Source organism: Drosophila grimshawi, unplaced genomic scaffold (genome assembly GCF_018153295.1).
Source record: "Drosophila grimshawi isolate 15287-2541.00 unplaced genomic scaffold, ASM1815329v1 contig_848, whole genome shotgun sequence".
In the NCBI taxonomy this organism is placed as follows: Eukaryota; Metazoa; Arthropoda; class Insecta; order Diptera; family Drosophilidae; genus Drosophila; species Drosophila grimshawi.
The window spans coordinates 21,049,571-21,185,000 of record NW_025063692.1 but is presented as its reverse complement, the minus strand read 5'-3'; the positions used below and the strand labels follow the sequence as shown (position 1 = coordinate 21,185,000).

Genomic DNA, 135,430 nt, shown 5'->3' with positions numbered 1-135,430 from the left:
AGTTTAGTATTGGTACTCGTCGATGGATCTGTCGGCGAACTGTACGCTTTGCAGGACCAAATAGAATTTATTTCTATTGTTTTTTTTTTTGTTTGGTAACTGCCGTGACTTACCAGCATTGACTTTAGTTTGGGTATCTCTTTTATATACTCCATCAGTATCTTGTTGGACTGACTAGCTTTATCTAGACGACATTATCAAGTGTCCCCATTTGATGATGATGATGATGTTGGTCACTTTGGTTTAGTTAGTTTCTTCTTCTCCATTAATCCTATTAATTATCGTCTGGCTACTTTGTAACCCTTTCTTTTCTTTTCTTGATTATTCTTTTTTTTGTATTTTTTTTGTTTTTTTTTTTTTTTGTATTTTTAAACTTTCTACATGTTTGCCATGGTCACATTATTGCAATAGCGTCTTCTTCTTCTTCTTATTACCAAAGTGAGTCATAGATTACGAAAACAAAGCTCACTTCACACTCTCTGAAACAAAGTAATATACATATATACACACATATATATGTATATATTATTTATTTATTTATTTATATTTGTCCAACGTTGTTCTGTGTGTGTTGTTTGGTTGGTTTCTTGCAGAGATTCAGCAAACATATTGTGGTACTTGCATACTGAGATACATGCACCATATATCCCAGCATATATCCCTGCATATAGCTCAGCATATATCCCAGCATATATCCCAGCATCCACTGTACTTTCCCATCTAAATTGCCGTGGCACATCGTCCTCCACGCTGTCTATTTTTGTTCCTTTTTGTTGCATTAGTTTGCTGCTGCTGCTCCAATTATAATAAGTAAATGAGGCAATTCTGTGACTTGTCCGTGTCCACTCAGCTCATTTAAGTTAAGCAACTGAAAGCATTAACCCAACAAGTTGTTCAAATTTGTTTTCACTTTGATTAGCTGGCCACGATGCACTGGCCTCGTTTGTGGATGTCGCCGTGCAGCAGCCGCAGTTGCCGGTGCCGTCGCAAAAGGAGGACAAATCGCAGGCACCGCAATCGCAGGCGCCACAGCCGCAGCCGCCGCCATCGACGCATGGCCAGATAATAACGCATGCGCAGATTGGGCAGCCGGTGCCACCAGCGGCGCACCATGACTTGAATCGGTATCGAACGGAAATATCGGCCAGCTATCATCAACAGATGGCCGCCGTGGTGCATCAGCAGATCGCCCAGCAGCAGTACAGGCATCAGCAGATGAATGCCGCCGCTGCCGCTGCAGCCGCCGCCGCTGAGATGCAGCGACGCATGGATCAGGCGAAGCGCGACCAGCGACACATCGAAAGGGATCGGGAACTGCAGAAGGAGCACATGCAGAATCAGCATCGCATCGAACGGCAGCGTGAACAAGAGCGTCAGCAGCGTGAGCAGCAGCGACGCGACCAGGAGCGGGCAGCCGAGGCTCGGGATCGAGAGCGGGAGCGCGAGCGCGACCTGGACGCCAGGCGGGTCGAACGCTTGCTATCCGGCGCCCATGCACATTATATGCGGGGTCCGGTGCCCGAGACTGGACCGCCACGCACCATACCCGATCGCGAGCGGGATGCGTAAGTTGAATAAATTATTGTGTTATGCAATTATAATACTAAACAATGCAATCAATCAATCTGGGAATCTAGGAATTTCTAACAGTCAATCAATCAATTTAAAATAATCAACCCAAATAATTTTTTTCTTTTGATAAGCTTAAATCAATCTTGCCATCCATCAATCCATATCCATCAATCCACATTTTATTCGAATCAAAACATAATTTAGATTATTCAAGATAGATTGATTGATTACCAATCTATTGATTAATCCAATTCAATCAAGCATTCAAGCAAACAAACTCCATCAGTCGTTCAATCAATTAAAATCAAATTGCTTATCAAACTGTAGGAAAAAAGGAAATTTTTTGTTGAATCATTCAGTTGTATGAATTCTAATCACGAAAATCAATCAACAATCGAATTCAACTGTAATTGAATGATTATTTTATATATATTAATTGAATCCGTTTCTCTGCTTGCAGCTACTATCGCCAGGCACATGGCAAGATACCCGATGATGCACCCGGCCAGTTCAGCGCACAGAGTCTCATTGATGCGATCATCAAGCACGAGATTAATCGCTCCGGCGACCTTGGCAGCGGTCTAGCCCGCGAAATACCTCGTCCCACATACGTGAGTACACTGATCGAGAGAGAGAGAGAGAGAGAGAGTGATAGAGGGAGAGAGAGAGGCAGCAAGACAACTAATTAATGCCATTCCAATTTTGCAGTATCAGCGAGACTTGCGACAATCGCATGACGGTGCTCCCATCTCGATGTTGTCCGCCGAGAACAATGGCAAGGCCAACTCCAGTTCACCCAATGTCATCAACATTGATCTGGATCAGGAGCAACGACCAACACAACAACAACAGCAACAGCAGCAGCAGCAGCAACAGCAGCAACAGCAGCAGCAACAACAGCAACAACAGCAACAACAACAGTCAGTTGGACCACAATCGAGCGCGGAACGTTCCGTGCATGGACAGATGCGTGGCCAGGGTGGTCCACCGCCCACACATCATGGCACGCCCATTTCGCAGACGGGCAGCGGCTCGCCGAACCTGCAGCAACAGCAACAGAGTCTCACAAAGAAGATAACATTTGGTCAGCTAGCTGATACGATAATTACCAACGATTATGGGCCGACGCCGCATTTGCGACCCGCTTTCATATCCTACATGCAGGATGCGGCACAGGCCATATTGCCACCGGAACGCTGGAAGCAGAATCGCAGGCAACAGCAGAAAGCGGATGAGGCCGCTGCCGCTGCTGCAGAACGTGCCAAGCAATCGCCCATTATCAATGTGTCTGGTGTGGTTGCCGTTGGCGGCAGCGGCAGCGGCGGCGGTGGTGGCGGCGGCGGTGGCGGCGGTGGCAGCAACAGCAGCAGCAGCAGCAACAGCAGCAACAGCAGCAATAGCAGCAACAGCGGCCCCTCGACCGGTGGGCGTGCCAATACGCCCGGCGAGGATGCTCGCAACATAATACGCATGCCACAGGCGGTCAGTCCGCGAAAATATACCCACGAGCTGATCATGCAGCAACAGCAGCAGACAGCTGTCGGTGTTGGCGCCGATCCCACGCACTATTTCCTATCTGGACCTGGATCCGTTGGATCTGTTGGACGCAGCGCCGGCTCAGTTGTGCCGCCACCAACGGTTGGCGAGCAACGTGGAGGCATCGGCGGTGGTCCTGGTCCTGGTCCTGGCAACGCAGCTGGTGGCGGCGGCGGCGGTGGTGGTGGTGGCGGCGGCGCCGCTCCTGGAAGTGGTGGTGGTGGCGGCGGTGGTTCCGGTTCCAATTTCGACATTTACGTAAAGAATCGCATTGCCGAAGTGATGCGCGACGACATTAGCTATGCGCATGCGGCACACGTTGCCGTTGCTCATGCCGCTGTCGCCGCCGCGCACAACGAACAACAGCAGCAGCAACAACATCAACAGCAGCAGCAGCAGCAACAGCAACATCGCGTCAAAGATGCGGCACCACCAGCCACGCATGAGATAAGCGTGTCGCGCAAGACGCCCAATCAGTACGAGGTCGTCGACGGCGGCCGGCGCTCTGGCAGCGGTTCGAGCGGCGGCTCGAATAGCCATCACGCCCCATCGCCGTATCATTCGGCGCCGCCGCCACCGCCGCCGTCGGCGGTCAATGCGTTCGCGGCGAGCACCTATGCGTATCCGTTTAGTGCGCTGACGGTGCCTAGCGCTGCGGGCGGATTGCCGCCGCCGCCAACGATGCCGCTGGCGCATCAATCGGCGCCGCCGACACATTTGAGCGCCAAGGCGGCGCATGCGCTCAGCGAGGCGGGCGCTGCAGCTGCGGGCGTCAGTCTGGTCGTTGGCGGCGGCATTGGTGCTGGCGGTCTTGTTCCAGGCGCCGCTTCAGTTGGCGGCGGCGGTGCCGGCAGCGGCGGTGGCGGTGTTGGTGGCTCTGCGGGCGGCGGCGGTGGCGTTGGCGGCGGCGTTGGCGTCGGCGTCGGCAGCAGCGGGCAAATGAATGCAAGTGTTTTGGCAGCAGCTGCGGCTGCGGCAGCTGCAGCAGCCGCTACCAGTGAACCAAAGCCGCTGCTGTCCTCCAAATATGAGGCGCTCAGCGACGAAGATTAGTTGTGACTGCAGGCGTCGTCGTCCGGCATGCGAACTCTGACGGCAGCAGCGACGGCGCCTCCAGCAGCTAATTCACACAGCGCAGCCAACGCCTACCAACAGCAGCAGCAGCAGCAGCAGCAGATTACGTGGACTAGTGCCGGCTATCGACGTCATCATCTGCCACAGTCGCAGCCGCAGCCGCAGCCAACGTTATCCTTATCGCCATCATCGTCGTCATCGTCGTCAGCAGCATCGTCATCATCACGCCATCATCAAGCGCATTATCAGCCGACGGCGTTGCTGCCATTGCTGCCGCCGCCACCGCTGCAATCGGTGGCACAACAACAACAGCAACAACAACATCATCATCATCATCAGCAGCAGCAGCAGCAGCAGCAGCAACAACAACAACAACAACAACATCGTGCACTCTATGCTAGTCCACAGCACTACACGGATCCAGCAGCAGCAGCAGCCGCTGCCGCCGCTGCAGCTGCGCATCATTATGCAAGCGGACCTGGTCCTGGTCACGGCTACTACTAAGCATACATATGGCAAACAGAGACGGAGAGAGATCAACAATATATATATATATATATATAGGCAGATATATGTGTATATATGTATCTGTGTACAGGACACAACACGAAGCTAATCGAGTAAATTGTAAATGTTAAAAGCACTGTTCTGAAAGAGAGAGAGAGAACAAATGCAAGCAAAGAGAGAGAGAGAGAAAGAGAGAGAGACAAATGCATAAGAGCTGCAATAAGAGTGAGAAAGAGAGAGAGAGCGGGAGAGAGAGAGAGAGAGAGGAAAGAGGCATTGAAACTGTAGCTAGAGGCAAGCAAAACATCCAAAATTATACTATATATATATGTATATATATATATATAGGTTGCATATGTGCACGTTCACAAAAAAAAGAGAAGCATCCCTCCATCCTCCCCTCCCCTCCACTCCACTCCCCTCCCGGTCCACTACACTGCACGCATAAGCCTATAGACAACTTTAAGATCAATGTAAACGCTGTACTCGTATTTCATCCTCTCTCTCTCGCTCTCTCTCCCCCACTCTCTCTGTGTGTGTGTGTGCAACCCTCACTGTCTTTGTTATTGTTCTTGGATTCCAACATTATTGTTTTAGTTACTTGCATTTTGTTATGATTTACAACCCAAGCGTAAACCTAACCTCAAAACTTGAGTCGAAAATATGAGAAAGAAAAGTAAAATGTAGTGACAAATATGTGTATATATATATATACATACATATATATATATATATATAAAGAAGATGAAACTATGACATACATACGAAAAATATATTAAAAATAAATTTAAAAATAAAAAAACACTGTTGGGCTGTTCTTAGAAAAGAGAAAAAATCGAAACAAAAAAAAATTAAAAAATAAAAGTAATCATAAATAAATGAAAAACAAGTAAATATATATAAATTAGTTATAGTACTGCAAAACCAATTATTTAAACAATATTTTGTAAATTTCATAAAAATAAAAACTAAACATTATTTATAAGTACAACTACTTTTTTACCAATCTACTTTTTTTTTTTTTTTTTGGTTTTTTTATGTGTAAGTTTTAATTTATGTTTCATAAATTGATTATTGTTTTTTTTTTACAAACTTATGAAAGCATATGCGTCTAAGATATATGTGAGTATGCAATTATGAATATAAATATTAATATATGCTATTGAAATATATACGTTTAATTATTATAATGATTATGTAAGTGAACAAGAAACAAAAATAACAAAACAAAACAAAACAAATAATTCTATATGTATGCCGATATGTGTATATATACAATATTATGATTATTATTATTATAAACATATGCATATTTTTTTATATAACAATCATATGTCTTACATACAACAAAAATAAAAACAAAAACAACAAAAAAAAAAAACAGTTTTAGTGTTTAGCTAATTTACTGAATTACGTTTTTTTTTAACTTATTTTTTACATGCAAATGCAAAACGCAAAATTACAACAACAAAAAAAAAAACAAGAAATAAGAAAACAATTTACAAAATTAAATATTTTTAATATACAATGTAACTAAAAAACAAAACAAAACAAAAAAGGAAGTAAAAACAACAACAAAACGCTAAGACTTATTCAACAGAAATTTGTAAAATATTAACGGAAACTTATGTGTATAGATATGCGTGCATATGTATGTGTATGTATATAAATATGAATATATACCTATATATAAATATATATAAACGGCAAATTCATTGAAACGGATCTACAAAATAATAATACAAATCGTATATATATACTTATGTATATATATATATATATATATATATATATGTATATATATACATATTTATATATATATATATATATACAAACAAAAATAATACACACACACGCAACACATGCAACTGTTGCAAGGGCTGTTAGCCACTGCGACAGCGTTTAAGTTAAGAGCATGTCCCCATTTTTTTTTTGTGAATATATATATAAATCTGAATATATATATATATATAAATAATAAATATGTAAACACATTCAATATGGGACATATATAGAGAGAGAGAGTGAAAAAATTATACAACAATGGTATGTGTATGTGTATATGTGTGTGTATGTATGTGTATATGTGTGTGTATGTATGTGTATATGTGTGTGTGTGTCTGTGTGTGTGCGGTTGTGTGTGTGTGTGTGAGTACATATGTATGTATTAGAGACCATTGGACCCCATGTACTCATTGACCTAAGGACAGAGCCGTTTAAATACAATGAATCCAGAGTCCAGGATCATAAATTATACACATAAATACATACACATGCATATATATATATATCTATATATACCCATATATATCTACATATATATGCCAGCCCAAAAATTAAATAACCGAATTTTAAAAGCAAGAAAAAATAAAGTAAAAAAAAAATGAAGAAAAAACAATTATGAAAGCAGCAGCTGATGGATCGCGAAAAAGATAATGATAATGATAATGTATGTCTAACAAACATAAAAACAAAAAATATGCAAAACGAATATAATAATACGTATTAACGATAAAAAAAAGTAACAGCAACAAAGTCGATAATTTCAACCAACTCGTTAATTTATTCTTTTTTCCTTTTAAGTTCGGTTTTCTGTTTGGATATAAAATAAAAGAACAAAAACAGTTTTGAATGCATGATTGACAGACAATTTAAATAAAGCAAAAACAAAAAAAAACAACAACAAATATATATGAACACCACATATATGATAATAATAATAATACAAATAATATGCGCAGCAGGGCGCGTTGGGCTAGAGCTGATTTATGATTGATAAAAACAAAAAGAAAAAATTATGTGTAGCACTTAAGTTTTAGTTTGTAACTTTATGCCTTAAGTTAAGCTTACAAATAATAATATAAAATTAAATACAACATATTAAAAAGCAAACAAAACAAAAATAAAAACAAATACAAACAAACAAGAAAAAAAGAATAAAACAAAAACAAAACAAATGTATAACAAAATGTGACTTTCTGTTTCTCATTGGGGGAGTCAAGGATGCGGCTAGATCAATTTTTCAAGTTATTATTGGCCCAGTATTTTTACGGTCTAAAGTCTTAAGTGGCGATTGATGAGGTAAGCCATAACTCGGCTAGTTCCTTAAGGATGCCGAATAGGCACATTTTTCGTATCGATTAGCATTGAAGCATTTCCAGGATACGAGAACATACATGTATTTAGCATAAAATTACGCAAAGGGCGCCACACTGCTGTCAGTGTGACCAGAGAAGAGCAACGGATAAAATACGAAAAACAAATCATTTTATTTGTGAAAATACTAAAATTAATTTATATTCTATTATAGCAACTGTTACAACTGAAACATGAAATATTTGATATTGTTCTGCTTAAAAACTAGAGTGTTACTTTTGTTTAGTTAAATATTTGATATTGAGTTTGCTTCTACTTCTTCCTGCTAAAATGCACTTGCTTCGGTGGATTTGAATCGCTGACATCCTCCAGCGCTTGATTATTTACCACTGGTATGGATTGGTATGGTGTCAAGCATAATTTCTGCATCTTCAACCAGCTGCTCAGCAATGAAGTGTGAATGCAACTTTGCTCGTCTTTTTGTTGTTTTTGCTGCTGCTACTCATTTGACACTGCTCAGGTGGCGCCTCAAGCTGCAAATGTGTGTGTGACTCGATGGAATCAAATCAAATCAAATTCAATTCTTTTGCTTACCTCAGCGAGCTGTTTGCATAGCTGAAACAATGCGATTGGCTTCCTCCGATTCCGATTAGATTGTCGTGTTTTTGTCTGGGGACTTTTGCAAGGCACGTTGCCATTTGGGAAACTCATCTACAACAACTTGTAACACGTCCACCGCACCCAACACGAGGCAAGGCGCTCAGCGCCCAAAGAGGAGGGGAGAGCTCCTGCCACCAAGGGGTCAACACGGTGGGCTGGATGACCCGAACCGGAGAAATCTCTGCGATTCAAGGGTCAAGTGGTACCTACAGCAGGGACTCAGTCCCGATGAAGCCCTGAAAAAGATGAAAGAGCCCAGGGAGGAGGTTGCAGCACCCGCGCCAGCCTCGAAAAGGCGGAGCAGCAGTCTCACACATCCGGTGGCCACCCCCAAGAGGATGTGCTCGGGGGTTGTGAGCGCTGCCCGCGGCTCGGCAGCGGCAAAGGTGCTGAAGAACAATGGGGCAGGTAATCTGGACCTGCGCCCAAGCACATCGCGTGCAGCGGCCACGAAGCCCAGCTCGCCGACACCCACCGAGCCTCGCCTGTCCTATGCAGACATGGCAAAAAAGGTAAAGGTGGCTGTGTTGCCCGTGGGCTTCCCACGGGTCATGCTCAGTCACGGAGATTTATCTGTGTTGGAAGAGGCCATCATTGACGAAGTCATTGCGTCTGATGGAGATGTCACGGTCTCATTCGTGGGCATTCACTTCCGGGTTGGATTCCTGGTAATTGAATGCTCCGATGAGACCTCAGCCGATTGGCTAAGGATCGCAACTTCGAGGCTACAATCGTGGAAGGGCCTCAAGGGGCACGAGTGCAAGGTGGGGGACGACATACCGTCGCCCCACTGTATCACGCTGTTCTGCCCCAGGAGTGCAGTTCGGTCTACCGAATCCCTGTTGGTTCTGCTGAGGAACCAGAACAGGATCGAGACCGACACCTGGAAGATGATCTCCAGGAGGAACGAGGGTGGAGAAGCCCTCCTGGTGATCGGGATAGATGAACTATCCAAGAATGTAATTGTGGAGAAGGGGCACCAGGTCTTCTTCCGTTACGGGACCATCCCCGTAAGCGGACTGAAGAAGAAGACTGGAGAAAGGCCCCAACCTGCTCCAACGGGCAGGGAGGATGTCTCGGTGGGCAACACCACCACATCGGACACTCCTGCCCCGGAGCAGGGCAGTCCGACTGCGCAGCCCACCGACCCGTCGGAGGACCTCGAAGATGACGAAGAACTGGCAGATGCGACGCTCTGCCAGGAGGAGATGCTGGGGGACGACGATATCCCCATGTCCTCGCAGGAGCTGGAGGAGGAGCTGCAGGATGCAGCTGCAGCTGACGTCACTATGTCGAGCAGCGGTGACGGGGACGGCTCCGGGCACCATTCACCGTGTCAGCTGGAGCCTCCCCAGAAGTAGATGTCAAGGGGCATCAACACAGGGCTGGCTCAGGTAAACATCCACCGAGCTAAGGCAGCCTCGGCGGTCTTAGCAAGGATGTTTACCAACAAACACCTTGGGCTGGCCCTGGTACAGGAGCCGAGGGTGAACGATGGCATCAAGGGCCTGTTCACAGTCGACTCAAAGGTAATCTGGGATCGGAGAGATCCAGCACCCAGCAGCGCGGTCTCTATGGTCATCGTGCATACTTCGCAGGGGATGCACCCTGCCCACCACCAGAAGTTGAGAGCTGGTGGATTACTGCAGGAGAGAGAAGATGCCGGTGCTCATCGGATGTGATGCCAATGCGCACCATACTATATGGGGCATCAATCTAAGGGGTGAGTGCCTAACCGATTTTATTTTTAAACATAATCTAGAACTAGGTAATGTCGGATCTACACCGACATTTGTCACTAGGATCAGGGAAGAAGTGCTGGACATCACCCTGATCAATCGGTCCCTAAAGCCTCACCTTAGGGACAGGCATGTTTCCCAAGAGGAATCCATGTCCTACCACAGGACTATCCTATTTAATTTAAAATTAAATACTGATAGTAGCACACCAGGTCGCAACCCCAGGAAAACCAACTGGGAAGGCTATAAGTCGACCTTGGGGCTCTTCCTAGCCAACGGGATATCTGGTATACCAGAAAGCCGCTAGAGCTGGACAGGGCTATTGGGGACATCAACAAATGCATAATTAATGCATTTGAGGATAACTGCCCGGTAAGGAAGAAGCATATGGAAAAAGATGTCCCATGGTGGAACGACAGCCTAGAAAGGCTGCGCGTGACCACACGCCGCCTCTTTAATAAAGCAAAGACAGTCACAAGGGAAATACTTAATTGGGCAATTGGTACATTCCAGCCCTATAAGTCCCCTGGAACGGACAGCATATCGCCAGCCTTCCTTCAAACGGGACAGGAAATACTCCTCTCCCGTATTAGGAAAGCATTAGTAAGTAGCCTAGACCTCGGATACATACCGGGCGCGTGGAGGAAAGTAGTCTTCATCCCCAAGGCAGGAAAGAAAGATATTACCAGCCCAAAGTCCTTCAGACCCATCAGCTTAACATCGTTTTTACTGAAAACGTTGGAAAAGCAGGTGGACTACAAAATCAGAAGTACTTTGCTTAAGCAAAGGCCGCTGCACCCAACGCAGCATGCATACAGAGTAGGCAGGTCCACGGACACAGCACTTTACCAACTGCGACGTACTTTGAGTGCGGCAATTGATAATAGGATAATAGGAGGTAGCACTGTGCGCCTTCTTAGATATAAAAGGTGCCTTTGATAACACATCGCACGATGCAATCAATGCTACCCTCGAGAGAAGAGGCCTGGACCATACAACCAGCAGATGGATACTCGCACTGCTACGGTCCAGGCAAGCCACAGCATCATTATATGAAAGCACTGTAACAGTCCTAACCACCAAAGGCTGTCCCTAAGGGGTGTTGTCTCCGCTACTCTGGAGTCTGTTAGTAGACGAACTACTAAACAGACTTGCCAACAGTGGTCTTCAATGTCAAGGTTATGCCGATGACATTGTTATCATAGCGCGGGGCAAATTTGAAGAATCACTCTGTGACATAGTCCAGTCAGGGCTAAAGATAACGTATGACTGGTGTATGGAGGTTGGACTCAACCTAAACCCTACGAAAACAGTCATCGTCCCCTTTACCAGACGACATAAGTTACAGAGGATGAGACAAATATGGCTCTCAGGGACCCTACTAGAAACGAGTAGGGAAGTCAAATACGTGGGGGTCACATTTGACAGCAGGCTTAACTTTGGCACCCATGTGCAAAACACGATATTAAAATGCTCTAGGGCGCTTTATACATGTCGTAGTATTGCCGGCAAGTCATGGGGTACATCACCAAAGACATTAAGATGGCTGTACCTGATGGTAGTAAGACCCATTTTAACCTATGGGGTGGTTGCATGGGGGACAGGGCGCGGATGATCACCGTGAAGAAACAACTACAAAAGTTGCAAAGAATGGCCTGCGTATGTATGACAGGAGCTATGCGCACCTGCCCAACAATGGCCCTTGAAGCCTTAATGGAGCTCACACCACTCCACCATATTATAAGGCTCAAGCAGAAAGCAACGCTTCTCAGGATATCAGCAGAAGGAGTTGGGGGCAACCATATCCTAAGCCATAAAGATGCCCGACTCCTTTCAAACGAACTACCCCTACTGACGCAACCTAGGGACGAAATGGCAGCCGAATACATATTCGAGCGAAATTTCACAGTTCGTATGAGTAGTGAAAGGGAATGGACAACTCTGGATGAAGTCCATCCCATGCAACCGCACACCATAAAATGGTACACCGATGTATCACTCACGAATCAGGGCACGGGTCTTGGAGTGGTGGGTTCTCGGGCATTCTACCATGAATCCCTAGGTGTGTGCGATAGGGAGATGTGCGGATTTCAACATAGAACGTAACTATCGGAATACGGATATATCCATCCTATCCGATAGTCAGGCAGCATTGAAAGCTATAATGACTAAGATAACATCGAAGGTAGTCCATGAAGTTCGTTCAAAGCTAGACCTGCTCGGGACTCACAACAGGCTCACCCTACGATGGGTCCCGGGCCACAGGGACACAACGGGAAACGAGGCGGCTGACAAGCAAGCAAGAATGGGGGCAGGAAGGCTCCTAACAGGACCAGAACGACTGGAACTTAGAAACGAGGAGAGACAGAGGCGGCATCAGAGCTGGTCAGAGGCAGTAGGACTCCGACAAGCCAGATATCTCCTTGGTGGTTATAATCTTGTACGTTTTAAACAGATTATAACCATGGGAAAGATTAACCTTAGGAACAACCGGTCTATTGACAGGACACTGTAGACTAAGGAGTCACCTAACAAAATTGGGTATATATAGTAGCGATCTCTGCAGGTTTTGTGAAAGAGAGGAGGAATCCTCGATGCACATCCTGGCAGAATGTTTCGCCTTAATTAGAAGAAGAAGCAGTATCCTAGGGGCGCATGTTTTGAATTGCAAAGACATAGTAGACCTCAACCCAACAACATCCTCACGTTCGTAAGGGAGTTGGGGCTGATGGAAGAGCTATAGGCTCAGAAGGGGGCACAATAGATCAAATAGGTCGCGGTGCAGCTTCCCCCCTAATAATAATAATAAATGATATCCTTTAGCCTCAATAACTTCCCCTAACCTATTATTCAGGGAAAATACCAGCTTCCGGGTCGTTTCTGGACTGATTTTGCTCCACTCATCCTGCAGAGCATTCTTGAGATCGGATCTGTGATTCCGGATGTTATTTTCCAGCAGAGCCCACAAATTTTAAATAACATTTAAGTCTGGAATCTGGGCCTGTGGAATAATCTTGTGGGGGCAGTTCCAGATATGCCAGGACTGTACTAATCCGGACTTATGCTTGGCTGTTGTCCTGGTCGTTGTCGTGGTAGATCTGGAAAGTACGCCGGATTCCTAGCTTCTCGGCACTTTGGAGTACATTTTTCTTTAATAAGTAAAATACACATTCTTGTCCATTGTTGTTTCAATGAACACCAAATTTCCGACGGCGGCTTCCGAGATAGACGCCCATACCATGACACTTCCTCCGTCGTGCTTGACTGTTGCCTTTAGGATTTTGGGACACAGCTCAGCATTGGACTGCCGCCACACATAATTCCGTCCGTCTAAGCCAAAAATGTTGAATTTGGGCTCATCTTCATATATGAATGTGTTGCAGAACTCCAAATCCTTGTCCAAGTGGGTTTTGACGAATGTCATCCTAGTCCCTTTATTTTGTGCGCTTATAAAGGGATTCTTCCGTGGTACTCGGGCATTAAAGTCATGGTTCCGCAGAACCCGGCGCACAGTTTCCACACTGCACTTTTTCCCCATTTCATCCTGCACCTGTTGAGTCAGATTTGGAGCCCATAGCTTGGGATTTTCCCTTATTTTCCTGATGATCCTCCGCTCCTCCTGTTCGGTGAAAATCTTGTTTGGTGCATTTCTGCCCTTGTCCTCTATCCGATTTTCGTCGACGAAGCGGCGAATGATGTTGAATACAGTTGTGGTGCTTAGATTTACCATTTTAGATATTTGTATGTACATATTTCATATTCATATGAACACATACATACATACTTACAAATATACCTAGTGAATTATAAAAGTAAAACGTTCGTAATCTTAAGTAACTCACCAAAGAAAATTTAATATATTTTTTTTATTGTAGTTTTTCAACGATGAGTCCAATTTCTCTTTGCACTCTAAGTTTCACGAAGTTCACACTTCCGAAGTCTGAGTTGAAATGACACAATCTCCAAATAAGTGACGTTTTGCTGTTTCTGGCATGTTTCTAGAAAACTGAGAGGTCACTTACCCCGAAAAAGCGTGTGACGTCAGAGCAAGAATATTAAAATGTACGTGTAAGTGGGCTCAAAATTTCCTACATACATATAGGTACTGCTTTTTTATTTGATCGTTAAAGCAATTTGTTTATTTAATATTGCAAAATATATAATAAAAAACCTCCAACGTATTGTGCAGATCGCGTTGCGAAGTGTGGCAACGCCGGCTTTGTGTAACCTCTGCTGGTCGCCTGCACATGCCTCTAGTGGCACAAGAAAACGACACAGTTCGCCGCACTGCTACGAATTCGCCTCAATTCTCACGATTATTGCTGTTTTTGCTCCTTCTGTTTCTTACCATTCGTACGGTCACATCGCACCACCAGTCGACGCCAGGCGTTTGGGCTGACTGTAGCTCTTCACGCTTTTATTTGTAAATATGTATGTGTGTACAAATGTATACACAAAGTGTATGTATGTATTGCAATGCTGATACAGTTGTGTAGCATAGTATATGCTGGAAGATGATCTGTGCTGAGCTATCAAAAGCTGGCCACGTAATGAAGCTTGGAGTAAGTTCATACATACACACATACATACGTACATAAAGATGTGACGGTGTATGCGTATGTGTATGTGTGAGTCTTTGTCTTTTTTTTCTTTCGATTTTCTTTAGAAGTAACAAAACAGTTTTTATTAATGATTTCAATTTACACACAGATGGATATTGCTTATCGAATAAACTACAAATGAAATAGTGTATGATTAGAGATTAGAGACGCAAGGCGTATGGGAATATTGGTAAGGTAAGGCATGGTAGGTAAAGACAGTGTCTTGCACTGTGCTTAACGCTACTTGATCTCGCTTAACACTAAGTAATTTTTACAAAAATAATTAAATCAATTATATTACAAAACAAAAAAATACAATATATATTTATATATATATATACATAAATATATATAGATATACACATGTATGTATAATAAGAAATAATAAATCAGAAGCACATTCACATATTTTAGTTTTAAAAAATCTGTTTAGATTTTGTCGACGTTTGGGTTTTTGTCCTAGTCCTAATACTACAGTCTGCTGCTCTCGGCGCCATTGTGACGTGGCTGAGTGGATTGTGACTTCTCGTATCCGTTGCTGGACATCTGAAGGTGTTGCGGCAACTGGGCGGGACGACCATTCGACGGCAGTGTCTCGTCCACACTGAAAACGGAGTTGTCATGTCCGTGCATGTGGCGTGCACTTAAAACTGCATCCGGATGTGTCTTCTGTGCCTCCTGCTCCGATTCATTCGGCTTGGGCTTGCCCTCTAGCATGAAACAGGTGATAAGGAACAGTATGGAGCCTATGGAGGAAAGAACGGAAACGTTACAAAATATCGCTCGCATTAAATACACGTGCAATTCGATATGAAACTGGAATGCTGGTTCTTCCTTAAAGTATGAGTGTGAGTGCTCTAACTAACTAATCCCAACATATTGTACAGCTGGTTTCATCGAGTCCAATAACCGATCAAAATTTGGGCAAACGTGTTTCACTACGCAATTGGAATAGTGATGAAAAGAGATGAGAGAAACAGACAATTTGCATTTCCATTTTATGGTGTGTGTCAAATGGTGTTCCCACTTTATTTCTGGTGTTCCCACACAACTGTTCTCTTTTCCTCTGTTTGTGTTTCCTTTCGTTTTTTCCACCAATTGAACCCTTGACGTTTCTATCCGCCTTCATTGGTTGGGATGATATTGATGAAGGATGAAGGATGAAGGTTGGGATGAAGATGATGACGGCAAATTTCTGATACTTACTGATGCCATAAAAGCCCGCATAGAAGATCATGATAGAGCCGCGATATCCGATGACTTTGGCTACAGGATCCACGAGAATGGGCAGATTGCCGCCAATGTTGTTCATGACAAAGAGGAAGACGCCAATGGTTGAGGAGCGGACACGCAACGGCACAATCTCAACGACAATGGCAAACACAATACCGAACCACATTTCGGCAAAGAAGTAGCTCAGTCCGAGCGTAATCATGGCCCACAACGGATCAAAATAGACAGAGCCAAATGCTGGCAAAGTGGCAATCAATTGGCTAATGGCCAACACAAATGCACGCGAACGAATGCCCATCTTGGCGACAATCTTGTCGGAGACAACGCCGCCAACGACAACACCAACGCTACCAATGCCAATGGTGACGGCAAAGAGCCACCAGCCGAGATCCACGTCCGGGAAATACGTATTATAGTAGAGATCCGCATTGTAGGCGAAGGTCATACCGCCGCTGTGACGTATCGAGGCGGCAATCATGAGCATTATCATCGCCGGGCTCTTGATAACCTGCCATAATGTGACCGGTTTACCACTGGCCGTTGTCCGATCACCTTCGCCAATCGATTTGCGCTCCGGCTCCCGCAGTGTGGTGCCAGTTAGACCGGCTATGATGATGGTCAGCACACCCGCACCCAAATAGCAAACACGCCAGCCCATATCGAAAAAGTTGAGCTTGGTGATATAGCGACCGACGGGAAAGGCAATTCCATAGCCACCATAGATGCCCCAGTTGAAGATGGCCATGACTAGGGCACGCTTGTTCTCCGGAAAAATGTCGGACATAATGCCAGTAGCTAGCGGATTGCAGCCCGATTCACCAGCAGCCATCACCATGCGCAGCACAACCAAATGCCAATACGATTTGACGGTGCCCTGCAGCAGGATCGCAATGCCAAATATAATCGTACAAACGGTTAACATCTTAACGCGATTGTATTTGTCCGCAGCGAAGCCCATAAAGACGCCAGCTATGGTAAACACCAATATGAATGTGGGTCCGGCCAATATCTGATAATCGATGCCCAGTCCATTGTAGTTCCACTCACAGTAACCAGTGCTATTCAGCTCGAGCGCATAGCAGCTGCTCTCGTTCTTCACATCCGAACACTGGGTGACCAGTTCGTGTCGCGTGAACTGGCTGCTGTTCTGCTGGCAGGCATGATCACCATAGTCCAGCTCAATGGCCGTCTGCTTGGAGGTAACGCCAATCAGATAGTGCCCTAGCTCGCCTAGGATGTAGCCAATGATGAGGATGGCCAGCACATAGCTGCTATAGAATCCGCTCAGTTTCTCCAATATCGGTATCATAATGCGTCTGCGTCTGTGTCTGTTTCAACTGCTGCAAAGATCAATTGCAAATTGAGAGAATAAGTGAATTGTTCAAGAATGTTAATGATATTTAACAGCAGCAGCGACCACTCAAATAAATATTAGCTATGTGTAAATAAGTACTAAAATAGACAAATTGTAGGACAATCCTTGCCAGAGCTAGATTGATCCTCAGCGGATAGTTAATAAGTGAACACTGTTGGCTGTAATTTTAAGAAATATAAACACTTCGCATTTAGACTTCAGCTCGACTTATAAACAATTCTAAATTCAAATTATTAATAATGTTATGGACTCTCTAAAATGTAGAGATTTTGTTGTCGCATTCTTTCCATAAGAACACATAAACTCTCCATACTTTTGGATAAGATGGCAGCTCAATCTTGTGGCTAATTTGAGTTTGTGTTCATCAACTGCGGACTATGGGAGGAGGAGACTCCCGCCTCCAGTAATTATTGCCCCAAGGCGCATAAACATATGTCAATAAAGTGATAATAGCAGTAACAACAGTTGCAGCTGTTCGAAAAGATGAAAGACAAATATGTAAATTCTTGACTCTTTGCAAATATTTGTGATCTTATATCTCTGCCCACCTCCCTAGCTCCATTGTGCATATCAATGGAGTGAGTGAGTGACAAGAGGAGTAAATTAAATTGCTTATCTGTGGCGCAGGGAGTGAGTGAGAGATACACGTTTTGAATTCCCATTTGTAATCAGGCATAGACAGAGAGACAACTGTGGACAAGTGTGGAGAATTGCACATAATTATAATTAAAGAGTTGCGACTTGATGCCGGTGATAAATAAACCATAGAACGGCGGCTTATTAATGAGCCTTGTCATTTGCGACAATTGCACAATGCTAAACAATTAACTGATCCAAAGCTCTGTCGATCGTGACTTGAATTTCCATACGCAATGATTCTTGAGCGAAGTGAAAGTGAAGGTGTTTCCTGTTAACGTTACTCAGATACCCTAATCACATTACTCTTTTGTAGTAAGGTATATTTGCTAAGGCATTGAAAGCTTTAAGCTAAGCTTTTTTATTCAACTCTAAAGATTACAAAAGATATTCTCGATGAGCTTAGATGAGCTTATCCAAGCACAGGCTGTGTATTATTTGTCATATAATCATTAAATTATAAACATATTTTTCAACTGAGGTTTTTTTTTTGCTGTATAGCAATAAAGTACATTTATTGGATGGGTTCTTTTTGATTACGAAGATCATTTGACATGGGTTACACTGTGCTGTAGTTAACTAAAGTTCAGATCAGACTGTTCCACTGTTTATTAGATTTGTGAAAGGCGTCGGCTCCAATCCAATGATGGTCGTCACTTCAAGGCATTAATCGGGCGGAGTCGTTTCTAATGATTTATGAATCGCATTGTGCGCAAAACGGAAGCAAAAAAAAATAAATAAATAAATGAAAGTAATCGATTGCCCGGCTAAGCAGATACCCTGCAAATAACGCATCTAAGGTCATTTTACGCACAATTTTAAATGATTTTTGACCATAACTGAAAATCAAAGGTAAATTTGAAATAAATGTCTATATGCTATTATATCAATTGGCCCTAGCTGGTATGTATGTATATACAAGGTGGGATTAAAGAGACTGTTATTTGGCTGTAGTTGGCTAAATGAATTTGACTGTTGTCCTTGATTGAGTTCGTTTCTTTGCAAGAAATATAATTTGCGTGCATTTTTTGAAGTTCAATGCCAAAACAAAGTCTGTTAATTGAACGAACTATTTGCATATAAAGCCGTGTAAATCAATTTTGGCTTAAATGCCACACACACACACACACACACACATACATACACACACACACAGAGCGCACAACAAATGTCAAGTTGTAGGCGAAAAGCGTAAAAAGAATTGATTATTTTTGATTTTTGGCAATTGTTTATCTTCTTTTTTGCTTTTTTGTTTGTTTGTTGGATTTTTTGTTTCCTCTAATCAATCAAGTTTCTGGCTAATTTACTTGCCATGTTTGGTTGGCTGCCTTTTTGTTGCGAGATAGACATGTGTCTATCTGTATCTATGCATAAGAAGTATCTTTTACATTTAGCTGCCGCTGATTGACAGTTGCCAAGGTCGCAAAGGGAACAGAACAGAACAGAAGTATGACCCATCCCAAGGCTACAATTGCTGAGCCATAGTTTGGAGTAGCTCCATGATTATTATAGCAATAATAATAATAAATCCATTATGCTTTGTATCTATCGGATATGCGGCCAAAAGCCATACGCAAAATCAACAAAAGCGCCAAAAGAATGCGGATGCTGGCAGTTGTGGAACCATGTGGCAAATGGAACGTTCGAAAGAACGTTTGACCAGCTTATTAAAGCAACGCTTGACAACTTGTCTGGGCTGTTTGCCGTTGTCTTAGCTACCAAATTGTTAAATGTTTCACATTGAAATTCATTAAATCGAAATGCCTAACAAAACACTAACACCAGCAGCGCATTGCACGTGTTTCACTTTTCATGCTCATCGACCATTTGTGTATAATCCTGCCGGTTTCAGTCGTCGCACTATTTGTTTCCATAACGATTATGTCCAGTTTGATAGGTCAGCATGATCGTTAAGACACAACTGGAAATTATAAAACTATTCGCATCATGAACTGATGAATACGCAAACCTCTTTCAACTTGAATTAAGCTGTCGCCTCAAATCACATGATTAACAAGTTGACTCAATCACCAAGTCGACGTTGTGATACGCTCTCGAAATCTTTCGCCATCTATTTGCTAAACAAACCTGAGAGAAGTTCTTATATTTGCATATACATATATAGAAAAATCGTACTGTTTATAATCAAATCATAGTTGTCATCTTTGCTGTCTGTAGGACTAAATATATTTATGCAAGTATATTCATATTCACTGAAATATTGCAATCGACACGATCGTTGACATCGTCAGTTATATCTACGCGGAGGGTATTATAGTTTTATATATACATGTTGTTGATCGGTGAGTCGTTTAACCCAGGTGCGTCTGTCTATCTCTATATGCATTGACTATTGGAACCAGAGTCTTTAAATTTCGAATGTTGGTTCTCGTCTGCGATAGACAGATCAAGTATATACATATATCTTCTTCTTTTTTTTTTTGATTTTGTTCACCAACACAAAGGTATGTAAGTTCTAGTCGAGCACTCTCGACTACAGCATTCGAACATGTTTATTTTTGGGCCTTGATTGCAAATGTTGGACGAATTCTAATGTAAATGGATCTGATCTGTATCTGCGTATCTATATACACGGTCAGACTCAGGTTACGAAAGTTGTCGGCTGGTGTCATTTGTAAGGCGTGCCACTTTCTTTGCCAAGGTCATCCGCATAGAACGTGTGGAGCTGTGCATGTCAAAGGTGGTTGGGAGCCGGGTGAGGAATTGACTGGAGATTTGCTTTCGAAATGCATTGAAGCGTTAAATGCTGAAATGATTATTCCAACTGAAATCGCTTATTGAATTCACTGTTCATTTGATGAGACGAACGAGCGAGCGAACAACAATTACAATTAACTTGTACTCAATGCGCGTCGTCGTCATCGTCGTCGTTAAATTTGCATTTAATAATGCCATATTTGTTATAATTTGCACTTTTTGTGCCGTTTTTATTCACGGTTTTTGTTTTTATTATTTTGCAGCACACGCCATGCATAGTAGAACTCCTTATTATTGACCACAAACTGAACGAATAGCATCGTAATTTTTCAAACACCAGAGACAAAAAAAAAAAACAAAAAAAAAAGAAGCAAAATTGGCTGTTGGGTAAAAAATGTTCTATTTTGGAGCAATCATTGAGTGATTAAATGGCTCAAAATTATATTTAAAGTGAAGTTTTTGATGGAAGGCAAGAAACACTTGCTAACAAAAGGACTAAAGCAATTTGGACAATATGGAATCCATCCCAATTACTTTGCTAAAGCAGTAGTTTTTTTAGTTTTAACTTTAGTAAACGCATGTGTAGCTGCAAGTTTTTTCTCTGAGTGTATCCGACGGTCAACTATCCCCGGTCGACATTCTCTATGACTGCCGCCCACAGGTAGCAATCGCTTGTAAGCTGCAACAAGCATAACAACACACACGCAATGCCACATGCCACATGCAACAATAAAGCAATAAGTTAATGCCAATTCATGGGCACACAATTACATTTGACTAGTATATGTATTTATATATATATATATATATATGCATATATGTATTTGTTTATGCTCGTGACAAGATTGGGCCAAGTGCACAGGTGAAAAAGGCTCTGGCCCAGTTTGAAATAGTTTCAAATAAAATGAATACTCATTGCTAAAAGCTAGCTGAAAAACACCCATAAAGCAATTGACTACAAATTGTCAGAAATACTCACAAATTATAAAATATTTAATTTAAATTTGTAAATATTTCCACTCAACTCAATCAATTTTCATAATCGATCTATGCTTTGCATTGAGTAGTTTTGATTTTTGTTCGATCTGTCAATTAACTGTGCCAAACTTAACTATAGTAATTCTATGTATATGCGATTCTTACGAATTTCAGCTGAGTAACGCAGCGATGATAATTTGGCTACTTAAGTATTAAGATTGGCGCAATATGCATAGAGATCGGAGCCGACTAAGAGTGTCACTCGAGCATGTCGATTAGCTGTGCCTATTAATATGGTACTTTACATTTATATATTAACTAACTTGGCTAAAAATGCGGTTTAACATTGATTGCCGACACTCAACAGCCAACAGCCAACAGCCAATAGTCAACAGTCTCCCCATCCCCTCCTCTCTCCAATCGAAAAGTGGCTGACAAAACGCGGCGCTTATTGTAAACCGCAGTCAAGGTTAACCGGCGGCTGCTTTGGCTACTTAGCCATTGTTTTGAGGGGTGGTGGGGATGGTGTGCGGAGATAGGAGGGGGGGGGGTGTGGGGGTGCAGAACTGCGGAGCTGTTTGTTGTTTGCTAGTGTTTGGGGCGTGTTCAAAGTTGGCAATGCGACACCGTTAAAAAAATCAAATGCAAATGCAAAATGCAAAGCAAGGCGATAAAGAAAACAAGAATCACAATTGCAATTATGAATTTCAATTGAATATATATGTATACATATATATATATATATACTGCTCTTAACACCAGATGGCGCTAGTTAGTCTTGATCAGCTGCGCATAAATCTTTATTAAACGGAATGCAACAGACCAAAACGATGAGCAGGTGTCCCACAATGGCGACACACACACACACACACACACATACACACACACACATATATATATATACATACATATATGTATAAATAGAGTAATTAACAGTCACTTAACAAGTGACCAAGTCCAATGTCTAATTAGACTCTCGCCATGAGCAACAACTATATATAAGAAATATATATCTCAACTGCAGAATTATGTAAATCACAGTTACGCCTTCAGTTCGAACCAGAACCAGAACCAGAACCAGTAATACATCTGTGGCCAGCGTCAGGTGGTCTTGACTCTGATCTCAATCTGATCTGGACATGATCACAGTTTGTTGTATGTGGTCAGTAACATCAGCTAACAGACTGACTGACTGACTGAGTGACTGATTGACTGATTGACTGACTGACTATCCCAAATACCGGAAAAAGGCAACAGCAGCAAACAAACAAAAACATACAAGTCATGCTGGCTTGCAATAAGTTTAACCTACACCTGAGCCATTAATCTATCAAGTGCTTTTAGCCCTATTCTGGCATGGCCATAATATTTGAATTTTCTTTACATTTATCTCGATAAATCCCCGGCCATATGCATATGTATTTACCTATATTATTTAGAAGACCCTTAGCCAGATAACTAAAATGGAAATGGACAAAAGCCAAAAAAGTGTTAGAGTTAGGCTGGTATTTGAATTCTAATTAATAATTACTTAATAGCATCAGATACCAGAATTAGTCAAAACCAGTCAAAAATATTTATTTATATTTAAGTGGCTCACACTAAATTTAAATTGCAATGCAATGCAAAGTTGTAGTTCAAATATTATTGAAAGTTGATGTAGATTTTTCATGTGCTTAGAATGTTTGCCATCTTCCTAGGGAGACTCTGCCCTTTTACTCAATATTTATATTGTGCAAAGTGCATCGATTAACCAGTATGCAGATTTCTATATGGAACCGGTCGTAACATTCTAGCCCATATATAAGATCGAGCCAGTCCGTATTTGATCACTTATGTAACATATATATATATTGTCGAAGCTGGAATATGGAACGGTTAATAAATTAACATACTAACACTCTTCCACTCTCTCTCTCTCTCTCTCTCTCTCTCTCTCTCTCATTTTATATCTCTTAGAGAATCGTCAACCGTTGATTGCAGATCGTCAGATAGAACGCTGCTGTTGCCAACAGGTGTGAATGATCGATGGGGAATCGTGTACACGAGGCAACCCTAATATGCTAAATATGATGACAGCACATACGGGTTTTTCTCTCTTAGTTCTAGCCAAGTCAGTCAACTGCTTGGTTGGGGCACAGTTTACTTATAGGGCGTGAAATTGTTAATGTGTTGAATATTTGCATAAATTAATATTTAAGATCTGAGTTCTGAGCTGAATCAGAAAACCCAGCCACCTGTCATGGGAGAAATAAGCAAAGCTGGCTCAGCAAACAGCAGCGATAATAATATAATAATAATTATAATAATATTAATAATAAGAAGAAGATGGAGACGAAATGTGCCAGTCATGCGGGTAATCATGGCAAACGTTATCTCAACTTGATCGAGTCGATCTTATGAATCTGTATAACCCGAATTACGTGCCAATTACGACGTCTGAGCATCTTCAATGATTGCAAATTAAACAAGCAACCCAAAAAAAGAACAAAATAAACAACAAAACAATAAAACAAAACAAGACAAACTTATATAATTAAACATTATGACGAAGATGAAATGCTCTGCGAAAGATGCGAGTACGACTGAAATATATAATAAACATTACTCAATGGAAAAGCTAAGCAGTTTTCCACGCACGATCCTAACCCAGATAGTAATGTGTAGTTTGAAGTGCGGATTAAGCTTTTAGTTCGATTAGTTAAAGCCAGGCCAGGTAATCCGGATCACCTGCTATTTTTAACATTTGTTCTTATCACTGACGAAAATACTTGTCGATGTATATAGAAATTCGATTCGATTCGAGTAGATTCATTCGTTATTCAAGCCGAAATAGCTCAGTTGGGAGAGCGTTAGACTGAAGATCTAAAGGTCCCCGGTTCAATCCCGGGTTTCGGCATACAAATTTTTTTTTTTTTGCCAACTCCAGCGTATATGTATACATCTGGCTAACCTAGAGAGTATCAGTTGTACCTCTAAGCAACCCTAATTAAACTAGTGATAGAGAGAGAGAGATAGTGGGCGACAGAGTGAGACGGCAAACAACTTTAATGAGCAAAAAAGAAAAACAAATGCAAAATAAAACATTAATTATATTTTATTATTAGACAATTGCTTGAAGCGTTTAGAGTTCAGATCCCATAGACTGTATAGACTGTATAGAATATAGATTGGAGCAGTCAATAAATTATCGATAAATGTCATAGATACTATATAAAGTTAGTTAGCAATTCGATGCATATTTCTAGATGCAATCAGCTCCAAACGCCACTAATTGCGAAACTCTCATAATTGTGACTGAATGTAGATTGTGATTTGCACACCTGCGTCCGACTCGACATTATAGTATAATGATCCATTAGGCATCTAATGTTGGTCTAATGAGCTGCACTTTAAGTACGCTAAAAGTAAGAGGTTCACAATTCCTAATCAAATTACATATGCAATTTCATTGAATGTCAAATCTAAATCACATTATTCACCCTTCCGGAATGCAATTTGCTGTCAATTTTAACTACTCAATCTCAACTCAATTAGTTAACTAAACAAAAGTCGAGTGAATGCTTTCCTGGTAATTAATCGATTAATATATATACATATATTATTTTCTTGTTTCTTTTTTTTTTAGTTTTAATGAGCTCAGAATTCAATTTCATTACATAATAACGATTCCGTCAAACAAATCAGATGCAAACATATACAGAATCGTGATTTAGAAAGTCGGTATTCATGTTTAGATTCATTTCAAATTAACCATTCAAAAAACCAATGAATTTAAAGCCAGAAAATTGAGCAAATATTGCGCTTATACAATAAGCTATTTCACATTTATTTTATATTTATGAATTATGAATCGAATGCTAATCAAACTCGGATCAGTCACACTTATGCAATGCATCCCATCCCAATACAATCTCCACGTGTCCCAGCTCCGTACCAGGTGCTCTACGCCGCCAAGTATCCAAGTATCTTCTAGTCTAGAAAACGCCCACCTGCACAGTTGCCCCATGTGTGGAAGAGATAATCAATTTCGCTCTCTAAATTATCGAAATGCAAATTGAAATATCAACTAGTGTCTGTTTAAAAATAATGCCTCTCATGTTTTCGTGATAAATGTTGCATCACTGAATTTATATAACACGGCTTGTGACAAATCGCAACCCGTTTAACACTTGTGACAACACTAAGAAAAGTTCGATTGATTTAGCAAAAAAAAAAAAAAAAAACACTTTCCGGTTTTTAGATTTTTAAGATCTATATCTTTGACGACATCGTTTAATCTCAATTGCATGTAAAAAAAAATGCTTACTTTTCACTACAAAGCATCTATTTTAGTTTTTTTTTGTTTTTTTCTTTGCTTTTCTCAAAGTGTGAGACTTTGTCTATCGGATGGTATTTTTTTTTTACCTTGTCTTTCTCGGCATCCGCTGATAAGGCCCTTGTCATATTAGTACTTGAAATTTGTGAACCACATTCAATTTGTTTTGGGTGGAGACCCGTTCAGAGTGCTCTTCCCACTGATGGCTTGCGATATTTATGATTATTCGTACTAATTTTGTTGACTCTAACTTTAGTTTTGTTTAAATATTGAACAGTAAACACAACAAATTGTATTAAGTAACCTGTGAGTTCATCACTCATACATTGTGCTATTGCAATCGCAATAACTTTTGCTTTGTTTGAGTTATGGCTTCGATTTAAATTTAAAATTTGTGTTACTAAAATTTGTGTTATTAAAAGAAAAGAGAAAAACTCTACATAAATGTCTCTGTTAATCCCGTCTTAGCTTTGACAGAAATGTTATTCATGTGTTGAACTTGAAACTTAAAAAATATGCAGCCCTTCGTCAAAGATCACAATTGATCAGCGAGAAGCTTTAACGGTTCACCCATTGAGCTTTTGTCGTGAGTTTACCTAACCTCAATTTATTTGCTTGCCTATTTGTACTTGGCTAACGCTTTAACTTGGCGATCTTTGATCTTCTTCATTGGAAGTTGCTGTATATATATATATAGTATATAGTATCGTATATATTGTATGCAAAATCTTACGCTTTGTATTGCTGGATCACAGAAATTACGACTTCGTCGTCGTTGTTGCGGTTGTTGTTGTTGTTGTTGGCACTGACACACAACCACTAAGCGATTTCCCAAAAAAAATTATTATTGGTTTGAATTGAACAAAAAACAAACAGCAACAATAATAACGATTTTCAATTGGATAATTGATATTGAAAACAACACGAACGAACACGCACAATATTAATATTAATAATAATAATAACCCGTTGCGCTTATTTAGTGCGATATTTATTCATATGAAGATGGTTTCAATGCGCTTTTCAATTGCTGGCCAATGTCGAATCAACTGGCGCGCCGATAACGTCGCGATCTTCACACGACAAGAACAAATACAATTTTTTTTTTTTAATTTTTTTTTTTTGTAAAAAAAACACAAGACGAAAACGGCAAAAAAAAAAATATTCAAAGTACGAGTGCTTGTTTCTTGCTGCCTGTTGCCTTGTCTTGGCCACGTCCAATTGGCTGCGATTTGCAAGCAGAACTAAACAGCGGCTTCGTTTAGCACCGATTTTAAAAAGGAAACTCGCGCCCAAGCCCAAGCGTCGACGTTGACTTCGACGTCGCCGTCGGCGTTCGCGTTCGCGTCGCCGCTAACAATACAAATAAAAAATAATATAAAAAAAAAACAACAATAAATTTGTAAGCCGAAGCTGAAACGAACACACAGCGAACAGCGCGCAGCGCACAGCGAACAGAGAGTGAGAGAGAGGGAAGAAGAGAAAGAGAGAGAGAGCTCAGCTCCACTCTCTCTCTCTCTCTCTGTCTCTCTTTGTGTGTGCGCCTGTTGGTTCTTGTACAACCATTAATTTAATGATATGAAACGCAAAATACCAAAAATAGTCACAAACAAAGGATTCGCCGTGCCGTGCCCCCAAACCAACTCAACGGGGCAACGGCGCACGGGGCACGGGTACAGCGCTGGTGACAAATCCGCAGGTGGTCGCTCAATTCAAAGTCATCAACTTCTGCAGGGGATCTTCGCCCCAATTTTAGGATCAATAACAAATTATTAACAGCAAAAAAAAAAAACAACACCAACAACAGCAAGATCTCAAGCCAAATTCGTAAACAATAATTTGCAATTTAATGATTGTGTTTTGCTTTCTCAAGTTTTGTTTAACATTTTATTAAACATTTCTCATAGCACACGCTCCAAAAAACAACAACAAGACAACAGACACATGAGGACAAACAAAAAAAAAACCAGTTCGAATATCAAAAGATTGTGTGAAAACCACGCAACATTTTCGTCACCAGCTCGTAGTTCCCCCAACAAATGATTACTTTTGATCAACAATACTGGCTGAATCATCCATATTAGCATCATCATCAGCATCATCATCAGCATCATCAGCATCGGCTGCCTATTCTTGTTCTGTCTGAGGTTTTCAGCTTTTTTTTTTTTTTTTTTTTTTGAGATTTCCGCGTAGTTCAAGATCTCGTTATGCCTCTGCTCCGCCCGGCATTTGTACAGCTCCCCCATTCGGTTCTGTGCTCGACTTTCGCAGAAGTCGTTAAAAATAATAAGCCAAGCCAAGGCACAGCTCAGCATGGATTGCCGATCCTTAAATACCCTGTTAATGTCTTTAGCCAAATAACAAAGTTATTTTCCAATTTTAGACATCTGCAATATTTGCATATTTAATATGAAATATTTTATTCTATTCGCTCTTATCGCTGAAGTATATATATATATATATTTATATATATATATTTTGTTTTTTGTGTCAGTTGCCGAAATAGCTCAGTTGGGAGAGCGTTAGACTGAAGATCTAAATGTCCCCGGTTCAATCCCGGGTTTCGGCAGAGCAAAGACGACATCGATTTATTATTTTGACAGAATCGGATGGACCATCCACTCCCCGGTTTGTGGGGCAGAAGAAGCGCCACGCCTTTTGTGTGTTGTGTCCGTCCGTTGTCTGTCTGTCACAAATGGTATTTACCCACTTAAAGGGCGCATCGTCATCATCGCCATCATCATCATTATCATTATCATTATCATCACGAAAATCCAGTTTGAGGTGCCCTGCAAATGTTGTTTTTGTTTATTTTTTGTATTTTATTCAGTTCTTTTTGAAGGGGGATTTTTCAGATGCTGCAGTTGCCAGGTTGCATTTGGTAATGGGTAAGGGGACTTGGGAGTGCGTAACAGTTGGGGGGAGGGGAATTGGAAGAGGAGTGTTGTGCGTGCTTTAAATTGCTGCACTGACTCACACAGAACCCTGAAGTCTGAAGTCTGAAGTTTGAAGAAACTGGTTTATATTCTCTGCTCTCAATGTGAAATGGAGTTGTTTGACTTCGTTCAATCTAGAAGAACATCATAATCTACATCATAAATAATCGTATAAAAAGTGACAGTCAATCAACTTTTAGAGATGGCTATTAATTATTAATTAATATTAGCTTCGGTATAACTAAACTCAAAAGCAGAGTATTTCACTTCGGCTATATGCGAGAGTTTCTGGTTTTTGTTGTTTTGTTGTTTTTGATTTGGCGCAGGTGTTGGTAATTTTTATCTATTTTTCTTGTACAACATTATTTGTTGCTAATTCATTTGAACAAGCTGTGCTACGTGACGTCAACAGTCGATGGCTTTGTTCTAGCAGGGGCAACATTCAAAGTGGGAGGGGAGTGTTTGTGGAATTGGAGTATGGTGTTCTGGGCAACGTGGGTGGTTTGTTGTTGTTGTTGTTGTTGTTGCACTTTGTTGTAAGTTTTGCTTGAGCGATTTCCAAGGCGATTTGCAACTTGGTGCACAGCTGGCACCTTGATTTCTACTACCTACCCATAGGAAATATGCTCACTCACTCTCTCTCACTCTCTTTCTCAACTTCTCTCTCTCTCTCTGTATCTGCCTCCAATTGTGAGCTGAGTTGACAGTAGATAAAGTGAAGACTTTAAATAAAACTGAACCGATTTAATTGGTTGCAATGGTAATTTAATCGTGGTTTGACCTTTTGATTAATACTGCATTTTAATATATATACATATGTATGTGTATAAGTACGGGTCAAAACTTTCGAAAGTCAATTGCAATTATAAACGCATTTGCTCGCTTCAAACACCTGCAGTTGATAGCATGAATCATATATGATAGATATGTATGCATGAGAAGTACTCACTGCTCTATACACTCTACATAATGAATGAACTGAAATTTAAGAGTAACCCCCCCCCCCCCACCCAAAAAAAAAAAAAACAATAAATCACATGACAATACAACAATGTATGTGTGTATTTTGCGATAAGTTCCAATTTCGGTTCCTTGTCATGCCTGGTCCAGAAACATTTCGAACCATCAAGGACGAGTCTGCTGCCTTTACGTGCCAATCAGTGGATGATGAGGAATCGTCACCAATATATTAATATAGTACCATTCATCGACCTTGGAAACTTTTCGTACAACTGTCTCCACATTGTGTCGCTGTCTTCCTGTCTGACTTCGCATAATGTTCCTTGGCCAATTAGCAGGGGCAATTTTTCATGGTCATAGCCCCAGAACGAAGTGTAAATTAATGACTAAAACTCACACAATACAAATACCAATACAATATTATATTAATTAATTTGATGGCTTTCACATCTCTCGCCCTCTCTCTTTCTCGCCTCCTTTCTTCCCGTACAAAAATGAGACACAGCTCAGCAATCAAAGTAATTTTATTCGTCTGATCTACGTCATTGTACTAAATACCCGCAATTCAGTTCGCGACATTCACATCCATTCACATTTGAGTGCACTCAATGATTCATAATCTGTGACAGGTTCGGAATAGGCGCCGAAATAGCTCAGTTGGGAGAGCGTTAGACTGAAGATCTAAATGTCCCCGGTTCAATCCCGGGTTTCGGCAGTTACCGATTTCCGATTCGATTGCTCGTATCGATTATTTTTATGATAACATTTCATATGTTTAACGGTTAATTATATCTTATGATTTCGCTTTAATATTTATTTCTCTTAGTTACATTCTAAAAATGAATACTTATTTTTTGATGTGTGCTTTTTAGTAGTGATAAAGCTCGTGGTAACTTTTAAGCCAGCTCAAATCCCAACTCAGAGTCAATCAGTGTGTGATAGGTTAGGTTAGGTTAGGTTAAGTCGGCTGTCAGCCCTATGGGCTGACACACTTAGGCCATATTTGGCCCGTTGTGATGCCGAAAAAGGGAATCTAGGGGGTACTTCCTCCTACAGTCGTGCCTCCAAAGCATTTCTAACATTTAGACATTTGACCAGCCGGATGCGTTTATGAATTTCGCTATCTTGGCCGGTCTCAAGTGTCGGAGCTCCGATAAATCAGTTAGGGAGTGGTTTCCCAGGATTTCCCTCATCTTTGCAGCTTCTGCAAAAGTCATTGTATGGCACCTGGAGTCTGGTGGCATGAATGCCTACCAGCCAGTGCCCAGTTAGAGCCCGGATCACTGCAGAACAGTTGGTCCGACTTAGATTGCACAGCTCTCTGCTGCGCTTGGAGTTAAGAATAGGCCATGTCTGGTGTGCTATGCGGGCACAGGTGGCACTTTGCCATTTACTGCATGACCTGCGCCTGTACTCCTCTTTGATGTTGAGCTTGCAGATAGCTAGAGGCATACTTATACCTTCCTTATCCGCGAGGAGTGGTAGTATAGTACCTTTCCTAGCTAGCTCATCGGCTTTACAGTTGCCTTCAATGTCCTGGTGGCCAGGGACCCATATTAGGCTAATAACATGCTGTTTTGCCATCTCGTGTAGAGATTTGCGACAGCTTGTTACTGATATCGAATTTGAAGATATCGAGCTGATGGATTTGATCGCTGCCTGACTATCAATATATATGTTTATATTGCTAGGGCTAACTTTGAGCCTTTCTAGGCAGTCTATAGCTTCCTTTGTAGTCAGTACCTCAGCTTGAAACACACTGCAGTGTGTTGGAAGGCTGAAGGATAACTGTATATTGAGCTGCTCTGAGTAGACCCTAGTCTAGTTTGGAGCCGTCTGTAAAGAAGGTTATGGTCGCCGGTGGACCGGGGGTGCCATAAACCCATTCCTCCCTTTGAGGGAAGTATGTGTTGAAGGGAGTATCCCGTTGTGTTACTGGCACGCAGTAATCCGTTTTCGAAGGAATGGTCGGTTTCCCTTCTAGGATTGAGGCATGGCCAGTGCTCTGAGTAGCCCAGGCAAGGGATTCTCTGAGTCTTATGGCCGTGAGTGTTGGGGCATGGGATGTCCAGGATAGCGTCAAGTGCCTCACTAGGTGTGGTACGAAACGCCCCCGATATGCATAGTTCAGCCATACGTTGAACCTTGTTTAGTTTGGAAAGGGTGGTTTTCTTTTTTAAACAGGGCCAGCATACTGCAACGCCATACAAAAGTATAGGTCTGACTATAGAAGTATATAACCATTGAACGATATTTGGGGACCCCCATTTCAGACCAATGGATTTCCTGCACGTGTATAAAGCGGCTGCTGCCTTCTTAACCCGTGATTGGGTATTTAGGTTCCAGTCCAGTTTCCTATCCAGTGTCAGTCCTAGGAAACTGGCACTGTTGTTGAAAATCAGATTTACATTATTTAATCGGGATGGGACAAGAGGAGGGACTTTGTAGTTTCTTGTGTGATAAGTAAAGTAAATAGAAAAATTGTTTTTATTTCGATTTTCGTTTTATTTAATTCTATTTTAAAAAAACACACGCTTTACTTTTTTTTGTTTTCTTTTTTTGTCATAGTACGTGCTAACACACCATTGCAAATGGCATTGTTTACAAATTAAATGTTTGTTTTCTTGTTTGTTTTTTTTAATTAGGCGCAATCCTAAGGCTACAATTTGATGCATGTGTGTGGCATGCGTGGCATGTGTTTTATTGCTTATCGGTGTTGGGTGTTGTGCCTAATGCACTTGGACTACACTACAGTGGCTACCACCTACGACGGACACATGTGTAAAACAGTAAAACCGAACAAGCAGTTTTCACTAAGCGAGCGATGTAAATTGTTAACTTATAATTGTAATTGTAATGTACGAGAGCAAATTGGTAAAATGTAAAATAACCATTTAAAAAAATGTATTTGTTTTTGCATGTGTTTGAGTGTGTGTGTGTGTGTGTATATATACATAAACTACAAATATATATGTTGAGTAAATGTAAATTGTAATCGTAATTAAATATTTTAAGTGTTTAAATTGCTGCTGCTGCTGAGTATTGCCTTACAAATTAATTGTACAAAAAATGCATGTGAACAAAATTAAAAAAAAGAATAGAATGATTTAATAGCTAATGCATGTATATAGGAAGAAAAAAAATATTTAAGAATTTATGAATCGAGTTCTTGTTTTTGTTGTTGATGTTGTGTAGTACTTAAAATCTATACATTCCATATATACAAGACACAAAATTAACACAATTATTGTGTGTGTGTTTTTACTTTCTCATCACTTATAGTATTTTATGCTAATCGCTACAATATGTATGTAAATCAACAAGATATTAACAGCCATTAAACATGGCTAACATAATGTTACGTATGTGTTTGTTTGTATATATTTATCGGTTGATGTATTGTATGTTGTATTAATATGCTTATCAACATAATGGCCATCTTTTAATTACTTTTTATTTATTTTTACCATTTTAGGCAATTTTTACTTCTGCTTGTGCTTGATTGTTGTTGTTATTATTATTATTATTGTTGTTGTTGTTGTTGTTGTTATTATTATTATTATTATTATTGTTGCTGCCAAATTTGGCAATTGCCGGCTTTAGGACTATAAACTTGGGATTGCTTACAAGTGTTGCAGTTGCATTGGCTGCTGCTGTTGCTGCTGCTGCAGCTGTCGCTGCTGACTTTTTGGCTGGCGTTATTGTCACAGTGCTGGGAGCAATTGCATTCATTGCCGCTGTCTGATTGCTTGCCGCCAGCGATGAGGCCGGCAAAATGGTCGTCACTCCATTCTCATGTTGGATTGTGTTCGCATTATTGAATATTGCACGCATCTTATTTCCACTATTACTTTGAGATCCTGTTGTTGTTGTTGCTGCTGTTGCTGTTGAGCCGACAACTGTTGCTGCTGTCACATTGATTTTCAGCGCCGTTGTTGCTGGCGGCTGTCGATGCACAAATCGCGCGGTGAACTCATTGCCCGTCAACACCAAATTCTGCGCCTGTCCGCTTATGGGCAGACCGCTGGCCAGTATTAAACGTTGCACGCCGACTGTGGCACGCGGCTGCTTTTTCTCCAGCGGCAGTTCATCCTGCTATAAATATATAAAAAATATATATATATTACAGTTTTCGTGTCATTGGAACGAAAGCAAAAGCTTCAGACAAATGCAGCATATGCTTTAGAGAGAGACGACAATAGCAGCTACTTCATTTTCTACAACTATCTCGCTCTCTCCCTCTTTCTCTGTTTGTACTTACCGTTGGCGGACTAACGGATTTGCGCTCCAGCACATGCTCATCAAAGCCCGAATCGGAGGAGTTGTCGTTGAATTTGGTGGCCACAGAGGAGGAAGTGGAGCAATTGGAGGATGAAGAGAGCGATGAGGGCGAGGCAGCACCCACAGCTGTTGTTAAAATGCTCGGATGCAAGCTTGATGATGTCACAACAACAGCTGTTGCTGCTGCTGTTGTTGTTGGCTTGAGTACAACAGATAAGCTGCTGTTAACAGTGGAATGTCGTTGTTGTTGCGGCTGCTGCTGTTGCTGTTGTTGTACAGTGATTGTTGATGCTGTTGGCATTGAGTTGGGCATGGCCTCAGTCTTATTCAATGGAATTGGACTTATTCTATGTATTTCGCCACGTGGAAATGACTCGGATTGTCGCTTAAAATACAAATGATGCTTCTTCAGGGCCGGCGTCGTGCAAATGCTCGTCTGACTGAGCTTTGGCTCAATTTCCACTTGTTGCTGCTGTTGTTGTTGTTGGGGCAGTCTGCGTCTGCGATGCTTATCGCATGGCTTGTAGAGTTCGGGATCGATAATGTAACAGGCGCTGCCCAGGCTGAGGCTTTGGAACACGATGCCGCAGCAGACTTGCAGTCGCAGCAGATCGTGCTCCTCAAAGAACGGTACATTGTCGATGGAGCGTCGATGCTTTTGTGGTTCAAGCATGCGCCGTCGCTTGCTGCCCGTCAATTTCAAGCGTCGTTGTGCAACACTACTACTACTACTACTGCCATTCTTGTTCTTGCACGCTGATGCCAGCTGCGCAGCTGCAGCAGTCCTCTTACGCGTCTGATATGGCGTCACAACAGCGCAAACGCCCGTCTGCTGCTGCTGCTGTTGTTGTTGCTGCTCGTCGTCGTAGCTTTCGTTGGAATCACTTAGATGAGGTGAGCTTTCGTGGCTGCTGCTACTGCGCTGCTGCTGTTGCTCACTGTCGACTGTAGGTGGCGCAGCAACTGCCGTTATTTTTCCCTTGCGATTCTTTTTGAATATTTTTGCAAATTTCTCGGGTATAAAGGAGCCGCTGCCGCTGCCACCGCCACCACCCGATTTGGCCTCAATTTCGCTGTCGCGCTTTTTCTGTTTGGCCAGCGATTTGGTGCCGGGTCCAGCGCGTGCATCGACCACCTATATACAATTTACAAAAAGAAAGAAAAATAAAAACGAAAGTGAGTAAAATATTTCTGGTGGCTTGGAACAGCTGAGAAGAGCTTTCGCTCTTACTTTGTCTACTTACATGTCCCCAGTGACGTTTGCTGCCAACTGGCAGTCGCTTGTAGCGTTTGACGAGCAGGACGCACGCATTGCATATTTCACCGTTGCGCGGCTCCTGTAAATTGAAGCACAGCGTCGACTCCTTTTCGTATTTGCGCGAGGCTGTAAAACGCGAGCTGCTCGACTTGGCGCGGCAAATGCAGCAGCCGTCCGCTGAGCGGTAAACGCGTGGCTTATGGAAATTAAACATGGCGTTTTTGTTGTTGGTGTTTTCTTTTTTATATGCAACGAATTTTCTCAAGAGTGAGTGCGTGAGAGATAAAACTCAACTTTCAACTGTTTTTTTTATGGGATAATTTTTAATTAAAATTTTGTTTGTGTTTGGCAACGTTTTTTGAGCGTTTATTTCAGATGTGTAGTTGTGTGTGTCTGTCTGTGTGTTGTTTTTTAGTTATTGTTTTTTGTTCACTGGCGTGTTTGTTGTTTCTTTAGTTCATTTATTGCTATTTGTGCATAGCCCTTATTGTTGTTATTATACTGATCTCTGGCATCATCCATCTTCTTCGGATCGCTGTTTTGCGCTGCATTTGTCTTGTTTGGCTGCTGCAAAATGGTAATAGAAAGAGAGAGAAAATGCTTTTCAAATAAGAAACGGCAAAAATATCAAATGTGTGCATGTGAATGGACAGTGTTGTTAAATGTCGTGTCTATCGTTCAAGTGGCAACGCTGCACTCGTTTTTCATAATTATTTCTACAAATGCATATTTGTTATTAGCGTACATACAAAATGAAAATAAAATACAAATTGCAAATCATTTAAGATATTAATACAAACACCGTTGCCCTTTCAATGCAATATAATGAGAAGGAAAACAAAACGCAACACCTGGCAACAATAAATACACACACATTTACAACAGTCGGGCATTGTCGTCGTGTTGCCGTACTTTTATTTTTGCGATTTCAACGATACAAAACAAAACATACAGAAAAAAAACGGAAACAGAAAAGCCTCTTTTCAAAACATTTCGTCTCTTATCAACGTTAGCAAACCGTGTGTTTTATATATTAACATACGTATATATATATATATTTAGATGTGTAAATGTATATATATGGTAATGCTAATTAAATGTTGTTTTGTACAGACAAAAAAATCATGAAAGCAGCTGACTGCCTATATGCATTTGTCTATGTATTTTGCAAGCGCACACACACACGCATTTGTATATGTTTTCTTTTTCTTTTGTGTAATGAGCAAAACAATAAATAGCGTTGCGCAAATACGCACATAAGCACACACACATGCACGTAGGCCAATGCATATATATATATATATATAGATATATATATATATGTAGATATAGATATAGATATAGATATACACACACACACATTGCATTGGCGCGCTGCACTCTCAGTAATATCAAAATGCATCAGCACCAACAACAACAAAGGACAAAATCACCCCAACACTAGTGACGTGACTTTCTGGCAGCGCTGCTCGCGCTTTGCTCCCAGGTGTGTGTTATATATTGTGCATGTATTGCGAGCGACGCTTGTTTTTTGTTTTTTTTTTTATATGCTTTTGATTTTATTTTTGGGGACACGAACGTTTGCGTTCAAGTTGAAAGTGCGTATCGCTTCGTCGATTTGTTTGTGTACTTGTTATAAGTGTGTATGTATGCAGCACCGGCGTGTGTATCGCAAACACACATATGTATATGTGTACATACTATGAACGTATTGCGATCGTTTTAGTTGTTGGCTTATTTCGTGTTGGTAAACGTTTAAAAATTAGTTCAATTGTTGTGCGGAGGAGGAGCTGAGCCTGCGAGTGAGTGAGAGCGAAAAGCAGACTTGACCAGCTTCTCTGCTAGCTGCTGCTCCATTGCTTGTGCTTGTTCTTGTATGTTTGTATGCATGCGTGTATTGGTGTTAGGCTTTGGTGAAAATGCGCCTACTGCGTAAACAGGTTTACAATATTTTTTTGTGTTTTAGATATTTTTCATTTAGTGCCGGACGCCGCCGCCGACTAGTTTATTGTTGTTGTTGCAGCTGCCCACGCCACGCGCGCACAACGCAAGTAAACACACACACATTAAGCAATAATTAATGTATATATAGATATGTGCATACATAAATAAATACACAAAAAAATCAAAAATTGCATTTTTGATCCTTGCACAGTTTTTCATCACATTACGATTCTTTTTTATTTGTTAGCCATATTTGGATGTATAAAATAAATTCTCAATTTTGAATTTATTTATGTGCATTTACCTACGCCGATTATTTCATCAGTCACTAAGTAAATTGATTTGATTTGATTAAATATATAATATTTTATTCAAACTGTAAGTGAAATAAGGAAAGCAGAGCTCACTAACGAAACGCGTCCGCACGCAAGAAACACAAAGGCAAACTGACAAAAAAATATATAAAACAGAAAACTGCTGCCGAAGCCGACGACGCTTTTCATCCGTCACTTTTCGTACACGTTCGTCTCGCTGTGTGTGTGTGCGTATCTGTATCTCAGTACGTCCGTCCGTGTGTCTGCATGTATGTATGCGAGTGCAGCGCAAAATGTACGAAACCGAACGAAACAGCGTCGAGAATATGTAGCACAAAGCAAATGCAGTGATAACATAACAGTGAGAAACGGCAGCAGCTGAGCGAGCGCAAACCCAAACTTCACTCTATGCGCCTGTGCCTGTGTTTGTGTACGTGTATGAACGCGCGCACCAAAAGCAACAGCGAAAAAATTCCGGTTGTGAAAAAAAAACAATATGTATATCTGATATTAACATACAATGCGAGCGAGCGAGTGAGAGCAACAATTTGCATAACATTTCTGTCGGTGGAAACGGCGTTGCCACACTGCACGCAGAACAAAATACGCAATCATTTGAAATAATATTTAATGTATTTCCATCGCTTTATTTTTGTAGTCTGTCTGCTGTTGTTTGTTATTGTTTGCGTCGTGGCAACTGACGACAATAACACAAGTGACTGATAAAAGCAAAACGTGTGCGAGCAGCAAAAAAGCTGATAAGCGTCTCTGCTAGTTGTTGTTCTGATTTTTATTTTGCATGGATATTTTAGGCGCAGTTCAAAACAATCGCATACATATAAAAACATGCATTAGCTGAAATGCATATAAATAACTATATATATATATATATATATATATATATGTGTGTGTGTGTATATATATATTTTTAGCACACTCTCAAGCAGCTTCACCGATATCAACAGCGTCGCCACAGCAAAAATGTAATACGTGACAAACACGACGTAACAAAAAGAAGCATCAAACACAAACACACACACAGACGGATTTACAAACATAGATATATGGCAATGTTATTAGAAGTGGCAACGCCGTGTGGCCGCCAGCTGCTGGGCTGCACAAGCGCTTTACAACACTGTGTCACCCAGACTGCAAAAAATTTGCTGATTTCGTGATCAGGCGAAAGTGTCCAATTCCAAACGCAGCCGAAAAACTGAACGCGAAAAAAGACACTGTTTATTTTCCTTGGCGTACCAGTGACGACGACGCAAACAAGCAACCAAGCCAAAACAACGCCTATAAAATGTCATAAATCTAGGTCATATCCACTCTCGTTTTTGGCTGTTGCGTCTCGACAACGGAATTTTTCCTGTTTACAACGATGCAAAAAGCCGTGCAGCAAGTGGCCGTGGCTTACTACAACTGCAACAGTAATTGCAAATCCAAATTCATGCAAAAATTCTAATTTGCACTTGTTTTTATACACACATACGCGTGCACATTATTACGTGTATGTGCTTGTGTATGTTTTGTTCTTCCTCTTCCTCTTGTTGTACACCAATCAAATTGAATTGGTCAAATTAAAAACTGTACTCTTATGCTTGTGTGGGTGAAGCGTAAAAAAGAGTGGGGGAGAGGCTGCGTTGCCGGGTGTAAAGAGAGCATTTTATAAATAGAGATATGCGTGTCAAATATGTTTGTTTACTGTCACGCTCACACATACTAATTAATGTTGACCTTGTTTTTACTTTAACTTTCCTATACACGCACACACACACATACATTCGCATATTGCGTCTGACCGAAAGTGAAAGACAGGCGTCTTATTGGAATTCTCATAAGAATGTGAAAACGGCAACAACAACAAAGAGCTATTCGTGAAACAGGTTGCTGCCAGCCAGAGCTTTTGCGCCAGCAACAACAATCGGCATATTGAATTAATAACGGTAATACAAACACACACACAGTCAGTCGGCTTTACTCAATGATAGATGAGGTGCCAGCGTAATACCAACGCAACAACTAAAAAAGAAAGTAAATATCTTTAAAAATAAATTACTATGATTTTGGCTTAAATAACTGTTTCTTTATTTTCTGCCTTGCTATTATGTCCAGAGCAGAGTAGCGCAGCCTACAAGAGCTAAGCGTACCAAAAAATGGAAGTAGGTTGTGCGCTCTCTCGCTCACCTGTGTGTACTCAATTTGGCACATCGCGCGCGACAGAGAGCCGCAGCGGTCTGCTCGTTTTAACATATTGCCTGTTAAGTAATAGACTGAATTCTGTTTATGCATGTATATATGTATGCATGCATGAAGTATGTGTGTGTGCGAGCGGCAACCACTATACATATGTGTGAGCGTGTGTTTGTTTGCAGAGAAAGCGCGCGCAAACAGTTCCCACTACTAATTAGAGAAGAAAATGAAATGATTGCAGTTGAGTTACGTTTTATGTTTTTGAGCCGCTCTTTTGCCTTTTACTTACATACTCAAAAATACACATGTACATACATTTCTTTATATATATATATATTTCCGCACAATTAGGCTTGTGAACGAGGTTAACTTGCCGCAAATGCCATTGAAAGAGTTCATTCGATTTGAATAGCAAAGCGAAGGTCAACAACAAATTGGTAACAACTTTATCTACGCTTTTGGAACAGACGCACGCACACACACACACGCAAACACACACATGCATATGTATGTTCTATCTGTGTGCGCTTGTGTCTAACCTTCGTTTTCTTGCATTTCTCATTCGCATTATCTTTTTCTTTTTTGGCTTGTTATTTTTAAAACAAACCATATGCAGGGATAGAAGAAAACTCAAGAAAAAACACCCGGATACGCACACATTTATTTAATTGCACATAGCTATGTATACATATACATTGTCGTCGCTCATTGTTTTTGCATTATTTCTTACCCTTTTGATCGCACCACTTTTGACAACAATTGCTGTTGTCAATGTTTTAATTGCTTTTGTCGGTTGTTCGTTTACTTATTTTACGCACTTTACACTTGTTAAATGATTTCTTAGTTGAGCACAATACCGCCGCTCTCTTGGATACCGCAAAATTGCACAGAATGACGTCTGCTATCGATAGCATACTCGATTAATGCCAAATTATGGTATGCTAAGTGCATATGCTCAAGTTGATTGTGTGTGGGTTTGCTTGTCGTATAGACATGGCAACGCCAGACATTCTTATATTATATTTGTCGATTGTTCAGTTCTTGTTGACATATGCATATGTAATAAATATCGATTGGAATAATACAATAGCTTTGATTCGCTTAACTGATCGGCAGCGTTGTGCGCTAGAATATATATATTCGATATTTTGGAGGAAAAACATCGATTAGTCTATCTTCTCTAATAGCAAATTATTCAAAAGCTTATAATAAAATGTTCAATCTATCTATAAAATTAATTAGTTATTTTATCATTCTTTTTAATAATTATTTATATTTTATGAATCGAGCAGCGGTTGTTTGAAATAATTTCAAATATGTATCGATGTTAAGTCGATGTTCCGTGCATCACTAACTTGGATCTCTATTAGCCGGCAAGTAGGGTAAGGCGGTAATTTGGTACGCGGATTTGCACAAATAACAGCCGCATTAATGAAGCTCGTGAAGCCCGGTTGGGTGCACCATGATGGTAATATCCAAATCCCATTTCGTCTCATTATTTATATGCTAACCATTGTAACACAGATAAGCCAATCTTCTCGGTGGATGTGCATCAGGATTGCACCAAATTCGCGACTGGCGGGCAGGGCACCGATTCCGGTCGCATTGTCATTTGGAATCTGAAGCCGGTGCTGTCCGAGAAGGATGAGCAGGATGCATCGGTGCCAAAGATGCTCTGCCAAATGGATCAGCACTTGGCATGCGTGAATTGTGTGCGCTGGTCGCAAAATGGCCAGCTACTCGCCTCCGGTTCGGATGATAAGCTAATTATGATCTGGCGGAAGGCACAGGGACCCAGCGGCGTTTTTGGCACCGGCGGCATGCAACAGAATCCCGAATCGTATAAATGCATACACACACTGCGCGGCCACGATGGTGATGTCCTGGATCTCGCATGGTCACCCAATGATTACTTCCTCGCCAGCTGTAGCATAGACAATACGATTATCGTGTGGGATGCGCGGGCATTGCCGAATTTGCTGCACACGCTCAAGGGGCATACGGGTCTGGTTAAGGGCGTTGCATGGGATCCGGTTGGACGTTTCCTTGCCTCCCAGTCGGATGATCGCAGTATTAAGATATGGCGTACAACAGATTGGACGTGCGGCACAACAATAACCGAACCGTTCGAACAGTGCGGCGGTACGACGCACATACTACGGCTCTCCTGGTCACCCGATGGCCAGTATCTGGTGTCGGCACACGCGATGAACGGTGGCGGACCCACCGCCCAGATCATCGAGCGTGAAGGTTGGAAATGTGACAAGGATTTCGTGGGGCATCGCAAGGCGGTCACCTGTGTCCGTTTCCACAACTCGATATTGACGCGCGACATGGTCGGCGACAGTCCCAGCAAGGCCATGCAATATTGTGTGATCGCTGTAGGCTCCCGCGATCGTTCGCTGTCCGTGTGGCTGACGGCGCTCCAGCGTCCCATGGTCGTCATCCATGAGCTGTTCAATGACAGCGTCCTGGACATGTCCTGGGGACCGCAACAATGTCTGCTGATGGCCTGCAGCGGTGACGGCACCATCGCCTGCCTCCAATTCAGCGAACGGGAGCTGGGCTCCCGCGTCTCGGAGACGGAACGAAACAGTATATTCAAGCGCAAATATGGCGGCTATATGGAGCATTCCGAGCATACGGCCAGCAAACAGATGGCGATGACGCTGCCCGAACCGAGCAGCTATGCTCTGCCCAATGCGGCCATGGAGCGTCGACTGCCTGTCCAGGTGACCGGTGGACAGGGACAGGGCGTCGGTTCACATGCTCGGGCCATCAGCAAACAGACGGAGACACGCACCAAGGATGGCAAGCGACGGATTACGCCCATGTTTATACCACTCAATGAGCTAAACGAGCCCATCTCCAGCATTGGCAGCAACAGCAGCATCATTTCCACAAGCAGGTGGGTATCCAGTGATTCGGGCAGACCAAAAATCAAAGGAACGATCTCGTATGAGAAATGTTGCTTAACAAGTTATGCTCATTAGTTATGTGCTTATTATTAAGATTAGACTGTTAAATCATTTTATATTGCAGTAGCAGCAGCAACGATAATAGCAACAGCAACAACATAGTCACAAACAGCAACAGCAGCGGCACGGGAACATCAGGAATTGGTGGCAGCAGCGTGGATCCAATGAGATCGCAAGAGTCGCTCTACTCTCGAGCGGAACCGTCTGTTGGACGTCTGATGTTGCCGCCATCGCCAGCGGCAACGGCAGCGATCTCACCACGTCGCAACTCAATGCAGCTGCTGTGCGATTTGAATAGCGGCAATACTGTGGGTCCCAAACTGCAGATAACGGCGAATAGTAAATGTGAATTTACGAAATCGTCGCAGGACTATCGCATTCATGTGCAGAATGGCCATCTAAAGACCGGCTACGGCATGGTGGCCAAGGTGACCGCCCAATTGAGTCGAGAGCTGCTCTGGGATATGTATGTGGGTTCGCCGGTGATCAATGTGAATCTGTGCAGTAAATATGTGATGCTTTGCTCCCTCGATGGGAGCATGCGACTCCTGGCGATGCAGACGGGCTCACCCGTCTTTCCAGCGATCACGTTGACAAGCGCTGCACTGCACTGCACCTTCAGCAGCGATAATCAGATGGTCGGCGTGCTCACGGACAGTGGAATTTTGCGGATTTGGAATATTGCCAAGCAGCGTGTCCGATTGTCCACCAATTGTTTGGAGCTGCTCAATAAGCATGGCATGACGCTGCAGTTTGTTATCACGGATCAGGGCATGCCACTAATTGGTTTTCCCAGCGGCAATTCCTATTCGTATTCAACGCCATTGAAATCGTGGCTGGTCCTTGCCACCGGTGATGCGATCATGTTCAATGGGATACGTGGCTCGCTGCCACGCGATCTGGAGCATGTGCATCGCAAGTTTCCTCTGCTCAGCATGCAGACAGGCACACATAACTATCTCAGTCTGCGTGGCGCAGTCGAAATGTGAGTTGACCAGTTCTCCTTTTACTTGAACAGTGACAGACAGAGACAGAGAGAGAGAGGGAGAGAGAGAAAGAGTGTAAGAGTGAGACAGCTCGTGCATCAAACCTTTTAGGCATCTGGCACTGTTTTTGTGAACCCAAACTCCAGCTAGACTCAAAGTTTAATTTAATTTCTTTGTTAGCATTTCACCATCACATACCAACGCTAAAGATCCATCAGTATCCGCCTTTATAAGTTTATCTCAACCACTACAGCTCTTCATTCCGTAGTCAAAATTATAGACCCTAATTGCTTTCCCAGATATCGAAGGTGCCTTTAACAACCCAGGCAATTTCAACGTATATATTGTTAGCCAAGCGGTAATCAAATCCATTATCTCGAGATGGCCAAGCAGCATGGTATTAGCCTAATATGGGTGCCTGGTCACCAAGCTAATGACTCCTCACGGATAAGGAAGGCATGTCTTTAGCCTTTAGCTACACACAGCTAGACACAGGTCAAGCAGACCAAACATGGCCCAATATCAATATGAAACACATTCGAGAGCTGTTTAATCGGATCGTAATCCATGCTATAACAGGACACTAGCTAGTTGGAATTCATGCCAATAGACTCCAGGTGCCTTATAATGACTACTGCAGCATCTGCAGAGAAGAAGGAGTAGTATCTGCGGAATACTTCATCTGTTTCTGCCCCGCAGTTGCCAGGAAGCCACCTTGGGAAGCCACCTTGGGAAGCCACTTCCTACCTAGCCTATCTATCTATCAAACACAAGACCGGCCAAGATTGCGAAATCTATATTATCTCAACACGGTTTCACAACAGACTTACAAGTTTGGCCTATGTGTGTCGACTTCACAGGTTGACAAACCTTTTAACCTAGCGGAACGCATATATCGATAAATATCAATTTGAAATCTCTCTCGAACGTAGAACGAACTGACTCTCTAATTTATCACATCATTTAATCTTAGCGATCCGGAAAGCTGGCAGCAAACGGCCAAGGTGCTGTTCCTCGAGAATCAGATCAAGCTGTGCGAAGCGTTGGAAGCTTTTGAGGAACTGAAGCACTGGCATATGATGATGACATTTCAATTGGCCAGCTACGGCACCGAGAAGCGTTTGCGTCTATTTATGGACACTCTGCTCGACAATGAGCTGCCGGAAACGATGCAGGTGGGTGAAATGCTCGCCAATCAACCTCGAAAGCTCGCCAATCAAACAAAAAGCGTTCGAGTGCTTTAAAAGCAACTTTTTGAATGTAGCTTAACAATTATTTAACGAGCTTTGAAAGCTCGCCCTATTTATGCTTTATTATTTGATTAGATATCTAATGTATCAAACAAAAAGCATTCGAATGCTTTAAAAGCAACTTTTTGAATGTAGCTTAATAATTATTTAATGAGCTTTGAAAGCTCGCCTTATTTATGCTTTATTATTTGATTAAATATATGATGAATAAAAGCAACTTTTTGAATGTAGCTTAACAATTATTTAACGAGCTTTGAAAGCTTTATTTATTTATGCCTTATTATTTGATTAGATATATAATGTATCAAACAAAAAGCATTCGAGTGCTTTAAAAGCAACTTTTTGAATGTAGTTTAACAATTATTTAACGAGCTTTGAAAGCTCGCCTTATTTATGCTTTATTATTTGATTAAATATATGATGAATAAAAGCAACTTTTTGAATGTAGCTTAACAATTATTTAACGAGCTTTGAAAGCTTTATTTATTTATGCTTTATTATTTGATTAGATATATAATGTATCAAACAAAAAGCATTCGAGTGCTTTAAAAGCAACTTTTTGAATGTAGTTTAATAATTATTTAACGAGCTTTGAAAGCTCGCCTTATTTATGCTTTATTATTTGATTAAATATATGATGAATAAAAGCAACTTTTTGAATGTAGCTTAACAATTATTTAACGAGCTTTGAAAGCTTTATTTATTTATGCTTTATTATTTGATTAGATATATAATGAATCAAACAAAAAGCGTTCGAGTGCTTTAAAATCAACTTTTTGAATGTATATTTGCAATTATTTAACCAGAATCATTCTTTTAAGTTAATTATAAGTTGAAACAGAAAAGTAAGTTTTGCATTTGTTAAATATCGTTTTAAAGTCCAGGATAACACTATATTCGGCCAATCTGATATAGACGAATCAGTCTGGTTGTCTGGGAAATCAGGATCGAGCGAAAAAGAACTCAGTTTATGGTTTAACTGCGCTTCGACTTCCTTTGCAACTCATTCGCAATTTGTATTTTCTTTTGCAATTCAGACAAAATCCAAATTCGAGCTGAGGCAGTGCGTCTTGGACACGCTGGAACCGCACACAGAATGGGAGTATATTTACAACGAATACTTGGATATTTATGATCTGGATGGGGAGAACTTTGTTAAGGCCACACCGCCACCACAATCATCGCTAGTATCTTATCCGTTACCCAGTGCGCCCTGTCCCCGTACGCGAGCAGCTGCCGCCGCAGCGGCGGCCATTGATGCACTCCTCACGGCGGAACCATCATCGCCGCCGCCGGTGCCGCCACCGCAGCCGTCGTCGTCGCCGTCTCCGTCGCCAAGTGCAAACGTCGAACCGGAAACCTGTGAAACAGAATCATCGTCTTCCTCGCCACCGGCGACGCCAGAGCCCGCCTCCGTTGATACCGAAGCAGACAAGAACTGAAAGAGAGAGAGAGAGAGTTTAGCTCCGAATTATATTGATTATTTCAAAAAGATATTGTCATTTAACTCTATTTTGTTTAAGAATCAATCGATATTTCGGAAACAGTTTGCAAATCAATCCAAATTGTATTAATTCTATATATTCAAAAGCTTCTGCATAGCAAATTTTAGTTACTTTTTGAGTCCATTTGGATCGTGATTTTAGGCAGAATTCGAAAAATTGATTTGCTGCTATTGAAAATGGTACTTCAAAGATCCTGCAACAATTTCCTGAACCTGATATACAATAAATTTTACTTATATATATATAAATTGATATATATATATATATATATATATATATATATAAATAGACAGCTTGACTTTTATTCAAATTGATTATGTAGACACTTATAAAAAATATAAAATTGTATTTTAAATATTTAATATTAATCCGTATATATATACATACATATATTAAATATATACATATATATATATATATATATATATATATATATATATTTTATTATTAGGGGGGAAGCTGCACCGCGACCTATTTGATCTATTGTGCCCCCCTTCTGAGCCTATAGCTCTTACATCAGCCCCAACTCCCTTACGAACGTGAGGATCTTTGTTGGGTTGAGGTCTACTATGTCTTTGCAATTCAAAACATGCGCCCCTAGGATACTGCTTCTTCTTCTAATTAAAGCGACACATTCTGCCAGGATGTGCATCGAGGATTCCTCCTCTCTTTCACAAAACCTGCAGAGATCGCTACTATATATACCCAATTTTGTCAGGTGTCCTGTCAATAGACCGGTTGTTCCTAAGGTTGTTCTTTCCCATGGTTATAATCTGTTTAAAACGTACAAGATTATAACCACCAAGGAGATATCTGGCTTGTCGGAGTCCTACTGCCTCTGACCAGCTCTGATGCCGCCTCTATCTCTCCTCGTTTCTAAGTTCCAGTCGTATAGTGTGCCTCCCTATGCCACAATACGGTTCTGGTCCTGTTAGGGGCCTTCCTGCCCCCATTCTTGCTTGCTTGTCAGCCGCCTCGTTTCCCGTTATGTCCCTGTGGCCCGGGACCCATCGCAGGGTGAGCCTGTTGTGAGTCCCGAGCAGGTCTAGCTTTGAACGAACTTCATGGACTACCTTCAATGTTATCTTAGTCCCCATTATAGCTTTCAATGCTGCTTGACTATCGGATAGGATGGATATATCCGTATTCCGATAGATACGTTCTATGTTGATGTCCGCACATCTCCCTATCGCACACACCTCAGCCTGAAATATGCTGGTGTGCGTTCCCAGGGATTCATGGTAGAATACCCGAGGACCCACCATCCCAAGGCCTGTGCCCTGGTTCGTGAGTGATCCGTCGGTGTACCATTTTATGGTTTGCGGTTTCATGGGATGGACTTCATCCAGAGTTGTCCATTCCCTTTTACTACTCATACGAACTGTGAAATTTCGCTCGAATATGTATTCGGCTGCCATTTCGTCCCTAGGTTGCGTCAGTAGGGGTTCGTTTGAAAGGAGTTGGGCATCTTTGTGGCTTAGGATATGATTGCCCCCAACTCCTTCTGCTGATATCCTGAGAAGCGTAGCTTTCTGCTTGAGCCTTATGATATGGTGGAGTGGTGTGAGCTCCATTAAGGCTTCAAGGGCCATTGTTGGGCAGGTGCGCATAGCTCCTGTCATACATACGCAGGCCATTCTTTGCAACTTTTGTAGTTGTTTCTTCACGGTGATCATCCGCGCCCTGTCACCCCATGCAACCACCCCATAGGCTAACATGGGTCTTACTACCATCAGGTACAGCCATCTTAATATCTTTGGTGATGTACCCCATGATTTGCCGGCAATAGTACAACATGTATAAAGCGCCCTGGAGCACTTTGGTATCGTGTTTTGCACATGGGTGCCAAAGTTAAGTCTGCGGTATGTCGTCCCCCACCTTGCACTCAAGGGGCACGCCCTTCCACGATTGTAGCACGGTGTGGAGGATGGTCTACCATATAAGACGGTCGTTCCCCATCAGGGGCATGACCTTCCAACTGTCTTGCGACAAGCTCCGCAGGGAGATCCTGCGGTATTTGGCATAGTGTACTTTTTTCATGGAATCCCACGAGCTGCGGAGAAATATGTGTCCGCCCGGGCAGAGATCCGCAATACCCGGGTAAGGCTAAATTAGAACAGGCGGTCGCCATTTGCCTGAGCTCACCGTTAGAGACTGGGCTAGTTTTTGATCCGGGCCCCCAGCGAGGCTGACTCTCGGCACGGTTCGAATGACGCTTTAGTCCGGTCCGGAGTGAGATGAAGGGATAGGATGTGGTGGGTAATTATGTTGGGAGATAGGGGTGGATGTGTGAGGCTATACTTTGGAAGGCGGCAACATAAGCGCCTTGTCGGTACGATCAACATTATCGCACCCGCTGTTTGTCCGGGACTGCTTATTTACGAGAAATCTCGTATTATTCGCAGCTAACCTCCCCGAGGGGAGGCCGTTTGCTATCCGCAACCCGCGACCCACCTGGTGGCCTCAGCTCAGCCCCATCCGAACCATCCCACAAGTTCTTAGACCAGGATATATTTATATATATATAGCGTACTTAACTCTAGAATATAGTATTTCTATGTATATCTTAAAGTTGATCTTTATTTGCTTTGTTGCTGGTTATTTGCGAATAATGCTATTTGAAAACTAGACACTTGAATATTGTATGACGTAGTGTAGTATAGTATACTTATATGTAGTGTAGGACGTCTTTTAGTTTTGGAGTCTGCAACATTTGCTTGGGACTCACTAGATTTAAGATTGGAATAAACATTGAGTTGTATTTCAAATTATATATATGGTTTGATTTATGGTTATGTTAATTTCGAATACTTTGAGTCTGATTTAATACATTTAAAATTGATTTTTCTTTTTGTTTTTATTCGATATACAGATTAATTAATGATTATATATTTGGACACGTAGAGTTTTGGATATGCACAATTTTTAAATAGAGAAAAAATGGGTTATCTATTTACACAGCTTAATTTATTCATTATTCATAACTCATATTTTCTGTGTACTTTAAACTTGGTTGTAGCAAAGTTAGAGTGTGGTGCCAACGGAGCCACCCAAGACAACTGTTGCAGCAGCAGTCGTGGTGGCAGTGGCAGTGGCAGCAGCTGCCGCCGTTGCCTCCTGCTATTGGGGACTGTAATGGGGACCCGGTGTGGGCACACTCTTCAATGGCGATTCAAAATCAGCGGTTGCCGGCGGCTCAACGATGGCCGCTGTCTCTGGCGGTGCAACGACCAATGCGCTGCCAATCCGCTCCTGCAGCAACTCGTACAATTTGTGGATGTGTTCATTGTGCGCCGCCGTTGGCTGCATGGCCTTCATCAGTGTGGCAAGGCGGCCGGCTGGCAGCTTATTGTGCACATACCACAGCAATTTCATCATATGCCTGGATGTGACATTTTCTCGGGTTAGTCCGGCGAAAATGAACTCATCGAAGAGCGTGGTGCAAAAGTCCTCCGTGGCGAACTCATCGCTCATCGGTATGAGCAGAGCAATTAGTGAGTGCAGGAACGGATCCTCATAGGCCCGATCATCTTTGCAGACGGACAGAATGGCCAAGACGCGCAGCACTCCGACCCGATCCTTGGTGCGTGCCGAATGCAGTGTGTAGTACATGGCCAGTATGCTAGAGACAGCGCTCTCCTGTATATATGCCTCAACAGCATCCGGAGCGGGACCCGAGTGCTCAATGGTGGTCAATGCCGATTCGCGTTCATCGGGCGGCAACTTGCCGTGCAGGCCGCGACACTGATCATCCACCATGAGCGACATGAGGGCGGGCAAAAATTTGGTGACCACCTGGCAATCGAGCTTGGGCTCCTTGAAGTCCTGCGAGTCAATCATGACCCAGGCGCTCAGACCGAGTGCCAGCATGCGCAGCAGCAGTATTAAAACCTGATTATCACGCGGCATACCCTCATTGTTGATCAGATGATGGAGTATCTTGATGGCCGAGCTGGCCAGAAAATTTATGGCATACGGATCGCATAGAGTCATCGAGAGATCGCCCAATACCTGTTCCTGTCCCCGCTTGATGTTGTCCAGAAAGCCCTGCAGTTCACGCGACCGCTTAATATCCACATTCTTTTCGCGAATGCACGCGTCCAGACACCAAGTGAACTTGTGGCACGGATCTATCGAGATAATCTCCTGCACCTCCAAGTCGTGCAGCGCCATCAGCAGCTCCGCGCGCAGCGTGCAATAGTGGACGTTGCGGGTGCGCAAGAAGAGTGTGCGCAAAAACTGCAGCACCATGTCATAGAGCTTGACACTGGTGCCAATCATATTGGCCAGCTTCTGCACCACCTCGCCCTGACGCCGCACCTTTGGCGTCGGCTGGAAGAACAAATTATTGAGATTGGTGTGATCGAAGAGAATGTGCTCCTTTTCGCGTATATATTGCGATAAGAGTGGCGACACTTCGTCTCCAAACAGCGATTGATTGTCGCGCCAAATCTGACGCTTCACCTCCGTATCTGTGTCCGCATACAGTTCCCGATCTCTGACCAGGATGCGCAGATATTTGTCATCGATATGCTGGGTGTTGCGCAATATGGCCATAACGACGGGTCGCAGCGATTTGACGCGCACAACGGGAAAACTCTTTACGAGCAGTTCCTTCAGCTTCTTGTCGCGCTCACGCGGCTCCTTCTGGCCCAGATCGTTAATGTGGGCAATTAGCTTGTCGCGCAGCTCCTCCATCAGCGATGTATGAAAGTCCAAGCGACGCACGCCGTGCAAATCCAACAGCGGCAACATCGGACGCAGCGACGGCAACAGCACCCCATTCTCCAACTGAAATGTTAGCATTTATTTAATGCATTTCATACAACAAAACAACAGCAACCACACACAAAATTCGCGCCCATTTCTACGCAAACGAACGTAAACAAACCTGAAAACTCTCAATCGCTTTGAGCGGATCGGTGCAGGAGGTGAGTGCTTCGCGCAGAAATGCTTGACCCGGAATGTTGACATCTTCTAGGCCGGTGCCATTGTTTTTCGTGGGAGTGGCGCTCATTTTCACTTAACAATTGTATGTTTTCGTTTTCTTCTCTTTTTTCGCGTCTGTGGTCTAAAATTCCAAATTGTCGATAGACACAAAAGCAATAAGACACACATTATCGATAACAATATCGAGTACTTAAGTCGTTGTATATTTTGTTTTATTGGGTTTCGTTTTTAATTAAATAATTAAACTATCGTTTGTAACTAAAATTTATAGCGGAAAACTGTGTAATTTAAAATGAAAACTAACAGTTCGCAAATTGAGTATTGTCTTAATCAACACTGTAAGGTATCGAATATTACGAATATTTCGGGCTATCGGTAAAACCATCGATGACACACACACGCACGCGACACATAAACTACCGCATGCAATCTGGCAACACAGCGAGTAGCATACACAAACACGGTACGGCAACGTTATGGTGTAGCCCACAAAAAAAAGAGACGAAATTGTTTTCTGCGTAATTGAACATGGCAAATTCCTGGCTACAAAGCGTTGTAAGGCAAGCGTGTGTGCATTAAATGAACATTGTGTGCATTTTGGCTGGTCTAAACACACACGCGCGTACAATCGCAATCGTACTCGATGGCAAACCATTTCACAAATTGACACTGATACTGCTACCAACTGCTGCTGCTGCTGCTGCTCCTGCTGCTCTCAAGTTCTAATAATAATAATAACAATAACAATAAACGCAAGTGTAAAAAGTGTAAACAATTCAACACTCCAGTTGCCTCTATATACATATAAAAAGGGTAAAGCTGCGTGCAGCAACAAGCGAAACAATTACAAAAGCTACACACACAAACACACACACACTCGCACACACACACATACACATACGCAATGTCGGAGCGTAAGCGTTATCACAAGGACAATGCGCCCACGGATGATATTATCACGCTGATCAATCTGGTGCGCCAGAATCCAGCACTGTACAACTACAAGCTGCAGCCGAATCAAAGGCGACGCCCCGATATACTCAGCGGCTGGCAGGACGTCTCCCAGCGAATGGGCAGTGAGTATCAAATCCATCGATCCAACTACAGTGATCTCTCTCGCTAAAGCCAATCTCAGCTCATCAAATAATTCACAAAATGCTCTCTGCAAGCAATGCACAATTTCTAAAAATTGTCTCAAATTGAGTTTATTAGCGAAAAAGTAATTCTCACAGCGGGTTTTCAAATATAAATTGGATTTGTACAAATCTTTCCACTGTGCTGGACACATAAATAATTCAAATGTAATCAAGAAATAATATATTCGTAAAGAGGATTGCAGATCGCTTACAGATCGAAGTCCACATTGAAATATATCGTTGCTATATGGTAGCTATATGTGATATCTGATATATATAGTAGTAGTAAGGAGCGTTATATACCAAGTAACCAACCGGAGTACTTCAATATATATATGATACTGTTTCCATTTCTTACACATAAGTTGTAATTTTCGAGCGAGGATCACTGTAAATCTGCATAAATGACTAATCCGCAATCGAATCTTTTGATAGATAAATACAGCGTGCAGGAGGTGCGACGCAAGTGGAAGAATCTGCGGGATACATACCATCAGTATCGGCGACGTTCGCCCAAATGCATCGAGGGTCGTTTGTCCAAGTGGCGCTATGCCAAGCAGCTGGATTTCCTCTCGAAGGTTTATCAGCCTAAGTTGAAGGCGCATCGCAATGCGCTCGCCGCTATTATGCAGATCAAGAAGCAGCCCGCTGATGATGATGATGAAGATGATGATGACGATGATGTGCAGCATGATGATCACGATGTGGAGCATGATCATGATGTTGTCGACGATGACGGGCATTCGGATACAACGGCATTGTCCTCCTCACATCATGCCAGCTCACAAATAACGCTGGTCAGCGATGAGGCCGAAACATTCATATTGACCGCCTATGAGGAGAGCGTTGCCGATGATACGGTGCCCCCACATCATCATCATCATCATCATCATCAGGCTGCACACCATCACCAACAACAACAACAGCAGCAGCAGCACCACCAACACCACCACCAGCAACAGCAGCAGCAACACCATCATCACCATCATCATCACCATCAGACGCAGCACGATGGCAGCATTTCGAGCATTGAATTGTCACAGATAGCACACGACGACGATGAGCTGGACGACGATGTGGATGATGTAGTCGATCATGATGGTCATGTTGTCGATATTGTTAAGCATGAGCTGGACGAGGATGGGGCAACCGTTGCCGAAGTGGACTATGAAGAGGTGTGCCTCTACGAGGAGGCAAGCGGCGCTCACTGTGAAATGGGTGTCGATGGCAGCAGTGATGTGGCCGACACAAAAGGTTTTCACTACATCGATACCGATGAGTTTTGCATAGAGGATATGGAACCCGAACCTGAACCGGAAACCGAACCAGAGCCGGTAACGGTAACGGTGCCGGTGGCAGTGCCAGTGCAGGAGACACGTACCACAGTCGCCACAGTGCCACTGCGACATGCCCACCATCATGTCCATGGGCATCATTATGCCAGCGCAGCAACTGTGACGAGCGGAACCACGTCTAGCAATAGCGTTTTATCCGGGGGCAGCAACAGCGCTCTCAATGCGGATGCCAAGCTCAAGAATCTCACGCTTGTGACGACAACAACAACCAGCAGTGCAGCAGCGGCAGCGTCACGTTGTCATGTGGATGTTGCAAGCGCAGCGAGCACACAGCAACAACAACAACAACAACAACAGCAGCAGCAGCAACAACAAATCGCTCTTGTCGATGTGACGGAGGCGACGAGCACCAGTGTCACCATTTCCAGCACGCCCGCCGTCTCCATAAGTGGTGCAACGGTGAGCGTTGCAACGTTGCCAGCCGCTGCGGTTGCCACACATCCAATGCAACATGCAACACATCCATCACAGCCACAGCCAGCATCGTCGTCGTCGTCGGCGTCGGCAACAACAACCATGTGCAATAATCCCACATTCAATACACAAACCGGCCACCATCATATGCTACAGATGCCGCCGCTGAGTGCAGCTACAACCGCTGGCAACGTCAGCACCAACTCGAACATCAACTGCGTTGCCGTTTCGAATAGCGTTGCGTCGAGCAGCACGCTGATCAAGGACGATGAACAGCAGCAGATGGCGCAGGCGCTGATCAAGCGGGATGAGCTCGATTTATTCTTCGATTTTCTCAAGAAGAAAATTCAGTACTTTAGCAAGACACAGATCACGCACATCCAAATGGAATTCCTCAATTGTGTCAGTCGACAGGAGGTGGCCGAACAGGATGCCAAGGATTAGCCAACCATATTGTTAGCCTAGTTAGCCCACATCCCACTCACAATTTCACTCGTGACAACAATTGAGAAATTGCAACTGGAGGACTTTCTTTCTGTCTGGGATATTTTAACACACACACACACACATATATACTTATATATATATCTATATACATATATGTATAAGGATGTATTATGTACGCGTATACAGTGATTGCTCGCTAATTGGTACTGGCACAGAAAATGAAATAATTCACATTTTACCCAATCTCGATGACAAATTTCTTAAGGCATTTTCGGTTTCTTAAGAATACGAATTTAAAATTCAATTGCAAATATATCACAAATCTAGTTTCAATAAAATTAAATATCTGTTTTGTAATATACTTAGTTTTAAATATATATATATATATATATATCGGATTGTAGAGACCATTATTTGCTGAAAGTTCCAATTACCGAGCGACCAATTATATATATATGTATATGTATATATATATATACATATACATATAGTAGATGATATTTTTCTCGGATTTTGTAGATTTGTAGAAATACCCGCCCAGAGACCACCCACCCACATTTCTTCCATCCTGCCCTGCCCAGTTTTTGCTGTTTGCCATTGCGTCACAGTCAGTTCTATCTTTTTTTTATTATTTTTTTATAGTGTTCATCTGTAGTTTTAGATTTGCTTTACTCTTTATCCATAGCAATAATATATATATATATATATATATATATATATATATATATACCTGTATATCTATCTGTATATCCGTATGCCTAACCTTATGTGTAACGTATGTTAGCCTAAACATAAACATCAACATTTAGCGTTTACGGACTTCATGTGTAATGAATATTATTGTAAAATAAACTAATCAATTCTCGAAACAACAATTTCAACTGTAAACAAATCCAACATTTCGATATTCGCTTACCCATTTCAGATCTATATATATATATATATATATATATATATATACATATATATATCACTCTAATATGGATTTTGTTTGGAAACAGACGAAGAAGTTACAAATGGATACAAGTCAGAATTGTGAGTTATCATCTTGGATTTTTATTAGCATTTAGCCTGCGATTGGCTATCGTCCTGGCGAATAGCGAATAGCAGATTAGCAATAACGACGATAACAGCAACAGCAACGACAACAACATCGACAACGACAACAACAACAATTGCAGATTGTACAAATTGTAAACAAAACTTTAACGGAAAAAAAACCAACTGAGATTTGAGGATTAACGCTGGCCAAATAATAAATACACATCATTTACATCTAGCTTCGTTGCATGTCCAGCAGTCTCAATAGCTAGATGGCCGGCCACTCAGTGGACTGACTGATTACGCTCCAACAGCAACTCCCAATCTGCGAAATCACGCTGCAGTTGGCTGTGGCTCAGCTTGGTCCCGATGCGTTTCGCCCCTGAGCTGAGCAATATGCTTCGAATTGAAGTAGATGACGGTAATGGTGATATCGTCCCGATACAGACGCACCACATCCTGTGGCAGCGTCAAATAATACGAGATCTTCGAGTGCTCAATGCCATAATCTGTGGCGCCCAGCGCATGGCGTATTAGATGCGTCGCCGCATTCTGATCAACGGGTTTGCGTGTGAGTCCAGCTCTAAAATAAATAAATATATCTGTTAGCCATGACTAGTGGTGATTGCTCGAATATGTTGCAACTAATTTACAACTACGCTGGGGACCTGTCTCAGTTGCAATTATTGGAGCAATCACAGAATATATACATTTTTTGGGCATACTTGCGCTCCGCCAGCTGGTCCGAGATTTGCTGTAATTTAACGTCCCCGGGCGGCAAGCGCATTGGCTCCAATATTTTTTTCGAATTAATGTGCTCGCCCACAAGGCTGACGACCTCACTGGGCGTTAGGAAGTCCCAGAGGCCATCGCTGGCAATGACTAGAAACTTATCGTTGACGCCCAGCTCGTGTTGCTGCACATCGGGCTTGGCGGTGAGGTACGGCGGTGTATAATAATTTGGTGGCAGCACCTGCTCCCCGAACATCGGCACCACCTTCTGTTGCAGTGTATCCAATGGCCATTTGTAGCGGAAATCGCCAAAGGCACGCAACGGCATCAACTGGCTGAGCAGGCGACCATTGCGTATAACAGTTTCACGCTCCTCGCGCGGATGCTCGTCGAGAATGCGATCGACCTCCTGCATATTTTCCGCATTGTGCTCGATGTTCAATTTCTTGGGATGCCATTGATTCGTTTGCGGATCCAAGATACCCAATACGGCGCCACAATCACCAGTGCTGGCCACATGCAACTGCAGCCCCTCCACATGCACCAAACAGGCAACGGCGCCTGCCAACAAACACAATGAGTTTCATTTTGTGTAATGAAGATTTCCAATGCTTACCGGACAGAGCGACGCCCATGGTGCGCACATCGTTGGTGGTCAGTGCCTCTTGGGCCAAATCATTGTCCAGGTGGAGGAACGCATGCTCCAATTCGCTGGCTACATCGCGTTGCGGCTCGGCGACCAGCTGGTTCACATAGCGCTGGAAGCTCTTCTCATAGATGGGCCGAATCTCGCTGACAAAGTCCACCTTGTCGTTGTGACATTTGAGAAATGACTGGCTGCTGCAATTGCCCTGTTTCATCTGTTCCCGGAGCACCTGGCGCGGCAATGTGCCCGCCGAAATGTAACGCAAGAGTCGTTTGGAGACGACCTGACCGCATGCGGCGCCCGCATGTCCATCGAAGACGCCGCACATGAAGCCGTTCCGATAGAGCAAACTCGCCTCGGTCCGTGTGTCCTCGCAGGGGGAATTGGAGCCGAGCTGATTTGTTTCGTAGCTGTGTATAACGCCCTCCGCGGGGAATTTGTAAACAAACTCGTTCTCCCTCAGCGCAATATTCACCTGCAGATAGCCAAATGAAATATTATCACACCCGATCCGATTGCAGATCGATATACACAGATATACTCACATCGTAGGGACTCAACTGGGGCAGTTGGGGCAGCAGGCGGATCGCATTGAGACTGAACTCACGCACATTGTTGCGCACGTAGCCAATGGCGTCGTGCAGCACAAACTTTAACATCTATGTGTGTGTTTGTATTGGGCACAGATTGTTTTTAGCGGCAGCAATAAAATTTCTTGCGGACGTTCCTTCTATTCGATAACCTTATGCTTTTTCTGGGCTTTTTTCTTGTTGTTGTTGTTGTTGCTGCCAGGCGTATTCACGTTGCCCGCTGCTGCTGCTGCTAAAAGTAACAGTCAATTTTAGCGTGCCGTTGATTGGCTTTGGTAAAAATGCAATTGTTGCTGTATTTCTGTTATTGTACATTGGTGCAAATGCAAAAAGGAAAACAATATTAAAATAAAGCCGAAATTAAAACGAACTAATGTCAAATTTGACAGCTAGCGATGTTACAACAAAAACCATTTATCGATTGCTATCGATGCCAATAATTTTGTTCTTCACTTTTTTTTCTTCTATAATTATGCCTTTCAAACATACTTTTTATTATATATATTTAAAAAAAAAAAACATGTTCATTCTAGCGTATTTAAGTCATATATATATGTATATATTATGTAATAGTATAATATGAGCAAACGTTAATGAAGGAATAATTTTGCATTCAAATATGTAACTGTACTCACATCTTAGGCATAACAAATATTTCAATTTCTATGCAGATAGTGTTTATTTATTTTTGTGCAGAATCTCGATTCGATGTCCAATTCAAATTTGCAACAACGATGTTGCCACTATGTGTTTAAGTACCTGCGTGCGCATTCTACTCGTTTGCCAGCCCTGAAACAAACCCTCGCACACACACATATATATATACATTAATTACAGTTCATTAGAAAAAAAAAACAAACAAAGCCGCGCAGCTGAGTTAGTTAAATTTAATAAACGAAAAGGTTGCAGTTTATTTATACACTAGTAAAATTGCAAATAACACTGTCAAGCGATCGGCCACATTTGAAACGAACTAAAGTGCATCGTGCGTTTCTAACGAAAAGGAGAAGTGAATTTACGTATTAAGAAAATAACAACAATTGAAGGAAAGAGTGAGGTGGGCGCTGAGGGGGTGGCTCGCTTTGCATCTGCTAAACGTCGAAACTGGTAAACAGTAAACAGTAAACGAGGGGGCAAGAGCAGTGCAGCACGATGGTTGAGCCTATTTTTGATTATCAATTTCGCTTAATACTCATCGGCGACAGCACAGTGGGTAAAAGTTCGCTGCTCCAATTCTTCACAGATGGAAAATTTGCCGAGGTATGTGTTCAATTTTTCTGTGTGTGTGTGTGTGTGTGTCAAGTGCAAGCAGTAATAATAATTACATAATTAAGTCGCAAAAGCAACAAAAAAGTAGAAAAAGTTAATATAAAAACAAAGGCGAGCATCTTGCAGCCAGTGGCCTCATTTGCCTATGTGTGCAAGCGTGTGCGTGTGGTTGCTGGTCTGTTACTGATAATGCAAGCGATAAAAAAAAACAATGACATTTAAAAATGCGATAGATGTGGCAACATTGGACAAATGCGCGCACTTTTTGGGCTTTCAATGATATAGCTAAAAAATAAGAAATGCTCTTTACCTTAAGTTGACAACGGGTATATAGGTCCTTTCCTGGTTTTTGAGAATCTTCTCATACGTTGTGTTTCGTTCAGCTTGCAGATCCCACAGTGGGCGTGGACTTTTTCGCCCGACTCATCGAGATGAAGGATGGCAAACACATTAAACTGCAGCTCTGGGATACAGCTGGCCAGGAGCGCTTCCGTTCAATAACGAAGTCGTATTATCGTAACTCGGTTGGCGTCCTGCTCGTCTACGATATATCGAATTATGCGAGCTTCGAGCATATACCGCTCTGGATGATGGAGGCACAGCGTCACATTGAGCCGCACCGGCCCGTCTTTGCGCTAGTCGGTTGCAAACTGGATCTGGTGAATGCGGGCGGTCATCGCGAGGTGTCCACGGAGGAAGCGCAAAAGTTTGCCAAACAGCATGGCGTGCCTTTTGTTGAGACTTCGGCGCGCACCGGCACTAACGTGGAGGAGGCGTTCCGCATGGTCACCCAAGAGATCTATGCCCGCATTCGATCTGGTGAATACAAGGCCGAGGATGGCTGGGATGGCATCAAGTCCGGATTTGCGAGGCCCAACAGTCACGACTTCAATCTGGTCGTTGCCGAGTCAGAGATGTCATCATGCTGCTGATTTGTTTCACATTGTTTTTGTTTTGGTTTATTTTGTCAATCCACAGCGAAAATCCTTTTATATACCATTTATATCGATATTATATATGTACATTATTATTTTTTCTTATGTTGATCTTTGACCCCTATATGATATGATGTAATGTGCATTAATGACAGCTTTTTTTTTTTTGTTGACTCGTTTTTAATAGCGCACCAAAAAATTGAAAAACAAAATGATAAAGCACGATTATTTTTATTTAGGCTTTTAAGCTACTTGTAACCCAATACATTTAAATATGACTATTCGGCCAATTACAGTCAATTAGATGACTTATGGGTGGTTTATTATTATTGATTTCTTATCTTTTAGTACAATATTTTTGTCTTTTAACAAAAGCCAAGCATCACCCACAAAACTCTACTCTGATTTAAAAAAGTTGTTCAGCTTTATACATACGTAGCAGAGATTTGTGCTCTTCTAATTAACTTATACAAGAAATACGTCTATATATACATATATATTATATATACATATATGAAAAAGGATACTTACACTTGAACTTGAAATATAAACGTTTTTATTGCATAGCGACTGGTGATTTGCTTTATAACTATAACTATTCAAAATTGGCGCTTAAGGCTGTGACAGTGTGGCAACACTCTTGTCACTGGCTGCTGCAATTCAGTGGCAGCTCAGCTGTTATTGCTGGGCATCGAGTACTCATTTGATTTGCAGCTGCTCAAGCGAAATGTGTCCACAATTGCATTAAAGTAAAGTGAAGAAGTGTTAAACAGTTGCTGATTGATTGTTGTCAACACTTCAAAATCAATTGAAAGCGATGCCTGGCAACTGATTTGATCATATCGATGACGGTTAGAGATATCGATACCCATTTGTCATCGACTTTACTGTCAGAAACAGACTTTTTTTTTTATAGTATAGTGTGTCTAAAACACCGATACCTGAGATAGCGCGTGCCACTTTAAATTTTGACGGACACACGAGTAAAAAATACAATTACACAATAAACTTAACTGACAATATACAGAATGGGTAACGTGCTAGCGGCATCAAGCGGCGTCGAGGCAACAACGGCTCGCAGCAACAGTGTGGCTGCCAGCCTCGGTATGCCGGAGCCAAGCGCAAATTCCACAGAGGCCACTGGCAGCAGCTCATCGATGTCAAGCGAATTGAGCGATGCGGCTAAGGATAACACATTGGACAATCCCGGCACCGTCGAGGAGTTGCACAAAAAATGCAAAGGTATGCGATGTCATTCAGCAATTCATGCGCAAAGCCCAAAAGTACAACTGATGACATAACCTACAAGCATGTGAGGGGGTCGGTCGGTTCCGACTCTCTCTGTGTGTGTGTGCATGTACATGTGTGTCAGTTGTGCTGCGTGCGTGCGTATGCATGTGCGTGTGTGTATGTGGGTGTGTGTGTGAGTTGCCTTTGATTATGTATTATCAGTAATGTGAAATATGTAATGTACATATACATATATATCAATATCAATATATATATTTATAATGAGTTCGATTGGGTCTCCTCTCTCTCTCTCTCTCTCTCTGTCTGTCTCCTTTCTCATTTGTATCCCTATGTGTGCAGATGTTCAGGCCATAACCTTTGAGGGCGCCAAGATAATGCTGAACAAGGGACTGAGCAATCATTTTCAGGTATCGCACACGATCAATATGAGCAGCACAGTGCCAAGTAGCTATCGGTTTGGCGCCACATATGTGGGCACCAAGCAATACAGCCCCACCGAGGCATTCCCCGTGCTCCTCGGCGATATTGATCCATCCGGCAATCTGAATGCCAATGTTATACATCAGTTCTCCTCACGTTTGCGCTGCAAATTTGCTTCCCAGGTGAGTCTTTAACGATATATATTTATATATCGTCAAATTAACATCATCAACTATATATGATATGCACATCACTAAGTATATATGCTGAACTCAATTTCTATGCAATGCATCTCTCTTTATATTTAATTAATTAATTGTATTTTTAATTATATTTATTTTTATATTTGCTATATTCAATGGAATATGTAAATTCTTTCTAGTTTTATGTTTGCTATATTTGCACTCTCTGCGTATATACATTTCAAACCGACAATTTTTTAACAACCAATTGCAGATCCAGGACTCGAAAATGTTGGCCACACAGATGAGCACAGATTATCGGGGCAATGATTTTACCGCATCGATAACACTGGGCAATCCGAGCATATTCACCAATTCCGGCGTAATTGTGGGCCAGTATTTACAATCGGTAACACAGCGCATCGCTCTCGGCGCCGAGGTGGCCTATCAGTACGGCCCCAATGTGCCCGGTCGCCAAATAGCGATTGTCTCTGCCTTGGGACGCTACTCGACAGGAGATTCGATTTGGTCTGGCACAGTGGGACCGAGTGGATTGCATTTGTGCTATTATCAGAAGGCCAGCGAACAGCTGCAAATTGGTGTCGAGGTGGAAACGAGTCTGCGCATGCAGGAATCCGTTGCCACCATTGCCTACCAGATTGATTTGCCCAAGGCGGATTTAGTGTTCAAAGGTTATTTATTTATTTAATTTTTTTTTTTGATTTGAACTTGAATTGATTCATTGATTGATTGATTGTTATTTTTGTGTACAGGCTCCGTAGACTCAAATTGGCATATTTCGGGTGTTCTGGAGAAGCGCCTGCAGCCACTGCCTTTCACCTTTGCGCTGAGTGGACGCATGAATCACTTAAAGAATAACTTCAAACTCGGCTGTGGACTGATAATCGGCTAAGCTCATTCAATCCACACTAAACAGCACCAACAACACCAACCAGCAACAACCAGCAGCAACCAGCAGCAACAGCAATTAAATCAGAACCAGCAACAACAACAACCAACAACAACTAAAGGAGGAATAGCAACCACAAGCAGCAGATGACCGGCCAGAACAACAAAATATCATCATTTGTTTGCAACGCTAGCATTCATTCATTCATCACAGATACACACACCCACCCACACACACACACACACACACACACCCACACACACACACCCCACATGCATACAACTGTAGCAAGCAAAGCATATTTATGTTCAATTTGTTTTTAATACTGAACTAATTTTTTGATGATATGACTTTAAATTAACAAATTGCAATCGTAATTATTTGTAAAAACAAAATTCCAAAACAAAACACACCCCAATTCAACACCAACAACAACAACAACAATTGAGAGGCAGCAAGCAATAATATCAAACAATCAGCAAGTAAAATTGTATTTAACTAGAAGGAAATGGGGAGTAGTAGACGAAAAAGAAGAAAAAACTGAATCAAGTTGTTATATGTAAGCAATACACAATAAAGTGTATTTGGTATTAGTATACAAGAATAATAACAATAACAATAACAATAATAATAATAATAATAACAAACTAAAACAAAGCAATGTTTTTGTTCAAGACACAACTGAAATCTCACCCGAACTTCTGTATCATATATATATATGTATATATATATTATTATAATACACTGCGCTGCCACGCCCTTGCCCTGCCCAGCCCACTTGTTGTACACATACTGAAAATTCCACAATTCAACAAATGCCAGATATCATTTTCTACACTTAAGTTTGCTTCTTTCGAAAAAAAAATGCTGAATTCTTGAGCAATTACCGTTAGGTAGGAGACTATCGATGGTATTTACCAGTAGTCTATCCCCAGTGCAAAGCGAACAACAACTAAAATAACGAGTAAAAGGCGTAAGAAACAAGATGACGATGAAGAAGAGGAAGATTTACACACAGCCACACACACTGCTTTAAGTTTATAATTCGTATAGATTATAAATATATAATATATAGTTTCTAGTGAGAATAACAAGCTGCAAATTTGTTAAACATTGAAAAAACATTTAATTTTTCTTTTTGTTTTTTTTTTTGGTCTTTGGCATTGCCGTTGCAGACGCCAAATTGCTGTGGAGGAGAAAACCAAACAACACAAAAACAAACCTACCATTTAAAACACATATAAAAAATAAAGAATAACAAAAAACAAAAAGAAAAAAAAAACCCAAAATATGTTAAATATGAAAATTATTAATTTAAATTGTAATTATTTTCCAGCTTCGAAGCCAGAAAACAAACAAAGAAATATAAAAACAAATAGTTTAGTAAATATACAATTAAATTAAACTGCCACTGGCATTTTTATTCGGATTTATTGATCTCTTTCCCTCTCCCTTTCTTTCTCTGTCACACGCCCACATCGCATAGATGCAAAGATAACAAGTGGTATGCGAGTGCACTGTGAAACTACAATATCGCAAATTAACAAACTAAACACAACAGTAAATTTAAATGAAATATTTCAAATTTTGAATTCCAGTTGGTTATGCTTCTCCAGCTGCAAAATAAACTGCGCAATTGCCTTAAAACTGAATTGCCACGTGGCCTAGTCGCTACTCAAACTGTTCATCTTCTAGTGTCTTAAAACTGTAATTCAAACGGACTCTTTTTCTCTCTCTCTCTTCCTCTCTCTTTGGCTGTGCCCAGCTGAATCCAACTTTGCTAAAAAAGTATTCCATTTTGCAGTACTTACTCGCCAATGCTTTGGCAATGTACACTTTTAGACACAGGCATATCTGGGAACGGGGGGCTAATCGCCACTTGATCACTTCACCAATGGGATGCTACTTACCAGAAGGCACTTACATCTCTTTGCGTGGCACCTCTGGCACTCTTCTGATATTTGCATATACATACATGTATGTATATAAACATATATATATATGTATATAAATAATATATAATATATATGTATGTAAATTCATATTTTTGCGAGCATTTGTTGCTTACCGCATTTGACAGCTACAAAAATATATATGTATATTGAATAGAAAAAACGAAACTGCTCTCGTTGCTGGCATCCTTCCTGCTGGTCGCTAAACTTTATCAGAAACAATTTTTGCACTACTCGAAAAGCAAACAATAATAACAGCAATAACAACAACAACAACAACGACAATGAGTGGCAACAAACTTTGTTCAATCAGCTAGAGAAAAACGTCGTTGCCGGCCCCGCCAAATATTATTTAGATAAGAAAATGTTGTTCGCACACACACACACACACACACACACACATGGACAGAGGGAAGCACAGTGGCAGTGTTGCCCAAATGTGAAAATAAAAAAAGCTAAATATGGCTAGTTGCTACAAACTATGTGAGACAGCCAAAAAAAACCTGCAAGCCATGTAAAGCTGTCAGCTGAAATGGCAACACTGACGCACATATGCACGAATCGCCGTTTGTGCTTTGCTGTTTGCACTTTTCTATACCCCCCACCCCCACCCCCACAAAGCACACACCCACCATTCACCAGCGCATCTTCTTTCTCCATCTCTCCATTATGGCAACCCTGCGCCTGTCTGTCAATAGGATTTTTTTCCATTTTCTTTCACATTGCTGCTGTGTTATTCTTTTTCTTTTGCTATTTTTTTTTTATACGTTTACGCTTTTGGCCAAAAATGCAATTTGAAGTTTTGCCGAAAAGCGGCCGCCCACTTTTCATATTACATCTTATGCAACTTAAAGGCGGCGTCAAGTGGAATAAGGCGGCTACGGATTTGTGTGTGTGTGTGTGGGGGGGGGGGGGGTCGGTTGCTTTTAAATTCAATTGGATGGGCGCTCATGTCCACTGAAGAGATAAGACAAAGGCAAGAAAACTCATTAACATACAGAGGAGACGCAAAAATTTCAACGAGTGCTACTTGTAATGCGGCTAATTACAAAATGGCGTCTGGCAGCAGCAGCACCAGCGGCAGCAGCATCTTAAGTGCCCGCTTAACGCTGCTCAGATAGCTTTAAAATCATTTCCTAAAGCGTTGCCGACTAACTCATTAGTGGTTCGCGACCCTCTCTGCACTGCACCCACTTAACATAATGTATTTAGTTATATTATGCAATGCTGGCCAGCGTTAATGCCACTGTTAAGCTGCCACTAAGCTGCCAGGCACTGCACTGGAATGTGAGTGGGCGAAAGAGAGAGAGAGAGAGAGAGAGAGAGAGAGAGAGAGAGAGTGCTTTTAACTAATTAATGTTAAGTTGTGGATATAAATCAAAATCAATATGCATATAGTGTCAACAACAACAGTCGCCGCTGCTAAGATCAGAATCGGCGTAACAAGAACAACAACAATAACAGCTGCAACTGTCAAAATGTCAAGCATGTTAAGTGTCTGGCAACGACATTAACTGCCGACAGGTGGACAAAAGTAAAAGAGCAATCATAATAAGAGAACGGAGCTAATAACTCGCGGAATTTATATTAATTAAAGCAGATAATGCTTTTTTGCTTACCACCAATGCTTATTACTTTTCCAAAAGCAATAAAATACCCATTATAATTGTAATGCTGCTTTAAAAAAATTTCAGCAACAAAAAAATTAATTAAAAAATGAATGAGCTATCTTTTAGTTTTACTTAAACACCCTCACGTTGCGCCACTCGAATAAACAAATTAGAAACTATTAGTATATTAATAATAAAAATAATAATAAATACTATAATAATAGTTTTTTTTCAGAAGCAGAAGCATTTCAAAACTATACCTTAATTTAAGCTCCAGTATTATGTTCGATTGTTCGGATTGGTGGCTTGTCGGTAACATGAAAGCCGTTAAATGTTCGAGAACAGTAATTGTGAAGGGAGTTAATTGGCTGGCGTGCAGAAAGCCTCGTCGATTTACCGCTGCAACTGCAGCTGCATTTGCATTGCTTTATGCTCGTCGCTGATTGGCCAATTAAAACGAGCGCTTAATACAAATTACAAAATTAACACGCTTAAAGCTTCAAACAGCACACTAAGCCATCTATCTGTCTCTATCCCTCTTTGCGCCTCTCCTCTCGTCTATCGTCTATCGTTTCTTTCGCCCTCTCTCACTCCTATTCCATATCTATCTAACTGACAACCGACAATAACAACAACAACAAACGACCAACAGCTATGCAATTGTGTTTGGTTGAAAGGGCGTTTGTGTGTGAGTGTGTTTGTGTGTGTGTGTGTTTGTGTGTGGGTGTGTATGTGTGTGTAAATTCGCGCTGCTGTTGTGTATGCTTGGCATATTTACGCCAACTTTAGTTATTTGAATTACGTGACTTCAGCAACAGTTCCATGACTGAGTTAAACAGCACCCACACACACACACGCATACATCTAAAGCTGGCTTGAACTTTGTGCAATTTTTTAAGCACACACACGCTCACATGCGCACGTAGCTGTATGCGTGTATTACTTTCGTACACACAACTCGTACTTATAAATACTACTGCTACTTACTCACTATCTGTCTCTCTGGCTGTCTGTGATTACATATGCACGTAAAAAAAATATTGAAGTAGCAGCAGCAAACGAAACTCAAAGCTTGCTAAAGAAACTAACAACCAAATGCAGCCACGGCACGAATCTAGCCATGCTACACGCGACGCCTGTCCTAGTCTTAAGCTAACAGTAAAAGAAGACTGACGCTCTCATCTGAGATGCTTCCCCCCTCCAACAGTATAAATTCACATTAACGCGTTCTTTCTTTCTCTCTCTTCTAAATAAGAGCGCGATCAGTGAGCTTTGCTCGCGTTGAACATCTGTCAAAATTCGTGGTTTTTTTTTGTTGTATAGCAGGTAGCTTTTGCAAGTGTAAGTAAGTTAAGATGGCGGCCACCCGTTTGCTGTTATTGCTGTTGCTGCCTTTTTTTGGCTTTGAGTTTTTAGCCTTTAGCCAAATAAGTGTTTTAGCAGACGTTGCAGACGTTGGCGTCGACGTTGACGCTGCAAACAGTGCCGGAAGTTGCTACGACAGCTACAGGAAACTCTAACTCACTTACACACACACACACCCACACACACACACGCACAAGCCAAAACGCGCACCTTCTGTCTATTGCTTGAGTTTGGTTCGTGTCATGTTTGCATTCGTGACACGAATATTTATTCATTATTTTATTTGTTAAATAAATATAATTTTATTAGCATTTTTCATATGCATAATACGATTTTTTTTTATTTTGAAACACATGTGCTTAACATCTGCACCATTTTTGAGGTGTTCGTGTCGTGTTGCAAAAATGCTAAATGCTCGCATCTCTAGTCTTTTGTATACCATCGCCGCTGCTCTGTGCTGCAAATTGTTGAAAGTTAGCAATAGATTTTTAACGGAAGTTGCACATGTGCGCACGTGTTTCTACCAATGCCCAAAATTCTAACAACTCCCTCCACATACCCCCACACACCTTGTGTAACCTTCAAGTGCAAATCCTATCAGTTCTCTGTTCAACTCAATTCACGCCACACGCTGTAATTAAGGGCTGTGCACGGGCGTGGCACGTCATCATTCAAGCGCAGCAGATTAGGCCAACCGATTGCCCTATTCTCACCCGATCCCCCCCTCCCCCCCTACCACACCCTACCTTGGAAGCACACACGCCTCCTCGAGTGCCACGCCTCGCCTCGTGGGCTGCGTGTGCGCGTCTACTTAACGAGAATTTATCGTCTTGCTGCCGCTGACATATTTACCACTTTAGCACTTTGGATCCGCCAGCACCAGCACCAGCACCAGGAACCGCTGCTGGTCTAGTTGCAATTATGGCAGACGAAAACGTCTTGTGTCCTGCGTCTAATTTAATGGAAAAACAAGAAGGCGAAGCAGAAGATGGAGATGGAGAAAAAAATGTGTGGAATGCCGCTAAAGCATCTGCAGAGATGCTTGAAACAACGGCTGCATGCGGTAAGTGAATGCATGCCCAGAAATGAATGCACATTATGATTGTAAGCCTATTTGTCAACTGCAGAGCTAGTTGGCCAGGGCAGGGCAGGGCAGGGCAAGGCAGGGCAAGGCAGGGCAGGACTGGGAAGTGTAGGGGAGTTGAGGGGTGCAGCCTTTGTCTGTATGTCTGCCTGTCTGCCTGTAGCTTGTAAGCCTGCCACTGTTTGTGTCATTTGCATCGTTGTTGAGCCGTAAAACGCGACAAGGCAAAGATAAAATGACAAGAGTCGAGCAGCAGCAAGAAGTTGGCCTGGTTTGACTATACTCTGTAATTGGCTACGAATTTCTCTCCCATAACTTCACTTATTGTGCTTCAGTAGATATCTCATCTTTAATTGTGACTTCGAGTCCAGAACGAAAGTGTGATATCAAAAATTGAAAGAATTTCTCAAAAGACAAACTTAATTTCACTATCAAATTTGCAATTTTAAATTTGTTACAATTTGTGTCTTTAATTTTAAGCTGAAAACCGAGCATAAACAGAAGTGATTTTCTTTTTATCTGCTTGAATCACATACAAATATACCCGGACTCAATCAGCTTGAAAACCGACAGACATGGCTGACATGGCTATATGTCTTGATATTGATCCAGACTATACAGATTATAAATGATTACTTTGATTTGATTGATTGACAAAAGAAATCAGTAATGAACATAAATAAACCTTTAAAGATGGAATAGCTATAAAATAATGAACAAGAAAGGAGAAATCGAAAAAGTCATCAAATGCATAGATCCAGCGATAATAAAAATTATATTGGATTCGTTCTCCTTTCTGCAATTCAAACGTTCCTTGGCAAAGCTTAATTTCCCTTTCCTTTCCCTACCTTAATTTAAATCCCATTGCCATAAATGGTAGTTGTTAAACAAATAAGAAAGCAAAGCTAAGCTCTTTATTATGTTTAAATCTTAAGCAAGCTACATTTAATCCTAGAAACCTTAAGCCAATAAGTGTTCAACTGTCGCCAATGAGAGAGGGAGAGAGAGAGAGGGGGAGAGAAAGAGAGAGTAAGAGAGACAGAGAGAGAGAGAGAGAGAGAGAGAGAGAGATAAAGAAGAAAATATTATCTTATTATCACAATTAGTTCAATATTTAAACATTTTTTAGAATCTTTACTTCATAGCTTGGTAAAATGCAATTTAGAAAATAGAAAAAAAAGAAAACAACAAAAATGTTGAAATAATTTGAAAATGAAGCTGTGTGTGAAGCTCCCTCAAAACTAAATGTTTATTCTGTTTGCGATTGATTCATGGACTGCAATCGACGTCTGTCCAGTTGTCTGACCATTTATCTATCCAGCTATCCATCTATTCAGCTCGACATCTATATCATCCCCCCCCCCCCCCCCCCCATTTATCTCGCCTGCTTTTGTTCTACGACTTGGCGACTTGGTGTGATGGAAAATTAAGATTCAATTGTCTGCATTTCAAAGTTGTCAATGTTCATTACCAGCTCAATACAAACGTACCAAATGTGAACGGAATCCAAATGCGACAATATACATAATATATATATATATATATATATATATGTATATATATATATGTATATATATATCTGTATATATATATATATATGTATATATATATATCTATCTGTGTGTGTGTGTGTGAGTGCCGTTTAAGCACTTAATTCGAGTTGAGCTCGTGTCGTCTTTTTGCTCGTTGAGCAATTGAGGAATATATAACAAGTATATAAAGCAATGTATAAAATAAATACATAACTCTATTTGGTGTATGAATTATGCTAAATATAAATTACAATCATGAAATCAGTCAATTCCGCCAAAGCCAAGCTCAGCTGACGACATTTAAAAATGATATTATATTATATTAGTATTATATTATTATTATTATTATTATTATTATATTATTATGGTTTTCTACGTTTGCAATAAATTTTAATAACATATTTTATTATATATTATACTTATTCGATCCGGACGTTTACTTAGAGAATGAAGCAAATAGTTGGATATTTGAAGGAATGGGTGTAAAAAATAGAGGCAGACTAAAAGACCGACGGACGAATCGAATTGATGCTGATCAAGAATATATATACTTTATGAAGTTTTGAGACGTATCCGTTACCAACTTGACGACAAAATTATAAAACCCTCTACAAGAATATATGAAATAAAATATGCTCTGATATATATTAATAACTATCAATATTCTATTATTAAGTTTTTTATTTAAGGCACTAGTCATCATTATATTTAATATATATATTAATATATTAATAATATATATACATCAAATATTGACGATGTCAATTGAAAAATGAATTTCAAATATTTGCCCGCATTCACCTAGTTATGTGTTTAGTTTTATTTAATCGGGCTGAATTTAAATTCATTTTGTTCTCTTTTCTTTTGCAGTTTATAAAGTTGTTATGTGCTCGTGCTCGTGTTCGTGTTCGTGCTCGTGTCTTGTTGGAAATAATACGCGGATACGAGGCCATCTCTAGTGTTCGATTGTGGGATGGCGATGTAACGAGGCTGGCTGGAATGCTCGTCAAGCGAGATTCGTAACGCCTGCCACGCCCACAAATCGCTGTTGTTGTTGTTGTGGTGACTGCAATTGCTGTTGTTGTTGTTGTTTTTATTGCATTCAGTGACTGTGCGCTTAATGGACTTCGTATGTCATTTTCAAATTGCAATAGACTTTGAACGGGTCGTCTGAGGGCAAGAAAAAATGTCACCCACAGACGCGGATAAAGCACACACACACACACACACACGCAGATAAAACTGTCAACAGCATGCATGTGTGCATCCCTGTGTGTGTGTGTGTGTGCGTGTGTGTGTGTGTGCCTCAAATAGCGCTAAATGACCGCAAAGTGTTTTCATTATTTGTGGCTGCCAACAATTTATATCGTTCATTTAGGAATTTCTCTATACACTCTCGTCTGCTCACTCTACCCACCCCCCTCTATCTAACCCTCTCTCTCACACACACACACACACACACAAATACACACACAACAACAATGGAAAGAGAGCAAGAAATGCAGCCACAACAACAACAAAATAAAAGCAGTTGCTGGCTAGAAAAAAAGATAAACTGCGAGCACTGTGTGTGTGTGTGTGTGTGTGTGTTTGGACAGTGGACACTGGACACTGGAACCGGGATCCTGGTCTCTGGACCCTTGGACATGCGAGACATTTGGGTCGTGTGTTGTGGCCATCATTGTGGCCATGGCAATGTCTGCGTCTCTCTTTACCCTTACCCCGTTCGGGTGCAGCTTCAACTTCAGCTTCCTTTGCTTGCTGCATGTGTATGGCTTCATTATCGTCTCCACGTCATCATCATTATCATCACCATCATAATCATCATCATCAGTAGGATTTGCTGGAGCACTCGCGCTACCCACAAAATTGTCAGCTAAACTTTAGCTTCGTTCTTAGTTTTGGTACTGAATCGATTTGCTCAAAAGTTGTTGAAAATTTAATTTCAAACTGTTGCCACAACTTGAAAATTAATTGACTCATTTTTTTAAAATTTTTTATTTTAGCCAAAAGTTAAGTTGATGTGTATTAAATTAATATAGTAATCGTAATTTTCTCACAAATTTTCATCAAAATGATGATAAAGATGTATCAAAGTATTAATTATTATGAAATTTGACAGCAGCTCTGTTAACTATACGATAACATTAACTAATGTTATTATTATGTTATGTTAACATTGAAATTAACATTAAAATTAGGAACCAGTTTGACATTCATTCTTTAGATACCCGATAAGCATAAATGAAGAATAATTGAATTGTGAGCGTAAAGTGGATGTAAAACGATTGAAATCAAATTAATAGCACTTTAGCTAGTTGGTCTGTCTGTCAATGAATGAATTTTGTGTGACCTGTACTGGGCAACCGCTAGCACTGTGTGCTCGACTGTGTTTGAGTGGAACACTGTTTTCGGTGCAGTTTATAAATGTCGATGACAAGGCGATGTGTGAATTGAGTGTGAGTTTGAGGCTTCCCGATAATGGCACTGAATCCCTACTGATGGTTGGATACTACGTATATTGAGAGAGAGAGAGAGAGAGAGAGTTATATAGTTAAAGAGCAAGAGCTAGAGAGAGCTAGGGAGGAGTCCCTAGCAGGCTGTCTGCATGCAGTTAACACTCACACATCAAATTCTCTGTGTATGTGTGCACAGAAAAAATAAAAACCTGACTAGTATAGATTACGTAAGTATATTAGGAGAATCACTGAAATTAAGTACAACAATAAAAAACGATTATCTTCGGCAGACCAGAAATTATATATCCTTGCTGAGACTTTCAAATTTTGATACGGAATACGAGGAATGAATATGATTTTGTATGTTTTAAGCAAATCTTATTCATATGTATTCTGTTTCACGATTGTCTGTTCGATGAATATTCCTCAAGTATGTAGTTATTTTGACAGCTAATTGATATAGTTGTCCGATTCGGACGGCGCTTACATCCCTAATTACGGAAGCAAATGGACGGGTAAATGCCAAGTTTCAATTAGAAACTAAGGGATTCAAATGATGAACAGATGAACATGGCTTTATCGAATCGGCTAGTGAGATTGATCAAGAATATATATACTTTATTGCCGCCTCTTACATGCACCATATCAATATTATTTACACATTTTTAACGGGTTCAGGTTACTAAAATCATTTTGGAAAATTCGACAAAAGTCGAATTTGAGTTGGGCAATTTGAAAGGTTTCTGTGACTTAGTTTTTTACCGAATACATTCTACATCAAGTTTTTTTTTTACTGTACTTGTATGTGTGTGTGTGTGTGTGTGGGCCTGTGTCTGTGTCTGTGTCTGTGCAGTACGTGTGTGGTTTGTGCGTCGATGCAAAGAATTTTAGTTGATAACAGCAAATGCAGCAGCAAAGCAAGCGTTGTCCAAGTTGTTGTTGTTGTTGTTGTTGCTGTTGTTGTCGTTGATGATGGTGTCGCTGTCTCTGCACTTGCTGTTGTTGCTGTTGTTGTTGGGGCACTTGCAACACTTCGGTATCTGGCGGCAACGTGGCAGCCCTGGCAATAGCAATGTGGCGAGTGCTTGGCTTTGAATGGCAAGTGTCAATTTTAGAAAATGTTTATTTTACGCGACACTTGCTCGTTTCGCCTGCCCCTCTCCCCTCCCTTTGTCAAATGATGGGCGTGGCAGTTGGCCACTTATAAAGTTATTAATGTGAGCTCAGATTCGCTGATACGGCGCCGCACTTGAAACGCAATTCAATTGCAATTTTATGAAATCATCGTTAATTCGTCGGCTTTTTTCAAAAGTCTCTCGCAGCCTTTGCACCCACTTCTCGCCATTTGCCCAACTGCCTGGTCATAAATTTGAAGGATTACTGCAAACGCCAGCCTAAATCAGTGGCAGATCGCGGCTTGCAGCGCGTAAGTTGCAGCGAGTTGCAAGTTTATTCCACTCAATTGAATTGCAATTTTTCGGTGCCCTTTTTTTCTTCTTCTTCCAGCTGCCAACTGATAAATGGTGTTAAGCAAACAAATTTGGTGCATTTTTGCTACACAGTCGGCGGAGTCGGAACTGTGGAGCTCTGTATCCAAGTAAAGATCGGCGCCTTACTTTACTCTACTTTATGTTTCGACTTTGAACAAATAATAAATATAATGCAAATTTTTCTATTGCGTAACGTGTTGGAGGAACCCAAGCATCATTCTCAGCTTTAAAGATAACTCAATGAAAATTTGTATATATTTATGACATTTATGATAACTATATTATATATCGTCGAAGTTTTTTATTTTCTTATTAAGAAAATTATTTTTTCCAAGACATCCATGCGTGTGACTAAGTTCTTCACACTTACTAAAAAAGAATTATCATCAGCGAAACAATATATCAAACAGCTGGCATAGGATCAATCGGTTAAAAGATAAGTTTCAAGTTGTCGATCAAAATAGGCGTGAAACAATGTTAGTTGCATTGAAAGGATTAGTTAATGGTATTCTTTTTGCTTTGACTAAATACAAAATCATAATAATATCTTATAATACAAACTACAATTTAGTTGAAAGCAGATTAACTTCGGTCCACAGGTAGTCAAAGACAACTTGTCTTTCTTTGTTTAAGTGTGTTTGATGCAATTTTTACTTACTTAATTGCTTTAAATTGTTGTGGATCTTAAAAATCATTAGACACTGCTTAGGCTGATCTACTTGGCATTGGTAAGCGCTGAAAAGTATGCTAGGGATATGTTGCTGGGTTCATTAAGCAAAATCTCGGAGAAAAAAAACACAAGAATACATAAAACGGTTTATGCGTACAGCTAAAAAGCTAAAAAGCCCACACACCCCCCGCGACCTGCCCCTGTGTGATGAGTCAATTTATTATGCCATGAAGCGGATGCAAGAAGCAGAAATAGAGCTGACGATAAGAGCGCGGAGTGGGCAGGGGTGGGCAGGAGTGGGCCGGGTGTTAAGGTCGAGGCGTTGCTGTTGAGAGGAGCTGCAGTCTTACAATAATTGCCAACAGCAAGCAAATCCGATGCTTCATTAGTATCGATTATGCGTTTAATGACCTGCTCACTCAAGCACTCAAGCGCCAGCAGAAGGGGGTCACATTGTGCTAGTTATGTTCAGGGCGGTTGGAGGAGTGGGGGTGGGGGTGTGGAATGATAATGATTGTCGCCATAAATGTGGCAAGTGCCGCAAGAGTGGTGCAGACATTTATTGAATAACTTTATTGATTTATACGAACAATTTCCAGCGCCATGCATACGAAATTCAAAGAAAAAACACAAAAAAAAAAACAAAAAATAAAAATAGAGAAACCAGCTGCAGATATTAGAGACTAGATGATGTCCTCCTAACTACTATGCTAAGCCAAGTGCATGTGAATGTGTGTTTATGTGTGTGTGTGTGTGTGTGTGTGTGTGTGTGTGTGTGTGTGTGTGAGTGTGCATGCAATTTGAAAAGTTTTTTGGCCATGGCGACAATAAAACAAATGATATTCCATAAAAGAAACTTTTAACAGTTCAGGTTTTTTACTTTGAGGCACCCTAATCGAACTTTAGACATTTACACCAACTGCCAATGTGCACACACACACACACACACACACTGCTAACCCGACCAGACAGCACCAGGCACACACAGGGAACTTATAATAACAGTGCGACAGCAAAAATCAGACATCTAATAGCTCAATCAGCTTAAAAGTATCGCTCTGTCGTGTATGATGGCTTATCGGAGTCATTTTTGTTCAAATGAACTAGTTGCAAACTAATGTCGAACTTGAATCTGTAGCTAGAAACTGCAACTAGCTGAGAAACTCACGAATCAATAAAATACTCGACTATCTCAGGCACGCTAAAGAATATATACTCCTGTAGACAGGTGCCAATCTGCTGATATCTAAATTTTAGTCCGGATTACGAGATTTTATTTTATTATTATGACTTATAGGCCTTATCGACCTGAATATGACACATTTGTAAGTGATTGTTTAAGCCTATTCCGATCCATCAAATTTGAAGCGTGTATTTCGACAGATTAGACCTATGCCAGCTTAATTATGTTGTGATTCGATGATGTTTTTTGTCTTCAATATTCTTTTTTAATACAAGCAACAAACGGTTTGACCGATTGCTTCTGTGGCAGCTATATAATAAATTGGTCCGATCCAGTAAGTGACCGAAAAAATCGACGGGTATGCAACGATTTTCATCAGCTTTTGCTTTAAGGCTGAGAGAGTTATGTTCATACGAACAAAACACAAATTGGACAGACGGAAAACTTTCAGACGCGCTTGGCTATATCGACTCAGATAGTCAAGAACATATATGTATATACTTTGAGGAGTCGAGTATATGAATGCTATATTTCTAGTATAAACAAAAACTGATCATAATTGATCGAATTTACAAGAGCTGAAATGATATGTTTCAGATGAGAGCTGGTTCATATACAAAAGCAGTGAATTATTACAAATATTTATTAATCTTAAGTTTATCACGATTTCAGTGGGAAACTGAATTAACTGTCTAAAACAGTGGGTATTTTGCAGTGAACTAGTTCAGAAAGATTCAGAATGTATTTTCTTTTTTAATGTGGAGTGCGTTTATTCTGTTATAATAAAAGAAACTCAACGGAATTAAAAATAAATCTTAATGAAAGTGTCACTGGGAACTGGGACGTGCAACCACTGTAAAAGTGAACCACTGTGAACCACTGCAAGCCATTGTGAACTGCAATTACGCACTGTTGCATTTTGAATGGTTCGTTTTGCTGGTCAAATGGTTTTTCATAAATTTTTAAAGCCTTTTTTCATTCGAGTGGAACTTTTGGCCCACAGCCAAAGCCAAAGCCAGAGCCAGAGCATAGATGAAAAAAAACCGCAGACGCAAGCTAGCTGTTACTATATATATATATATATATATATATATATATATATACATGTATGTGTGCTGCTAAACTTTGTGTAGTATCGGTGGCAGCAACTTGCAATTTGAAGTGGCTCAAAGCAACTGCTCGAAATTTGTTCACAAGTCGTCGTCGTCGACATCCACATCCACATCCACATATCCTCATTCAGAATGCTGAACGTCAACATCTTCGTCCTTGCAACGTCATGTGTGGACTGCTTGCAACTAGTTGCAATTTGTTTGCAAAAGTTTTAACACCATTTACTCGGTTTCATATGGAGACAATTAAGCGAGCGATTAAATTTATATTATCAGGGGATTCAGTTTTACATATCCACATCCAACCCGCTACGCCCAAAACTTTTGGCATTGTAAACATTGCGCAACACAAGTTGTCCAATTGGCAGTGTGTGTGGGGCAGACAAGTGGAGTGGCAAGTTGAGGAGGCAAGGTGGTGAGTGGGGGGGGGGGAGACGTGTGGGCTGCGGGCATACTTTCATATTCATATTCGCATTTAAACTTGCATCATTTCTTTTTTCAAGGCCCCGCTCCGAGCTCATTAAATACGCATTAAAGTTTAATTATAAACATTTTGCGCTTGCACTTGGCAACCGAATTGGCCGAAATGGCTCGAAATGGCTCGAAATGGCCGCAACGACAGCGTTGAAAAGCGCGGAAAAGCGTGGAAAAGCGTCGAGTAGCGCAACGAAAGTCAAAGTAATTTGGCCAGCACACCCTACCTGCAATTCCTGCGGGCATTTCGATAGCTCAAACTGTTAACTGACTCCAGAAGCTGGCTCTCCATGCCAACTCACAGCCAAATTACATAGTCTATCTGTCTAAAAGTAAGCAAAGCTCGTTTATTGCCTAAAATCATATTTTACAAAGGTTCAGACATCTAGGATATGCTTAAGATTGTGGCTGTTTGGATCGAGAGGAGGAATAATCAGTTGGAATTAGAAGAGGAAAAGGATATGTGTTGTGTGTGTGTGTTTTACAGTATTTTATCCTTTCTTTATTATTATATATTATAAGAATTTCAGGCTATAATTATATATATATATGTATATATAGCATGTAAAGCTTATAAAGACCGGTAAGGTACCCGATATTCTTCCAAACTTTCTTTAAGTCTGACGTTACTGACTGCGGACTAAACTGATACCATTTGAGCTAAAAAATGATCAACATCAGACAAATACATCTATCATATTGCGCGGTTCTTCAAATTTATTATGAAATTGAGTTGTACACAGGTGGATTAATTTCTCCGAAGGTGCCGAAAATAGCCGATCATTATTGATATACCCTGAAGTCATTGAAAATGTGCAAGTCGCCGCATAAGGTATATTTATTCTTAATCAGGATCGGCTGCCGTTCTGGCCAATCTAGAGACTTTGGAAGATAGGATCAAATATATAATTAATTAACTGGATTGACTATAATTAAGTTTCGCTCTGATTTAGTTTAGCTCTTGGTCGATTTTTAGTGTATATTTTGTCTTAAGCGATATTTTAAAGCTTAATCGATTTTCGTTTTATGGCAATATAAAGTAATTGACGATAGTTTTTAGGAGGATTTTACTGCTCTACCCAGATTGTTAAACATATTATTTATTGTGTCATAAAAAACTTGATATTTGTAGTTCTTAATATTGAGCTAACTACAAATTTGCATACGGCGAATTGTAGCGTATCTCACATTATTTAATGGCCGCATTTTGCATGTGCCACAGTTGCTCCCTGATCCCACTGCAGTCCCCCTTTCACAATTGCCCTTGTCCTGGACCTGACCTCTCTCACTCTGTGTGTGTGTGTGTGTTCCCTCTGTGTGTTATTTGTAACGTTGAAATGACTTTTATAAATGCCATGAATATTTTTGTTGTTGGGAGGGGGCCTCGAAACATAATTTTTAACGCAGCATTTCCCTTGCTCCAGTCGAAAGGGAAGGAGAGTTGGTGGGGGGGGGGGGTGGCGGTATGGGTGGTCGGTACTCAAGCACTTTGCAACATTTGGTGGGTTTGGGGCCATTTGCACATTACACAATTCGCACTTTTCGTAGTGGTGCAGCTAATTTTGCGAGAAGCTGACCTTTAAAGTTGTGAAGCAGACCCAAAACTTGGCAGGCAAAAAAACAAAGTGCTAATAAGCCTGGCAATTGCCTTCAAAATGTAGCCTGTGCCAGAGGGATAGTGTGTGTGTGTGTGTGTGTGTGTGTGTAAAATGCCTTCTTCCTTGGCTGCGTTTTGTGGACAATGCGATGCTTATCGGCATTTAATGGGCTTCCCCTTAGTCGGCAGTCTGACTGTCGCACCAACTGTAGATACAAAGTCAGTCGATATATATACATATACACACACACACACACACACACACAATAGTCGCATTCAGTATCGTTTTACTTATCGTTTGGCCATAAAAATTGCCAGCGCAGAAAATTGTTTAGTCCTTTTGGCATGTCTGGCACTTTGAGAGATTGGCCAAGGGATTGAAATTGTGCTAAGCATTTTGGTTAAGGCATAGGGATAGGGATAGCAATAGCAAATAGCAAATAGCAATAGCAATAGGAATTGGGTTAGGAATTGCTATAGAAACTGGTCTAGCTCCTTGGACTTGGCATAAGAGTTGAGCGCGTGTCTCATTTTATATCATTTGAAAGCACGACTCACAACCCGATCTCCGTCGACAATTTGTTGTTTTATTTGTCTTGATAGACAATCATTTTAATTGTGTACTCAATCTTTAACAATTTAAATATATAATAAAATCACTTAACTATTTATGTATGAGTAATTTATTGGTTTTATTTGTCAATTGTTTTGTTATTTGGGCTCTTTAAGGGGAATATTCAGCGGAGGGATTGTCTTCAGTGTCTTCTTTAGATGATCAGAGTATTGCCTTACACATTTATAGCTAATAGTAATGCCTGGAATTTGTAAATTTTTCTGTTTAATTGGTGATTATTGTCAAGGGGACCTTGTTCGGTATATATTTTTTGTAGTGGTTTCGGGAATGGTTAAGTTTGTCGAAACTTTACAAATGTAATGCATATTTTTCTATGAAACTTATTTAATATCGTATCAAGATTCGACACTGACTCCTCTCTAGTTCGTCTAGAAGAGGCGGGGGCTTCTTTGTGCTGCTCGCAATAGGGGATTGGGGCTTCGGACTTTGGGCTCGGGGCTACGACTAAAGCTGAAACGTTAAAACAGTAGCTGGAAACTGCAGCTTTATCGCGACTAGCCGCTTTGGGCCAGCATTTTGTTGTTGTTGTTGTTGTTGTTGCTGTTGCTGTTCTTGTTGGCTTGTCTATTTTTATGGTCAACTGGGCGAATGTTTCGATTTATTTGCGCCCAAAAATCTGCAGAAGACGATAATGATTGCTGTTAGATAATGATGATGCTGTTCATTTTTGTAATTTTAGTTTATTGCAAATGGCTGCTCGAACATCGAACTAGGCACCACACCCGATTCCCACCGATTCAATGGCACTGCCCAGCTGGTACAGTTGCCGCCAAAGCATGCGGGGGTAATGCGGGGGTTTGTTTTTGGGGATTGTGGGCACATGCAAATGTTTAACTTGACAAAATAATTACGCAGCCCAACAGAAATAAAGTTTGTTTTGTGCTGTCGGCTGTCGGCTGGCGGCTGGCGGCTGTCGGTTGTCACTGGCAGCGGTTGCTGGCAATTAAAAACTTGCTGAATTCTGTTGCCTTTCTTTTTTTGGATTTTGTTGGTGTTTTGTTTTATTGTTATTATTATTATTATTACATTTCGGCTTGGCAATAGATTTGATTTGAAAATCCGGGCAAGTCGGCGAGTCGATTCAATCAGCGTTTCCATCGTCCAAGTTGTTGTCGTTGTTGTAATTCGCATGCAAATTGCAAAACTTAAATTAAATGTCACCGCACGAGTTGTAAAAAGTTGAAACAACAAGCTAGCACGAGCACTAGTTGACAAAACACGACGATATTAAGCAAAATAATGGCACAACTACGAGTTACCCTGTTAATTAGTTAGTTATAGCCCTACCAACATGCATTCGATTTCATTTTGCAATTGATAATCGATCCTTGGAAATGATGTTTGAAGAATTACATGTTGCAGTTTTTTTATTATTTATTTATTTACCATATTAGCAGATACTGTGGTATCATGTCTCATCAAAATCGCAATTACATCTGAGTATGTTTTATATTTCGATGGTTTATCGCATGATTTATACAAGCTCCAATGGTCAGCTATTGATTAGAATAGACCCAGAACTCATCCCAGAAGAAAAAGTCACAACTTGATGGCAACTCTTAGGAGGACTTACAAAATGCAAGCGTATCCGATGTGCAACAGAAAATCAACACTGAGCTTGGCGTGTGGCAGCAGTAAGCTTTTGTCCGTCAGCCGCATTGCCTAATGAAATAATTAATTACTCAGAGGCGTTGAACCCTTTGTTGGTGTGGTCATGTCAGGGAATGAAATGGATTGGAATGGAATTGTGGAATGGGGAATGGGGAATGGGTAATGGTTAATGGGTAAACGGCGTACGGCGGTCAACCAATTAAATGAATGCACTTGATTATTAAGTGATTTATATTAAGCACCTGACTTAGATGCCACTCGGAGTCTGAACTGTGAACTGAGAAGCTCGGTGTTTTGGCATCGCCTCGCAGCTCAATTTGCAATTTGTAATTTGTAATTTGTGCTAATGAGTGCGTAAATTTAACGCCTGATTAACGCAACGACCGGAGCGTAGATACCTGCGGCCAGTTTGCGGCGCTCGTTTGGCTTTTGGCCTGCTGCTTGTGGCCTCCTGGCTTTTGGCCAAATAGTCAATTGACTCGAGGGCAGGAAACGAGCGGTTGGGGCATGGTTTGAGCAGCAGCTTAACATGAGATACTTGACTTAATTTATTATCGAGTCAGTCTCAGTCTCCTTCTCTCTCTCTCTCTCTTGGCATTTCTCTTTCTACCTGTGGTTTTATCGCTTTTCCTTTCTCGCCGTCTCGCTCTCTCCCTCTCTCTCTCTCTCTCTCTGTATCCATCGGTAGCACAATAAATGATTATGTGTGCATTTTGTGGCTTAATTATGATTAATTATGTTTGGACTTGAATGTCTGCTCAATGAACTACGCATAAATCGTGTGAAAATAAACAAGTTCCACATCCAAGTGAGTCCCAAGTGGTTGAAGATTATGATGAAATGTTGAGATTATGCCAACACCCAAGCTGTTTAAGAAAGGTTGATAATTTCTTGTGCTTAAGGGAATAGCTGATATATGAAGTGAGAGTTGTGAAAGTCAAAGTAAAACAAATTCGAATGCTCCAGCTTGACCACGAGATACCCTTCACCCTGTAGCCTGACTGATGTTAGTTGGTTCAATATCGTTATCGATCAAATAAAACGAGAATTTTTATTGAAAATTTAAAGTCATCAGAGAGCAGCCATAACAACAATAACAGACTACATTTGTAGCCCAAATATGATTATAATCTTTACAGAAATGTATATATATATATATCAAAAGAAGTAGAAAATTGTTTTCAGATTTGAAACCGACAGAGAGAAAAGGGCATATCGGAGTGCACTCAAATATATACTCATACTCTTAGTGGGCACGTCATAATCACATTGATAGCACCGTTAACAACAACACTAACAGGATGGGGAGAGGAGAGGAGAGGAGAGGGAGAGGGAAGACTATGAAAAAAGAGAGCTGCAGAAGGCCGAAAAAAGAAAGTTTAGCTAGATACTTTTACAGTTATTATTGAAAGCTGCAAAAACTTTGGCTTATTTCATTACGCCAAACTTTTCATTACGAGCTAAACGAATGAACGATCAAGCACACACACACACACACACAGACACAGACACACACAGACACAAGTGGCACACATTACTCATACGCAACGTGTGTGTTGCTTACCCACTTTGTGGCTGTTATCAATGTGCAAGTTTTTTTTTGTTTGGTTTATGGTGCAAAAACAAAAAGTAACCAAAAACTTGAGTCAAACGAAGGCCAACTGTAAGTGTGTGTGTGTGTGTGTGTGTGTGTGTGTTGGGGTTCGGTTGAGAGGGGTAATGGGTTTAGCAAATGGGGGGAGTGGGCGGAGGGGATAAGGGGGATTGTATGAAAGCTATTTGAAACGTCAAACAAATTGAATTGAGACTCGAGTTTGGTAATAGCGCTGATAATTGGCCGCCCGACAAAACTCGCAACCAAAAACTGTCACTTGCCACCTAAACCAGAGTGTAATGAAAGCGAGCAGAGACAGGGCAAAGGGGCAGGCAGGCGTAGCAGCAATTGAATTGCGTTTGACGTGTGAGCTTTTATGGTTTTTATTACATTTATGTGTCTCTATATATATGTATATGTATGTATATATATATGTATATATATATGTGTGTGTGTGTGTGTATGAAATGGGGACTTTAATGGCGCTCTGAGTGGTTTGTTGTCTACAATTCCTATGGGCCGGACACATATGAAAATTGATTTGTTTGATTAATGCATAATGGACATAGTGTCCTTATCTAAAACTCAGGGCACTCAAGGGACATACAATCTGAATCCTGTATCTACATCTCCATCTAGTTGGCCGTTGCTCTTTGTAGTTTATTAATTGCCATCTAATTGCTGCTGAGCACGCAAACAGTTTTCTTTGCTCCTTTCCTTATTTTTTTTTTTGTTTTTCTCTCTTCCTTCTAATTGAAAAGTGACCAACACGCACAGCTCTATCTGTGTGTGTGTGTGTGTGTGTGTGTGTGTGTGTGTGTGTGTGTGTGTGTGTGTGTGTGTGTCTGTGTCTGTGTATTTGTGTGTGAGACTATAAAATGCAAATTAATTTGCACCACAAACTTTTTGTATATAGAAAAAAGAATTTGACACAAAAAAATATATATATTTATTGAAAGCGTAAGAGAGCGAGCGAGAGAGAGAGAGAGAGAGAGAGAGAGAGAGTGAGAGAGTGAGAGGGGGAACACACATTTTCACACTATAACCAAATTAAAAGTTCTGCTAACTAAAAAACAATTTGTAAGCCAAAAGTTGCCCCACTCAACACAGCAGAATAAAAAGGAGTAAAAGATGGCGGGCGGGTGTCGGAGGGGATAACTGCATTTCACATTTAACGGCCATGCTTTGCATTTTCTTTATACCCTATAAATATAATAATGAAATACCCTATGGTATGATAATAAATACCCTATAAAGCCACTAAACATTTGCTTTTTTTCTTTATTTAAGAAAACCGATTGGGATGTGGATTTTACATAATCTATCATATTTATAATTTTTATTTAGCTGAAAATAAAACACTAAAACTACTAAAACTTGTTATTGCTTGTTGTCGTTTATACATATACTTTTATGATCCATAATCAACTCCAGCATGTTGCAATTCTTCAATCTGACCATCTTTTCGGAGTATTCAATATGTTACAAATGCATACAGGGTATCTTATAGTCGAGTCCACAATAAAATTAAAAGATTGTCGATTGTTTTTTTTTTTGTATATCAATTTGATTTTTTGCTTTGCCCTGAAGGCGAATCTTGAACTTGTTGTTTTCTCTATTTGTATACCCTTACCCTAAGGATATTGAGGATACGTCTCTGACTCTCACTAGCGCTGATTTGATGTAGTCCTCTCCGTCCGTATCATAGGCATAATCGGAACTAAGATGCGCTGGATGGAACAACTTTTTTCTTTACCAGGAACAACTCAGCACTAAATAAAATTGTTTACGGTTTTTTAAATGTATACTGATATTTGGATGTCAGCAGATTGACGCCGGTATGGAAGAAGGGTATCTGATATTCGGCGAGTCTTGTTTTCTCCGTTTTGTTTGCAGTCGATGCTCGCTGGCTGCTTTGCGCTGCTTATCTATGGGAACAGTTGGCGCCTTGCTTTAAAAAGCTCAGCCGGAAAAATCGTATTTTATATTCTATGCTTGTTTTACTTGACTTTTTTTTTTTTGTGTGCCAAGAGAGCAAATTGAATCAGAGGCGTCAATTGAATTTTCATATGCCAGCGCTGATAGGCGTCAAAACCAAATTTGGGAAAGCGGAAAAGCGGGAAAGCTAAAAAGAAGCGCAGGACACAGCAGAGCCAGAGTAGCAGCAGACAACGAGAAAGCGGCTGAAAACCGGATTCGTTTATGTTTGCACTTTAGTTTTGTTAATAGATTGAATCAAGTGTTCACACACATATATATATATATATATATTAATATGATTTTTGGAAGTAAACGCGAAAAGTTGCTTGTCATAAAAATGATTTGGAAATACAAATTTGATAAAACTAAAAAAAAAATGGAACTCTTAGTGCTAGTGGAATAAATAATTCCCTGCAGTCTATCGATAGAATATCGATAACTAATCGACTAGCAACAACTAAGTGCACTTGCCACATAAAGCATGCCACACAACTAGTTTGTATGTGATGGGGACGTGGCATGGGTAGAATTGGGAAATATTAAATCCAAAAATTAAAATCCAAATGCAAGGCAGACGCTGACAGGTTAATGTCAAATCGTGCAGCCAAAACCCAAAACCCAAAACCCAAAAAGCCAACAAAATGGGACACAACATATTAAAGAACAAGAAGGGCAGTTGGCAAATCAGCTAAAACAATGCACATGGCTAGAATATACCCTGTATAAAGTGAACATATCATGCGACTAACTTGTAGAGAAAATATACATTATTTTTTATCATATTTTTATGCATTTGACACTCGATTAGTGATTTGTATATAAACATATATACATACATATATATATATCTATAATATATAGGTTGTTTGATGTTTGAAATGCACTTGCCATTCCTGGCAAACTGAGATTTGGGATTTGAAGCACTTAACGATAGGGTATATCATAAAAAATCAAATAAATAAAATTGCGAAACGTCAACAAAGCGGCAAAGTTGTTCATCGTCGTCGTCAACATCATCGTCATCAACGTCATCGTCGTTGTTGTTGTTGTTGTCGTCGTTTGGCGGGGTGGCAACTCTGAAGCTGTCAACTGACAGTTATGAGAAAAAGTAAAGCTGACGAAGACATCAGCCAAGGCAGACAGTCAGGCAGCCAACGGGGCTACAAATTTGTTTAGTCTTAGTCAGGCAGCGCGACAACCCTCCAACCCTCCAACCTACCCCTACCGCTCCCACCCCCCTCGTCGCCCTTTCACAGGGCTGCATGCCATTTTGGTAATGATGGCTTAAAGAACGCCCGTTGTGACAATGTGTTTTTTTTTTGTTTCTTTTTTTTTCTGTTGTGTCGTTGAGAGCTCTTCCTTTTTCAGATATACTTTTTTTTTTTGCGAATCCTTGCGCGCGAGGACGCGCCGTTAACAGAGCGTGTCCTGGGTTTGCTTTTGCTTAACTGGGTATCACTTGGCGTGGCAAGGGGGGGTTGGGAGGCGTGGAGCTGGATGGGTGTCAACCGCTAAAAGGGCGTTAAGTGTTTTATTTACCCTCAAAATATAATTTATATATTGTGACTGTGCGGGTGTCTGTGCGGGTGTGTGTGTGTGTGTGTTTTGTGTTCTGGTGTAGATTTGTACTGTGACGCTTTGGCTGAAGTGATTTAAATTTTAAGCACTTTTCTGCGTTTTGTTTGTTTGTCTTCGAGTCGCTTTAGGAATGCGCTTGGGGTTGCTGGTAGGGGGCAGGGGCAAGGAAGGGGCGTTGATTACTTTTCTCATTTTGTAAATTGACTTGATGACATTTTCAGGGTAATTTGTATACACACACACACACACACACACACACACACACACACATTGATTTTTGCACACATTTTGTTCGCGCAGCCCTTTCCCCTTACCCCACCCCCTTTTTCTTTTGCGGCTTAAGTTGATATAACCAATTATTTTGTCAAATCCTGGACAAAAAGTGGCAACTTTCGCTTGCTGCCAAAAATGTGTTGAGCATTAATTTAAGCATCACATTTAGCTGAAAATGTCGCGTACCCCGCAGCCCGCAGCCCGCATCCCGCATCCCTAATTCCTAAACTCCATCCTGCTCCTATCACTGTTTGGTGGGCTGCTGTAATCGCCTTGCAAGTAAATTAAAATATTTTAATGAGTACAATTTATAACGCGCCAGCAGCCCAAGGGTTCTCTCTCTCTCTCTCTCTCTCTCTGTCTCCCTTTCGCTTTCTCTTTATCGCTCTAAAAAAAAAAATAAACACCCTTCCCCTCTTCACAATATGGCATTGTCCTTGTCCTGGTCCTGGCTGGCAACTTGTTGCGACAACATTTAATTATTGGCGACAGGATAATCAAGTAAACTTCTTGCCAAGAATTTCAATTTCATTTAATGGTTTCACACATTTTAACATCAGCCTCCAACAGGCATGGGTTAAAGGGGATAAAAGGCTTTGGGAGGGTGGGCGTGGTATTGTGGGCTGTAGACAAAGCCTCAAGTGTCATGTTAACGGCATTAAATGTACGACGAAAAGGAAAACAAAGCGAAAGCAAAGGCAAACGCAAAAAGGGTTAGCCGTATACGTTTTAGCGGTTTTCAGCTTGATCCTTTGCAGCTTCTTCTTCGTTTTCTTCGTCTTGATGCTCCGCACTCACACTTTGCCTTCATCATTCAACAATTAGTAATGAAAACAGCAAAACAAACAGCAGCAACAACAAACAACAACAACAACAAAAAGAACAATGACAACAATTAACATAAACATAATGCCCACAAAGACAATTATTTGGGTCTTATGGATTTCAATAAGCTGCGCATAGCTGGCCATTATCTGAGAGAAGGGGAGCTGTGCTGAAGGAGGCATGTGGCATGATGCTTTGTTGTGTGGCAAGGGTGTTCCTCCATAAGCACTCTTAATGCGCTAAGCTTTGTTGTTTAGCATTATTATTTTATGAAAATCAAAAATTAAATGAAACAATAGGATTTCGTTGTTTTTTCTTGTTTTTTTTTTTCATTTTTCATCAAGTATCGATTACTTTTGAGTTATCGATCGTGTTTTAAATTATATATATGTTTGCAATATAAACATTTAGCTTGAAGATTTTTGTTTATTTGTATACCCTTGTTGCATTTTAAGGAGTATTGAAGGAGACATAACATACAAGGAAAAAAAAGTGCTATTTTTTAAGTCGGTTTTCTTTCAAACGACACTTTTCAAGGATAAGCAGAACAAATTGAACCAATATGCAAGCAAAAAGACAAATACTTCTTAAGGAAATATCGGTTGAAATATTAAGATATATGTCGATCAATATATATGCGTGTGTAAACAAAGACTTTCACCCACACTTTACTCTCCGCATATTTGCATCAGTGGCAGCGTGCGCTGATAAGTATGCAAAGCTGTGGCATTGAATGTTGTGTTGCACTTGTGTCGCACACAACAACAAACTAGTCACACACACAAAAAAATAAAATAAAATACACACACAACAAAACACACAGTAATAGAAACCCATTCAAATAGGTCAGTTGCTTGCTTGGCTGCCCTTTGTTTGTCACACACACACACGCATATATATATATATATATATATATGTATATGTATATGTGTAGAGAGAGAGACACTCGAACACTCATTTATAGCTTACCTCGAGGTAAGCGTTTGCATCGCATTTGGCTCTGGCAATGTAATTAGTTGGCTCGAGGTGCTTTAATTAAAATGTATATCCTTATTGTCCTGCCCACGTCCAAAGGGTGGTGGGGGTTTGGTGGTTAGATTGCAAGTGGATGGCTTGGCATCGTAATTGTTCCGTGTTACAATTAATTATGTGAAATGGGCCACGGCAGCAAACAGCAGCAGGCTAAAAGGGAGCCGCGAAGGGCAGCGAAAGGGAAGCAACTTCTCCTTCAATCACGAAACGACGGCCACTTCACATTTAGAGTCAATTTATATATATATATATGTGTGTGTATAGATGTGTGTAAGAGTGTGAGTGTGTATGTAATATAGAAATCAAATTGTATGGCCAACAAGCTGCACAAAAATACAATACAACAGCAGCAGCTGCGCGGATTGAAACGTATTGAATTGGATTGAATTCAAATTCCAATCTGTTGAAGGAGCATGCGAAGCAGGCGGAAAGCACTCGCTGTGGGCTTGTCAATCAATTTGCATATCGATGACCTAAACAGAAAACGCCAACAAAACGGTTACAAAAGCTCAAACATACACACACAAACACACACAAACACACACTTACACACACACACACACCCACCTACCACCCCTTGCAGTGCTGTGTTGCGTTTTCAATAAATAAATTTAATAACATTCAAATTGCTCGCGGCTAACTTCACGCTGTTGTTGCAATGAGCATTGTTTTATGTTGAAATAGCACACGAACTTATATATATATATATATATATATATATATATAGATAGTTTCAGATTCGCAAAAATGCAATCAACACTTCTCTTATGAACTATTCGCATTTCGACTCTATAAATATGCCAACAGTTTAATGATTGAAGTTGATTGATCAACAAAACATAATAAGATTAAATGAAAATTGTGTTTTTAAAAATAGCCAGTGACAAAGAAGAATAGTATGGACTCTAATCAAGTGTGTAAAGCCTTGAATTAAGAGCAGCTTTCAATTATTCATTTTCAAATATTATTACTTGTATTATTAATATTACACTTATAATCTGCATTCTCATTTGCCTAAGATCAGCTGTCAATTATAAATTTTTAAATAAATATTTTTATTTATTTAATAGCTGCTTATTTAATCAACTATGGAAATCATTTCAGTATTTTTACTTACTATTTCCTACTGAGAATATAAATATGTGGATACATTTGTTTTTATGTAAATATATATGTATATAAATATATATATTTAGTCTGTTTAATATTTCTAAATGATCTGCAATTGCGTATTAATATGTATGACAATAAAAATAAATAACAAATACAAATATATATCATAACAAACCGTTGAATATAAATAACTTAATTAAAATGTGGCTGTCGTTTCAATATCTAATGTAATATCATAAATATATATATATATATATATATATATATATATGTATATATATTGAGCTTGAGCGTTGAATATAAATAGCTTAATTAAAATGTGGCCGTCGCAAATAATTTTCATATAATTTCGAATTGTTCACATTACATTAAGTTAATTGCCACTGCCAAAACTTGGCCAGCAGCACTTAATCGTCGTCGTCGTTGACATTGGCGGCCAATAGCCGACTGTTGCCATTTGTGCGGCTGTAGCGGCCTTTTATGTGAAAGTGGAAAGGACACTCACTCTTATACTTGAACCGAATACTGGGAACAGTTTGTGTCACAATCGCAAGCAAATCCCAAGCTTACACTTGAGTCTATGCACATGCAATAAACACATATCTTACCGTCGAGCTAAGCTGGGTATTTTGCAGTCTATTGCGATATGTTTTTGTTAATCCAGCATCCCAAACGATGGAGTTCCAATATAAATCTATACACACTAGAAAATCGACCTTAATCTTTTAAAAAATATCCCTGAAAACTAGAAAGTTTATGTTGTTTTTAGAAATAAGTTCAAAATATAGGAAAAACAACAATTTCGAAAAATTACATTTTATTACTTTCTTAAGTTGAGAAACAAGTAATGAAGATTACTAGTGCTTGTAAATAATATGATATAATATATTTGCAAAAGGTGTTATTTTATCGATAATATTAAACAATCTTGACCTGCTAATGAGATAGTCGTCTCTGACACGGCTCGAATTGAATCGGCTCTTCAAACTGATGGTTTTTAACCCATGTATAAATATTGATATGCATAGATTGATGTGCACAAATCCTATATCACGTTAGACATTCAACTTTAAAGTTCCGGCTATAATTAAATCACAAGTTGTTCTCAAATTAGCCTTGTTGTTGATCTTAAGTGAGGTTTTTGTACGTGGTTTTTCTAGTTTATTTGTCATTCGTCTTGGGTTGGCTGCATTATGTGCGATCCACTTTTAATTTGCTTAACTCAACTTTTACTATGTATATAGAAGAAAATTTGTTGGATTTGTGTTGCTTTTTTGGTTTTGTTTTTGTTTTTTTTTTTTAATTTTGAAAATATTTTTTGCTGCCAGTTTGGTTTGGCTTTTGGTACGTTTGGCGCTTTATTTGCGTTACGTGACCCAGCGCCATTGAGCGTAAAATTTCTTGCGACATGAACATGAAACTTTGTTCCACACACACACACACACTCGCTCACACACTCACACACACACACATGGACCCCATCCAGCAGAACGTATGTGTCTTTCTTTCCGTCCGTGTGTCTGTCTGTCTGTCTGTCGACTGTTTTGTTTGGGGTTGTCCAAGTGCAGCTACTGCTACTGCTGGTGCTCCTGCAGCTCCCACTTGCTGTTTGCTGCTTGTCCTGGCAGTAGGTCCTGACTCCTGGCTGCTCCTGCTGTTCTGTTGCCAGCATGTCGTCGTTGTGCGAGAGCTTGTTAAGTTCATTAAGGTTGAATAATAACAACAGTAACTACATTTTAAAGGAGTTGTCAGTGCCTTGTGCGACGTTACGTTACGTTACATTACGTTGTCTACCCCCCCGCCCCCCTCACTCACTCACCCCCCACACGCTCACCCTCTTTTTACCATGACCATTTGTCCTGCCATATTCATGTGCTTGTCATGCCTTTTGGCTTATGTGTGTTCAAGTGTGTGTGTGTGTGTGTGTGTGTGCAGGTGCTAGAGAAGTTCTTCATCCTGCTCATGTTACTCGCCTGTGTGTTTGTATGTGTGTGTGTGCTTCACTTTTTCGGGCTTAGTCCATGTTGTTAACTGCTCTTATTACAACTTATTTTACTTATGCGCTGCGTTTGTTTGTCAAACGACAGCAACATCAACTTGCCACAAGGCCTTTTGTTTTGCGGCAAATGCCCCCAACTTAAAGTTGCATTTACATTGAAGTCACACACACACGAACATCAAAAACTCTTTTAGCCACACAACCACACACACACACACATATTTGGTAGACATTTGGGGCTAATCCCTGACTCCGGGGCAGCCCACCTCCGTCTTCTCCTTTAGCTGCTTTGGCTGCTTTGGCTGCTTTGGCTGCTTCCGCTTTTCCGCTGCGGGCACCGCACAAACATCTTCACACACACACACACACACACAACATGTGCACGAGGCCAACAAAAAAATATATAAAAAGTGTATCACACACAGACAAATATTATATGGTGCATGTATGTACATTTATATGTTTAAGCAAGAAGCAAGGTTTATCTTAGGCACGCCGAAGATTATATACCCTTCTAGAACGGAGTTAATCTGTATTTGTATGTTTTATTTGTATTTGTATATTGCACATTTTTGTATAGGAAACGATGATAAAACTCATCTTGCGACGGCTTGTTCTTATAACTATATCGAATTGGTTAGTGATGCTGATCAGCAATATATTTACCTATCTATATATATATATATATACTTTATTGTATTGTAGACGCCTCTTTCAGTGCGTTACCAACTTCACAACAAAATTGGAATACGCTCTGTAAGGGTGTAAAAAAGAAGCAAAAATAATCAAGTTTCCGACAAACATCAACATGACGCCCAGATAAAAACGTTCAGGATGCGCCAACGCCAACTCCAAAGCTAACGCCGACGCCGGCGTCGCTGCCACTGCAGACAAGATAAGACACATCAACAGCAGCAGTAGCAGCAGCATCAGTAGCAGCAGCATCAGTAGCAGTTGTAGCAGCTGTAGTTGTAGCAGCAGCAGCAGCAGCAGCATCAGCAGCAGCAGCAGCAGCAGCAGCAGCAGCAGCAGGAGCAGCAGCAGCAGCAGCAGCAGCAGCAGCAGCTATAGTTGTAGCTGTAGTTGTTTTTGTATCAAGAGCAGCCTCTGGTCCATTTCTATTACTGTGTGCGGTTGATTTTAGTTACCCTGTAAACGGCGAAATATTACAATTGGGTTTTCTCAGATCTTAGAACTCAAATGGAAATCGATTAAGTGTACACTAATTTCCTTTTTTTTAAAGAAAAATGTTCTATTATTCAAACATGCATTTCTAAAAAACTATTATTGAATGATAATATAAGTAACAAAAAAGATTTCAATTTAAACACATTGAAAACAGCAACCTGGAAAGTGGAAACCATTTTGTTTTTTAGTTCTATAAAAATTCATCCTGAAATTTAGCAATTTATTTTCAGAATAACAAGGTGAGGCGAGATCTTATGGAGAGTTCCTAGAATTTAGAGTGATTTTTTCCCGAGTGTACTACTATTAATATTATATCAATTTATCAGCATAAACTTTGTTCAGATCAGACACAAATTGAATGTCGTCTAGCGTTTGCCTCAAAATTAAAAGGAATCCGACAAGTTGATTTATCGATATTTCTATATGGTCTATAATATATAATACGATGTGATCTAATCATTATCATTTCTGAAAATTGATTAAAAATCTAGTTTTATTAATTTTAATATGAATAATAGTAAATTAAGCACAGAGTATCTGGTAGTCGGAGACGCTTGCCTGCCATACTCTTCTCTTTTTTTTTAGCTTATTTAATTTTTTTTTAGCGTCTTTTTGGCACTAGATTGGCCTTTACTCTGCTTTCGATTTGAAACCGCCGTTCGGCGTGCTTCAAGTTTTCTGTTTGCTTTGAAAAGTATATTGGATTGGCTGCCTACACCACCCCTACACCCTACACTCCCCACCCCTTCTCACTCGTCGCTTGCAATTGCAGCCGTTGCTTCGGGCTGACGTTTTGGGCCTGGGCTTTGTTTTTAATTTTTCGAGCTGGCAATACAAGCGACCAACAATCAGAACCGCCAAAAGATATAAGATACAGACACTGAGCTTGAGAGAGAAAGAAAGAGAGAGAGAGAGAGAGAGAGAAAGAGAGAGAGAGAGAGAGAGTGCAGTGTTTGAGAGAAAGAGAGAAGAAATTTAGAGCTCTTCAATCACTTTGATAAAAGTAATTGCTTTCAACTTGATGGCTTAAGATGTAATATAGTAAAATCAATTTGGATTCGATATATTTTGTATGGATTGAAAACATCCTGGTTGGCTCTTATCCTTGAGACAATATAGAGTGCTAAATATATGTGTATAATCTTGCCTTAAGTGGGACTTGACGAAAACATTTAAAATCTTTAAGGAATTATTACTAGAGGGGTATTATATTGTAAAAGAAAACTAACATGATATGTATGTTAATAAAATAAATGCATCATTAAAAAAACTATAGTATCTGATTTCCAGTTGTTGGGCATATTTGATGTCTAAGTGCCCTTAAACCATTTTAGATAGGGATCTGGTCCCTTCCTTCTGTTGATATCTGAACCAATTATAATTATGAGCATTGATTGTGAAATTATTTGTTTTCGTTAAAACTTTCTATGCCCCTTAAATCTATGTATGTATATATACCCTTTCCACATTCTCTCTTTCAGAGGCGAAAAGGTCCAGCAAATATTTTTGTTTTACACAGTTGATGGGAAATGGTTAAAAGTGTTGCCTTAATCTCCGACCATCTCTCCGCCCCTGGCCACAAACAAAGCCACTTTGAATGTTAAACAAAATTATAACTGAATTCGTATAAAAAGGTTAGTTGCCAATTCACACACACACACGTGTGCAAGGCCACATATAACACACACACGCACACACACACACACACACACAGCAGAAGAGGCTCTGTTTGAATTTCTGCTGAAGTTAACATTTTTATAATTCCATTAAGCGGCTGCTCGTGTGTGTGCGCTTCCATCTATACATGTGTGTATGTGCGTAACACGATGCTGCCCATGCCGCAACTGACAACAACAAGCAGGCAAGAGGAGTGGCAAGGAGAAGGCGTAGCAAGGAGCGTAGGTGGCGCCGTTGGTAACCGAACGGTTCCGCAAAAGTTATGGGCCAACAACTTTTTGCATTCATAAATCATTTCTCGCTCTCTGCCAGCTAGCCTCGATGCTCCCCTTCCGCCCCTCCCCGCTCTAACAACTCAACCTAGCAGAGCAACCCCGGCAGCAAATGCAGCGCTTGCGTGGCAGTTTTTTAAAGGTGGAAAAAATACTTTTCGCTGAATTTGTAGAAATTTCTGAACGCTGCCAGTTAAATGTCGAAAGGGTTGAGGCTTCAGGTAGTTGGGGCTTAAGTTTAGTAGGTGTAGGTGTATTGCTGTGTGTGTGTGTGTGTGTGTGTGAGTCACCTTTCATATGCCACACTCGATTCACCTGTGTGTGTGTGGGACACAAGAAAGTTGCAACTTGTTGCGAGCGCTTTGGGTTACAAACTGCTGCTGCCGCGTGTCCTGCTCGCATATCCTTGTCATTTTTAATTTATGCACATAAATGAAGCCGATCCTCCCCTAACCACACTGCCTTCTCCCCATTCCATTCGACTTCAACTTGAACTTTAGCCACAGCTTGGTTGGCAGCCCACTCAAAAGAAGAACAAGCAGCAGATAGTTGACTTATGGCCATATCATTTCGTTGCCCCTTTTTCCTTTCCCAACTCCATCCCCCATACCCCGTCCCCCGTCCCCGTAACTTGCTTTCACTTAACTTTATCCTTTTCTTCTTCATTTTCATTTTGTTTTGCTGCTGCTGCTGATGCTGTTGCTTCTGCTCTTGCTACTCAAGCATGTGGCATACAATTTAATTGGGATTTCCAGCTCCATCAGCATATGCTTTTCAGATTAACTTATGTGTGGTATATATTTGCTCCATATATGTGTATAAAATATCTCTCTTTCCAGGTAAGAGGATTTCTTTCCAAGCTTCTGTGGACGAATATGCATTGATATAACCCTAAACGACTTCTAGGTTTTTCCATTTGGATTTAAAAAACATATATATTTATTCACAATTGGAATTGAATTGGGGGTATTTAAAAACATAATGCAAAACCCAAGAAATATTTGTTAAGTACTACTGTGATAACAAACAAAAGAAGCTCAAACCAATTCCAAGTTTTTTTGCTGATATTTTTATTATATTCTTTATCTTTATCCGCGCAAGCCAATATCTCATATATCTCATATACAATATTTCAATGCAGATATGTTGATTCACTACTGCAAACATTCATTTGTTGAGTAGATGCCATAAGACGAAAGATTACAGAACGGAAGCAGTGGTAACCACAAAATTATAGAATAAAACAACAATGAAAGTCTCCAAGAATGAAAAATCTAAATGCACGCACAGAGCCTAAAAAGCCAGTCTAAAAACTCAAAAACTCAGCTGCTATGGCTTTGTAATGTAAAATGATATACTCGTTATACCCTGTATTTAAAAGTGTGCAAAATAAGCTGATAAACGCAAGTGACCTTAACTAATTCGAATTAATTAAGAGCCACTGTTAGCCATTTAACATTTATTTGGGGTTTGTGATATTATAATTAATATATTTGTTTTAGTTTAGTTGAGATCATTCAAGATGTGAATATGATCTGCTAAGTATAGCTGTATCCAGCGCATCTTAACTCTAACTAGAAAGTTTTTGGGCTTGCCTTATATAGTGGGTATCCACAAGGCACCGATCGTTGCATGTGATATGCGGTTGCAACGGCATCTTGGCAACTTTAGCGGGCTCAGCGAGGGGGCAGTGATACCCTGAAAGAGATACGCACACAGAGAAAGGGGCTGGAGAGAAGAGAGACGAGATAGAGGCGCATTTTTTTTGTTATTTTTTTTTGTATTTTATTTATCTTTGCGCTTTGGGATTGGCTCGAGTTGTGGTCAGCGAGTGCCTGCTGTATCTCTGTGCGGCAACACGTTAGTGCAACCCCGTCATACCCAACTTCACCTCCATCCGCAGTTGCCCCCTGTTCAGTTGCAGCGCGTATAAAAATTAAAAATTTTTTATTAAATGCACGAAAAATGCTTCAAGTGGAAAAATGTAATATCCTTTGGGCACAAAGGATATGCGCATATAAATGCAAATGCGGTGCTTGCCAAAACGATATGTTTCCAGCAAAATTAGCCGACCATCGATGCAGCGGAAGGGGTGAAAGGGTAGGGGGGGGTGGGGGGGGGGGAGTGGTCAGTGCGACATGCATGAATGCACATGCCCAACACTATAGGGGATAGTGTGTGTCTGTGTGTGTATGCTTCTGTTTGTGGTTGCGTAATTAAAATGCGCATTTGATAAACAAAAGGCGGCCAAAAAGTGCAGACAGCGACGTTTGTTTTGGTAGCACACACACACACACACACACACACACACCAGTAAAACAAGGCTTTTGAATTACAGTTTGGAATGGCAATAATTAAAATTTATCGCTACTTTCATATTTTGTCAAATTAATTCGAAACGAAGACCCTTGTAAAGGGAATTCAAATTTTATTTGACGTGTCTTGTGCAAAAACTCACATTTGGTGAAAACAATTATTATCGTAATCGAGCCATTGAAATAATTGGTTGAATTATGATTTTAAAGTTACTTTTACATTTTTTAAATAGTTCTCCCCCTCAATAACTATACAAATGTGAGGGAAACAGAAAACATTTAAATACAATTAACAGATTACATCTGATGACAGCAGACTAACTCCTTTCTACACATGATACATAAATATCATTTTCAGCGTGCCAAACATATACATTGTTTCTTGTTAAATTTTTATTTACATGTCTGAAGTTGAAATGTATATTTTTTATGTTTATTGCAGTCATAATTCTTTCGTTTGCCAAGTATTGCAATTGGCATTTTGGCCAGAAGTTTTGGCTTCTCACATATTTCACATTTTTATAGTAATTGGTTTAATAAGATGCCAACTGATTCTCACACACACACACACACACACACACACACACACACACACACAAATACTCAAACATATGTCAAGTCAAAAAGTTGCTAAATTAAAAGTTTTCCGCTGCAGCCCGGAAAAGTATGCAACAAAAAATGAAGTCACCAAAAAGTTGCTTAACTGTTCTCCCACCCTTCACCCACAAATCCAGATGCAAATGCACGTGTGTGTGTGTGTGTGTGTGTGTGTGGATGTGTGTGTGAGAGTGTGTATATAACTTGGGTTGGTAATTATGAGGCTTGTTGTGGAAGTGTGCCCATTTGGCAGCGAGAATACAGAATGGAATGGAAATGGCAGCAAGCAAGTTGCAAAAGTCTGAAGATAGAAGTCATTCCCACGGGTTGTCACACATTATGCTTCTCTGGTGTTGCCAAATCTTGCGTATATTAATATTTTATATATATTATATTTGTAAAGTTGCCATCTAAAGACAAAATAATTGAACCAATGACTAAATTTAGCTTTGCTAATCCGTGTTAAACACGGCAAGGTTGAGTTTCGGACAGAGAAGTATGCTGGAGTTTGGAACTATGGGGGGCGAAAGGGAATTGCCTTACCTAACAATGAGCAAATGACGAAAGTTTTTTCTTTGAATTTCTTTGCTCCTTTTCGTATTTGTATCCCCTTTACGCATTTCGCCTAATTTTGCAGCGAAATTATATGTCTTGCGTTAATTGGGTGCTCCCTATTAGAGTTTGCTTTTTAGCCGTAGACAGTCGAATAAAAATACGAAACAAATCGACTTGACATGGAAAACCAGAATCTCTGTAATATCGTAATATATTTGGGGTTGGTAGTATTGTATTGAGTTAACCATATCTGGACCCCAAGGTGGCAAATAATTTTAGAAAACTGTTGTCGGAAACTCATTGATTTGTCTCCGATGGATCTTAAACATTCAAGTCAACATACCAAAAAGTCAAATAATTTGCATTTGATAACTGTTTTTATAATAATTATTGGATTGTTATTCACCCATAAAATTATGATTTAATAAGCTCACAGCAATCAGCTCTTGTCATGTCCGAAAGCCAAAAATAAACCACATTTGACAGGAGTAATACAAATGATACGTGTATATTTATATATATATTTGAATAAATATATAAATATATATTTATATATATATATACATATATATAGGATGGTGAGTTGACATAGCTCCGATAAATATAAAATGCAAAAGGGACACAAACGGCAGAGCAGCAGGAGGACGATAGACAGAGAGCGGAAGAGATAAACCGTAGTAGAAGGGAGAGTAGGGAGTCAGGAGTCTGGAGTCTGGAGTCTGGAGTCTGGAGTAGGGAGTGGGAAGGTGTGGTTGGCTGCATGATACAATTTTGCATTACTAATGCGACAAGCCAAAAACATCTATTGATACATGTAACGACGCACAACACATAAATAAATGCCAGTTGCAGAGCAAAAACACAAATGTTATTATTATTTCTTCATTTTGTTTTCATGCATGCCAGATACCTTGTAAATATTTGTAATCGACGAGAAGTCTTGAAATAAGTCTGCCTTGGTATTTATGTGTATGTACAGGGTATATAGTAGTCGTATACTTATGATTAGGGGATTTCATATGATTTGTCTTTCGTTTGGTTGATAAATTCACAAAGATAAACAACGCACATTGCGGTTGTACAAACTCTGGCCAGGTCTGATGGGTATTTGTGGGGGCATGGGGTGGAGGGGTGGTTAGGATTACGCGGGTGGTCGGGGAGACTAAGTTCGTGGGGGGGGGATTGTGGTATATGGCCTGCAGCACAAATCAATTGGATTTGAAAATTGTCAGCAAAATTGTAGCCGATGATGGGCAACAGAGAAGAGAGAGGGAGAAAGTGGAAGAACCAAAAGGGAGAGTGGGAAAGAGAGAGGAGAGTTGTACAAGGCGTTGGAAATATTGAAGCTTACAATTCGATAAATTATGGATAAAAGCGACAACAGCCAAGAAGCAAATTGAATAAATATTTATGAAACTAATGAAATGATATCAGACATTTCTTTTCGTTTTTTTCCTTTTTCTTATTTTCTTGTTCCTAATAAATAATGTATGTATGTAAATATGCTAATGCGAAGGTCGACGACGCACCTCAAGGACAAATAATGATAGATAGATATATGTATATATATATATATTATGATGGGAAAACGGTGAAGTGGAATTGAAGGTATGCTATTTTTTTTTTGGGATGACATATTCCATTAATTAGCCGTGCAAACTATCATGATTTGTTAGGTGAAAACACCCTCATTTTTATTGATTGATATTTATGCCATTCAAATAGGCATAGGAGCGTGAAAGTGTAGACCAACTAATCCTATTCGTTATCATGCTCAATATAACCATTACTTAATGAAACGGACTCTGACCTGACCGATTGTTTATTTGGAACGGAAAATTTGTATACTCCTGTCGAGAAGTGAAGTTTGTCACGGATTGAAGGAGACGTTTCCAGCCCTATAAAGTATAAATGAATATATTCTTGATTAGCATCACTAACCGAGTCGAAATGGCCATATCTCCCTCTCCCTCTCCTTCTATCTCTTTCTGTGCGAATTAGTCCTTCAGTTTTTATATTTTGCTTATCAAGATATCGGAACAAACTTACCAAATATGCGTATTATTATTACAATATCATCTAGCTGCAATAGGAACAATCGGCGGGGTTGGTTGATTTTGGCGTCCTTAAGATAACCGTTTAGTCTTGTTATTTATTTCATAATTTAATTTTAGTTATATAAGTAATGCCTGGAATAAGTATTTTCATTTACTGCATTTTCAAAAGTGAATTTTTGTGTAGCACCTTTGGCGTTAAGGTCTTTGGCAATCGGGCAAATATTTCATTTTGATAAGTCGATTTGATATGAATGCAATTAATGGAATTGGTGTTGCATTCGGTTGTTAGTTGCTAGTTGATTAACTTCGTTCAGTTCGAGGTGTTCGCTTGCCACAAACGAATGTTGCTGCAAACACTGTTGCTGCTGCTGTTGGCACCTTGGTCGGTCACTTTGGGTGCACTGCAGCCGCCCGACAAGTATCGTCCGTCGGAGCTGATGAATGCCGCCCTGTATGTGCTCGAGCAGCATGTGATTCCGTACTCTAATGCGCTGGATATCGTGGAGCTCTGTCGCCCGGACAATAAACATCGGCAGCATCGTAACGAGATTACCTATTTGATGCAGCAGCTTGGCGATCAGACGGCATTTCAGCTGTTGTATGACACACCCATTGAGAACCCGCAGAATCACATACTGTTTCTGGTTAACTCACCGCTGGCATTTCGTGAACTGCGCTTTGACTTTGCCCAATCGCAGTACGACAGGGAATTCCATTTCTTCATATTGCTCACGCGCAGAGCCAAGGAGCTGGTGCTGGAGGCGGCACTGCGCGACATCTTTGAGACATGCCTCCGTTTCAATGTCCTCAAGGTTGTGATCATGGTTCAGTCCGAACTGGATGATGTGGTGCTCTTCTACGGGTTTCGCTCCTACTCACCCGGTTGCGACATCTCGTTAAAGCCGCAGATTGTTAATCGCTATGACCATGGCCAGATGTTGGATGAAATGCTAATCTTTGATCGACCGTTGAGCAGCCTAAAAGGCTGTCCGTTGAATGTGAGCTGGTATCCACTGCCGCCATACGTAATCTTTGAAGGAGATTCCGAGGATCCCCAGCAGCGATTAGAGACCTGGCGTCTCACTGGCATTGACGGCGAGCTGCTCAAAATGCTGGCGGAAATCTTAGGATTCCGAATATATCTGCTGGCACCGTGCACCTTCGACTGCTTTCAGCAGCTGAGCGCGAGAAACTCCTCGGTGGCCATTGGCGCCCACAGCGCCTCTCATCTGTATCGGGAGTTCTTCTCCACGACCCATTCGTATCATCAGACTGCCTTGGTATTTGTTTTACGCATCGATCACTACCTGGGTGCACTCAATCAACTGGTGCAGCCCTTTTGTCCAATTGTGTGGCTAGCACTAATCCTCAGCTGCCTCTTGGCTGTTCTCCTCCAGTGGGCGTATCATCGCGGGAGGCGGATGTGGAGCGTTCACTTCGATGTGGCAGCGAGTGTCCTGCATGTGCACACCACACTGCTCGGTAATCCGTTGGCGGCGCCATCTTTGCCCCGGGCAACCATTCTGCGTGGCTATCTGGGCGCCTGGCTCCTGCTCGCCCTGGTGCAGCGTGCCGCCTACCAGGGCAAACTGTACGATGTATTCCGACTACCGTATTCGCCACCAGTGCCTGAGCGCATTACACAACTGCTCGATGGGGATTATCTGTATTTGGCCAAACGTTATGTCGACTATTTTCCGGCGAATCGTACGCTGCTGAGCGAGTCCAATGTTGAGCAGCGCTTCAAGGAGATGTCAACGGCCGCAAATGGTGACCGGCTGATCACCAGCGCATTGCTGGGTAATCTGGCCCATTATAATTCCATGAACTGGCGCAACAGCCATTTGACCCATGTGCGGGAGCACATCTATCTGCATCAGTTGGTCATGTTTCTGCGCCGGCATTCCATCTACAAGTTCCCCTTCGATCGCAAACTGAAGCAACTACAGTCGGCGGGCATTGTGAGTTACCTCACTCGATTCTTTGAGAGACGCATGTTCCACTCAGCCTACATTCATAACTCAATCCCTCAGCTGACGATCGAGATGTTCTGCGGCACCTTTACAGTTTGCTATCTGGTGATAATCGCCGCGTTCCTTGTTTTTCTCCTCGAGCTAATGAGCAGGTCTGTGCCCTGGCTTAGGCGTTTCTTTGTTTGACATTTTTTTATTGAAGCTACAAATATATTGGTCACTCAATTACATTTATATGCACCCTGAAATATATACATATATATAAATATATAGATCACTGACTTCATTTATCTGTCTCGCTAAATGGCATTTTGGCAAGACTTATATCTTCAGTTTGTAGCTGTAACTTGCCACAGGATGCTCGCTTATATATACGGAGCACCTAATATTGGTTGATTGGTTAGTTATCGGTGCGTTTCTGTTTCCGTCTCCAGGACCAGAAGCTTGAGGCTCATGCCTCGAGCAGTCAACTGTCCTGCCAGCTATGATTAGTTTTTAGTGTCATTGATATTTAAGGGTTGTTCCCCAAATACCGAAGACTTGTTTGTCGTTCACATTTTCATTATGACACTGCCGCGAGCATTTCTTGTTGGGGACTGGGGTCTGGGGACTGGGGACTGGGGAGCAGGACCAACGTGCCACAGAATGCGGTGGCCTCGTTAACCAACAACAAGAACAACAATTTGAGAGGAGAGAAAGAAGAACAGAAACGAAAACAAAAACAAAAACAAAAACAAAAACAAAAGCAAAAACACGGGTCGGACATAAAACGAACTCATTAGCCTACATGGCCGCATTTTCCGCCTACACATGTGGGGCATGTGGCATGTGGCAAGGCACAGAGCAACGAGCACAAGTGGCACACACAAATGCGACAACTGTTCGCAGGCGATGTCTATGGGGTCTTTGGGTTGTGCTGGCTGCGTAGCATGCAGTTTGTTGCAATGTTCATCTGCTGCTGCTTGCTACATATTTTGTTTGCTTAAATGCCGGAAGTGTTGCGGGTCACAGCAGACGGAAAGCGGGCAGTCAGGCAGTCATTGAGTCAGTGGAACGATGATGACCAACTTGCAACTCGCAACTGGCAACTGGCAACTGGCAACTGGCAACTGGCAACTGTTCCCCTCGCCTCAAATGGTTGCAAGCAACAAATGTTGTCATCGTGTTGCACACAATGTACGATATGTGTTTTTACCACATGCAGAACAGAGCAGCACCGGAAGTGGGGAAAGCAAGTGGGATCCACACTGATTGCTAGACATGTCTACATAGACCCCAACTACGGAATAAAGTTGCCAATACAATCCAAACCATGTCCAAACCCTATTTAAACTGTGCACATAGATGTATTTAAGCCGGAAAAAAATATTATTTCGATAATAATAATACATCTCTCATCAGAATGACACATCTCAAACCTCATATAATATATTTATATATTGTTGATCAGAACCAAAAGCCGAGTCAATTCTGTCGAGTCTGTCTATATGGCTGTCTGAAGAAAAGGATCTTAAATACCATAAGAGTTGGAAACATCGAATATAGAATATTACATCTTGTAAACCACGCGCAGATCAAGTTTATTTTATTTTATCGATAACACTCCCCTTTTCAGGAATAATGATACACATTGATTCTCGATACAAATATCTGCATATGATATCTGCATATCATTAAAATAAATTTAGCTATAAGCCTTAAGTCTTAGGTCTCGATATGAATACATTTATGTCACAGGTTGGATATAATTAAATATTTAATTCCGACTGAGGAGCTAAGCAAATTGCAATTTTGCTGTCAAGCCTCGGCAAATAATGAATGTCTGTGTGAAGAGCTTTAAATAGAGGACTATTGTTAGGATAATATCCATAATATCCATTGGAAGTAACAATCGGTTTGCTTTGAGATGAGTCTCGGCTAGAATAAACTTAACTTGATCGCCAAACAATTAATTTATTTCAAATGACAGAAATGTTAACCAGTGAAATGCAGTTAAGCATATTATTGCCTGTTAGAAAAAAGAAAAGAAAACTTATAAAATTGAAATTGTTTTCAATGTGTGTACATAGAAGAGTTCGTTTTAGTAACTGATATTATTATTAAACATTGGTATTCAAGGATTTCACAAACATAGTAACATAGTTTATATTGAGCTACGCGGACTGAAAATTAAACATCAGCTAACCTCTAATAAAGCAGCCGATGGACCAAATTTAATTACTATTTTTTTAATTTCAGAATGGAATTTTTCCAACAATCATTTCATAATAACAGAAACTATTTCAAGCTTTTCCAATGTTAAGAATAAACGTTTCTTATATTTTGAAATTGTTTCGCGAAACAAGAATAACTTTATGTATTAGGGGGATATTAATTTTTTTTTTCTGAGTGTATGAGTGCAGATACATTTATTCAGAGAGTTTCGATAGAGCTGGCTACTTGAACTGCTGGCACCTTCCCATGACATGCATCCCCAATTTACACTTCCAGCGAACAAGCTGTCGTCAGCGTATAAGATTCCCACCAATGGGCACACACTTCAAACGGCTGGACGTCAGTGTGGTGTCAGAGCTGCTGATAAGCGCTGATAACAAAGGTAAACAAAAACAGAGCTACGCACACCACATATTGCTCCACCCCCCTGCCCACCACCCACCCTCTTCCCCAACGCGCGCCCCTCTGCCCGTTTGGCACAGCAAGCGGCTTTTGGCGGGAAACGCTGCAATTCGTCGGCTTCAGAATGCCGCGATGCGCATGCGTTAAACGAGCGACGAGCGGCCGAGTCCTTAACCCGTGTCGGCTGCGTATAAGAGCTGCCAATAATTGAGAACAGAGCAAAAATAAACTGGGAAATTTGTTATTGATGCAGTTGATGACGGCTAACAGTATTCCAAAGTCAGCTGCCAGCTGAGAGATCGATGTGGGCTCAAGATGAGATCATTTCAACTACATGGCAAATGAGTTGCCAAAAACTGTGTCAATTACAATGGGCAGTGAAGCCAATACTCACCAGTGAGATACCCTGTATTCAGTCTGGCTGTAAACCAGTATTCAAATTTATCACCATTCAAAAGATTGACCGACTGGCAGTTATACAATAATATAACATGAACAGCTGCTGTAAAATGATGTATAATTTGGGGATACAAAAATCAAATGCAAAATAAACTGTAATAATAAGCAACTTTATTGAAATAAAAATCGACTTTGATAATTTCTTCCCACACACAGTTGCCCTACTTTAATATAATTAATAATTACTGGGTATAACGAGCCTAATTTGCAATTTCAATTGCTTGGCTTTAATGAAAAGAATCTCGACTTGGCCTTGGTTTTTTTTTGGCATGTTGATGCGACAGCTTTGCCAGGCAATCTCACACGCGATCTCTGATTGGAACCCAACCAGGTGCCAATATTTTGCTATAAAAGCAACTGCTTGGCCTGCAGCAGTCAACTAGTTCTTCATAGGTTCTACTTTGGACTTTTGTGACGCCACTTACAATGCAGCTGCTTTTCAATTTGTTGTTGTTGTTCTTTTCATTCAACTGGCTGGTTGTGAGCACAGTTTGTGCAGTTCAGTTACCATCGAATGCGTATCTGCCACCAACAGGTCCTCAGTTTGAGAGTGGAACTGAGTCGGAGTTAGCTGGAAGTGCAACCGTTTTTTGGCTGCCGCAACAACAGGAATATGCCTTAGATCTGCCACTGGAGTCCTTTTGAGTTATCAAACAACGAAACTTGACTTATCTAAATTTATATGGAATATTCGTGAAGCGATCAATTCAAACTTTGTAACATAAATTTAATTTTTTGTCTATTTTATAACAAGTTTTTTACACTTCGATACTTAAGCTAAATTTGCGAGATTTTTTTATAAAAATAAATGTATAATTTATGAAAATAAATATATAAATTATATGTTGTTGTTCAAGCTAAAATTAATCATTTTTAGCGAGTAAAAATGATCAACATTTAAACTTTGCTTAACAGTCAGAAAGCACATAAAAGGTATAGAGGTACAGGTACAGAGTTATTAGTACTATCTACCACTTAAATGTGGTAGCTTACAGCATATACCCCATTCTAGACATGCATAAAATTACAGGGTATATTGTGAATAGTTATTGTTGCAATTGTGGCTATTGTGCATCATAAAAACGATGAGAGAAGTTCACTTTTTGTCATTGGAAGCAAAACCACAACTTAAGCCCTGCCAACAGCTCACCACCCCCGCCCTCCCCATGCATCCTCCTGTGTCTACCGACTATTGCTGCAAGTCAAAACTTTTCGATGTTTGTATGCGTCTCTGTGTATGTGTGTGTGTGTGTGTGTGTGTGTGTGTGGGGTTGTGTGCGTTCGTGTGGGTGCGGTTTAATCAAGTTTCGCCACTTAAGTTTGAGCTCAGGTGGAAAACACTCAAAAGCCGCCTGACCGAACCGTTCAGAGAACTGAAACTGAACCGAACCAAACCAAACGGAAAACTAAAAACCGTATCCTTACGTCGCACCCCAACTCCACCTTCCACAATTCCGTGTCTGCCACAAAGTTTCGTGAGTCTTAAGGGGGAGGGTGGGTGGGGGTGGTCGCAATACGATACTCCAGTATTGTGGGATTCTAACCTGTTACGCATTTGCTGGCTGCATATGCCATTCCATTGTTTTACGGCCACTTCTCTACAATTCTTAGCTAGCAGCAGGTGCTACTCCCCCCCCCCCATCCCCACCGCATCTGCTTTTGTGTACTCCTGACTTCTTTGGCTCGGCTCTGCTCTCGCTCGCAGCGAAGTTGCCACAACTTGTCTTTAGCTGGCATTGGCATGGCAGCAACTTTAAAATCAATTAAACTGAGTGCCAGCATGATTGCGCAAAATGATTGTGCTTCCAAAGTAGCATGCATAGACACACACACTCCGCATATACACTCTGCATGCATTATGTTATTGGCCAAAAATTCCGATATATATATGAAGATAACTAAAAATAATATGAGTTTATTTCAAATAAAATCGTTCATAGGTCGAAAGCTTTTGACAGATATAAAATACATATACAGACAAATATAATATATATATATATATATAAATACTGATACAGATAATCCAATAGATGCATGTTATGAGTTTCACATAGAATCCCTCAACCCACCAAAGATTCTCGCATTCGAGCTGGGGTTGATGGAGGAGCTATAGGCTCAGAAGGGAGCACAAGTATCCCAATAATAATAATAATAAAATAGATAGTCGACTGAGCTCCACTACGATATAGCCTGAACCTAGTTGTAAAATACATTCTAGCATTGCCAAATGTCAATTAAATCAGTAAAAAAAGAGTTATCGATAAAATGAAATAAACTTGATCTGTGCGGGCTCTACCAGAACTTATATTGTCAAATTGAAGTCCCTAGTTCTTATATTGTCAGATATACTAGAATATTAACTCGGCAGTTTATCCTGATCAAGAATATATATGTATATACCTTATGATGATGCTTCTTGCATACTTTTGCATAAAATACCCATTTTACCCATTTTTAATGGATTTCGGTAACTGTTCCATAAGATCTGTGTTAAGCCCAGCTGTGCATGGAGCTCTCCTCTGTTCACAGAAAATTTAATATTTATTATTATCAAGTAAATACTTTTCATGAATTGAGAAATATAACACGTTCGATACTTTCTATAGAGTCCAAATTGAGAGGCAAGGCCATTAGACTAAGTTAACTTGTTGTTACCCACTGCGCTATGCTCTGGGAATTGCAATCACTTTGGTTGATTGTTTCAATTCCGAAGATAAAATGCTCTAGGCAACTAGCTAATACCCTGTAAAAGGCTCTAAATAAAATAAATTAGTCATAAACACAACTTTTGCGATTTCAATGAATAGAAATTTACTAAGCTAAATGAGGATCAACTCTTCGCAACCCTTTTAAAAAATGAGCATTGAATGTTAAAGAAATTTAGTTGAAAATTAATGAGTATGAGATACTTTACTCTAGTAGTCAAAAGTCAAGATGCCCTGTGTGCTGGCGTGCAGAGTGAGGGGTATAAGACTTGTTGAGGCAGTAGAAATGGGAAAGCTAATATAAAAGTATAAAACAATTATGTAACTGAGTGTGTATAAATACATATGTATATATATATATATACATATATATATATCGGCTGCAAAAAGGCAAAGTCAATTGTCAATTGTGCGGTTTTTGTTGCTGTTGCTGTTGTTGTTGTCGGTTGTTGTTCGTTGCCTGTTGGTTGTTGGTTGTTAGCTTCATTATATTGCCAAGTAAAAGTAATGAGACTTTTGTTGCCTCGTTGCGTTGCACATGAGTGCGCCTGTTGAGCTTTATATTTGCACACACTCACACACACACACACAGAGCCACACTAACCCACAAAGACACACACACGCACTCGAGACACATTCACAATGCATTCGTATAAAGTAAGGTGTCCCCGCTGCCGTCGCTGCCCCTGCTGCACCAAGAACCTTTTCCCTGGAGCTTTTGCTGTTGCTGTGTTTTGTTGGCCTTTTGTGTGTTGGGCAAACAAATGCGCAAAGCGTTGACAGCCAGTGGGCCGCCAAGGGTCGCAAATGGTTGCAACAACAGAAGCAACAACAACACATAATAAGCAAGAGTGCTCCAGTCTAGAGTGATCGACTGGGAGATTATCCTATCTGCTCTTCTGTATTGCACTGCATATGTCCCTAAATGTTGAATGTAAATGTTATATATACCTGATCTGTCACATATATATCTAGTATAATACAATTTACATATTAACTAAGACGCAATAAAGAAGAAAAAAAATAATACTTTCGGTTTTTTTTTGTCTCTCTTTGTGTTTTATGTGGGTCTCTTAAATCTGGCACACAAGTGCGACTAGATCGACATCTGTGATTATATATTTTCTTATATCGTGCCTGTTACATACATTTGCGCAATTTCATTATACCCTGGTTGAACGCTTTTAATGGCCGCAGAGCATAACAAAGGACACCAACAACAATTGGGGGCAAACAAAGTAAAAGCATTTGGAAGTGCACGCCAAAGGGTGAATGCAGGCAGACAGTCGCAGCGGGCAGGGGCAGGGGTAGCTGCGTTGGTGGCAATAGGAGAGTTTGTGGAATTAAGTTTCAGCTGGGCAGCTGGACAGTTGGTGATAAGGTCTTCCAGCTGGCAACTGGCAACTGGCACTGGGTGAGTGCCTTTCGGTCCTTTTGCATTACCGATCGAAAATAAATTAATTTTCATAATAATTGGCCGCATCCGTAGCCTCCTTGCCCGAGCCCCCTCAATCATAGTGCCCCGTTAGTCTCGACGGCCACATACACATACACACACACACACACACATACAACTTGCCGCATTGCCTGAGGCCGTAACGGTGCGGCAGGGATGGGGTTGCAACCCTTTTTGCGGCACTGAGAGCCAATAATAATAACATTGTTAACACAACGTGCGCATGTAATAAAATCGTTTATTGAATTGGCCATAAATTTTCGTAGCTAGCAACAGCCGCAAAATGAAACCCAACGCCCCACACACCTCCCCTGCCATCCTCTGCCTTTACCAGCTTTGCACAAAGTCAAAAGTTGCAGTCATTGTGTCAGCAAGGGAAGGGTTACGCAAGGCAAGACAGGGGAAGTGAAGGGAAGTAGAACGGGTAACGGGTAACGGGTAACGGGTTTTGTGGGTGTGCGCTTTACACTTGGGATTTTGAGGAAAAGTTTAGACAGAGTTTTAGCTACTGACTGTTGCTGCCTCCCTCCCTCTCCCTCTCTCGCTCTCTCTCTCTCTCTCTCTATGCGTATCTCTCTATAAGTGGCATTTGAAGAAGCCGTCAGCTGATGGATTAGGAGCAGCTTTAGTTCCTCTGAGCGTATATCAGGTGGCAAAAACAATAAATATTTCCCTGTTTCGAATAGTCGTTGTGCAAAAATAAAACTGCGTCTCATAGCAGAGAGCTTTTGTGCGCTTGCAAGAGCTTCAATTAGCTGCGATCTGTTTTTAAATAAATATTGATAAATACATCAAGTCGTAGGTGATTCTTTAAACGAAATTGACAAATAATTGATAAATTGTATATTTATTGTTATGTTCATATCGTATCAATCATATTGGGGTGTGTTAAATTGAAATCTGTGCAGATTAAGTGGGTAGCATGTAGTTATATATATACATATATATGGTTATAGTGACTGCAACATAATTATCCTTTGGATCGAACATCGCTCAATGCCAAAGCCGGGAGGCAACACCAAAATGTAACACTTCAATTAGGTAAAGAAGTTCGTGGCCCTGAGGTCTGCTAAGGATTGGTAGCGATGCACCATTGCCAACTGCCATTAATTTTGCGCCTGCATTTTAACTACCACCCATAAATTGCATGTATTGCCATTAAGTAGCATAAAAGCATTCGCCTTGCCACCTCGCCAAGTAGACGCGGAGGAGCTGCACGGCAGCCCAGAGTATGCTTCTCATCTTCATCCGTCTGCTGGCTGCTTGGTTCTGGGTGCTGACTGCACGTCTCTCAGCAGGACAGACCACTTGGCTTTAAGCTGCTTCTGGGGCGAATGAAACACTTCAAATGTTTTCAATGCTGTTCAATAATTTGTGCAGGGACAACAGCGTCAGTTAACGCGACGAGCTGACTAAGAGATAAGTCGGAACCCAGAGGGTACTCTAGACACAAACCAGAGATGTGGTCGTGTCATAAGCAATAAGGATTTGACTGGATTTAAGAAGCTTAAACATAATTAATACAAACATTTCGACAATTTGTTGTCTCATATTTTGTGTCAATTAATAATATTGATTATGTTTTATATTTTTGTGTTAAACACTGCAAATGATTATCTAATGTTGTGAGTGTTCTCGTGTCACGACTGGCGCTCGGCTCTAACGCAAGCCATCTCACAAAGAAATGAGATCATCTTGAAGTGTTGTGCAAACAGTGGCATTATATGTAAAAGGACACTTAACCGGCCAAAGCAAGCCACCCAAAAGGCTGTGCTCCATTGTTGCATATATTTTTACTGTTTGCTAATTACAAAGTGATGAGTTTGTTTTTTTTTTTTTTTAATTCAAGTATTCAAAATGCGACTGGCATCTTGAAAGGCGAACGGGTTTCGGTTAGGACATAAAGGACATTCCATAATAAACCAGGTTTGAGCCGGCAGGTGATGAATGGGCGACAACAACAACAACAACAACAACAATAGGAATTATGTGAAAAATAGGGCCAACAATAGACGTGCTCGGTGTCCATACGCGTTGAGTTCCGCCTTTGTGAGTGGAGCAATGTCCTGGCGCTTACTTTACTTTTAATATGCTAAACTGTGGACTCGACAGCGCACAAAAGTGCGGCATTCCAGGCATGTGGAATTCCAAATTCCCTACCCCTACCACACCTCGCCACACACACACACACACACATTCTTAACACATGAAATGCTGAGGGGGTGTGGCGGGCTGAAGTGTAGTTCATAAAATAGAAAGAAAGAAAAAACATAAGAAAAACAGGCAAATAAAAGAAGAAGCAAAGTGAATCGGGTTCCCGGACTCCAGATCCACACACACACACACACACACACACACACACACACACACACACACACACACACACATAGATTGCTCACACAAAGCAAGTGCACAAAACTGAAAACTGTAGCCAAGCACTTTTTGATTTATGGGACCGGGGAGGGGTGTGGGCTTCCAACGTGCGGAGGTGGGATGAAGTCGGTTTTGGGGTGCTCGGAAGTGTAGACAATTTGTTAGAATTTATACAAAAACGCAGGCCGCTTTGGGCAACGAATGATGGTTTTTTCTTCTTCTTTTTCTTTTTTTTTTAGAGTACACTTGCAAAGAGTATGCACAAAATGTGTCTGATCCCGTATAGTCTTCCACTTTTTAGGGCCTAAGGCTGTTAATCAAAATTGCAATATATTCATATTTTCATATATACTCGAATCAACCTGTTCGTTTCGCACTATGAAGCAGATGAGAGATTAACAACTTTTGTGCTTATTAAATACTTAATGCTTAATGATAACCAAGAAATGATCAGGATCGGAGTGAGCAGATGGAGAAGGGTATGTCATGTTCGGTGTGCCTACAATTCTCTCTCTCTCTCTCTATCTCTCTCTCTCTTTTTGCTGTATTTTTTTTTGTTCTGGTTTTTGTCTTTTTTGTAAAAGTAAAGTAAGTGCTTGGCTAGGGTTTGGGTGGATATTGGTGGGTGTATGTGGGTCATGTGCCATATAAAACATGAGCGGTATTTTATTTTAAAGTAGCTCAAACAAATGCCCAGGATTTTCTATAAAGTTAGAACTAATGATTTTCACTTAGCATAGCGACAGAGGGACACATAATGAGGGGAGTACAGCAGGAGGGCTGGGGGGGTGTGGATGTGGCCAGCTTGTGCCTGCTGTTAGGCTGTGCTGCTGCTGCTGCTGCTGCTGCTTCATCAGCCTTCCCAAGTAGACATCCCGAGATTCATATGACATTATGTCATTGTCGTTGTTGTCTGCTTTTATGACGTCAATTATGTTTATGAATGTCTAAACAAAAACTTCTACAAAGCCTTCAACGTTTGCATTGTCCTCGCTGTGCACACACACACACACACACACATACACACACAGAGACGACGAAAGACAGATGTCTGGGCAGTGGGGTTGGGCTGTGGGTCGGCAGTATTCACAATTTTCGAGTAGTTTGAGTTTAAGTGAATTTATTACCATGCACAAAATTTATTTAAGCAGTCAAATGCACGTGAAGTGCATCCCAAGAAAGCTGTCACACAGTCTCGGCTGACGTTAAAGGCGATACAGGATACAGCGGCAACTGGCTGTGGCTGTGCGGGAAGCAGGAAGCAGGAACCAGGAAGCCGGAAGCGGGAGCAGGGAAGAACGGCAAATGCATTTGTAGGAGGCTCAAGAGTTTTGCCTTTTTTTCCATCTTATTTCTTGTGTCAGCTGCATAGGCAGCAGCAGCAGGGTGACTCATGCGACGATGCAAGTAAATCGCAAGTGTTCAGCTGGCTATTCAAACTGGTCACATAAATATATTATTTGGCCAATTATTAGCCTTAGATGCAACTAGATTAAATTCAATTATATGCCGCACTCCAACAAGTAGCGAAGACTTCAGACAAATAGCGGGTCCTGGGATTTTTAGTAGTCTTATTGCCAAAACAAATTTAATTTTGACATAAGAAGCAAACTTTCATAAGAATTCAAATGAAATTCAATTTATTTAAGTTTTTTGTTTTCAAAATTATTTCCAAGAATACCGCTTCCCGCGCCATTCATCTAAAACTCTATCTTGTGGCAGCTGAGAGCGGAATATATATTTATTTTTATTTTTATTGAAATTGATCGAATTATTAAATTAAGATTTTATTTTTTCTAACTTTGTTGCGCTCTTTAAATGGTGTTCAAAGTGTTGATGTAATTATCAGAATTGTTGGAATTGATGGAGAGTTTAGAAAATAGTGTTGTCTTTTTGATTTTGATACTCATTGCCGAACCCTACAAATCGAGGCGCCGAATTGAGTTGGGTTGAGGATGCAAAGGGTTAAAGGTGGTTGCGCTGCAAGCATTGACTTCTTGCCTGATTCCCGAACGGGGACCTATGAGTTATTCAGGGTTTTGCAGGGACTCGAGTCCCTAGCCTCAAGTGCCAACAGTCCAACAGTCCAACAGTCGTGAGTCGCCCTAATGTCAAATGTGCAAACACATTGACAGTGACGGAGGCCATGTAAAGCGCACTTGTGCCAATGACTGACATCTTCTTGCAGCACACACAACACACACACAACACACACACACACGTGGTATGTATATATAGAGAGGAAGAGACACATGTTCCTCACATGGGGGTAATGCAAATTCAACGCTGTTGTTGTTTCTATGCGAGTGTGTGTATGTTGGTGTGTTGTAGCAAGCAGCAGCAGCAGCAGCAGCTCAAGCAGTTGGCAGACGTAATTCCAATTGAAAGACACACACAAACACACAGACACATCCGCAGGCAAAGCAGTTGCAGTTGAAGAGGCAACTGTTGATGAAGTTCTACTGCTGCTGTAGATATAGTTATATATATATAGATGTAGATTTAGATGTAGATATAGCTGCTGTTTGAACTCAAATCAAATTCCCGTCAAACTTGAGCTACAGCAACAACAACATCAATTATCGAATTACACTGGATGCTTACATAATTTGGCTGGGGCAACTGTGTTGCAATGACCTTGATGCCACAATCTTTATTGCTCCCCTTCCTGTTTTTAGTCTTGCCATAGCAGCATAGAAGCAATTAGCGAGTGCCGATTGCTGCAAAAAGTTGACGCGAAATGCGCAAAACTTGAGTGCAACATCTTCAAGCAGCACTCGTAGACACTTCTCAGCCTCTTCTTCTCCTGTGTGTTGGTGTGTGTTGGTGTGTGTGTGTGCGTGTGTGTTAGTGTTGGTGTGCGTGCGTATTACGCTTTTCGCACGATTTGTTCTCGAGTGCTTACCATGCCTCTAGCTCGCCCAGCCTAAGCTCCAGCTCCCCCCCCCCCACACACACACACGCCTATACATGAAGTGGCCATGCCCCATTGAAGAAGACTCCAATTCAGTCAATTCAGTTCAGTTGAGTTCAGTTCGTAGCGCACCTACAATTTCCGCATGTCAACTGCACTTTGCATGAGTGCGTCCCAAAACCGCCCAGCCCCAAACCACTCAGTTCTGTATCCAACTATGACACACACACACACACCCCCCACCCTTACCTAAATGGGAGTTCTAAGTTGCCTCTCTCCATTTTCATTTGGATTTTTTGCTTCTCTTTTTTTTTTTGCTGTGGCATTTCCACTTGATTTACAAAACTCAACGCTGGCTGACAACGGCAGCAACAACAATGAGCAAAAACCACATTTGACTGACTGTCTAACTGCTTCGCATCCCTTCTACTGCGCCCCTGTATTTTTTCTTCTTCTTTTCTATACTCCCCTGTGCCGTCTCCCATTGGCTGTGGGCTTCCCTTCACTGTTGATTTATATGCACGTCGATTCGACGTAATTGAAGACGTGATCGAAATTCAAATTTTTGATTTTTAGACCCGTGACTGCATTGACCTCCCCTATACACACCACCTCCACCTCCACCCCCATACACAACCCCAACCCCACCCCAAACACCACCCACAACACTTCCCGCTTACACTGCCGCATAGGCAGCACAACCCATCATCTGTGGCGCCCTTGTTTATTCCACATACTCGCATTGGCAGCGTCGTCTGGCATAATGTGATTTTGGTTTACGCTCAGCGCCCAGAAGCGAACCACCCCCTCTCCCCCCTGCGCCTGCTGCTTCATGTCCTATGTCCTGCGTCCTGCATTCCGTGCATTCCCCATGTTAATGTCGCGTTACATTTTCATTTTAGCTTTTATTTTTGTTGTATTATGTTGTGCATTGGAATATTTTTCATTTTGGCAACAAGTGAGACACCCATTTACCCCCAATACACCCACACATTCCCTTCTTTGTGCCACCTGTCGCACAACATTACTCATTGCAACGCTGGCATGACTTTTTATCAATGAACTAAACCAAACCAAACCAAACCAAACCATTCCCCTATCCTCTTCCTCTTTGCATTCCCCAATCCGTTTCAGCTGCACCTGCTCCGCTTCAGTGTGCGCATCCAGTGGCTTACCCACAACCAGCAAATCATTGAAAGCTTTGTCAATTTCACATTTTATCAGTTTCTAACATACACTCATTACTTAACATAGTCCATTAGCTTTCTAACTAACTAACTAACTAAGCAAAATTGTTAATGTAGCCATCTGTAAAGTAGTGCAGGGTTCTCAATTTTGATTTAAGTTCTTTGCTCTTTACTACTGATCAACTGTAAATTGACACTGCATATGAGTAAAAAGCTATAGCAAGAGACTTGATCTGATTAGTCTTGAGCTTAAGGGTTTACGTGGGTTGTTCCACGTTTGTTATATATTCAATAGTTGAATTATATTTCGCTGAAGTAGTTTAATTCATTTGTGTGTTTCTTATGATCTTTTCGGATTTATCCTTAATAAAACCTAAGATGAGTTAACCTTTCCGTTGTGGCAGCTGTAGAGTTTCTTTTTTTGAGTTGCAAAAGGGGATGCCTTGAATTGAATTTCGCTACTTAAATCCATTTTTTGTCGTAAAGAAAACAATATTTTAAAAATTATATTTTCAACTCTTTATGTGAAAACCGACTTTAAATGAGTTTCGCAGAGTGTATCTTTTGATGTTTGTTGGTGAGTGTATTTGATAGTTGTTGGGTTTCTAGTTGTATGCATTTGTTGCAGGCCTGCCAGTCCCCCTTGCAGTTGCTCCTACTTTGGTCTATATCATTCTTTCCACTCACTCTCTCTCTCTCTCTCTCTCTCTCTCACACACACACATTCTGTCTTTGTCTATTTTTTCTCTGTCACTCTGTTGTCCTCCGCTACCTTCTACTGTGGTGCATTGCCGGCCTGCCATTTCCAACTTTGTTAAATCAGCCATGAAAACGGATTGTCGTCTGTATCCCACTGTATCCCACATTCTCTCTGTCTGTCTGACTGTCTGTCCAGCTGTCTCTCTATCTGTCTGTCTGTGCATTTTGCATTTCGTTTGCTCATTTGACTTGGTTGCTGCCTGAATGACTGCCTGATGGACTGACAGAGCGACTGCCGGACGGACGGCGGGACGTGACCTGCTGCCATGTCTAAAAGCTTTCGATAATAATGGTACAGCCTAAGCTGCTTCTACTGCTGCTTCTACTGCTGCTGCTGCTGCTTATTAACATTGCCCGTCCTCTGTATGTCAGTCTGTCGATATCTATGTCTGTCTCTCTCTTTCTTTCTCCCTCTCACTCTCTGTGTATGTGTGTCCTTTGCGTCTTGGGGATTATGTCTCGTCTCATCAAGCAACGACTGCTCGACTCCTTGACTCCTCCACTCCCAAATGACTCAACTCAACTCAACTCAACTCACATCCTGCGCCTTTTCGTCTTTACGTCTTGTCGTCTTGCCTCGGCGTTAACTTCAACACCTGTCGCTTTCACCACTGGCCATCGCGACCCTCTCCTTTGAGGGCAACCGTGAAACTCCTTTCCTATCCGCCCGCTATCCTCCCTTAACCTCCCTCAACTCACCCTCAATTCACCCTTAACAGCCATCCGCTAGACACATGCTAATGGTAAATGGTTGTGTTGTCGACAGTCAGAGACGGAGACACAACTTCAGTTCACTTCTTGTTGTTCTTGTTGTTGTTGTTGGCTTTACATGTTATCCACACACACACATACATACACACACACACACACACACACACACACACACACGTCTGTGTTGTGCTTTTGTCTTACGGTACGTTTGTGTTAATATTTACATAATTGTGGTTAAAAGTAGCTTTTAAGATGTTTTTAACTGGTAAATGGAGAAAAGCATCTTACACACATTCCCCCCCCCACACACACACACACATACACACACACACACACAGCAGCATTTTGACGTCTGCTCCTTACCCTGCGGCTGTTCTCCTTAGCATTTGCCATTTACCAGTTTTGCTTTTGTTTCTATTTTGCGCTGCATTTAATAGCAACAGCAACAACAATAACAGCTGACAAATGTGTTTGATGGCATTTTATTATCACCCTCCCGCTTTGCCCGTCACTGGTTGTGTGTTGCTGCTACTGCCTCCCCCTCCCCTACCCATTCCCCTCACCCTTCCCCACCGCCACCGTCTCAGGCTCCGCATCCATTTTATGTTTTGACATTTTAATAAAGGGGCGAATGTGTTTAGGGTTTTGGTTTAGGATTTTGTTTTTGGGGTGGTCGGCGCATCAGCAAAAATAGCAACAATTTCTGGCATTTAGTTGGTTTTTGACTACACTCACACACACACAGACACCCACACACACACACACACACACACACACACGCACACACATTCTGTGCACACACTCGCAAAATGGTTGGAAAATATTTTTGGCTAACCTCAAAACATTTCATTTAGGCATTCTTTTTTTGTGTGTATTTGTTGTTGCCTAAATTTGTTGCAACAATTTGGTTGGTTTACGAAAATATTGAGGAGCAAAAGTTGGTGCCACCAACCACTGCACCACCCAAACGACCAGCCTGTTTCCAGCCACCATACCAGCTTGTTTAGTTAGCTGCTGATGTTCGCCTCGTGCTGCCAAAACGTTTATGTTAGTTACGGTGAATGTGTCTATGTGTGTGTGTGTGTGTGTTTGTATGTGTGGCTCTTTATGTTGCAACAAGGGCAACGCTGCTGATGCCGCAGCCACAAAACTTTAACTTTTAGCAACTTGTGCCGTCCATTTGAGTGCCGACAAGACAACTGACTACCCGAAAAAGGAAAGGGGTAGAGAGAGAGAGAGAGAGAGAGAGAGACAGAGCGAGATAGACAGCGAGAGAGAGAGAGAGAGAGAGAGAGATGGAGGTTAGGGAAAACCACACAAGGCAAAAATTGTGGCAAGCCAAAAGCTCACAGGGCGCAAGCGATTCAATGATAACAACTAAACGCAAAACAAACGAAGAATTTTCCAGATGAGAAGATTTGCTACCGATAAATATGCATAAAGCAGAAAGATAATGCCATTCGACTAACTCAATTGAAAGGCTTTCAAACTCTACAAATGACACACGATTCCGGTTGCTGACTGTCATCGAACTGTCACATTTATGATTTAGATGGGGAAATTTCTTAAAATTATCTTTAATCATTATCTGATCGATATAAGCACCCGAGAGCGTCTCTTCGAAAGAGCTGCGATCGATAATAAATAAATATTTATCAAATATAAACAAAAAAATCAAATGCGACCTGATTTTCCTTACGGACAAATCTGGTCTGAGAAATAAGCTCGACAGATCTCAACAAACAACACGCTTTGCAACAAGAACAAAATCAACAACAACAATAAGGGAGAGAGAGAGATTTGGCCTCTTCCGTTCAATCATTATTCTTAATTTATGGACTATAAAAGTACCAATGGGGATTTTATGGATCAGCGATTTTAGGTTCCGATTTCGAACGTATTTATTTATCTGTATAAATTGTTAACCCTATCAAGTTGTCAGTTCCAGGAAGTGGATCAGATCAGTGATGCATGCTATGCTAGTCAATAATATAATGAATCGTTCTTTGAGTAACGTTCCAAGTTGCTTTTGGGCATATTCGCATATTCTTATCTATATCTCTAGCTAAGCGTAGTTCATTCATTTTATAATTTTGTTGCCAAAGTTGATATTGAATTTTATTGAGTCGAAGGCTTTTGCTCGATTTTAGGCAAATGCGGCTTTTGCTTTTTAAATTGATGCATACTTTAAAGCGATGCCAAGTTTTAATGCGATTTGTATTGATCAGCATTTGGAAACTGCGTGGTCACAGTGCGGGGCAAGGGGGAACGGAAACGGAGGAGTGGGCGGCAACTGGGGGAGCTCAGTCGGGGCAATTTATGGCAATTACCAGCGATTAAAGAGTTGAACGCCGGCTAGATGAGGGAAAAAAAATATTACTGAAGCCGTAGAGAGAAATGGAGAAGGAAGTTGATGGGAAGCGGAGAAGGAACGGCGGGTGCTGGTGCTCATTCAATGGGGCAGCTGCTGGCGCGATAAATGTAATCAAATTTAATTTCGACAAATTGCTTTTGAATTACGCGACCTTCGACGCTTGGCGCCGACAATGCGGCGCCCCAAACAGTTCAAAATTGTTGTTAAAATAATAATAACGGTTGCGTGTGTGTGTGTATCTGTGTGTGTGTATCTGTGTGTTTGCTTTCTTGTTGTGATGGTGTATGTGTGTGTGTGCCTGAGTACAATTGCCACAATAACAACGGCAATTTGCGCTTGAAATGGTAAAAACAAAGTGATGACGACGAACGCCGAACGCAAAATGTGAAATACGTATACGTAATCATAAGAATTATTATTCATACACACATACACACACACACACACACACACACACACATACAGACAGATAGACAGCGAGTGCTCTGATTGGTCATTTGGCTTAAATGGGAAAATTAATTTGATTGAACTTCGTGTCCAGAGCAGAGCAGGCCGGAGCGGAGCGCTGATGAAAGTTTTCGGTTTCAGTTTTCAGTTTTCCGTTTTTCGTTTTCCTTCCCCCCCCCCCCATATACAGTTTTTCGTTGCAAAGTTTATGCAAATAAAATGCTCTGATTATTTTGCAGCACAGTTTCCAAATTAAAAATTGAATTTCATTAGGGACAAAAGAACACAATATTAAAGGCAACTACTTCTCGATGTTAGACCTCAAATGTCATATGGAAATTCATCTGAATTACATTAAAGCAAATAACTCAGAAATGACTTATAGTTAAACAATATAATTTAACTTTCATTATAAATTACGAAATCCAACAAATTGTTGGAATAGAACAGTCGGTTATAACTACATAGACTCTGTTAGTGTTACATATATATATATATATATATACTTTACGCGATCGGTGAGGTTTCTTTCAAAATGTTGCAACGAAATGAATAGGCACAATCCTTAAAGAAACTGCTGTTAGATACATATGTATATATATCAAATAATATTGTACCGCCTTTAACTGTCAATTGTAAAGGAATTGTTGCGATTTTCACAATGCCCAAATAATATTTTTTCTATATTTCACTGCACTTCACAATTGGCCTTCAGTTGTTTTCAATTAGCGCTGTTTCAACCTCAAATATGAATGAAATTCAAAGCGCAGCAGGGAAAAGTGAAACAAAAATAATACAAAAGCTATGCTAATTTGCTGAGACCAAAATATTGTTCCAGCATGTTGTTGATTTTCGTATACCATATAATTGTTATAAATAGACAGGAAGCACAAATGTTACTCACTTCATATATCCTTGATTGCTTCTTGCTTTCTTCGATACGGAAAAGGGATTCCAGCGAACATGTATATATTCGAAGAGGTCATGTGTGAGGAACGTGGGACTGCAGGGTATATGCTCGTCGAGCACTCTAAGCAAATATATATTTTTATCAGCCATTTCTTTCGGTTTTCTTTTTTAAGATAATTTACAAACAACGCAAACAATTACTTGATCCTGCTCCGGGCTGCATGGACATCATCAACTGACAATTTCTCTCTCTCTCTCTCTCTCTATCTGGCCACCCACCTCTTGGTTGCTCCTCACCTCGCTGTGCTTTGTCGACATTTAGCATTTTGACAACTGGGCAAAAAGCAAGAGCAAAAGAGAGGAGGAGCAAAAAGTCAAACTAATCTAACAACTGCTAACAACAAGAGCTGCTAACACAACTAAACCCCTTGCATGCCCCACTCAGCTGGCAGTCAGGCGCCACGCCCAAAATGGCCGAAGGGGCAGCGCTTGCAGATACAACAACTATTGCGAACTACTCCCCTCTTCACCGCTCGCGTTTGGACCCCCTCCCATCCCGGCTACTGCCGCAGCTCCCTTGGCTAACAAAGCATTTTGCAGTTGGTAAATATATCTCTCTCCCTGTGTGTGCTTCTGTGTGTGTGTGTGTGTGTGTGTGTGTGTATCTGCAAATACGTTGACAATTTGCGTTTGTCAGTTGTTGTTTTAATTAGAAAACTTTTTTAACAAACAACAGCAGCAGCAGCAGCAGCAGCAGCAACAACAACAAAATCAGCAATAAATGAGAAAACTCAAAAAACGATTTTGGACACCACAAACCCAACTGGCAGCCCCACAACCCTTTTTATAGGCTTTCCCCGCCTGCAGTTGTTGTAATTGTATTATTTGAATTTTCTATTTGATTTTTTGTTTTATTTGTTTGTGCCTTTTGTTGCTTTTCCTGTTGTTTTTGTTGTTGTTTTTCTAGGCAAATGAATAATGAATTTGTGTTCATTTCGGTTCGCTTTACATTTCTCATTTCTCATTTAACATATATAATTGTTTTTTTTTTCTTTCGTTTTGCCGGATCTAAGTTCCGTTGAGCGGAGTTTTGATTTAGTTTCGTTTGCATTATCTCAATATGCACAGATTCACTTGCCTGCATACATATGGATTTTTTGTAGTCGTAGTCAAGAGCTGTCTTTGCCAAAGATGTGATAAAGATAAATATGGAAAAGTACATAAGCACAAATAAAGAACCAAATACACAAAAACAAAAGCCAGTTCTTAAATACGCAGTCAAATATATGTATATATATATATATATATACATACTTATATACGTACATACATACATGTATGTAAGTATGCCAAAAGTTGGCAAAAGCGATTTTTATGTTTATTTTGCAAAATTAAATCCAACGTTTTAGTTTTATGGGGTGAAATTCGCTTTGTTTGCAGAATAAGGCATAGACTATATACATATATATTTATATATATATATATCCACCACATCCACCGACTACAGACCATATCCCCACTTAGTGAATGGAATGGTAGAGATAGACTGAAAAGAGAAAAATGCAGTTCGAGCACAACAACCTCGAAATATCCTTTCCCGAAGTTAATAACGAATTCAAATCGATTCGACAATGAGTAAACCGCTTGGCAAACTTTACAGAATCAGGTACAGAGACTGAGTTCGAGTACGAGTGTAGAGAAAAAAAATAACACATTAATAAAACTAAAATTTTAAAGGATATGCTTGGTGAAGATTGATATTGGATTAGATATATATGCCCAGTAATAAGCTGCCTTAAGTTCTAACAAGTCGATTTCAAATTGAATAGATATTAACCATATTCACAATACAAGTCAAAACTTAATAATTAATAAAGAAAACCGTTCAAAAATTAAAGAAAAACTGATTTCTATTAGATTTGGACCCACATGAGTATTCCTGGAAGTGTATCTGCTTCTATTTTTGAGTGCGTTGCACACTTGATAATCAAATGGTTTGATCCGCTTGTGGGAATATGGATGGAAGCGTAGTACAACATCCAAATAAAAACGCAACACCCAGCGACAACACACACACACACACACACAGCATGCACACTGACTGTGTGTGTGTGTGTGTGTGTGGAGATGGCATTGCGGTTTGTTGTCAATCTCGTTAGAAACGAATCCTTTCGTAATCCTTGTGCTTCAGCTGCAGCTTTGCGTTATTTTCGTTACTTTGCCCTTAAGCATCGACCAACAACTGAAGCACCACACATTCCCACCCCCCCTCCCCTCCCACTCACACCATCATACGCCCTCCTACCCTTCTCCCGCCACACCCTCCCCGCACACTGTCAGCTCATGCGTTTTGCTGCTTAATCCGGCGGCACTATCAAGATAGAATGAGACTGGAACTGGTAGAGTTTTGGATTGCGCGTGCTGTGGGCAATCAGCAGCTTCCATTTCACATTTCCCATTTCGCATTTCCACTTGCCCCATACCCCATTGCCCTTACCCCATGCAGCACCATCTCCCCCGCCAATCTGTCAGTTGGCTTGGCTCGTTTTCAATTTCAGGCCATGTCGGCTCTCTGGCTATCCAAATCCCACATAAGAAATTGTCTTCCCAACTTATCCATCCATTTCATTCCGAATGTCGTTTCACATTCGGTGAGTGGGACGCATTCTGCTATAATAATTACTAGCGTCGTTTTCTTATCTCATTCGACTAGTTAACCACTTACTTAAAAATGTTAAATGCCAGCTAACAACAGCAACAACAAATCTCGGCCATTTATCTTATGCCGGGCCAGGCCGGGCCGGGCCTGTAACTCAACTCAACTCAACTCAACTGAACTCAACTGAGCTTAACTCAACTCAATTTTAGGTCTGTGGGTTGGGGACGGGGGGTGTTTTTCTCTACCCTAAATATGATTGATGGCACCTGTCGCGTTACGTAATCGCTGCCATGTGCACATGCTTATGACCCGTCAACCATCAGCCCCCAATGCCACCAACCTCACGCCTCTCAGCACACACAGCTCACACCTCGTTCTTGCCACGAGCGCACATTTCACATTTCATATTTCACATTTTTACAGGTGTGTCGAGTGTATTAACACTTTGTTGCCTGACACGTTGCATGTAAGGCCACGACAGCAGGTTTGTTTGAGGCAGCAGACACGTTTCGTGATTTCGATAATTATCATCATGTTTTGTATGACATTATCAAAGTCGGCCAGCATGGCTAGCGACTATTCAAATAGGCACTTTAAGTTAATATATAAATTTATAAGCTGTCAGGGCACAAATCGAAACTGCCTTAGAATTTCCTCAAGAATTTTAGAGGCAGATATTCATGTCATAGAGAGGTCACAAAGACTGTCTTATAAGCGTATCTCCAGATTGGTATGACAATGTTTAGAGTTCATTAAATAGGCTGGGATAACATTCCGGCATTCTGGGAAATTAAATTGCAGACGTTCTCATGAAATCACCTATCTGGTGTCGAATGTCTAGAAAATGCGGACCATTGATTGACTGAATACGAGTAAAATTTCACCTAATAAGAGACGTCCTGACAGGAGATAAACTTCTGCACAGATTTTAGATTATGGAAGATGTCGTGTAAAAATTAAAAAACTTCAGAGCACAGTTTGGAAGATTGCCCGGCACTAAGCAGACTGAGACAGTCTCAGCTGGCGAAATAATAATAATAAATAATATAAATCAAACAAAACCAAAATAAATACATCAAGTAGTAGCTTAGAACAATCTGATATGATTACCAAAAATGACTTATAAATAAGACCAGGTGACAATGTGGATTTTAAACAGAAAGGTGTTGTTGAAACTGAAGGATTTCGCATTCATTCATGTATCGACCCGATGACAAGGTTAGCTATATTTTTCAAAAAATCATCATTATAGCTCTGCATAAGCTCCAGCACAATCAATCTGTCCCACACAGGACAAGATCTTTGAGCCGTTTCACAACAAATTTCCGAGATATTTTTAAATTATTTGCACGCAGTGAAATCCATTTATTTAAGGTCTGTTTTAGATCAGATAAAATATTTATACTCTCAATGAGAGTCACAACTTTAAGCTAAAAGTTGAGAAATGTTTAAGACTAGTTCAAAGAGGCCAAGGATAAGCGGCAGGACAACAAACAGAACGCAGCGATGGAACGCATATTTACGCATTAATCAATGAGGCAAACACAACAACAGCAAGCACAAAACAAACATTTAGAAAAGGAATCGAACAAATGCGAATGGATAGCGTATATAGCATTGAATGATGAGAGCATGAGCATGAGGATGAGGACGAGGATGAGGATGAGGATGGATTGAGGATATGGCTGAGAGTCAGGCAAACAGGTAGCCAAGCGTTGTGCGTTGTGGCCTTGTTGTCGTCTTCCGTGTTCCGTCTGCCGTCTGCCGTCCGGCGTCTGTCGTCTGTCGTCTTCGTTGCCTTTGCCCATTCATGTGGAAATCGAGTGCGGTTTGTGGCACTAGACATAAAAAACAAGCGCAAACATCGACTAAGCAAGATGCCAAGCAGCACCAGCTGAAGTTGGCCAGGGGAGATTGTGGTGTGGTTTGGGTGGGGCATGTGTACAGTGGCAAAGTGTGGCATCAAAGCATTGTTAACGGGCAGTCGCGGGAGGGAAGTGAACGAGACGCGTGGCGCCGCAGGACATGCACCATAATGATATGAGTCACTGACTCCACTCGCTGTCTGTCGACCCGCTGACGAGGGTGCATAATAATCGCGTCTCGGTCGGCGTTGACGTTCATAAAGCAAATCAATTCGCTCTGTGCCTGTGGTTCTAGTTGTGTTACACATTTGCTTGCTCTTGTTTTTGTTTTTGTACTTGTTCCTCTGCGATTCTATTTTTTTTCTTCTCTTTTTTCTACGTTTTTTTTTTTTTTTTTGCTTATTTCAGCAAATTGAGCGCCTCGAGGGGGCAACGCTGCTATTTACAATGCTACATGTATATTGACAGGCATATAAATAAATTATTAGCAAAATAAATGTTTAGTCGTTTAGCTGTGGGCTGAGGGCAAACGACTGAGATCTTTAGCTAAACGCCCTCAAAATGTTCTATCAAACAGCTGCAGCGCCATCTAGCGGATAATGTGTGCCAAGAAAATGTGTGTAGATTAGATTGAGATACATTCACTGATTAACATTACACAACACACTGCAACCGACAACTCGAATAAGTCAACTCGACTAAGCAGTCGCCATATGTTTAAATACTAAATATGAACTACTCCTAGCATAACAAGTAAGTCGCATTCTTAGACCGACCACTGTCTGTTGGTTAACGAAATTGTTACTTAATAGGATCCAATATGAGATTCCTTTCTATTATCCAAGAATAGTATTGATTGGTGGGATCTTTGATCTTCTCCAACCTAAGCTGATATGCTGCATTCAAATACATCAGAAGTGATTCCATAGTACTTAGTAAGTTCTGTTCTCTGTAAAAATTGCATTTGAAAATGAGATTGACTTCTTCTTGTGTGCATTAGCATGCATATTACCTATTACTTATTATTACCTATTTTGTAAATATGTTGTCAAGCATGCAAAGACTTTCTCCCACTGTTTCTCAGTTGAATACTTGTATTAGGGTTGTTACTATATAAAACCCACATTATGGAGAAACACAAAATCTGGAACAATACACGTTTAAATATTTTACACAATTTGAATGGCATTTAAAATGCTGCAAAATTTGCTAGAACAAGCCATAAATGGGCCATGGCCATAATGTTTTGTATTGTGGGGCTGGGGGCTATGCTGTCGAATGGGGGTGCGGGTATAGGGCTGGGGGAAAGAGAGAGAGAGAGAGTGAGAGAACGAGTTGTGGACGGATTGCATATTTAACAAACAATTTTTGGCAAACTGATGCATATCACATGAAGTTGATGATGAAGCTGCCGCTTCAATTTGCATGCGCCGCATAACAATGCGAGAGAGAAGCAGTAGCAGGATCAGGAGCCGGAGGAGAAGGAGAAGCACAAGCAGAAGCTATTTTGGACCCAGAACATTGGACAAGCTCTAAACGAAGTTTGTGTCAGGCAGCGGACTAACTGACTGAGTGACTGACAGACTGACTGAACCTGGATGGTTGACTGACTGCGAGCGAGCCAGTTGCTGGAAACTTGACGACAAAAGTTTTTAACCGAATTAGCATCTTGCCAGACAGTTTCCGCTCCACAGATATGTGCCAACCAAGTGGCTGGGGATAAGCTATATGAAGAAGCTACTTCAGCTTCTGCTCCAATGCCAAACGATTTCCATATGTATTGTTATTGTCACTGGCTCTGTGCCTTTACTGGCCATTTGTTTGTTGTTTTAATTAGAAAACTTGCCGACTGGCGGAATTAATGAATTTGTTGGCCCCATCCTTGTTGGCATACATACACACACACACACACACACACACACACACACACACACGCACGCTTAGTCTCAATCCCAAAAATTGTATTTGGGGTGGCCATAAAAATGCGCCCGAGCAGCAAATTGGCAACGATTTTTGGATTTATATGCGCATTGAATGTCGCGCGTGCCAAATGCCACAATCTATTTCCGGGCTCTCGACCGTTTTATGTCCGGATGCGCCTCCATATGCGATTACGTAGCTGCCTCTGCTGCTGCAAGTGTCTGAGAGGTCCTCAAGACCTCTGCAATGGCTGTGCAATTTATGTTGATTTGCGTGTCGCGACTTGGCAGCTTCCCCATTTAATTGCAAGTTTCAAGTGCGACAAGGGCCATCTTTTATTTTGGGCTGGACCATAATTAATGAGACCATCATAAATCTAACAGCAAGCGACCTTCTTGTTAAGCTGTAGTTCTCAGTTCATACTTAACTCACACCGCTGCTGCCACAGTTGGGCATATTGGTTAGTCAACAGCTGTTGCAATTCGAGGCAAGAGGCGTCATGTGAATGCTCCTTGCTGTAAATGAAATACATTTTCCTCATGGGTCTTCTATTTGCAGGCGCCATAAAAATGTCCTTAAACGGACTCCCTCATCTACTGGCCCCACACATATTTTCTTCTAACGACCGCAAGGGTATTGTGTAGTCAATTAGATTTGATTTCAATGTGCGCTTGTGTGTCACTCCTTCATTGTCCCGGGCGCGTCAAAAGGGTCAGTCTCGGTTTTGGCGGAGTAATGAGCATTGTTGGTTCTTTGGTCCTTGAGCGCTTTGTTGGTGCTGGTTCCTTTTTTTTTTTTGTTTTTGTTTTTTTTTTGTCATAGCATGCTTTCGCGGCGGCAAACACTTTCGCTTTTAATTACCGAGCAGAGAGCACAGTAAATTAATGTGTGCTGTCATGTTTGCCATGCACAAACAACAACAACAACAAGAACAACAACAAGAACAACAACAACAACAGGAACAGGAACAGGAAGAAAAGAATGCTGCGTACTTTGCACAAATGACAAATGTTGGACACTCACTTACACATATTAAGTAGAGTGGGGCACACAAGTGGCAGTTTATTAAGTTTGCGATCCGGAACCGAACCGAACCGAACCGAAACCGTAACCCAAAAGCCTTTCAACCCGGCGACACTTTATTAAAATCAAACGTAATGCGCAAGCAAATTAATTTTCTTGACCAAGTAAACATTTAATCTTCTTCCCCTCTCTGCTGCGGTTGCTGTTGCGGTTGCTGTTCCTGTTCCTGTTGATGTTTAGAGTATGACGACAGGTGTCAGAGAGACATGGGCCTGAGGACAGCTATTCATCCACCTTTTGTCCAGCGTTCTATTTGTGATTATGGAAAGTACTTGTTTTATTTTAATAAAGCAAAAAATTTGAGTGTGACATTTCACCTTTTTGTTGTTGTTCCTTCTTTCTTCCTTTCTTTCTTTCATTCATTCTTTCTGAGAATGGAGAATGGAATTCCAATTTGACTTGGGTTAAATGCATGGTTAGCCTTGATGAGGGTCATTCTTGGGGAGTCTTTGGTAAGGTTTTTAGCTCAGTTAAGTTGAGCTTAGCTTTGGCATCTTTAAGGCTTTAGCCAAGCAAAGGAATGGCAATGGCAAATGCAAAAGCAAACGCAAAAGCATTTCATTAAAAACTTCCAGGCTATTAAGCAAAACTTTGTGCAGCATTTGCCAAACTGTGTGATAAGTATCTGAACAAAATGCAAAGCTGCCAAAGACGATGACGACTCGTAGTACGTAGTGCGATGAAGACGACAACAACGACAAGGACGACAAGGACGACAACGACAACGGCGACGACAGCTGATGAAAATCGTTCGCGCTCTACAACAAATCACAATTTTCCGCCGCAAATCGCTATTGGGGAAAAGAAGTTTTGGCCGAGACGCGAATCGGAAACGGGGCCAAGCGGGCGAGTGGAAACAACAATTCAATTGCAGTTGCTATCCGTGCCGTGCCTGGCGTGACAAGGTCCAAATTCAGGCGGGGGGACTGGGTGCTGCCACAAAGGTCCAAAAGTAAGGGGACTGCCGGGCTGGCTGCCTGGCAAGTGGTAACCAAAACCGCGTCAAATGCGGGCTTCAAGCAGTGGCAAACACTGAACAAAAGCAAACCAAATGCAAAGCAACTGAATCTCAACTAAGCCGAACCCTTAATATCCTTATCTGCTACCGAAATATATATACAAATAAATAAATATAAAATGTAAGGGACTATTACACAATCTTTGATAGGTTATAGCTCGTCTATCTGCTTCTTAATGTTATACACAATTCGTTGGATATAATAGAATATTTATTCAACTAGAAAAGGAGTGTATTTGAGAATTTGAAGGTATCCTCTCTGGATTTGGTGGTTTAATAATGTATCTGTATTTTACGATACCAGAAAAAAATCATCTTTTATAATGATATGCAGTAGAGTACTGAATAGGCTGATACTTCCAAGTGGCCCGAACATAGTTTTGAACGTGTCAATTTGATCTTTTTCTGGGTTATGATACGATATACCTGTACTTTAATCATTTGACTCTCTTATCTCAATTTATATATTAATGAATATCATATAGAGTATCGAATATTTCATCTAATACTGCATATCTTTTTTTGGATTGTCTTCCGATAACTCTTTTTTTTTGTTCTACGTGTATTATCTATTTTTGTAAGGGACCTCTTGGAAAAGTCTGTAATCACTAAGTTGAAAGGGGGGATGCTCAAGTGCTGATTCGACTGTTGTGAATGAGTTCAGTGCCATCTTTGGGCTATTTGTATTTGTTCCATAAATTTAATGGCAATTTGCAGAAGCCACCAGAGCGTTGCATGGCTAATGTAGCACATGATTTATAATATTTTCAATGACAGCAGCGAACCTCCCCTTTAGCACCACTTTCCTGGGATTTTCTACTTTTCATATATATATATATATATATATATATATTTTTTTTTTTTGCAACTTTTAGCAGAAGTTTTTCTTTTGGTTGGCCTGGTTTTGCCCTCGTTTCTGCCAGTAAATATATGCTAAATAGGCTTTTTGACATTCTACCTGTCTGACTGGCCATACCCCCACCCCTACCCTCCCCTTTGTGTGTGTAGGTGTGTGTGTGTGTGGCATATCCAGTTACATTTCATTAAATTTTATTTTTACGTGCTGTCTGCTTCTGCCTCTCGGCATTTCAGAATTGCACCTTCCTTTGCTCCGCAGCTGGCCCGTTCTTCTTCTCGAGGTTTTGTGTGCGTGTCCTTAAGCGGAAACTTCGACAGGAAACACCTGATTCGTAAAATATTGAAAAAGTTTATTTTTCTTCTCTCGTTTTTTTTCTTGTTGTGCGGGGATCTTTTGGCATCGGCTGTTTTCGGCAGATGCTGGGACTGTTGTCTGTTTTCGGAATGCCCTACTTTTATTGAGCATGCTAAAAACTTGCCAACTTTTGACTGGCAAGCGTTACCAAGTCTTAATTAAGAAATTAACAAAGCTGTTCTCGTCTCACTTAAAGAGTGGAGTAGCTGGAAGCAGACTTAACTCGAAAGCATCGGCTTGAGTAGACAGAGAGTTTTAAGCTTGTCTTCAAAATAAATAGCATTGGCCTAAAACTGGACATTAGGTAGACGAATAACTTAAAATAGACTGTATACTTTTTATATTGTACAAACTGTGGAAAGTCTTTTATTGCAGGTGACGTCAGTGGCTTTCTGATTTTTAAAGCTCAACTTGATGTATGTTTGAATGTTTTTAGCACAAGTTGCCAGCTGTTGGCATTAACAAAATGTTCGCATGAAGAGCAACTGACAGCGGCCCTGACCCAATACCACATCCCACCCTCAGTCACAGCCACACCCACAACCACTCCCACGCCCACGCACTTCGCCCATTCTCGTCCCCTCTAACCCAGCGGATGGATGTTCTATCCATAGGCAACCTTCGTCTGCTGCTCCGGTTATTTACATTTTGAATGCGTGTTTTTCTTTTGCATGTCAAGTTGCCGTTGCCATTGTTGTTGTTGTTGTTGTTGTTATTGTTGTTGATATTTTGAGCCGATATGAAATTATTGCAAAATAAATGCAAATTGAATTTCTCATGCATAATTTGTTTAGAAGTTTTACAACACCCCAAAACCGATGGCCCTGGACCGCTCTGAACTTTGATGTATTTCATGTATTTATTTTTTTTCTTCATTTTCATATTTTGTTTATTTTGTTTTTAACTGGGTTTTTATGCAAGTTTATAGAAATGTGCTTTGAATTTTAATGCGGTCGCCAAATGATGCGTGAGTAATCGAATGAAAATGAAAGCAAGCAGAAGACAATAAGAAAGAATACCTGAAGAATAAATGTTGTTAGAAAAGTTCTCTGAAAGCAAGAAACAAATGAGCCAACTTAAGCCCTTGTCACTTGGATCAGAAGCTAATAGGAACTGTCTAATACATTCAATTTCTAACCCTTGCTTGACAGTACAAGGGATTAAAGGCTGATTGACAGGAAATATAAAACTTTTACAAAACCGAGTCAGTAATTAGAATACTTTGCGCCTCTACAAATTTCAGGGGCTAGCCAACAACACTACAGATCTTCAAGGTATCCAAATGGAACTAACATGAGATAAGTACTCAACAAAAGGAAACAGACCGCAACAGATCCAAAACAGAACCTATTCAAGCTATATATATATATATATATATATATATTTGCCGTATCGTTTTCACTTATTGCTGATGCACTGTGAGATAGGTTGCCATCACATGTCTGTTTCTGTGTGTGTGTGTGTGTGTGTGAGTGTGTGTGCGATACTCGTATTTCAACACGTTTCTCATATTTATTTTGATTAATGTCCACTTATCCACTTGCCATGAGCAATTTCAATCGTCCACAAGAATTCGTCGCTTGCACGCTCGCTCGTTGGCTGCAGCACGTGCGACCGACTACCCCAACCAAATAATCCTAGAAAGCCACCCCCCTCCACCCACCGTCCACGCCATCCCTCACCTCCGTCAAGCCGCTGGCCGAAAAATGTTGTCTGCTGGCCAGTTGGATAGGACATGAATTGATGTGGCATACACTTTGTAAGACCTTTGCACCTGGAGCCCCACGTAGTCAGAGAAAACAGCAGTCGATCGTCTGGTTACCAGCGCCTCTCTTATGGGGTGGTACCGGTCTTAGGAGAGGGTGTCCGGTGCGGGCTGGGGGTGGGGGAGAATGAGGCAGGTCTCGGCATCAGTTGCACTGTGCCGCGTACGTGTTCGCACTTGGCTGGCACGTGACTACTAAAGTGAAATTTATTGAATATTTGGCATTGGCTATTTGATTTCTTATTAACGTGGCCCTTGGCCATTCGACCATGTTTCCACACACAGAAAGACACACGTACAGAAAGAGATAGATAGAGGGAGGGAGAGGGAAAGGGAGAGAGGGGCACACACACAGACAAGCACAATCCAACTATCTGCAAGGCCAGGCCAATCCAGTTGCTACTGTAATCCTTGCCTCGTATGCTAATTTAAAAAGCCGAAAAGCACTCGTTAAAACACAGCTACTTACATAATTAAATAAGGCCCTAAAACCAGCACCCTCTTCAACCCCTGAATTGTCCAACTCCCCTAAAGGGACTGTAACTTGTTCCGGATTTATGCTCCGACCTTTATGTGTATGTGTGTGTGTGTTTGTTGTCATATGCGGCTTTTTCTCTGGATGCTACCACTCGTCGACGACCTTTGGGCTACACCAACACATTCATACACACACACACACACAGATAAATACGCACACACCATCCGTATCTACCCACCCACAGGCCGCAAGCGAGTGTGCGAGGCCAAAGTGCAAAGTTAAACAAGTTGGAATGCAATGTACTCGAGATTACTGAACTATGGAATGCACTGCATACAAACGTGCAAGAGCAGCAAATTGTCATACTCTACCGAATTTTGAATACTTTCTCTCACTTCTTCTCTCTCTCTCTCTCTTTCTCTCTGTCTGCCTCTCGATCTGCCTTGGTAACTGGACAACCACGCGTTAAATTGTTACAAAACTTTCAAATGCAGTGTGAAGAAACTTTAGGTCTTTGTATCTACAATTTGGCTTTAATCAAATGTTGTTTTATGAAATACGCTATTAGTTTAATTCACGCTTTGACTAGAAGAATAGTTGCTATGGGCTGATCACATAAACCAAGAAATGTTACTGTCTTTAGAGGATTGGACCCAGAAAAGAAGTTTAGCTAGTTTCAAACTCGTTATTAACTGAGCTTTACACCTGCACTTCTCGTTATTGTATAAAAGTGGTTAAGTGAAAGCACTTTCTCATAGTTTATAGTCTATAGTTTAGTTAAGCTCAGATAACATAGCAATCCCCTATACTTGTTACTAAGGATGAGCTTAAAGCTCTTCACGCTTGAGACAGGCTTAGCTTAAAAGTGGTGTGGACTTAAATATGTTTTCTGAAAGTAGTGCATTAAAAAGCACTCGCTCATAACAAAGTACACACATAAGTATCTGTGTGTTCGTGTGTGTGTGTGTGTGTGTGTGTGTGTGGTTAGTACAGATTTAGTTACATATATTTTCATGTTTTTATGCGGCCAACAAAAATGTTTTTGCAGCGTTGCACTCGCAGACGACAGCCACGACACTTCCGTGTTATCATCTCTCATAGAACTGGGTTAATGTGACAACAAAAACAACAACAAAAACAACAACAAAAACAACAACAACAACAGCAAGTAGAACAACAATACCGAAATCAACCACTTTAAGCCCCAACAAGTGCGACGAGTAAAACTTAAGCAGCAAACTTTTGTGCGTTTAAGTCCGACAAAAAGGACGAGAACTAAATAAAGGTATGTGTGTGTATTTATATATATATTGTATATTTTATATATATATATATATATGTGTGTGTGTGTGTGATTGATAGTGCGATCATACTTTCTAGTCGAACTCAAACGATACCAATACCAATGTATCAATAATCTTAGCCTTAGCTAAAAAAAGATACAGAAACCCTACACTCGACAAAGAGTCTCTGTTTCGTCCTCATGAGTCCCAAATGAATATGCTACTTATTTTTGAACAGAATATATATACATATATATTCTATCTGAGAATTTTATACGGATTTTTAATGTTCTTTAAAAACGAAAACTAGAGTTTAATGGGCAAAGTATTCTAATGTCTACTAGCCATATTTCTTTATATAAATATAATTCACTTATGACCATATAGCTTGCGTTAAAGTCCATAGTCTATACTGACAGATTTGATCATTTTGACTATAAAATATTTACCAATACATAACATAGAAGCTCTTCTATCAGACTGTGATGGATCGCATTCTCAGCTCTTTT

General features: G+C 40.9%; 10 protein-coding genes and 3 non-coding genes across 15 annotated transcripts; 9 read left to right on the top strand and 4 right to left on the bottom strand.

The window, feature by feature from the left end:
• The first annotated feature begins 4,188 nt into the window (after positions 1–4,188).
• On the top strand, positions 4,189–9,806 carry LOC122322845. The gene is made up of 2 exons (XM_043216230.1): positions 4,189–4,476; positions 8,439–9,806. Exons 1-2 carry the CDS (start codon positions 4,189–4,191, stop codon positions 9,804–9,806), a joined length of 1,656 nt encoding a protein of 551 aa, XP_043072165.1.
• A 5,350-nt stretch (positions 9,807–15,156) lies between these two features.
• LOC6564991 (putative metabolite transport protein HI_1104) lies at positions 15,157–27,228 on the bottom strand. 2 transcript variants are annotated; one of them, XM_001991266.3, is made up of 3 exons: positions 26,777–27,228; positions 15,992–17,355; positions 15,157–15,531 (listed from the first exon to the last, which is right to left on the bottom strand). In XM_001991266.3, the coding sequence occupies exons 2-3, from the start codon at positions 17,325–17,327 to the stop codon at positions 15,257–15,259; spliced, it is 1,611 nt and encodes a 536-aa protein (XP_001991302.1). In that variant the 5' UTR covers positions 17,328–17,355; positions 26,777–27,228; the 3' UTR covers positions 15,157–15,256. The 2 variants fall into 2 exon arrangements, with proteins under 2 accessions (XP_001991302.1, XP_032594100.1); XM_032738209.1 differs by having other exon boundaries at positions 15,992–17,358; positions 26,777–27,227.
• Trnaf-gaa lies at positions 24,552–24,624 on the top strand. Its single transcript has one exon. It is a non-coding gene; the product is annotated as a tRNA-Phe (tRNA).
• Positions 27,229–28,539: 1,311 nt separating the features above from the next.
• Positions 28,540–28,612, top strand: Trnaf-gaa. Its single transcript has one exon. It is a non-coding gene; the product is annotated as a tRNA-Phe (tRNA).
• A 1,969-nt stretch (positions 28,613–30,581) lies between these two features.
• Trnaf-gaa lies at positions 30,582–30,654 on the top strand. Its single transcript has one exon. It is a non-coding gene; the product is annotated as a tRNA-Phe (tRNA).
• Positions 30,655–32,429: 1,775 nt separating this feature from the next.
• LOC6564995 (probable serine/threonine-protein kinase DDB_G0267686) lies at positions 32,430–35,908 on the bottom strand. Its single transcript, XM_032738171.1, has 3 exons — positions 35,465–35,908; positions 34,201–35,355; positions 32,430–34,034 (listed from the first exon to the last, which is right to left on the bottom strand). Exons 1-3 carry the CDS (start codon positions 35,690–35,692, stop codon positions 33,411–33,413), a joined length of 2,007 nt encoding a protein of 668 aa, XP_032594062.1. The 5' UTR covers positions 35,693–35,908; the 3' UTR covers positions 32,430–33,410.
• Positions 35,909–41,227: 5,319 nt separating this feature from the next.
• Positions 41,228–46,866, top strand: LOC6564996 (protein HIRA homolog). Of its 2 annotated transcripts, none has more exons than XM_032738255.2 (5): positions 41,228–41,397; positions 41,454–42,837; positions 42,975–43,892; positions 44,867–45,068; positions 46,181–46,866. In XM_032738255.2, exons 1-5 carry the CDS (start codon positions 41,361–41,363, stop codon positions 46,583–46,585), a joined length of 2,946 nt encoding a protein of 981 aa, XP_032594146.1. In that variant the 5' UTR covers positions 41,228–41,360; the 3' UTR covers positions 46,586–46,866. The 2 variants fall into 2 exon arrangements, with proteins under 2 accessions (XP_032594146.1, XP_001991304.1); XM_001991268.3 differs by having other exon boundaries at positions 42,972–43,892.
• Positions 46,867–49,598: 2,732 nt separating this feature from the next.
• Positions 49,599–51,761, bottom strand: LOC6564997 (negative elongation factor B). Its single transcript, XM_001991269.3, has 2 exons — positions 51,540–51,761; positions 49,599–51,439 (listed from the first exon to the last, which is right to left on the bottom strand). Exons 1-2 carry the CDS (start codon positions 51,663–51,665, stop codon positions 49,769–49,771), a joined length of 1,797 nt encoding a protein of 598 aa, XP_001991305.1. The 5' UTR covers positions 51,666–51,761; the 3' UTR covers positions 49,599–49,768.
• A 304-nt stretch (positions 51,762–52,065) lies between these two features.
• On the top strand, positions 52,066–55,271 carry LOC6564998 (lateral signaling target protein 2 homolog). The gene is made up of 2 exons (XM_001991270.2): positions 52,066–52,674; positions 53,170–55,271. Exons 1-2 carry the CDS (start codon positions 52,503–52,505, stop codon positions 54,945–54,947), a joined length of 1,950 nt encoding a protein of 649 aa, XP_001991306.1. The 5' UTR covers positions 52,066–52,502; the 3' UTR covers positions 54,948–55,271.
• A 712-nt stretch (positions 55,272–55,983) lies between these two features.
• LOC6564999 (pyruvate dehydrogenase [acetyl-transferring]-phosphatase 1, mitochondrial) lies at positions 55,984–58,260 on the bottom strand. The gene is made up of 4 exons (XM_001991271.3): positions 57,915–58,260; positions 57,340–57,844; positions 56,717–57,284; positions 55,984–56,574 (listed from the first exon to the last, which is right to left on the bottom strand). The coding sequence occupies exons 1-4, from the start codon at positions 58,026–58,028 to the stop codon at positions 56,325–56,327; spliced, it is 1,437 nt and encodes a 478-aa protein (XP_001991307.1). The 5' UTR covers positions 58,029–58,260; the 3' UTR covers positions 55,984–56,324.
• A 483-nt stretch (positions 58,261–58,743) lies between these two features.
• LOC6565000 (ras-related protein Rab-39B) lies at positions 58,744–60,729 on the top strand. Its single transcript, XM_001991272.3, has 2 exons — positions 58,744–59,219; positions 59,612–60,729. The coding sequence occupies exons 1-2, from the start codon at positions 59,112–59,114 to the stop codon at positions 60,158–60,160; spliced, it is 657 nt and encodes a 218-aa protein (XP_001991308.1). The 5' UTR covers positions 58,744–59,111; the 3' UTR covers positions 60,161–60,729.
• Positions 60,730–61,060: 331 nt separating this feature from the next.
• Positions 61,061–63,414, top strand: LOC6565374 (mitochondrial import receptor subunit TOM40 homolog 1). Its single transcript, XM_001991273.2, has 4 exons — positions 61,061–61,405; positions 61,754–62,016; positions 62,291–62,708; positions 62,790–63,414. Exons 1-4 carry the CDS (start codon positions 61,192–61,194, stop codon positions 62,927–62,929), a joined length of 1,035 nt encoding a protein of 344 aa, XP_001991309.1. The 5' UTR covers positions 61,061–61,191; the 3' UTR covers positions 62,930–63,414.
• Positions 63,415–101,095: 37,681 nt separating this feature from the next.
• On the top strand, positions 101,096–102,913 carry LOC6565375. The gene has a single exon (XM_032738102.1). The coding sequence runs from the start codon at positions 101,096–101,098 to the stop codon at positions 102,911–102,913; it is 1,818 nt and encodes a 605-aa protein (XP_032593993.1).
• Positions 102,914–135,430: the final 32,517 nt, after the last annotated feature.

What these genes read in the sequence shown, in the direction of transcription:
- LOC122322845 (XM_043216230.1), top strand. Translation starts at nt 4,189, where the DNA reads ATGCGAACTCTGACGGCAGCAGCGACGGCGCCTCCAGCAGCTAATTCA. An exon ending in CGCCGCCACCGCTGCAATCG is followed by an intron (nt 4,477 to 8,438) that starts GTGGCACAACAA and finishes GATTCCGATTAG; the next exon opens with ATTGTCGTGTTTTTGTCTGG.
- LOC6564991 (XM_001991266.3), bottom strand. Translation starts at nt 17,327, where the DNA reads ATGATACCGATATTGGAGAAACTGAGCGGATTCTATAGCAGCTATGTG. An exon ending in TGCGGGCTTTTATGGCATCA is followed by an intron (nt 15,532 to 15,991) that starts GTAAGTATCAGA and finishes TTTCCTCCATAG; the next exon opens with GCTCCATACTGTTCCTTATC.
- LOC6564995 (XM_032738171.1), bottom strand. Translation starts at nt 35,692, where the DNA reads ATGTTTAATTTCCATAAGCCACGCGTTTACCGCTCAGCGGACGGCTGC. An exon ending in GCAAACGTCACTGGGGACAT is followed by an intron (nt 35,356 to 35,464) that starts GTAAGTAGACAA and finishes AATTGTATATAG; the next exon opens with GTGGTCGATGCACGCGCTGG. An exon ending in AATCCGTTAGTCCGCCAACG is followed by an intron (nt 34,035 to 34,200) that starts GTAAGTACAAAC and finishes ATATATTTATAG; the next exon opens with CAGGATGAACTGCCGCTGGA.
- LOC6564996 (XM_001991268.3), top strand. Translation starts at nt 41,361, where the DNA reads ATGAAGCTCGTGAAGCCCGGTTGGGTGCACCATGATG. An exon ending in AGCATCATTTCCACAAGCAG is followed by an intron (nt 42,838 to 42,971) that starts GTGGGTATCCAG and finishes TTTATATTGCAG; the next exon opens with TAGCAGCAGCAACGATAATA. An exon ending in CTGCGTGGCGCAGTCGAAAT is followed by an intron (nt 43,893 to 44,866) that starts GTGAGTTGACCA and finishes ATTTAATCTTAG; the next exon opens with CGATCCGGAAAGCTGGCAGC.
- LOC6564997 (XM_001991269.3), bottom strand. Translation starts at nt 51,665, where the DNA reads ATGAGCGCCACTCCCACGAAAAACAATGGCACCGGCCTAGAAGATGTC. An exon ending in AAGCGATTGAGAGTTTTCAG is followed by an intron (nt 51,440 to 51,539) that starts GTTTGTTTACGT and finishes CTAACATTTCAG; the next exon opens with TTGGAGAATGGGGTGCTGTT.
- LOC6564998 (XM_001991270.2), top strand. Translation starts at nt 52,503, where the DNA reads ATGTCGGAGCGTAAGCGTTATCACAAGGACAATGCGCCCACGGATGAT. An exon ending in CGTCTCCCAGCGAATGGGCA is followed by an intron (nt 52,675 to 53,169) that starts GTGAGTATCAAA and finishes ATCTTTTGATAG; the next exon opens with ATAAATACAGCGTGCAGGAG.
- LOC6564999 (XM_001991271.3), bottom strand. Translation starts at nt 58,028, where the DNA reads ATGTTAAAGTTTGTGCTGCACGACGCCATTGGCTACGTGCGCAACAAT. An exon ending in CCCAGTTGAGTCCCTACGAT is followed by an intron (nt 57,845 to 57,914) that starts GTGAGTATATCT and finishes GGCTATCTGCAG; the next exon opens with GTGAATATTGCGCTGAGGGA. An exon ending in CATGGGCGTCGCTCTGTCCG is followed by an intron (nt 57,285 to 57,339) that starts GTAAGCATTGGA and finishes GTTTGTTGGCAG; the next exon opens with GCGCCGTTGCCTGTTTGGTG.
- LOC6565000 (XM_001991272.3), top strand. Translation starts at nt 59,112, where the DNA reads ATGGTTGAGCCTATTTTTGATTATCAATTTCGCTTAATACTCATCGGC. An exon ending in CAGATGGAAAATTTGCCGAG is followed by an intron (nt 59,220 to 59,611) that starts GTATGTGTTCAA and finishes TGTTTCGTTCAG; the next exon opens with CTTGCAGATCCCACAGTGGG.
- LOC6565374 (XM_001991273.2), top strand. Translation starts at nt 61,192, where the DNA reads ATGGGTAACGTGCTAGCGGCATCAAGCGGCGTCGAGGCAACAACGGCT. An exon ending in GCTGCAAATTTGCTTCCCAG is followed by an intron (nt 62,017 to 62,290) that starts GTGAGTCTTTAA and finishes AACCAATTGCAG; the next exon opens with ATCCAGGACTCGAAAATGTT. An exon ending in GGCGGATTTAGTGTTCAAAG is followed by an intron (nt 62,709 to 62,789) that starts GTTATTTATTTA and finishes TTTTGTGTACAG; the next exon opens with GCTCCGTAGACTCAAATTGG.
- LOC6565375 (XM_032738102.1), top strand. Translation starts at nt 101,096, where the DNA reads ATGTTGCTGCAAACACTGTTGCTGCTGCTGTTGGCACCTTGGTCGGTC.